Source organism: Mustelus asterias, chromosome 29 (assembly GCF_964213995.1).
Source record: "Mustelus asterias chromosome 29, sMusAst1.hap1.1, whole genome shotgun sequence".
NCBI classification, from domain to species: Eukaryota; Metazoa; Chordata; class Chondrichthyes; order Carcharhiniformes; family Triakidae; genus Mustelus; species Mustelus asterias.
The window spans coordinates 6,800,102-6,944,280 of NC_135829.1; the positions used below are offsets into that span (position 1 = coordinate 6,800,102).

Sequence of the window (144,179 nt, forward strand, 5' to 3'; positions counted from 1 at the left end):
ATTGACAAGCGGCTTGTAACCATTTTTGCTGTTGTTGTTGTTGTTGTTGTAACAGGCGGTAGGTTTTGTTTGAATACTTTGTGCATGATTTTTATTTATCCTGGCCGGCGTTTAGCTTTTGTTTTTAACACCCCGTGGCGAGCAAATAAGAAATCACGCCGTTCAATCTGTGTTAAAAAGGCCACCATTGTAAATTTGGGAATTCTAGAATTTAACATGAAAAAAGTTTGCAGTCGGGTTTCCCGCGAAGGATGGGCGATTATTGTTTAATTTTGGAAGCGCACACTTCAATTGGAACATTCATCCTTGAGACATTAATTGACATTAATTTTGCCAGCTCTGTTCAAACACATTTTCTCATTCATTCAGGAGCGATTATTATGCAGCATTGAAATGCTTACATTGCAACATTTGATTGAGACCGTGTCACAATAGTGTTACCGCGTGTGTGTGTCTTTTAAGGATAAATCCAATGACAAGCTAAAATGTAATTTTCTTCAAATATAACATATGCAAAAATAGGCGCCAAATAATGAAGGCAATTGACAAAAGAATTAGTGGGAAAATTACTCAGCCAGTTGTTATGATCTGGGATGCAGTACCTTCAAGGGAGCAGATTCAATAATAACTTTCTGTAGAGAATTGGATCATTACTTCAAGGAATGCTTTTGCATGGCTATCAGGAAAGACATTCCACTCCATCTGACGAAGGAGCAGTGCTCCGAAAGCTTATGGTATTTGCTACCAAATAAATCTGTTGGACTTTAACCTGGTGTTGTGAGACTTCTTACTGTATCAGGAAAGAGGCGCTGGAATGGAACTACATGGATAAATCTTTCAAAGGACAGGCACAAGCGCGATGGGCCGAAGGTCCTCTTCCTGTGCTGCCCCCATTTTATAATTCTGTGATTCCCCCTTTGACATTTTGTTTGCTGGGGTTGACTAGGATATTTTATTAAATATTTGCTGAGATGTTTCGTTTTGGATTCGAGTTGTTGGGGCGTTTGAGCGAGTCTCATTTCTGCGGCGCCTATTGTTAAGTGCACAAAAATCATTTCGAGTTTACCCCAAGTAAACTAATGTTCATTATTTTTTTTTAAAAAACGTTTTTGAGGCATGAGACTGCTGTGATGGAGACGATCCCTTTTCCAAACCGACTGGGAATGATCTCTGGGAAAATTTAAATAATATTGTTAAAGCATTGGAATAGTGGGTTGGAGATTTTTTTTACATGTAATCGAATAATTTTTTAAATGGTGTGTATGTTCCAAAATGTGAAATAACAATTCATAACGTTTCATGACGATCTCGCTTATCTATTCATAGATTGGGCTATTTAAGAGTTCTTTTAGTTTCGACATCGCTGAAGAAACCTGTTTTATTTTGTTTCAAAAATGAGACAGTAACAATTTGCGATGGACGTGAGCGAGAAAACGAACGGTTAGAATGTACTGTACAATTTTAATTCGCTTGCAGGTGTATGTATTTGTTAGGAGGTGGACTGCGAGTGAAGATATATTGCTGTAACGGTACTGTCAAAACTAAATGTGAAGACAAATAAATAATCCTTACATAATTTATGCTGTATTTTGTATTCCGAAGATTTTGTAGTTTTTTAAAAATACATTTTTGTTATCGTTTTGACTTTATATTTTTTAAGCTTTTTTAAAAAGCTGTTATTTAAACTTTATCTGCTTCCTGAGAATGTTATAAAGACATTCACGCAGGGAGATACATTTTTGAGGGCCTAATTAGGTTTGAAACGCTGTTAAAAATCTGTTCATCTTGCGATTCTGATAAATTATTTACCGCCTAAAGATAGGCAAAAAGCTCTGTGCGGTGAGCTGAAATGAAGGAACCTCCAGTTTGAATTCATTTGCCAAAAAGTAGACTTAATAGGGTTTAAATTTTTAATAATTTCCACGCAACAGTTTCTTCATGGCGTTTGCTGGGATGAGCTTTGGAAAACTACTCGGAGGGACAATTTGATCACTGCTGACAAATCAAGGTTACAATAGTCCTTTTAATTGTAGTTACAACAAATCTATAACGTGGTCTGCCGTGTTAATAGCAACCAGTGTAATTTACACCAGTGAAACACCGGATAGCATGGTGTGTTTTTTTTAGCTTAGTGCTATCTGGGCATGAGAGGCTATTGCGGTCAGGCGTGCGAGCGCGCCCTCTGGTGTGAGATAAAGAAGGAGCAGTCCCAAGTACAAACACAAAAGTAGGTCTGACAGCATCTGTGGCGAGAGAGAGAATTGAGCCATTCCAAGTCTCGCCAATAAACATTCAAGCAGCAATTTGGAAGAATTGGTTATATGATTTCACATGACTTCTGAGTGCACAACTTTGTGCTGTATGGTCTGCTTTGCTTCATAGAGTAAGAAGTTTAACAACACCAGGTTAAAGTCCAACAGGTTTATTTGGTAGCAAAAGCCACACAAGCTTTCGAGGCTCTGAGCCCCTTCTTCAGGTGAGTGGGAATTCTGTTCACAAACAGAACTTATAAGACACAGACTCAATTTACATGAATAATGGTTGGAATGCGAATACTTACAACTAATCCAGTCTTTAAGAAACAAAACAATGGGAGTGGAGAGAGCATCAAGACAGGCTAAAAAGATGTGTATTGTCTCCAGACAAGACAGCCAGTGAAACTCTGCAGGTCCACGCAACTGTGGGAGTTACAAATAGTGTGACATAAATTCTGATTCTAGGATCGCATGATAAAGACTCAGGAGGAAAAAAGCAGAAATATTTATGTGAAATAGTGTGACATAAACCCAATATCCCGGTTGAGGCCGTCCTTGTGTGTGCGGAACCTGGCTATCAGTTTCTGCTCCGCGACTCTGCGCTGTCGTGTGTCGCGAAGGCCGCCTTGGAGAACGCTTACCCGAATATCAGAGGCCGAATGCCCGTGACCGCTGAAGTGCTCCCCAACAGGAAGAGAACAGTCTTGCCTGGTGATTGTCGAGCGGTGTTCATTCATCCGTTGTCGCAGCGTCTGCATAGTTTCCCCAATTCTATGATTCTATGCTTCATAGAATCATAGAATCCCTATAGTGCAGAAGGAGGCCATTCGGTCCATCGAGTCTGCACCAACTATAAGGATATTATTAAACTAGAAAGAGTGCAGAAAAGATTTACTAGGATGCTACCGGGACTTGATGGTTTGAGTTATAAGGAGAGGCTGGATAGACTGGGACTTTTTTCCCTGGAGCGCAGAAGGCTGAGGGGTGATCTTATAGAGATCTATAAAATAATGAGGGGTACAGATCAACTAGATGGTCAATATTTTTTCCCAAAGGTAGGGGAGTCTAAAACTAGAGGGCATAGGTTTAAGGTGAGAGGGGAGAGATACAAAAGTGTCCAGGGGGGCAATTTTTTCACACAGAGGGTGGTGAGTGTCTGGAGCGAACTGCCAGAGGTAGTAGTAGAGGTGGGTACAATTTAGTCTTTTAAAAAGATTTAGACAGTTACATGGGTAAGATGGGTATAGAGGGATATGGGCCAAATGCAGGTAATTAGGATTAGTTTAGAGGTTTAAAAAAAGGTCGGCATGGACAAGTTGGGCTGAACGGCCTGTTTCCATGCTGTAAACCTCTATGACCACAATCCCACCCAGGCCCTATCCCCATAACCCCATGCATTTAACCCTAGCTAGTCCCCCCTGACACTAAGGGACAATTTAGCATGGCCAATCCACCTAACCCATTGCTTGTCACAATAAATCCCAACCCCCGCTTAGTTCAAATTCACCTGGCCCAAATTAGCCCATTCGCTCGGAGTCTCCCTGAGTCCAGCGGAAAATCCAGAGCCGGTGGGTTTACGCCGTTCTTACGCTCCACTTTCTCGCTGGGTAAATCTGTCTCTGGGGATGGGGTCAGGACTGCAGAGGTGGGCGCCTTTGATGGAAGTTCTACAGGCGGATAAGTCGCCAGGGGGGGACCTCCACTTAAAACGTGACCCCGTGTTAGTGTGGGACTGTGAAAGAGAGACCCGCGCTAAGAGTTTAGCCCGTCAATATTGAAATGTGCTTTAGTCCTGTGGGCCAGAGTCTCCCGCTCAGGAAGGAAGCATTTGTCACAGTAACCGACACTTCTTTCAAACTGATACACTTCGGACATTGCTCCAGTATTTATCTTCTTAGACCCGAGTTATTTTGTAACGGTAAAAGCGAGAAGGAAGCACTGCATCGCCGCTAATTCCGCCGAAAGGGTCACCAGGAGCAGAAACCAAAATCGCTTCTGGGCCTTTTGGCTGAGATCAAGCCCGAAATGGGGGTGCATTGCCTGATCTTGTCAGTTTGGACCCTTGTTTGCCTCCCTTTTGGGGACATCGAATTGGATTCAGTTAGAATCTGAATTTGTTTTTTTGGACCAAGCAAGGTTCATCCTGCCCACTCGGCACATTGACATTGCAACTTAAAGAATGGAGCAAAATGAAAAGTGAATCCCTTCGCCTGCAACCCCCTCAACCCCATCAGATCCAATTTTAGTTTTTAGCTTGACAAGGAGGCAAACTTGCTGAAATATTTGTTGGGTTCAGTTGGACGGCGAATTCCCCGAGTACATTTAGCGATGGGAGGCGGGATGTGGTCTTTCTCAGTGGGTAGGTTTGAGTGGAGTTTCCCCCACAGCGTACAACAGAAATCTTGCCAGGAGGGATACACCAGGTAGCCCAGAGACCCCTGGCCCAGAGAGACTAACCCCCCTGTATGTCAACTGTCTGGGGTTATAGGCGACTGTAAATGCATGGGTCAGTCTTGTTCTGACGCTATGAACAGGGCTGACATAGCAGGAATACTGCGATGCAGAGCCATTGGGAAATGAGGCAAGCACAAGACAGAAACACAGTTGAGAGGAGAGCTGCTAAATGTGGTTAACACGTCAATAATCTCCTCTGAAACCCGGATATCTTTACCACTCACTCGGTCCTGTTGGGTTTCCTCCGGGTGCTCTGGTTTCCTCTCACAGTCCGAAAGACATGCTGGTTAGGTGCTAAATTCTCCGTCAGTGTACCCGAACAGGCGCGGGAGTGTGGCGACTAGGGGATTTTCACAGTGATTTCATTGCAATGTTGATGCAAACCTACTTGTCTCACTAAACAATAAACGTCAACACTGTTAAATTGCCCCTTGGCGTCAGGGGGACTAGCTAGGGTCAATGCACGGGCCTGGGTGTGATTGTGGTCGGTGCAGACTCGATGGGCCGAATGGCCTCCTTCTGCACTGTAGGGATTCTTTTATTCTATGTGGATTCTTTCGGGATGGGAAAGTGAAGCAGGGAATGTTTGTGATTAGCACACCACAGCCCAGGTAACACCTACCGATCTTTATGTAGCCAAAGGATTCTGCGGGAATATCAGACTTGAGCCCACGTTTGCTAAGAGGAGTTATTTCTCTATGGGGTTTGCCCTGGTGCTGGCCCCGAAACGTTCCCTCCCCCCAAGGGCTGCCCCCAGAATTGATCCCATCTTTTATCTCTGGGTGCGGTTTAGTTCTGAGCCTGAGTCCAACACTTAGATTCAAGAGTGTGCATCCTGGGGATACCCCATCCCACACCAGTCCCCGCCAAGGGGCTGCACGCTCTGTTGTTAGAATTCCCGCAACTCCAGTAACCCTTTTCACAGTAGCTTTAATTCTGGAGTAAACCTGCCTTTCCACCCCCCCCCCCCCCCCTATAATTTGAGGACTGGCTGACAGAGAAACAGGTCTCCAATCCAGCTAACGGCGCAGTCAACAGTATAAGTCCGGGCTGCCTATCCAGCCCGATAGCTTCATTATGTGTCTGTCGCCCTCAAACTCCTCCTGTCCCCTTTTGTGGGGGGCTCTGTCTTCAAACATAGAAAGCAGACAATCAGAGTCCCCTACGTTAATTCAAATAGCCAATGGTCCAAACCCCTGTGACCCCAACCTCCCCCCACACACACACATGCCACACAATATGGTACATTTTCAATATATACACAGCCCCTTTCCACCCTGTAGTCATGCGGCTTCCTCGGAGACCCGTCAAAGCAGAGGGGGAAACCCGGGTCAAGTGGAGAGGAAACTTGGTCAGTCCCTCAGCGATTCCCCTGGGGTGATAAAATCTGCTCGAAGAGATCTGATCTGGGGCTACACTGTGTTATAAAATCCTTCTCTCTTGTACTAAATCACCTCCTCTACACTCCCCCCGGCTAATGCCAAGCGCAGTTCTGGGGTGGGAGGGAGAGAGAGAGAGAGGGGGAAACAAAAAACCTAAGATCGCCAGTGTTAAAACAGATTCACTAACCTTTGAAAAGCGTAAGTAAAAATTGAGAGGCTTTCTGAGTTGCACAAGGCGATCAGGGCTAATTCTAACAACAGGGGCTAAGTCTAGAATGAGCATCAACCCGTCCTCCAGTCACTGGACATGTCACACTGACAAGTCGTCACTACACTCAGGAATCAAGTCTCAACGGTTAAAAACACTCCCAACATCCCTGGAAAACCAGCTCCGAATTTTAGGAAATTTCTATTCAGAAATGGGATGAAAAATAAATAAACGTTTCTTGGTCTGTTTACTAAATTCTGTATTCTTTTAGCCTCCTAATAAATGAGCAACAGAAAATACAGTCCCTTCCCCAGGGAAGGATACTGCACATTCACTTGTTATAGTGAATATTAGCGAATATATTATTTCTTATACATTTCACATTATTGATTACTGAATTGATGGTTGTTGGCAGTTGAAATCTAGAGTTTCTCTGGAAGCTACCCCGTGACTATTTTATAAATATCCCATACAAATGAGGTTGAGCGACACAGTTTTTAAAAATTTGTATATTATCCATTAGCAGGTCTGTCTTGGGGGAGAGTCTGTACATTTGATTGTTTTTATACTGTGCCTCACGGTTGAGAGTCTACCCCGATTCTTTCCAATCTCAGCGGGCTTGGAATCAAGTTCCACCGTTTCGAATTTCACATTCGGAATTTATTTTATAGCCGAGTTCAACTGGGGTCCACGGAAGTTGTAACAATTCCTCATACAGGGAATACAGAATACACCGACACAGACAAACTCCCTCTCTCTCAACACACACACACAGTAACACATGCAAAAACACACAGTAACACACACCCATTTACAAACAACAGACTCAGAAACGGGCAGCACAGCGGTTAGCACTGCTGCCTCACAGTGCCAAGGACCCAGGTTCAATTCTGGCCTCGGGTAACTGTCTGTGTGGAGTTTGCACATTCTCCCCGTGTCTGCGTGGGTTTCCTCCGGGTGCTCCGGTTTCCACCCACAGTCCAAAGGTGTGCGGGTTAGGTTGATTAGCCATGATAAATTGACCCTAATGGTCAGGAGGATTAACGGTAAATATGTGGGGTTACGGGGATAGGGCCTGGGTGGGATTGTGGTTGAAGTAACCGACACAAAGGGTCATACTACAACCATGCCAACGCAAAGCAACACGCTCACAATAACACCGTTTTCACTCAGACTGACACACGAATGGCACTAAGGCAGCGAGAACACGTGTGCACATCATAATCTAGAGTAGAATGGACACACTAACATGCATGTAAACATGACTCTAGCGGAACCTTCTCTAGCTGTTAACAAGTGTTTCAAGTGCCCTCTATAGAGCCAAGGTTTAACGTTTATTTATTAGTGTCACAAGTCGGCTTACATTTACACTGCAATGAAGTTACTGTGGAAATCTCCTAGTCGCCACACTCTGGCGCCTGTTCGGGTACACTGAGGGAGAATTTAGCAAAGCCAATGCACCCTAACCAGCACGTCTTCTGGACTGTGGGAGGAAACCCACGCAGACACCACACAGACAGTGAACCCAAGCCAGGAATCGAACCTGGGTCCTTGGTGCTGTGAGGCAGCAGTGCTAACCACTGTGCCACCGTGCCGCCTGAAGTAGAATGGACACATGAGCACGAACTAACACACATGTGACCATGACATCAACAGAATCCTCCAGCTGTTAACTAGATGTTGCGGGTGCTCTATATAGAGCCAAGGTGTACATCTCAAACACGGCCATCTATAATTGTTGGAACATATCTCAAATCTGTTGGACTCGATGGGCAGAATTTTACCGGCACGTCCGCCGGAGGTACGTACGATCCCGCCTGAGGCCAACGGAAAATGCCGTTCTCCGAGCCGCGCCCACCCCCGGAATCAGGGCGGATGTGCCGGTAAAATTCCGGTGATGTCCGACCCCAAAACTATTCGATGATTTTTTAAAAAAAATGTCTTTAGCTTAGGGAATTCTATCGGGCTGAGTTTGACGGGAAGTTACACCTTATTTTTTTTTAAAATCAGAAAATACTGGAGTAACTCAGCAGGTCTGGCAGCACCTGTGGAGAGAGAAACTGAGTTAATGTTTGGCATCTAAATGATCCTTTTATAAGACCTATTTGTAGTATCCCGAGCTGTCTTGTTGAGATTCATTCAGCATGAAATCTAGAACAAAACACTGGAGGAAAGGGAGGGAAAGAATTAATAGTGAGTTTCAGTGTAAGGTATTTTAAACTCCGTTAGATGATCTTAAGTCCCAGGTCAACACACAGTAAAAGGGAAATAGTTATGTTGAACATTATTGGCAAATAAAGGATTATTCTCAAATTAGTCAGAATAATGACAGGATTTCAATACGGAGCTTTTCGACTAAATGATTCTTTCATTCTCAATACTTAGCCATTCTCTGTTCCAATTTTGCAAATGGTGGCATCAAATGTACTTTACCCCCAACCTGTTAACGATTTTCTTTCGCCCCAGGGGAGCTCCTGTTTTTAAAGGGCCAGATTCTAATTTACGATCACCATTTAAGCCGACAGTTAAAGAAAATTCAGATGATCGAAAGTGGCTCTTCAATACTCACCCCGGGCGCCCCGGCTAAAAGTCACCAAGTTGGCCGTGCCTTCATCCTTCTTAGCAAAGATAAGAACCATTTAAACACGCCGGGTACACAAGCGATTTGTCTCGCTCTGTCGTCCATGTTTGCATCTGGGATTGCGGCAATGGGGTTTTCTCTCCTTTTGTCCTTCTTGGTCAATAAAAAGGCCATCGTCCCAGCCGACCATAGGCTGCTCTCCTGACTGGTGGTGATTTAACCTGAGGGTCACCACACCTCAGCCGACGGGCAAGGTTGAGAAAGTGGGGGCCTCCATTCTTCTATTACTTATTTAATAGTGTCACAAGTAGGCTTACTTTAATACTGCAATGAAGTTACTTCAAAGGGTCGTGAATGTAGCCCAGTCCATCGCGCAAACCAGCCTCCCATCCATTGACTCTGTCTACACTTCCCGCTGCCTCGGCAAAGCAGCCAGCATAATTAAGGACCCCACGCACCCCGGACATTCTCTCTTCCACCTCCTTCCATCAGGAAAAAGGTACAAAAGTCTGAGAACATGTATCAACCGACTCAAGAACAGCTTCTTCCCTGGTGTCATCAGATTTTTTAATAGACTTACCTTATATTAAGTTGATCTTTCTCTGCACCCTAGCTATGAGTGTAACACTACATTCTGCATTCTCTCCTTTCCTTCTCTATGAATGGTATGCTTTGTTTGTATAGCGCGCAAGAAACAATACTTTTCACTGTATACTAATACATGTGACAATAATAAATCAAATCAAATCAAAATCAACCCTTTGTAGTTTTTTGCGGTCTTGGTCAGAGTAGGAGCCAAACAAAGCTGTGATACATTTGGAGAGGATGCTTTCTATGCTTTCTCCCCCTACCCCTGTAACCCCACAAATTTACCGTGGCTAATGCAGCTAACCTGCACATCTTTGGGGGGCTGTGGGAGGAAATCTGAGCACTCGGAGGAAACCCATGCAGACACGAGGAGAATGTGCAAACTCCATGCAGACAGTCACCCTAGGCTGGAATTGAATCTGGGTCCCTAGCGCTGTGAGGATGCAGTGCTAACCACTGTGCCACCGTGGTTTGTCAGTAAGGAATCAATTACATTGAGGGTCAGTCCATCACCATGTTAATAGGAAAAAGGGCGGCAAGGTACCACAGTGGTCAGCACTGCTGCTTCAGAGCGCCAGGGACCCGGGTTCAATTCCGGCCTTGGGTGACTGTCTGTGTGGAGTTTGCGTCTAACAACACCAGGTTAAAGTCCAACAGGTTTATTTGGTAGCAAACGCCACTAGCTTTTCGGAGCGCTGCTCCTTCGTCAGGTGAGCCGGCATCTCCACATTGTGTGGAGTTTGCACATTCTCCTCGTGTCTGCGTGGGTTTCCTCCAGGTGCTCCAGTTTCCTCCCACATTCTGAAAGACGTGCTGGTTAGGTGCATTGACCCAAACAGGCACCGGAGTGTGACGACTAAGAGAATTTCACAGTAACTTCATTGCAATGTTAATGTAAGCCTTACTTGTGACACTAATAAATAAACTTTAACTTTTAAGATGAAATGTTTTGGAACAGGAGGAGGGAAATCGAATGAGAGCAAATGGATGGAAATGTGATGTGGGATTTATTCGTAAGGGGACAATGCCAGGGATTATGAATATTACACAAGAGTTTGATGTGAATTGGTCTCTCCCATTCTATCTGCTGTGGTTGGCAGACCTCCCCTGGCAGTGCCAACTGTATTGGTGCTCTTCCCTAATTGATTGTTCGTTGAGGACCATTGTCATTGAGAATAGACATTGGAAGGCTCTCATCGGCTTAAAATCTCCTTCAGGAACATATCAAGTCAGTGGAATTTGTGAAGTAAGGTACATTGGAACATAGACACAGGAGGAGGCCATTCAGCCCTGTGGAGGCTGCCCCACTGTTCAATTAAATCATGGCTGATCATACCTTAACTTCAAGTACCCACCTTAGTTCTGTAACCCTGAATGCCCTTACCCTGGGGAAATCTATCAGTTTCAGTTTTGATTTTATCAATTGATCTCCCAAGCCTCGACAGTGTTATCACAGCATTGCAGAATTGTTACAGTACAGAGGGAGGCCATTCGGCCCATCGTGTCTGCACCGGCTCTCCAAACGAGCACCATGGCTTGGTGCCATCCCCCTACCTTTCCCCCCGTACCCCTGCACTTTGTTGCTATTCAAATAATTATCCAATGCCCTCTTGAATGCCTCGATTGAACCTGCCTCCACCACACTTCCAGGCAGCGCCTTCCAGACCCTAACAACTCGCCGCGTGAAAAGGATTTTCTCACATGACATTTGCTTCTTTTGAAAATTGCTTTAAATCCGTGCCCCTCTCGCTCTTGATCCTTTTACGAGGGGGAGCAGTTTTCCTCCTATCTACTCTATCCAGCCCCCTCATGATTTTGAACATGTCTATCAAAACTCCTCTCAACCTTCTCCCTCTCCAAGGAGAACAGTCTCAACCTCTCCCAATCTATCCTCATCACTGGAGTTTCTCATCCCTCTTCTGCACTCTCTCCAGAAGGGAGAGTTTTGGGAGAGAGAGTTGCAGATTTTCATTATCCCCTGGAAGAGGGAATGCTTCCTGACATCAGGGGAGGTGGCGGCAAAGTAGTATTGTCTCTAGACTAGTAATTCAGAGACCCAGGGTAATTTAGTTTATTTATTAATGTCACAAGTAGGCTTACATTAACACAGCAATGAAGTTACTGTGAAAATCCCTGAGTCGCCACACTCCGGCGCCTGTTCGGGTACACTGAGGAGAACTTAGCATGGCCAATCCACCTAACCAGCACGTCTTTCAGACTGTGAGGGGAAACCAGAGCACCCGGAGGAAACCCACGCAGACACAGGGAGAACATGCAGACTCTGCACAGACAGTGACCCAAGGCAGGTATCGAACCCTGGCACTGTGAGGCAGCAGTGCTAACCACTGTGTCACCGTGCCGCTCTGGGGACCCCAGCTTTCAATCTGAATTAAATAAAAGTCTAATGATGACTGATTGTTGTAGAAACCCGTTTGGATCACTAATGTCCTTTAGGGAAGGAAATCTGCCATCCTTACCTGGTCTGGCCTACATGTGACTCCAGATCCACAGCAATGTGGTTGGGTAATAAATGCTGGCCCAGCCAGTGACGCCCACATCCCATGAATGAATAAAAGAAGGGGCATCCGGGCACAAGAAAATATTTAAAATCCTTGCTAAACTAAGCCAATGGACCTGAAAAGCTACATCAGTTATTGCAGTGGAGAACCAGAACAGGAGGAGGAATTTCATCTCTCAGGGGTAGTGAACCTATGGAATTTTTTATTCTAGGGGCTGGGTCATTAAATATGTGCAAGACTGAAATAATATCACAGCTTGGTATGGCTCCTGCTCTGCCCAAGAAACTACAAAACATTGTGAATGTAGCCCAATCCATCACGCAAACCAGCCTCCCATCCATTGACTCTGTCTACATTTCCCGCTGCCTTGGCAGAGCAGCCAGCATAATTAAGGACCCCACACACCCCGAACATTCTCTCTTCCATCCTCTTCCATCGGGAAAAAGGTACAGAAGTCCTAGGTCACGTACCAACCGACTCAAGAACAGCTTCTTCCCTGCTGCTGTCAGACTTTTGAATGGACCTACCCCGCATTAAGCTCATCTTTCCCTACACCCTAGCTATGACTGTAACACTACATTCTGCACTCCCTCTCCTTTCCTTCTCTATGAATGGTGTACTTTTTCTGCATAGTGTGCAAGAAACAATACTTTTCACTGTATGTCAATACATGTGACAATAATAAATCGAATCAAATCAAATCAAAGATTTTTAATCAGTAAGGGAATCGAGGGTTATGGGGATAGGGTGGGAAAGTGGAGATGCGGATGATCACATCAGATTAGTGACAATCTCATTGAATGGCAGAGCAGACTCAATGGGCCGAATGGCCCACTCCTGCTCCTACCCTTTATGGTCCTAAAAAAATAATATTTGAAAAAAAAGGTTGAGTTGCAGGCCAGAGAAACAGGACTGAGTGAGCCACTCTCTGAGAGGACTAGCATAAACCCTGAGGTCCAAATGGCCAACCTTTTCAGTGTAAAATCCTTAATTGTGACCAAATGCAGCATGTAACTGCGATCCCATTGTGTTCATGCGCTACGACACAGTTGGTCAAAATACTGAGTTCACCTTTATTGGGTTGGACAGTTCTCGAGCCCTTGGGACAAAGCCATTGACTCTTTGCTACCAGGGTGACTATCTAGTATGTGTGTTGGGTACATGCAGGACAACTCAGTATGGGAAAACAGCTACTTTAAGACTAATAGTTCCTGATCATCAGCCTTATCGATGGGATGTTTCATTTGCTTACCATGTTTCTGAATGTTTTCTGTGTAAGGAGTCCTTATCTTGATCCTGCAAATCCCATCTCTCTTCTATTTCTCAGGGCAGAGACTGGTACTAGGATGCTAGCTCCTTTTGGCCAATGCACCATCTCAATTCTATATGCAGATAAGAACATAAGAACATACGAAATAGGCCACCTAGCCCCTTGAGCCTGCCCCGCCATTCAATAAGATCATGGCTGATCTGAAGTGGATCAGTTCCACTTACCCGCCTGATCCCTATAACCCCTAATTCCCTTACCGATCAGGAATCCATCTATCCTTGATTTAAACATATTCAACGAGGTAGCCTCCACCACTTCAGTGGGCAGAGATCCTTCCAGACAATTAATCAATTGGGCAAGCGGTGGCCTAGTGGTATTATCGCTAGACTATTAATCCAGAAACTCAGCTAATGTTCTGGGGACCCCCGGGTTCGAATCCCGCCACAGCAGATGGTGGAATTTGAATTCAACAAAAGCTATCTGGAATTAAGAATCTACTGATGACCATGAAACGATTGTTGTAAAAATCCATCGGGTTCGCTAATGTCCTTTAGGGAAAGAAATCTGCCATCCTTACCTGGTCTGGTCTACATGTGACTCCAGAGTCACAGCAATGTGGTTGACTCTCAACTGCCCTCGGGCAACTAGGGATGGGCAATAAATGCTGGGCCAGCCGGCGACGCCCATGTCCCACGAATTTATAAGAAAAAAATTGAGTTGTTTTTAAAAAAACTTTAAATCCTTGACAGAGCTCCAAGGGATTTATGGGAAGCAAAACAAATTCTGGGCGTGAGTTGTGTTGGCTGCTTGGGGAATACAATGGGTTCTTTAAAGTATAACAGGGGTTCTTTAAAGACAAATGTAATGTACTTTGTGTTTTCTTTTTATGTATTAAAGCGTCGGGGTTATAGAAGGGTCTAGAGTTTGGAGAATACAGCAGAATATGTCAGAGAACAAGATTATCAATTCAATAATGTGAACTTCATAAACAACCCTCGCCCTTCGCTACCCAACACACATTTGAGGCATTCTTTTATAATCTTAGCATCTTCCAACGGGTTTTATGGAATACTTTGAGCTGTAGTCATTGCATATAGGGAGATATGGCAGCTAGGTATCACACAGCAAGAGCCTACAAGCCTGATAATCACCAGATAATCTGTTTTAGTGACATTGGCTGATGGTTGAGTATCGACCAGGACACTGGGGTCAATGCCCCTGATCTTCCTTGCCTAGTGTCATGGGTTTCACCTGAATGGGCAGGTTGGACCTCTGTATAAGACCTCATCTGACAGCAGTCTCCTCCAACATAGAAAATAGGTCACTCAACTCCTTCGAACCTGCTCCACCATTCATTATGATCATGGCTGATCATCCAATTCAAGAACCTATTCCCCCCAGATCCTTTGATCCCTTTAGCCTCAAGAACTGTAACTAACTCCTCCTTGTGAACAAACATCAACTGCTTTCTGTGATAGCAAATTCAACAGACTCACCACTCTTTGGGTGGTGAAATGTCTCCTAATCTCAGTCCTAAATGGTCTACCCACTATCCTCAGACTGTGACCCCTGGTTCTGGACTCCCCTACCATTGGGAACATCCTTCCTGCATCTACCCTGTCTCGTCCTGTTAGAATTTTATAGGTTTCTATGGGATTCCCCCTCACTACCGCACTAGAGTATCAGCCTAGATGATGTGCTCAAATCTCAGGGGTGAGAATTAAACCTTCGGACTCAGAGGTGAGAGTGCTACCTACTGAACCAAAACTGAAATTTAATGCTGGCATCTAACGACTTCTAGTAATCTTAATCCAGCAAAGTGATGCCTGCCCTTCATTTAACCCCAGTTCGAACTCGTAATCCACACCACAACTCTAACCCTAATGTCAAAGTCGATTGGTACGCGATCCCAAACTGTTGTATCTTTTCCCCAACGGAAGAAGGTGGAAGAGAGAATGTCCGGGGTGCGTGGGGTCCTTAATTATGCTGGCTGCTTTCCTGAGGCAGCGGGAAGTGTAGACAGTGTCAATGGATGGGAGGCTAGTTTGCGTGATGGATTGGGCTACATTCATGACCCTTTGTAGTATTTTGCAATCTTGGACCGAGCAGGAGCCATACCAAGCTGTGATACATCTGGAAAGGATGCTTTCTGTGGTGCATCTGTAAAAATCGGTGAGAGGTGTAGCGGGCATTCACTTTTTAAAAAAATGTTTCCTTACTATTCTACTGTACTGGAAAAAATTCCAAGTGTGGATCATTACTTGTGGGAAGAATTCATTAGAATAATTAGAATCCTTGGCCGTGATTCTCCCAACCCGCTGCACTAATCCCGCGACGGCCGATTCGCGGGGTTTGCGCGAGTGTTCGCATCCCGCTTGCGTCTCCCAGTGTTGGACTGCCGGCAGCATCTGCTCTGTGCTGGAAATTGGCGGGAAGACACACAGACCATTTAAGTGGTCATTTTAATATTATTTGAATATCATTAGTGGGTCTGGGACTGAAGTCTCTGGGCTTGCTAGCATCTCCCACACCGCGAGAGTGTTTCACTCCAGCGGGGATTACACTAGCTCCTCATTTTCAGGGAGCCAGTGGCCCGAACCTGCCAGAGTGAAGGGGGGGTGAAATCAGGGACACCCCAGAGGGTTGCGCAGCGGGGGGGGGTGGCGGAATTCCCCCGGGCATTGGCACCTTGGCAGTGCCAGCCTGGCTCCCTGGCACTGCCCAAGGCGCCCAAGTCCCAAGGCCCAGGGGACACCTTGGCACTGCCCACCGGTCATGGGGCAGTGCCAAGGGGACGGGTCACATGGGGTGGGGCTTCGGGGTTGGGGCCTGATGGGGGCGGGGCCTAGGGAGTGATTGATGAAGGTGGTGGGGGTCCTGCTGCCGCCCAGCAGTTTGGATTGGTGGGAGAAGGTGGGAGTGATCGGGGCGGGCTTGGGGGTGGGGGAGAGAGTCAGCTGGGGGGGGTTGTCAGCCTGCTGGGCGGGAGGTCGGCACTGCGGGGTGGGGTTGGGGGGGGTTGTGACTGCGGGGTGGGGGGGGTCGGGACTGCTGTGGGTAGTTACTGTCTTGGGGGGGGGGGGCGCTGGGCCAGCGATTGGGCTATGGGGGGGGCGGAGAACTGGCGTTGCGGGGGTCGCAAGGCTGACTAGCAATCGGGAGGCCATCAGTATGGGGTCACTGCACATGCGCAGATTACAGCTCTAACAGATCAGCGCATGCGTAGTGGCCCACTCAGCACACTGGTTTCAGCCTCTCCAATGGGAATAGGCCCTGCCCCCTGAAATTTAATGATATTTGCGCTGGTGGCCTTGCACAGAGTGTGGGAGATTCTTCTCTGAACTCCCACTGAAAAAACCAGCGTGAATTATTCCAGTTTTCACGCAAATTCCACACGTAGACCTTTTTTGGGAGAATTCCACCCCTTAAGTCTGAAGCCTATTTGTCCACTTGTTACCTGTGCAGCCCTTGTGCAATTGTTACAGTTTAATGGCATGCTTGCAACTTCCTGTGAGACGTTTATATGGAAACAGAGTCAAAATCAAAAGATTCTGTGATTCCGTGAGATATTGAAATTGGAGCAGGAAAGGAATCAGATATACAGGAAGATTGGAAAGATTGGGCAGCACCGTAACACAGTGGTTAGCACTGCTGCTTCACAGCACCAGGGACCTGGGTTCAATTCCAGCCTCAGGTCACTGTCTGTGTGAAGTCTGCGCATTCTCCCCGTGTCTGCGTGGGTTTCCTCCGGGTGCTCCAGTTTCCTCCCACAGTCCAAAGATGTGCTGGTTAGGTGGATTGGCCATCCTAAATATAAAAAATATAACGGTGGCACAGTGGTTCTCACAGCGCCTGGGACCTGGGTTCGATTCCCGGCTTGGGTCACTGCCTGTGTGGAGTCTGCGCGTTCTCCCTGTGTCTGCGTGAGTTTCCTTTGGGCGCTCTGGTTTCCTCCCACAGTCCAAAAGCTAAAGTTTATTTTGGGGTGGCACGGTATCACAGTGGTTAGCACTGCTGCTTCACAGCGCCAGGGACCTGGGTTCGATTCCCGGCTTGGGTCACTGTCTGTGTGGAGTCTGCACATTCTCCCTGTGTCTCCGTGGGTTTCCTCCGGGTGCTCCCGTTTCCTCCCACATTGTGAAAGACGTGCTGGTTAGGGTGCATTGACTCAAACAGGCGCCGGATTGTGGCGACAAGGGAATTTTCACAGTAACTTCATTGCAGTGTTAATGTAAGCCTTACTTGTGACTTATAGATAAACTTTGACTTTACTTTAAATTGCCCCTTTAGTGTCCCAAGATGTGGAAGCTAGATGGATTGGCCATGCTAAATGCACAGGGTTATGGGATAGGGCAGAGGAGATGGTCTGAGATGGCCACGCCAAATTGCCCCTTAGTGTCAGGGGGATTAGCAGGGTAAATACGTGTGTTACGGGGAAAGGGCCTGGGTGGGATTGTGGTTGGTGCGGACTCTATGGGCTGAGGGGCCTCCTTCTGCACTGTAGGGATTCGATGATTTTATGACCTTTCAAACTTGGTGTTGGCAGCCTCCAAAAGGACTAATCCTGTTTCTCTTTAGACCCTGCATTCCAATCAGCAGTGACCTTGTTACGCTGGCCGGGCAGTCATGGTGAAACTGACAATGATGGTGCACCAGCCTTAGAGTTGCAATGGCCACAAGCTCCTGTTTGAATTGCTTCTGATTACAATTTCACTCTGAAATCCCCTTGAAGCACAGCGCCATTGACGACAATGACTGGGAGGAGCTCGCTACCGATCATTCACAATGGCGACAGCTTACCCATCAAACTGCATCCCGCTTTGAGTAAACAAAACAGGAAATGCTGGAAAATCTTAGCAGGTCTGACAGCATCTGTGAGGAGAGAATAGAGCCAACGTTTCGAGTCTGGATGAGCCTCCGTCAGACCTAAGAGCAAAAAAAATCAGAAAAGACTTATGCTGTGAAGTGGGGTGGGTGCTGTAATGGGACTAAGGGACCTACCTTTTATTAAGTTGATCTTTCTCTACACCCCGGGGTGGCATGGTGACACAGTGGTTAGCACTGCTGCCTCACAGCACCAGGGAGCCAGGTTCAATTCCTGCCTCGGGTCACTGTGTGGAGTTTGCATGTTCTCCCCGTGTCTGTGAGGGTTTCCTCTGGGTGCTCCGGTTTCCTCCCACACTCCAAAGATGTGCGGGTTAGGTTGATTGGCCATGCTAAATTGCCCCTTAGTGTCCAAAGCTGTGCAGGTTAGGTGGATTGGCCATGCTAAATTGCCCCTTAGTGTCCAAAGATGTGCAGGTTAGGTTGATTGGCCATGCTAAATTGCCTCTTAGTGTCCAAAGCTGTGCAGGTTAGGTTGATTGGCCATGCTAAATTGACCCTAGTGTCAGGGGGATTAGCAGGGTAAATATGTGGGGTGACGGGAATAGGGGCTGGGTGGGATTGTGGTCGATGCAGACTTGATGGGCTGAATGGCCTCCTTCAGTACTTCAGGGATTCTATGATTCCTTGAAATGAAGATGAAGAAGGCTGAGAGAGATGCTAAAAATGTCCATTACGTGATTAGAATGTGTGATGAAGGGTCATCCAGACTAGAAACGTTGGTTCTATTCTCCCTCCATCGACGCTGTCGGACCTGCTGAGATTTTCCAGCATTTTCTCATTTTGTTTCAGATTCCAGCATCCACAATATTTTCCTTTTATCTCATACTTTGAGTGTTTTTATTCACTCAGGGGTGTGGGTATTGCTGTCTGGCCTAGTATTATTGCCCATCCTTAATTGCCCTTGAACTGAGTGGCTTGCCAGGCTATTTCAGAGGGCAGTTGAGAGTCAACCACATTGCTGGGGCGCTGGAGTCACATGTAGGCCAGACCAGGTAAGGACGGCAGATTTCCTTCCCTAACAGACATTAGGGAACTAGATTTATTTTTACGACAATGGTTTCACCATCACCATTAGGCTTTTAATTCCAGAATGTTTTTTTTATTGAATTCAAATTTCACCATCTGCCAGGGTGGGATTTGAACCCATTCCCTAGAGCATTACCCTGGGTCTCTATATTACCTGTCCAGTGACAATACCCACGACGCCATGTTTCAATAGGTTATGGGGAGAAAGCAGGGTTAGGCTATTGAGTTGGACAATCAGCCATGATCATGATCAATGGCGAGTAGGATTGAAGGGCCAAATGGCCTCCTATCTTCTATGTTTCTATGCCACCGTGGTCTCAACATCTTATTGCTGAGGCAGAGCGGCTGCAGAGAAAGAAAGAAAAGGAAGTAAGTCCTGCTCTGCGGATCCCATTACCTCTTTGGATGTCCAAAGGTTGGGCGGTTGGAAATTGGCTTGCTCAATCACGTGGAGAACCGCGGCAGAAACCTGTAATATCAATCTCGAATTGAGAGACAGCCACCACTGACTGGTGATATTTTTGACTGCGATACACATACAGGTGAGTGGCAGCAAAAAGCATTCTCCTGGTCTAGCTGCACTTGTTTAGACGAAGCACAACATGCTTCTGGGAATCCTGAGACAAACGGAGGTGAGAAGACATTTCTTAAGCCAAGCCCCTCACTAAATCCCAGAGATATAAGTTGGGCTGGATAATGAAGTTAGAGTTAAAAAAGCGATTCATTTTAATGAGATTCTTTCTGCTGTATCTAGGGATATTTTTTAAAATTCTGCATCTAGTTTTATTCTGCACCATTTTTATGTAGCAACACCCATAAGACCATAAGACCTAAATGCGAGGTTATACACTTTGGAGGAAATAATAACAAATGGGATTACTATCTCAATGGAAACAAATTAAAACATGCTACCGTGCAAAGGGACCTGGGGGTCCTTGTGCATGAGACGCAAAAGCCCAGTCTGCAGGTACAACAGGTGATCAAGAAGGCAAATGGGATGTTGGCCTATATTGCGAGGGGGATAGAATATAAAAGCAGGGATGTCTTGATGCACCTGTACAGGGCATTGGTGAGGCCGCAGCTGGAATACTGTGTGCAGTATTGGTCCCCTTATGTGAGGAAGGATATATTGGCATTGGAGGGAGTGCAGAGAAGGTTCACCAGGTTGATACCGGAGATGAGGGGTTTGGATTATGAGGAGAGGCTGAGGAGATTGGGTTTGTACTCGTTGGAGTTTAGAAGGATGAGGGGGGATCTTATGGAGACTTATAAGATAATGCGGGGGCTGGATAGGGTGGAGGCGGAGAGATTCTTTCCACTTAGTAAGGAAGTTAAAACTGGAGGACACAGCCTCAAAATAAAGGGGGGTCGGTTTAAGACAGAGTTGAGGAGGAACTTCTTCTCCCAGAGGGTGGTGAATCTCTGGAATTCTCTGCCCATTGAGGTGGTGGAGGCTACCTCGCTGAATATGTTTAAAGCGCGGATGGATGGATTCCTGATCGGTAAGGGAATTAAGGGTTATGGGGATCAGGCGGGTAAGTGGTACTGATCCACGTCAGATCAGCCATGATCTTATTGAATGGCGGGGCAGGCTCGAGGGGCTAGATGGCCAACTCCTGCTCCTATTTCTTATGTTCTTATGTTCTTAGATAGGAGCAGAATTAGGCCACTCAGCCCATCGAGTCTGATCAACCATTCGATCATGGCTGATATTTTTCTCATCCCCGTTCTCCTGCCTTTTCCCCATAACCCCTGATCCCCTTATTAATCAAGAACCTATCTCTGTCTTAAAGACACTCAATGACCTGGCCTCCACCGCCTTCTGCGGCAAAGAGTTCCACAGATTCACCACTCTGGCTGAAGAAATTCCTCCTCATCTCTGTTTTAAAGGATCGTCCCTTTAGCCTGAGGTTGTGTCCTCTGATTCTAGTTTCTCCTACTAGTGGAAACATCCTCTCCACGTCCACTCTATCCAGGCCTCGCAGTATCCTGTAAGTTTCAATAAGATCCCCCCTCTTCCTTCTAAACTCCAACGAGTACAGACCCAAGATAATGTGTATGTTAAGCAATGTATATGTTAAGTGAGGCCAAGGGATAGGATAATATTTGTAAAAGTATGCATTTGTCTTTCCTGAAAAGTAATAATGGGCAGGATTTTCCAGCCATGCCCACCCCCAGATCGGAAAATCCCACCTGAGGTCAATGACCTCTACATGGTCCTGTCCTGCCCGCTATGATTCCCATGGCAGGCTGAACAGGGAAATTCCGCCCAGTGGTACCTAAAAGCCTCGGGTTTAATTCACTTTTTAGATGCTTTACTACGCCCTCAGGGACTCTGTACAAATTGACATACTCCCAGAACCTCCAGGATTACTGAAAAAAGCATGACTCACAAATACTTATGATGTGGAGATGCTGGCATTGGACTGGGGTGGGCACAGTAAGCAGTCTCACAACACCAGGTTAAAGTCCAACAGGTTTATTTGGAATCACGAGCTTTCGGAGCACTGCTCCTTCATCAGGTGAGTGGACACTAAGGGGCAATTTAGTATGGCCACTCACCTATGAAGGAGCAGTGCTTCGAAAGCTCATGATTCCAATTAAACCTGTTGGACTTTAACCTGGTTTTGTGAGACTTCTTATTGCACAAATACTTATACATTCCAAGGACAAATATTCACTCAGGCCCCACTAACTTGCAAAGACTCTTTCGATAGCACCTTCCAAACCCATGACTTCTACTGCCTAGAAGGACAAGGGCGGCAGATATATAGGAACACCACCACCTCCAGTCTACTCAGCATCCTGACTTGGAAATACATCCCCGTTCTTTCACTGTCATTGGGTTAAAATCCTGCAATTCTTTTCCTAGCAGCACTGTAGCTGTACCATCACCAGATGGGTTGCAGTGGTTTAAGAAAGCAGATCATCACAACACCTTCCCAAGAGCAATTTGATGACCCATGACAGCAACATTTGCATTCCACAAACCAAATTCGATTCTGGCCTCGGGTCACTGTCTATGTTGAATTTGTACGTTCTCCCGGTGTCTGCGTGGGTTTCCTCTGGGTGCCCCAGTTTCCTCCCACAATCCAAAGTTGTGCGGGTTAGGTGCACTGGCCATGGTAAACATGTGGGGTTACGGGGATAGGTGGGCCTGGGTAAGATATACGCTGGCACAGTGATTAGCACTGCTGCCTCACAGAGCCAGGAACCCAGCTGTCTGTGCAGAGTCTGCGCATCATCCCCATGTCTGCGTGGATTTCCTCCGGGTGCTCCAGTTTCCTCCCACAGTGTGAAAGACGTGCTGGTTAGGGTGCATTGGCCGTGCTAAATTCTCCCTCAGTGTACCCGAACAGGAGTGTGGCGACTTGGGGATTTTCACAGTAACTTCACTGCAGTGTCAATGTAAGCCAACTTGTGACACTAATAAATAAACTTAAATCTTTGGAGAGTTGGGGCAGACTCAATAGGCCAAGTGGCCTCCTGCTGCACTGTTTTAACCCAAAGGAATGCAATGATTTTGTAAAAAAAATTATCACACAGCAATAGAGACGATGGTTGGAATTTTACCGGTACCACATTGCTGTGGCTCTGGAGTCACATGTAGGCCAGACCAGATAAGGACGGCTGATTTCCTTCCCTAAAGGACATTAGTGAACCAGATGGGATTTTCCGACAATCCTTTGATTTGAATTGATTTATTATTGTCACATGTATTCAGTGAAAAGTATTGTGCTATACAGACAAAGCATACTGTTCATAGAGAAGGAAAGGAGAGAGTGCAGAATGTAGTGTTACAGTCATAGCTAGGGTGTAGGGAAAGATCAACTTAATGCGAGGTAAGTCCATTCAAAAGTCTGACGGCAGCAGGGAAGAAGCTGTTCTTGAGTCGGTTGGTACGTGACCCCAGACTTTTGTATTCTTTTCCCGATGGAAGAAGGTGGAAGAGAGAATGTCCCGGGTGCGTGGGGTCCTTGATTGTGCCGGATGCTTTGCCGAGGCAGCGGGAAGTGTAGATGGAGTCAATGGTTGGGAGGCTGGTTCGCAATCTGGCTCGCAGGACGGAATTCTCCGTTGGCTTCAGGTGGGATTTTACGAGGCTCGCCTGAGCGATGTCTTAAAATTCCGGCCATCGATGTGTCAGCAAGTGAATAACTGCAGAGTACAAGGAACCTGTTCTCCTAATATACATCCTGCCCAGTTCTGCACTGACAGGAAAGTACTAGCCTTGCGGATTCCTTTGTATCAGTCGGCCCAAAAAATATATACCTAACCTAGGTACAAATGTTCATCGATGTAGAACTGTCAACATCAGGAACATAAGATTTATGATTAAAGGGGGAGAGAGGAGATACTAAAGTAATTTAAACATCTGGAGCTGAGCTTTTTCCAGAGGTGTCAACATCAGGGAAATGTTAGAAGTGACATTTACGACCAGCATCACAATTTGCAAACCCATTCAAACATATGGAGCTTTCTTTATGTTTAAGAGCGAAACACATCAAAAGAAATCACGGACTGAGAGCAAAATGATTGATTGCCAATGCTATTGGATGACACTTGGTAAGTCTGGTTTTATTTTTAAAGAATGACATAGAAATGAGAGGCTACATCTTAGAACCAAAACGACCAAGGCTTTTTTCAAATGTTATATTGAAACCGCCACCCACCTCTCCCCCCCCCCACCCCCCCGCCGCCCCCCCCACCCCCCAACCCCAAGGCCATAGTGCAGAACACCACCAAAGTTGAAAATAGTAAGAGCAGATGGGATAAATCAAGAAGTTGTGACTAGAGTAGAACAAGTAAGCGCTTTCAAAGCCCATAGGTTGTAGCAGGAACGATAAGAATATAAAAGGGTAGAATAATATCTATCATATCGTCTCTGACGAAGGAATGATGTGCAGTTGCCGGCGTTGGACTGGGGTGGGCACAGTAAGAAGTCTCACAACACCAGGTTAAAGTCCAACAGATTTATTTGGAATCACGAGCTTTCGGAGCGCTGCCCCTTCATCAGATGATGACCTGTTGGACTTTAATCGGGTGTTGTAAGACTTCTTACTAATGATTTGAGTTGGGGAAATTGGGGTAGTTAAGACCATAAGACCATAAGACATAGGAGCAGAATTAGGCCACTCGGCCCATCGAGTCTGCTCCGCCATTCAATCATGGCTGATATTTTTCTCATCCCCATTCTCCTGCCTTTGCCCCATAACCCCTGATCCCCTTATTAATCAAGAACCTCTCCATCTCTGTCTTAAAGACACTCAATGACCCGGCCTCCACAGCTTTCTGCGGCAAAGAGTTCCACAGATTCACCACTCTCTGGCTGAAGAAATTCCTCCTCATCTCTGTTGTTCTTGGAGCAAAGGAATTTGAGGGGAAATTTAACAGAGGAGTCCTGGATTATGACAGGTTTGGGGAAGATAGACATGGAAAAAAAATCTGTTCCCATTAGCTAATGGTACAAAGACTCGGGGACATAGATTTAAGGCTTTGGGCCGTAGATGCAGGGGGTTGAGAGGAAGAACCTTTTTACAGAGCAAGTGGTAATGGTCCGGGACTAGCTATTCATGAGGGCGATGGAACTGGAGCCAATCAATGATTTCAAGAGGCAATCCGTTGGCCACTTGAGGAAAATAAATTGCAGGGGGATGTGGATAGAGCAGGGGAATGGCACTGATTTAACGGAGATCTTGCACATTCTTGATGGGTGGAATGTCCTACATCTGTGCCGCAAATGATTTGATGACTACGCCTCTACAAATCAGGCACTGCTATTTTCTATGAGTTGTCTATAATATAAATTGTAAGAATTTCCATATATTTATGCCCAAATGCACATCTGGAGCAGACAAATCAAAGTTGACTTGCCAACTAATCAGCACCCTTTTTTTCATGCAGTATACATCGTTGCTGCCTGATGAGTGCAAAGTGAAAAGTTTTGACAGTATGTCTCTTTTTTTCAGCAATAGCATATACCTTCTCTGATGCTAAGGTCAATTATGTTGCTGCAGTAAAGACAAAGTGGCACTAATAATAACACAAGCTGCTAAAGAAAATTCCTGCACAAGAAACAGGACCCAAATAAATTCCTTAAAGGCACAGAATCATCACACTAATAAGGGAGGGATCCATGTGGCTTTAAATCAGTCAATGCTGAGCTGGTGAAAGAGCAGGAGGTGTCCTCGGCAAACTGTCAACATCCACCTTTCAAAAATAAATAGTGTGCATTAATATGAATAAAAATGCTGCCTTCATAATCACATACTTATTTTACACGATAAAGGACAACTTTTCTATCTACTGTGATTGAATCACATGACCTGTTTGTTTACTTATAATTTCATGAATAACCCAATCAGCTTTGTCCACACAGTTCCGCCACACCACTCGAGGCGACTGCTTAATTTGCCTAATGGTTACAGCAGCCTTGTGTAAGAGTTGTCTATCATGTGAATTGTAAGGCTTCCCAATGATGTGGATTAGGATGGCTAGCTGTGATTAAGTGTATTCCTGCAACTTCATCATGAAACTTGCTGCACGCTCCAGTCATTAGTTGGCCACCACTACTGGGGCGGCACGGTGGCACAGTGGTTAGCAGTGCTGCCTCACAGCGCCAAGGACCCGGGTTCGATTCCTGGCTTGGGTCACTGTCTGTGCGGAGTTTGCACGTTCTCCCCGTGCCTGCATGGGTTTCCTCTGGGTGCTCCGGTTTCCTCCCACATTCCGGAAGACGTGTTGGTTATTTGCATTGACCCGAACAGGCGCCGGTTTCCTCTCTCAGTCCAAAAAACATACCGGTTAGGTGCATTAGCTGTGCTAAGTTCTCCCTCAGTGTACCCAAACAGAGTGGCGACTGGGGGAATTTCACAGTAACTTCATTGCAGTGTTAATGTAAGCCTTACTTGTGACTAATAAATAAGCTTTAACTTTAAAACTCTATTTCTTCAGAAGAAAGTCTTCAAATGCAGACAATAAAAATATAACAAACCTTACTCCAACTTATAAATTAAAGAAAGGGTTTAATAAAGAAACTTCATTACTCCAAACTTGGGGCCTCGCCCTGGGCCACTCCACAATTCCCAACAGGTTCTTATTTATAGTGAGTCAGCTGATCATCACATCATTCTGTAATTGGTTCCATTTTTTACTGGGTCAGCCTAGGGCATCTCATGCTCTTTCATCAGCTCAGCACTGGCTGAATTAAAGCCACATGGATCCCTCCCTTATTAGTGTGATGATTCTGTGCCTTTAAGGAATGTATTTGGGTCCTGTTTCTTGTGCAGGAATTTTCTTTAGCAGCTTGTGTTATTATTGGTGGCATTTTGTCTTTACTGCAGCAACATAATTGACCTTAGCATCAGAGACGATATATGCTATTTCTGAAAAAAGGAGACATGCTGTCAAAACTTTTCACTTTGCACTCATCAGGGAGCAATGATGTGTACTGCATGAAGAAAAAAGGTGCTGATTAGTTGGCAGCTTGTTACCATTGGTCACATTACATCCAGTACAAAGTTGTCACTAGTTACATTCTAACAACCAGATCCTTGCGATGCACTGCCTTCCTACACCAATTGGAAAGCAAATGACTCCTTCATTTGAAGAGACGAGGGGACGGCACTGATGCGATCTTTAAAATGCTTTTCTTTTATTGAACAGAACTTAAAAATATTAACATGACAGAAGCAGAGAAAAAGAAAAAGAAAACTTGGAGACTGTCTTCTACTGCCAGCCCCTGTACTGAGCTTGAATGCACTGAACTGAATCTTGAAACAATCTCTGAAAAAACACACTGAAATCCAAACTATATTTCAACTCTTATTGCGTTATTGGAAATGTTTTTCCTCAGGCTGTCTCCATCTTAGAAAAACAATCCTTGAAGCTGCGGTTATGAAAAACCTGTTTGCCTGCATTGTGTACCCTTCAGGAATGCAGTCAACTTTTAGCTAACCTTTAGCCTTCTGATTCTACATGGAGTCGAGTTAGCAGAGTTAGTCGCATAGGCAGAAATATCTTAGAATGGTGTCTTTGCATAGACTGAAGCAAACAGTGCTAAACATACACAGGATCTCTCAATGATGCTTGACTGCCAGCTGTATCTCCTGCCAATGCAAGGTGGCCACCAATGCCTGTCTGTGCACACGCACTTGTCCACACATGTGCAGACTCCAATGACAGGAGACACAAGGCCAATTGGATCATATTCATAAGAACATAAGAACTAGGAGCAGGAGTAGGCTATTTGGCCCCTCGAGCCTGCACCGCCATTCAATAAAGATCATGGCTGATCTTTTCGTGGACGCAGCTGCATTTATCCGCCCAGTCACCATAACCCTTAATTCCTTTACTGTTCAAAAATCTATTTAACCTTGCCATAAAAACATGCAATGAGGTAGCTTCAACTGCTTCACTGGGCAGGGAATTCCACACGTTCACAACCCTTTGGCTGAAGAAGTTCCTCCTCAGCTCAGTCCTAGATCTGCTCCCCCTTATTTTGAGGCCATGTCCCCTAGTCCTAATTTCACCTGCCAGTGGAAACAACGTCCCTGCTTCTATCTTATCTATTCCCTTCATAATCTTATATGTTTCTTCTGAATTCCAATGAGTATAGTCTCAGTCTACTCAGTCTCTCCTCATAAGCCAACCTTCTCAACTCTGGAATCAACCAAGTGAAATCCTGAACCTATTCGAATCCTGAAACTGTTCACCCACTTTCTGTGCTTTGACACAGACGCGCAGCCTTCCTGCAGTTTCCAGGGATCAGGATGGGGAGGAAGCGGAGATTTCTGATCCACTCATTGATTCCATTTGCAGCTCCGGGCTCCTTCCCCATAGAGAAGTGGGTGAAAGCTATCTGAAAAAGAGGTCTACCCAGACTTCTGATCGTCTTCAAGTGGGAGGGGTGCGCTGCACAAACTGTCCACAGTAGTCTGCATTTGGTTTTTCAAATTGGTTTTGGCAAACTCATAGATTTTCACCACTGTGCTGAACAGCACACAGGGTGCCACTGCCCAACTGTGATGATTTGAGCAGTGCCACCTTTGGTCCTGGCTGCTGCCTACACTGTCACGCCAAATTAGATCACAGAGAAATGTGCTCGAACTGCGTATGCACAGTGTTGGCAGGAAACACAGCCATGATCCAAACAAACTTTTCTTCCCATGATCAATATTTCTATGTCTGGTGAAGAGAAATGTGCAAAGAAATGCAGGTGCATTATAACATGGATAAGTGTGAAGTTATCCACTCTGGTAGGAAAAACAGAATGGCAGAGTATTATTTAAATGGTGATAGATTGGGAAATGTTGATGTACAAAGGGACCAGAGTGTCCTTATACACCAGCATGCAGGTCCAGCAAGCCGGAAAATGGCATGTTGGCCTTCATTGCAAGAAGACTTGAGCAAGGATATCTCTGTACAGGGTCTCTGTGAGACAACACTTGGAGCATTGTGTGCAGTTTTGGTCCCCTTATCTAAGAAAGAACATATTTGCCAAAATGGGAGTGCAGCGAAGGTTCATCTGACTGTTCTAGTGGCTTTTGCTACCAAATAAACCTGTTGGACTTTAACCTGGTGTTGTTAGACTTCTTACTGTGTTTACTCCAGTCCAACGCCAGCATCTCCACATCATTGTTTCCTGGGATGACAGGATTGTCCTACGAGGAGAGATTGGGTCAACTGGGTCTGTATTCACTGGAATTTAGAAAAATTAAGTGTCTCATTGAAGCGTATAAAATTCTGACAGGGCCGGATGGACTGGATGCTGATTCTATTGGCTGGGGGTGGGTTTAGAACAAGGGGTCACAGTCTAAGGAGTCCTAGTTGCATTGGACATACTAAATTCTCCCTCAGTGTACCCGAACAGGTGCTGGAGTGTGGCGACTAGGGGATTTTCACAGTAACTTCATTGCAGTGTTAATGTAAGCCTTACTTGTGACACTAAGTAATAAATTTTAACATTTATAAATCAAATCAAATAATTAAAAAAACAATGAGGTAGATATATTTCTGGATTCTAGAGGGATTATGAGGTGAGAGTGCGGAAAGATGTCATTGAGATAGAGGATGACCCATGATGACATTGACTGGTGGTGCAGGGCTAGAGGGGCCGAATGGCCTGAACTTCGTGAGACTCTAGGCCAATCCGGGAGGGTTGGCAACAGTACTAACTCGTGTGGCGCGTGAACCAATCAGAGCGCCCGCCAATGGCGGGAGGTCTCACGAGATCGCCGAAAAGGGGGCGGGGCGATGCGGAGTTATCGCGAGAGGGTTTGAAATGGGGCGGGGCGGAGAGGAGATCTCGCAAGAGTTGCGGAAAAGGGGGCGGGGCGGAGAGGAGATCTCGAGAGAGGTCTGGAAATGGGGGTGGGGCGGAGAGGAGATCACGTGAGAGTTCCGGAAAAAGGGGGCGGGGCGAGGAGCAGATCTCGCGAGAGGTCTGGGGAAAGGGGCGGGGCGGCGAGGAGATCTCGCGAGAGGTCTGGAAAAGGGGGCGGGGCGCTGCCGATCTCGCGAGAGTCCGGGCGGTGGAAGGTGCTGGAAGATGTTCGGGATGCTGTGTCCGCGCGGCCGGAGGCTCCCAGCGGCGGCGGTGAGTGTCAGAGACTGAGGGAGACTCCGCGGGGAGGGGGTACCCGCGGCCTGCAGGCCTCCACCCCGCGTGTTCTCGGCCCAGACCCCAGCGGGCGGAGGCTCCAGCTCGCTAAGGCCGCATTTGCAGCCTGTGGGTCGGGGTCAAAGCGCTGAGGGTCGCAGAGGCCCCCCTCCCGGGGGAGGGGGTGCGGGGCCTGAGGTCCCCGGGCTCTGCCACTCTGGCTGTCTGCAGGTCAAAGTCAAAGCTGCACCTGATCAACTCAACCTGAACCCGCTCACAGGGAGAGAGTTGCATTTCAATAGCGCCTTTCACATAAAGTTTAAACTTTTATTTATTATTAGTGTCACCAAGTAAGGCTTACATTAACACTGCAATGAAGTTACTGTGAAAATCCCCTAGTCGCCACACTCCTGTTCGGGTACACTGAGGGAGAATTTAGCACGGGCGATGCACCCTAACCAGCACGTCTTCCGGACTGTGGGAGGAAACCGGAGCACCCGGAGGAAACCCACGCAGACACGGGGAGAATGTGCAAACTCTGCGATTCGAAAACCATTACGCTGATTACACAGCACTTTGGGTTTAGGAATTCCTGGGCTATGATTAAAGCATTATCAGAGACACCAAGACAAAACCTCCATTGGGCATCAAAAGTCCCAACGTTGGATTAGAAGAGAAGCCGGTGGGAGGGAAATGGGTCCCTCAGACTCCACACAGACACTGACCCAAGCCGGAATTGAACCTGGGTCCCTGGCACCGTGAGGCAGTGGTGCTAACCACTGTCCTACCGTGCTGCCCACATTCTCAGTAAGTCTTAAAATCCTACAGTGCAGCAGGAGGCCATTCGGCCCATCGAGTCTGCACCGACCACAATTCCACCCAGGCCCTATCCCCCGTAACCCCGTGGGTTTACCCTAGCTGGTCCCTCTGACACTAAGGGTCAATTTACCAAGGCCAATCAACCTAACCCGCACATCTTTTGGACTGTGGGAGAACCTGGAGGAAACCCACGCAGACACGGGGAGAATGTACAGACACCACACAGTCACCCAAGGCCGGAATCAATCCCAGGTTCCTGGCACTGTGAAGCAGCAGTGCTAACCACTGTGCTGCTCCATCGGCTCAACCAGTCCATGTTGACCATGGTGCCCCTCCAGCTGGTCCCAATTGCCTGGGTTTGTTGTAAAGTTTATTTATTAGTGTCACAAGTCGGCTTACATTAACACTGCAATGAAATTGCTGTGAAAATCCCCTGGTCACCACACTCTGGCGTCTGTTTGGGGACATGGAGAATTTAGCACGGCCGATGCACCTAACCAGCATGTCTTTTGGACTGAGGGGGGAAACCGGGGCACCCGGAGGAAACCCACGCAGACACGGGGTGAACCTGCAGACTCTGCACAGACAGTGACCCAAGCTGGGAATCGAACCTGGGTCCCTGGCGCTGTGAGGCAACAGTGCTAACTACTGTGCCACCATTCTCCCAATTTAAAAAAAAAATTAAAGCCTGGTCACTGTTTTAACGCACGAACAACAGCAGCCAATTTGTGCATAGCAAACTCCTACAAGTGGCATTTTGAAATTGATGAACAATCTAGTGCTTGGACAGCACCTTCCCAACCGACGACCGCTTCCATTTAGAAAGGTAGGGGCAGCAGATATATGGGACCACCTTCAAGTTCCCCACCAAGCCATTCACCATCCTGACTTGATTTGCTTTATTACAGTCTCATGTATTGGGATACTGTGAAAAATATTGTTTCTTGTGCGCTGTACAGAAAAAGCATACCATTCATAGAGTATATAGCGGAGAAGAAAAGCAGAGGGTGCAGAATATAGTGTTATAGTCAAAGCTGGGGTGTAGAGAAAGATCAGCTGAATATACGGTAGGTCCATTCAAAGATCTGATGGCAGCGGGGAAGAAGTTGTTCTTGAGTCGGATGGGATGCGATCTCAGACTTTTGTATCTTTTTCGTGATGGAACAAGGTGGAAGAGAGGATGACTTGGAAATATATCGGCTGTTCCTTCACTGTCGCTGGATCAAAATCCTGGACACACACTCCCTAACAGGACTGCAGCGTTTCAAGAAGGCAGCTCACCACCACCTTCTTGAGGGCAATTAAGGATGGTTAACAAATGCTGGGCCGGCCATTGACGCCCACATCCCATAAACAAATTAAAAAAGAAATGTGCATTTTTGTTATGACAATTGTAGCATAGGGCGGCACAGTGGTTAGTACTGTTGCCTCACCACTTTTCCTGGCTTCGGTTCCCGACTTGGGTCATTGTCTGTGCGGAGTTTGCACATTCTCCCCGTGTCTGCATGGGTTTCCTCCGGGTGCTCCGGTTTCCTCCCACAGTCCAAAGATGTGCGGGTTAGGTTGATTGGCCGTGCTAAATTGCCCCTTCGTGTCAGGGAAACTAGCTAGGGTAAATGCATGGGGTTATGGGGATAGGGCCTGGGTGGGATTGTGGTCGGTGTAGACTTGATGGGTCGATTGGCCTCCTTCTGCACTGTAGGGATTCTATGATAGACATTGGCCAAGACACTGTCAGTAACGCCTCCGGCTTCTCTTCCAATCCGACGGGACTTTTGATGCCCAATGGAAGTTTTGTCTTGGTGTCTCTGATGATGCTTTAATCATTGCCCAGGACATCCCAAACCCAAAGTGCTGCGTAATCCGTGTAATGGTTTTGAATTGCAGTCACTTTTGTGTGCAAATATTCAGAGCTGCTTCTGCACAGGAAGATCCCATAAGCAGCAAACAACTGACTGTATTATCTTTGGTGATTGGCAAGAGTATTGGCCAGTGGACCTCTTGAATCTAATGAAGCAGCAGGCCGCTTAGAAAGTGTTACCTTTGAAAATGCATGCTTTCTTACTGAAGCGTTAGTGTGGCATGTGTGTTCCATTCCACGGTGAGGGCTGAGCTTTGAACATCACAGCTCCTAAGGGGTGTGTCTGCCACCTCGGAGTCAGTTTGAGATGAAGACCCTTCTTCAGAGCCGCCTTGTGAATAGTTCCGCAAATATTTTCAGAGCACAAGCCCATGTGGCTTCTTTCTCACGTAATGTTAAAGATGGTTCAGCGTGCTCGGGGGGTGGGTGCGGGGGGCGGGGCGGGGGCTAATGGGGTTACCGACCTGTTTTTAAACCTGGCAGAATTCTGATGCTGGCGCTAAACTTGCTGTGTGCTGCCTGTACATTAGTGTTTTTCATGTTATCATGAATGTGGATGTGTGGCTTAAGCTAAATCCATGTGTGACTGCGTGTGTGTTTTGCTTTTCTGGTTTAAATATTTTCCTAAATTCACATTGAAGCCAAGAGATGTCTCGTCAACTTCAGAAGATTGCAGCAGTAGATTTGTGAATATTTCTGCATCATTGGATAGATAAATCACTGCATAGTAGGGTTTGATGAGGAGAAGCCGGCGTTGGACTGGGGTAAACACAGTAAAAGTTTTAACAACAACCTGGTGGTAAAACTCTTACTGTAGTAGGGTTTGAACAGAGTGTACTTTTCATGTCAAACGTGGGAAACTATTATGGAATTTGTCCAGAGCGAGCGCTTTGAGACAACTGACCCTTTTCGTTTGCCGGTGCCAATATGTGAAGTTGGCCTCATGAGCGAGCACCCTTGCATGGAGTAAGGTGGTTTACCTTAGCAATTCTGGATCGCCGTGTGCTGGGCTGTAGTTCCTGATTTTTACAGTGAAGCCACTGGATCTCTCAAATCTGTCGCTCTCTGACAAAGCGGAGTTGGCGCACGTGATCCAGGATTTTCATGCCGCGATGAAAAATGCGGGCGGCACGGTAGCACAGTGGTTAGCACTGCTGCTTCACAGCTCCAGGGTCCCGGGTTCGATTCCCGGCTCGGGTCACTGTCTGTGTGGAGTTTGCACATTCTCCTCGTGTCTGCGTGGGTTTCCTCCGGGTGCCCCGGTTTCCTCCCACAGTCCAAAGATGTGCGGGTTAGGTTGATTGGCCAGGTTAAAAAAATTGCCCCATAGAGTCCTGGGATGCGTAGGTTAGAGGGATTAGTGGGTAAAATATGTGGGGGTAGGGCCTGGGTGGGATTGTGGTCGGTGCAGACTCGATGGGCCGAATGGCCTCCTTCTGCACTGTAGGGTTTCTATGATTTCTATGATGATTTCTATGAAGGGGACATGTAATTCCACTCGCCTTTTCAGGCCATGCCCCTTGAAATAAGGAGTGTAGAATTGGTGGGTGGGGGAGGAGGTGCAGAGAGGGCTATAGTTTGTGTGTTTTGGGGGGGGTTTGGGACTATGATCCTTTAACAACAAGGAATGTTAGAGTCACACAGTTCGGAAAAGGCTCTTCGGCCCACCGAGGAGTCTGCACTGACAATAACTAGCACTAAAGTCACGTTAATTCCATTTTTCAGCACTTATCCCATGTCCTTGAATGTTAGATCATTTCTTTTCCTCCTCTTGCCTTTACCCCCCCCAATTCAAATTGAGAACAAGTTGGGAATTAAAATCTTTCCTGCTGACAAATGGCAAGGAATCCTGTCAATATTCCCAAGGTCAGGCCAGTTAGACGATAAACAAATGACGTCATTGCAAACCTATTGACCTGAACAAAGCTGGGGTTACATGTGCAGAGGTTATGACGTTTTACTCTTCGTAAGCATCATTGCAAATATGAGAGACCCGAATTGAGTTTTTTGCTTTTGTGTAACGTTAGCACAGGTAGCACGCTGGTTGCAGCAACCCAGGGGCTGAGTGTTAAAATCCTGATGTGGCAGCTTGTGAAAATGATTGAAGGGACCTGATTGTTTGCAGGGGTTAATACCAGTAAACAGAAGCTTGAAACCTGCTGGGTTCATGCCAGAAAAAAAGCTTGTTCACTAACATCCATCAAAGATAAGAATCTGCCTGTTCCGATTTACATGTGACTCCAGTTCCATGTTCTGTGGTTGACTCTTGGGGCTGCTGAAGTGGTTTGTCAGGAAAACACTTGTCTGATAATTTTTTAAAAAGTAGGTTAATGCTCAGTCCTATCTTTGATCAATTACCACACCTTTTCTAATGAATGTTAGAGTCACACAGTTCGGATAAGGCTCTTCGGCCCACCGAGTCTGCACTGACAACTAGCACTAAAGTCACGTTAATTCCATTTTCCAGCACTTATCCCATGTCCTTGAATGCTAAATGTATAGTTAATTGTAATTTACTTTTTGGTACTCCATTATAATTTCCTCACATCTTTGGGCCCTCAGAATGATCTGAGTCACAGAAAGCATAAGGAGATGAGGGGGTTAGCTTATGAGGAGAGATTGAGTAGACTGGGCCTGTACTCATTGGAGTTTAGAAGGTTGAGGGGAGATTTTATAGAGACATATAAGATAATGAAGGGGCTAGACAGGGTAGAAGCAGCGAGGTTATTTCCACTTGCAATGGAAACAAGAACTAGGGGGCCTAGCCTCAAAATACGGGGGAGTCAATTTAGAACAGAGTTGAGGAGGAACTTCTCCCAGAGGGTCGTGAATCTTTGGAATTCTCTGCCCAATGAAGCAGTAGAGGCTACCTCGTTAAATATGTTTAAGTCACAGATTTTTAACCATTAAGGGAATTAAGGGTTATGGGGAGCGGGCGGGTAAGTGGAACTGAACCCACTATCAGATCAGCCATGATCTTATTGAATGGTGGAGCAGGCTTGAGGGGCTAGATGGTCTACTCCTGCTCCTATTTCTTATGTTCTAATGAAGCAGGTTGGTTCTCCCAAATCCCAGCAATAGCTCTAGTCCCACATTTCCACTAAGTTCCCAAATCCCTTTGCTTTCAACAATCTTTCTAATTGCTTTTGCAGTGCCAGCATGGTCGGCACGGTGGCGCAGTGGTTAGCACTGCTGCTTCACAGCTCCAGGGTCCCGGGTTCGATTCTCGGCTCGGGTCACTGTCTGTGTGGAGTTTGCACATTCTCCTCGTGTCTGCGTGGGTTTCCTCCGGGTGCTCCGGTTTCCTCCCACAGTCCAAAGATGTGCGGGTTAGGTTGATTGGCCAGGTTAAAAATTGCCCCTTAGAATCCTGAGATGCGTAGGTTAGAGGGATTAGCGGGTAAATATGTGGGGGTAGGGCCTGGGTGGGATTGTGGTCGGTGCAGACTTGATGGGCCGAATGGCCTCCTTCTGCACTGTAGGGTTTCTATGATTTCTATGATGGTCAGTTTCAGTCACTAACTGACTGCATTGCACAGCTCCTGGTTCTAAATGTTTTTTCATTTGATCTTGTGGCACCTTGTTCTGGACACTATAACCATTGGAGGTTGTCCTGTTTCTATCCAAGCTGTACCAGCTTTTCATGTCCCTTATCTCTTTTAACAAAACCAGTTAATTTTCTGAACTACCTCTTCCTCACCTGTTGCTGCTGATAAAACTTTGTTACCTAATGATTTTTGTAATACGTTTTAAGAGCTCAAACATCAAGGTGGACTGCAAGGGGTAAAGTGCCTCTAATTGTTTCCCACTCTTCTTGTGATCCGTGCTAGGGAGCCATTCTACAGATGTCAGTTACCATCTGGTGATGGTAGTTGTAGGATGTGACAGAACAGCTCCACCGCAAATATGAGGACCTGTGATGAGTGGTGAACAGCCTTGTGAGCTGTCCCAGCTCGGGTAGACCGGACATTTGGGTTTGCTAGCTTGTGGAAGGCTGTCCAAGATCGGGCAGTTACTCTGTGGTGCTCGCAATAGTAGACATGGGTCTTGTCCAGATAATGACCATCTGTAGTCTCTTCAGGCACATGATGCATTGCAGCTAAATCCACCCCTCCCCATTCCTAATGTTTACGTATATACACGCTATCTAGAAGCTGTTACCGGACTGCCAGCAGCAGGAACAAATCTTCCTAACACAGGGTGCCAAGGTACCTGAAATTCCTTGACTGCTGCCTTAGAGGAGCTGAGTGGAAGCCTTTCTGACATGTGGTTTAATGCCATGTTGGGCAAATCCTACTTAAATGAAAGTTTGGGATTCAAGACAGAACCGTGTTATACTGAGCACCGCGCTATAGTAGCCAGCGTTACAGAGGGATAGATATAGTGTTAGAGGGATCCCAGTGTAATTGCACACAATTGTTTGACTCAGGAAGGCAGATACATCAGCCAATTATCAGAGAATGTTCCCGGTAATTAACTTGCGAGTTATTTCACAAGTCTGCAGTAATTATGCTGCAGTCATTAATCATTTAGTCTGAATGTCCTTGTGAATCGACAACACTGAGACTTGGTGTTGGCAGTGATATCAGCTACTGGCTCAACAACACTGAAATCTGATGTTGACAATGAGAGCTAGTGTTTGCCCCAATACTGACCTTGGGTTGTTCGAATTCCCGGATGAGATTTTGAACCGAGGTCCTGCCTGTTCTTTCAGGTGAAATTGTCCCGTGGCACTGTTTTGACAAAGTGTGGAAGTATGAAATTTCATTGTGGCAAATACCCCAACAGTGGGTTTCCTCCCTTCAAACCTTGGTTGTATTTGGCGAGAGCGCTTTGAGCTATCTAATGCTAGTATGGATAGAGGTCTGTCGCTTGGGAGCAGTTTGTGACAATGAAATGTCACATGGGAATATCGTTTAACAAAGTGTGTTAATTCCCTATATTTTTACCTTTGCGTATTAGTATCAATATTGTATAATCAAGGGGCAGTTCAAAGCTCTTATCTTAAATATTGGCTTTCTGAAGTATTATAATATCACAAATCTCATTGTGATATATAATACCTGGACTTTGATTTGGTCAAAGCTTCCAGGATGTTGAGGGGAACAGGGAGTGTTTGAGAGAAATTAGTTCTATTGGTTGGTGGGTCGAATCAGATATTCCAGCAGTGAAAAGGGTGAACCTTTCAAGATGCAAAGAATGTTAGGAGTTTGGAACTCTCCACAAATGACAATTGATACTGCATTGATTAGTTTTAGATTGGAGATTGTAAGTTATGAGATATGGGACAAAGATGCTTATAAGGCGTTAAGCTGCAGCTCTGTCATGATCACACTGAGTGGTAATCAGCCTCGCGGGGCAAGTGGCTTCATGTCCCTGTGTTCCCAGTAAAAATGGCAAGATTTTGTAAGATTCTTCTTTGCTGCTTTTCCAGATCAGCTACCTGCAACGATTTCAAAGCACCCTTGTACTTGCAGAGCACAACAATGAAAAGCTGACTCCTATTACCCTCAATGCCATCACAGCAGCAAAACAGCTGGGTGGAGATGTTAGCTGCTTGGTTGCCGGCACAAATTGTGGCAAGGTAAGACCAGATCTTTGCATATCTTCCAAAGACTTATGGAAATTAGAATTGCCGTTGTAATATTAATTATTACCTCTGAGACTTTACTGACTGAAAGAACAGCTTACATTTATATAGCACGTCTGATGTAATAAAATGTCCTGAGGTGCTTCACAGGAGTGCAATCCAAAAAAACATGACACTGAGGCAAAGAAGAGATATTGGGAGAGGTGAAAAGTGCTTGATCGAAATGATAGGTTTTCAGTACTGGCATAAAGGAGGCAAGGGCGAAGCAGTATTTACATGCCACAGTGGTGCTATTAATATGACCAGTGGATTGTTTGTAGACTTCTCTTGTGGCACAGTGGCCAGCACTGCTGCCTCACCGTGCCAGGGACCCGAGTTCAATTCCAGCCTCGGGACACTGTCTGTGTGGAGTTTGCACATTCTCCCGGTTTCCTCTGGGAGCTCCGGTTTCCTCCCGCACGCCAAAGATGTGTGGGTTAGGTTAATTGGTCGTGCTAAATTGCCCCTTAGTGTCAGGGGGATTAGCAGGATAAATACTTGAGGTCATGGGGATAGGGCCTGGTGGGACTTTTTTATTCATTCGTGGGACATGGGCGTCGCTGGCTGGCCAGCATTACCCATCCCTAGTTACCTGAGGGCAGTTGAGAGTCAACCACATTGCTGTGGCTCTGGAGTCACATGTACAAAGAACAATACAGCACAGGAACAGGCCCTTCGGCCCTCCAAGCCTGCGCTGCTCGTGTGTCCAACTAGACCATTCGTTTGTATCCCTCTATTCCCAGTCTGTTCATGTGGCTATCTAGATAAGTCTTAAACGATCCCAACGTGTCCGCCTCAATCACCTTGCTTGGCAGTGCATTCCAGGCCCCCACCACCCTCTGTGTAACATACGCCCCCCTGACATCTGTGTTGAACCTTGCCCCCCCTCACCTTGAACCCGTGACCCCTTGTGTTCGTCACCTCCGACCTGGGAAAAAGCTTCCCACTGTTCACCCTATCTATGCCCTTCATAATTTTATACACCTCTATTAGGTCGCCCCTCATCCTCTGTCTTTCCAGGGAGAACAACCCCAGTTTACCCAATCTCTCCTCATAGCTAAGACCCTCCATACCAGGCAACATCCTGGTAAACCTTTTCTGTACTCTCTCCAAAGCCTCCACGTCCTTCTGGTAGTGTGGCCAGACCGCGTAAGGACAGCAGATTTCCTTCCCTAAAAGATCATTGGTGAACCAGATGGGTTTTTCCAACAATGGTTTCATGGCCATCAGTAGATTCTTAATTCCAGATTTTTTTTATTGAATTCAAATTCCACCATGGCAGGATTCGAACCCGGGTCCCCAGAACATTAGCTTAGTGTGTGGATTAATAGTCTAGTGATAATACCACTAGGCCATCACCTCCCCCTTGTTGGTGCAGGCTTGAATGGCCTCCCTCTGCACTGTAGGGATTCAATGATTCCAGTCCACCTTGTTTTTCTGGGCCTCGATTCAGAGCTGATATTTGCTTATTTGTTACAGGTTGTGGCAGAGGTCAGCAAAGTGCAGGGTGTGAAGAAGATTCTTGTGGCCGAGAGTGACACATTCAAAGGTTTTCTAGCAGGTGGGCATGAGTACTACAGTAGGTTAGTTTTCCATCTCCACAGCTGCTGTCAGACCTGCAGAGTATTTGCAGCATTTTCTGGTTTTCTTTCAGATTTCCAGCATACACAGTATTTTTGTGATACCGCTGTAGGGTTTGATTTTATTTTTAACCACGAGTCGGATACTAATGAAATCAACTTACTTACTGCATCCTCAGAGATTTGGGGACATGTCATTTACTTTGTCGTAAAGTATATAGAAACATATATGTAATATAGAAGCAGGAGTAGGTCATTCGGCCTTCGGGCCTGCATGCCATTCATAGAATCCTACAGTGCAGAAAGAGGCCATTCGGCCCATCGAGTCTGCACCAACCACAATCCCACACAGGCCCTACCCACATATCCCTACATATTTACCCACTAACCCCTCTAACCTACGCATCCCGGGACACTAAGGGGCAATTTAGAATGGCCAATCAACCTAGCCCGCACATCTTTGGACTGTGGGAGGAAACCGGAGCACCCGGAGGAAACCCACGCAGACACAGGGAGAATGTGCAAACTCCACACAGACAGCAACCCGAGCCGGGATTCGAACCCAGATCCCTGGAGCTGTGAAGCAGCAGTGCTAACCACTGTGCTACCATGCCGCCCCTGAAGGTTTTAGAACTAAGTAAAGACCAAAACATATGTTTCCGATGTTATGTGCTGTTGCTGGGGTTCAGAGAGGAATATCGTCCGTGAGGAACAATTGACTAAGTCTGAATGGTGGAAGTGTGACTTTGGTCCTTAGAGTCCTTTAATTGTAGTTTAGTAATGACGAGTTGTAGACAGGAAGTGAAGCATTTGGGGCAGAGTTTTGTTCATGGTTGTGGTAGACTGTGTACGGGCTTTGGAAGTTGCAGCTTTAAGAGGTTGAAAGACTTTTTTGTTCAGTTGCTTTCTTGTGATGTTTTTGTACTGTCCCTGTGTAGCTGGTGTGTGTTTTCATAGTTTCAATGACCCTGCCTGAAATTTATTATTGGATGTCGAAACTGGTGGCGGAGCTTTCTGTCTCATAAGACATTGGTTTGCATTGTGATCAAATCTGTGTTGAGCATCACCTGCTGTGGCTCAGGAGCCCACTTCCGCATGGCAGTGTCTGCAGAGGAAGACTGAGAAGGTGCACTACTCAATAGCCTCTGTTTTCTCTGGACCCTCTTCTCGACCAGCTCGTTCTGCTTGTCCGCTTCAAATGCCCTTCAGTCAGCCTCCGGAGGTCACAATCATCAGTGACTGTCTCCCAGTTTTCAGCGTCAATGTCCGCCACCTTCACATCTCATTGCAGGTGTCCTTATAGTGGAGAAGTGAATGCCCAGGAGGTAGTGACGAAATGGCCAAGTCACTGTACAGAAAATCTTTGGGTGTACGGCTGTCGTCCATCTGATGAACAGTGCAGATGCTGTTGGCTTAGCAGTGAGTATGTACTGGTGGAATTAACACACTCCAGGATCTCAGCTGATGACCTTGTCCTGCCAAGAGATGCTGACGATACACCTGAGACAGTGAAGGTGGAAACTGTTTAGCCTTTTCTCCTGCCTAGCATGTGATCGCTCCACTGTAGAGGAGTGTGCTGAGTATTCAGGCTTGGTCGACTCGCTGTTTGGTTGTTCTCAGGTTGTTATTGTTCCACACTCTCTCACTCAGCTTGGACATAACAGTGAAGCTTTTGCAATGTGTGTGTTGATTGTGTTCCCTCCCTGTCGGGGAACACTTCAGTAGTTAAGGGCATTCAGCCTCTCATCTTCAAGTAAGCGTTCTCCAAGGCGGCCTTCATGACACACGACAACACAGAATCGCCGAGCAGAAACTGATAGCCAAGTTCTGCACACATGAGGATGGCCTCAACCGGGATCTTGTGTTCACGAGACACTATCTGTAACCCCATGACTTGCCTGGGCTTGCAAAATCTCACTAACTGTCCTGGCTTGAGAGAATTCACACCTCTTTAACCTGTGCTTATCCCTCTCTCCACTCGCATTGTCTGCACCTGTAAAGACTTGATTACCTGATAAGACTCGCATTCCAACCATTATCTTGTAATTGAGTTTGTGTCTATGTATGCCCTGTTTGTGAAACGAATCCTGCACGCACCTGATGAAGGAGCGGCGCTCCGAAAGCTCGTGCTACCAAATAAACCTGTTGGACTTTAACCTGGTGTTGTGGGACTACTTACTTAAAATGAAGTCTTTGCATAAATACAGTCTTTGCATTATTGAAACAGAGCTTAGCTATACAGGATCTCTCAATACTGTACATTTCAGTAATTCCTATCATGTCATAAGCCAACCACCATTGCACTAGATAGCAGGCAAGTGACAAAAGCTCTACAACAGTGATGAAGACAGGATAGGAACCAAATGAATAGAAGTCTAGTAAGTTTCTTAAGATGTGTAGGCATGTGTTAGCCTCCATTTTTAAAATGTGAACATTTCATGCTTCATTTGATGGCGTGTTTATTTCAGCGTATTTTCTTACATGCATGTTTCCTGCCTGTGTATTTAATATTCTGCTTTCTGTATTGTTGACAGAGGAGCTGACGCCGCTGGTGCTGGCTACACATAAGCAATTTAAATTCACACATATATGTGCAGGAGCATCTGCCTTTGGAAAGGTGAGTTAGCGAGACATTGCATAGTATTCACACAGGCCATTAAGCCCAGTAAATCTATGCCACGCACATAATTGTGTCAGCAGAAATACCAAAGTATTAAACAAAACATTATTTAAAAAAAAAACTTAACAGAAAGTTTTATTTTTGTAATATTACAAGCCAGTATTTTGGGCTTAAAATGTGCATTGTTTAATTAACTTTGGAATCCAAGTTTGTCTATCCCTTATAATAATTTAAGTGCCATCGTATACTCCTGATCAGCTTCCCCACTGAGGATGTTAGATTAGTTGCTCTATAATTCCATGCATTTTTAAATGATGAGCTTTAAACAAGTCATCCTTACTATGAAAAAATATCATAGAATTCCTACAGTGCAAAAGGAGGCCATTTGGCCCATTGAGCCTGCACTGACAAGAATCCCACCCAGACCCTATTCCCGTAGACGATGGCACAGTGGTTAGCACTGCTGCCTCACACTGCGCCGGGGACCCGGGTTCAATACCCGGCTTGGGTCACTGTGTGGAGTTTGCACGTTCTCCCCATGTCAGTGTGGTTTTGCTCCGGTTTCCTCCCACAGTCTGAAAGACGTGCTGGTTAGGGTGCATTGGCCGTGCTAAATTCTCCCTCAGTGTATCCGAACAGGCGCCGGAGTGTGGCAACTAGGGGATTTTCACAGTAACTGCATTACAGTGTTAATGTAAGCCTGACTTGTGACACTAATAAATAAACTTGAAACTTTGATTTGTCTCAATTCCCGTCTGATCCTTCTGCCAATTACTCTAGTTTCTAATCTGACAGATGTTTACGGAAAAGAAAAATACACACTGGTTCAAGTAGGGTGAAATTTAATGTTGCTCGTGTCTGGTCAGGCCTTCTAGTTCTTTAACTGAGCCACTTGAATTGCTATAAAACTTCCTGTAGCATTTTCCTGCAATACTTCATCTTGTCTTGGAACTGTCAGCTCACTGGCTTAATGGTATCCCAATTGAATTACAGTGCATTACACAGTGCATTATATTTCATAAGTTGTATTTTATTGGATTAGTTCTGCCCTTCTCCCTAGATCTATTCCATCATTTTCTGTGTTTCCCAGCAATATTCTAATTAACTGTCCTCTTCCCACTTGAAAATTATTTTATGCTCAGGTTTTCAACTTAATGTTTCTAATGTAACACAAAGGAAATGGAGGGTAAACTAAGATTGCATTTTTGAAAAAAGAATACGTAGCATGTGAGGACATCAAGAACAAAATGTAGTACAATCAAATTGAATGTGTGTATATTGTGACTCAGTATGGACAGAACAGCACCATTCTGCTTCAAAGAACACTCATTGAAAGTAAAAAGAATTTGTTAATAGCTTCCTGCTAAAGGTCTGCTAAGCGGTAAGAATCAACAATCCAACAGAGAGAAGACCATAAGACATAGGAGCAGAAATAGGCCACTCGGCCCATGGTGTCTGCTCCGCCATTCAATCATGGCTGATATTTTTCTCATCCACATTCTCCTGCCTTTTCCCCTTAATCAAGAACCTATCTATCTCTGTCTTAAAGACACTCAATGACCTGGCCTCCACAGCCTTCTGCGGCAAAGAGTTCCACAGATCCACCTGAATCTCTGGCTGAAGAAATTCCTCCTCATTTCTGATTTAAAGGATCGTCCCTTTAACCTGAGGTTGTGCCCTCTGGTTCTAGTTTTTACTACTAGTGGAAACATCCTCTCCATGTCCTCTCTATCCAGGCCTCGCAGTATCCTGTAAATTTCAATAAGATTTCCCCCCTCATCATTCTAAACTCCAACAAGTACAGACCCAGAGTCCTCAACCATTCCTCATACCACAAGCTCTTCATTCCAGGGATTGTTATTGTGAACCTCCTCTGGACTCTTTCCAAGGCCAGCACATCCTTCCTTAGATATGGGGTCCAAAACTGCTCACAATACTTCAAATGGGGTCTGACCAGAGCCTTCTACAGCCTCAGAAGTACAAAGAAGGTTGTAAGTACGGTTATGAGGACTAAGATGGCAACTGTTTTGCAAACAGCAAAATCCCATTAATGATGCCCAGCTCATTTTTGGTGCTACTGGTTCAGGGCAGCATTCTGTCCAGGGATGTAGAGGGGAATTGGGTAATGGTTTCCTGAGTGGCACAGTGGTTAGCACTGCTGCCTCACAGCGCCAGGGACCTGGGTTCGATTCCCGGCTTGAGTCACTGTCTGTGTGATGTGTGCACGTTCTCCCCGTGTCTGCGTGGGTTTCCTCCGGGTGCTCAGGTTTCCTCTGAAAGGCGTGCTGGTTAAGGGCATTGATCTGAACAGGTGCCGGAATGTGGCAACTAGGGGATTTTCACAGTAACTTTATTGCACTGTTAATGTAAGCCTTACTTGTGACTAATGAACTTTAAAAAAAACTTTATTTTCCAGCACAAGGGCAACCTGTTAGGAAATTATGTGGGTACACCAATGGGATGGTGTAGTGGCAATGTCATCGGACTCGTAATCCAGAGGCCGCAACTGGTGGAATTTTGAATTCTGTTACTAAGTCTGGAATATAAAGCTAGTCTTAGTAATGGTGATCATGAAATGATCATGGATTGTCGTTTTTTTTTAAAAAACCCATCTGGTTCACTGATGTCCTTTAGGGAAGGAAATCTGCCGTCCTTACCTGGTCTGGTCTACATGTGACTCCAGAGCCACTGCAATGTGGTTGATTCTCAACTGCCCTCTGAAACAGCCTAAGAAGTCACTAAGGGCGGCACAGTGGTTAGCACTGCTGTCTCACAGCGCCAGGGACCCGAGTTTGATTCCCAGCTTGGGTTATTGTCTGCATGTTCTCCCCGTGTCTGCGTGGGTTTCCTCTGGGTGCTCCGGTTTCCTCCCACACTCCAAAAAGACGTGCTGGTTAGGTGCATTGGCCGTGCTAAATTCTCCCTCAGTGTACCCGAACAGGTGCTGGAGTGTGGCGACGAGTGGATTTTCACAGTGACTTCATTGCAGTGTTAATGTAAGCCTACTTGTGACTAATAAATAAACTTTAAAAAACTTTACCCTGTTCATAGAATCATAGAAACCCTACAGTGCAGAAGGAGGCCATTCGGCCCATCGAGTCTGCACCGACCACAATCCCACCCAGGCCCTACCCCCACATATTTACCGGCTAATCCCTCTAACCTATGCATCCCAGGACTCTAAAGTTTTTTTAAGCTGGCCAATCAACCTAACCCGCACATCTTTGGACTGTGGGAGGAAACCGGAGCACCCGGAGGAAACCCACGCAGACACGAGGAGAATGTGCAAACTCCACACAGACAGTGACCCGAGCCGGGAATCGAACCCGGGACCCTGGAGCTGTGAAGCAGCAGTGCTAACCACTGTGCTACCGTGCCACCCCGGGACACGGTAGCACAGCTTGACACGGGCAATTTAGCATGGCCAATTCACCTAACACCATCCACCTGACACTAATAAATAAACTTTAATCTTTAAGTTAGGGATGGGCAACAAATGATGGCCTCGCCTGTGGATCTGAAAAGAAACCAAGGCTGGGACAGATTGTCTTCCCACCAGCTGTTTATTTGCTGGTTTGTCCTTGTGGTAAAAAATGTAACAAAATAAATTCGGTTTGTCAACTTTTTAAGCAGAAAATACATCTTTGATTATTCTACTTAATTTGGAATTTCAACTTTTCATTTGTTTACAGAATCTAATACCTAGAATAGCTGCTAAACTTGATGTTGCTGCCATTTCTGACATCACTGAAATTAAAGACCCAGAAACATTTGTTCGGACTATCTATGCAGGTAGGTACAGGGTGAACGCAGTCACTGACATGATGCTTCAATGGTATAAATTACTTTTAATTAGTTACTACACCTTTTTCCAGGATGTAAAATCTAACATTTTTTGAAGAGCTATTTGTGTTCTCGTGCATTATAGAAAAGATTCTGGCATGGAACCAAAGAAACATCCACTTGAGGTTATGTTGCTGCATTCCTTTCATCTGCTCCACAGAGCCTTTTATTTACCTTTAAATTGTAGCAATGCCTGGTATTAGAACACTGGAGCAACTGTCACTAGTTACTTTCACTGCCAGGAACTAGGCTATGTTTCATACCTCATTTGTTCCAGCAACTTGCATCACCTTTACCTTGTAAACAGTGAAACTTCCTAATCTGGCGACGCAGTGGTTAGCACTGCTGCCTCTCGGAGCCAGGGAGCCGGGTTCAATTCCAGCCTTGGGTCACTGTCTGTGCAGAGTCTGCATGTTCTCCCCATGTCTGCATGGGTTTCCCCCACAGTCTGAAGGATGTGTAGGTTAGGTGCATAGGTCATGCTAAATTCTCCCTCAGTGCACCCGAACAGGCGCCGGAGTGTGGTGGCTAGGGGATTTTCACAGTAACTGCATTGCAGTGTTTATGTAAGCTGACTTGTGACACTAATAAATAAACTAAAACTAATGCACATCCGATACCTACATGGAGGGAGGTGTTTGTTCATTGGACCAGGGACTGGGATGTTGGAGAATGGAACTGAAGGTGAGATCAAAGAGGTGGGTTTTGTGGAGTTTGAACATGGGGAGCAACAAAGCAAGGTGTAGAGTCATTTTGGAAAAGCATTGAGGTGCATTATGTTTCATAGACGGTTCCACTGATGATTGTGAATGTGGGTTTGTAGCACGTTGCCCTGATTTAGAAGGGTGGTTGGTGAGAGATGGGATTTGGGCATTAGAGAAGTGATAGGTGAGTGGAGCATGGAGGGATTGTTAAAGGTGGGGAGCCATTTGAGGTTGACGAGGTTAGGAGCGCTTGATGTGCAATAGGATGTGAGTGGCAGATTAGTAGAATGAGAGTTAACCTTGTATTGAAACGTACAAGATTCTGAGGGGACTTGACAGGGTGGCTGCTGAAAGAATGTTTCCCCTTGTGGGGGATACTGGAGGACACAGTTTAAAGATGAGGGGTCTCCGATTTAAGATAGGGATGAGGGAGCCTGTGCTGTTCTGTTCCCCAGAGGCCGGTGGAGCCAGGGGCATTGAGTATTTTTAAGGCAAAATTAGACTCTTGACCAGCAAGAGGGAGTCAGAGTATAGGGGTAATTCCAGGAAAGTGGAATTGAGGCCACAATCAGATCAGCCACAATTTTATAAAATGTTGGATTAGAATCAGAGGGCTGAGTGACCTACTGTTCCTAATTCGTAACTTTGAATGTAGATTCCAGGTGAGCTGAAGCTTGTGGAGGTTAATGGCCGGTGAGTTGAATATAAAAAAAGCAGAATCTGAGAAGATTTTTCAGCAGTGGTGTAATGAGGTAGGAATTAGAAACATAGAAACATAGAAAACTACAGCACAAAACAGGCCCTTCAGCCCCACAATTGATGCAGGTGATGTCAACCGGGGTACAAATCAGCATATTCAGCAATGATTAATTAAATGTTGGGAGGCACTTGGTATACAGTTCATTATTATCCAGTTTGAATTCTGCACCGTTGAGTTTACTCTGAAACTAAACCCAACAAGAGGGTGAAATGGGTGGTATGGGGAAATGTTGGCTAGGTTTAAGTATTTGGAGAGAAGCTAATGGAATACATTTGGCCTTGTGTGCTATCTTGAAATATGGCCCTGGCTTCAGGAGCAACATTGTATTGTACCTTCCTTGGGAAGCAGGGAGTACCACTTCATAAGGTGGCTTTACACTGTGTCTTCAGCAGTAAAATGCTGCTGTCTGGGCTTCCAGTTGTTCAGATAATTTGAACAAATAGTAATGCTGGTCAGCAATTTGTTTTTCCTTTCACCTTTTGAAGTAGTTCTTGGTCAGGAACGTAAATTTGAAAACATTGTGCATTTGCTTTGAGTCAAAAATAATCATTCCAGTGCCAGAAACGCCAAGATGTTTTATGAAGATAGCTTAGACCCTAAGTTTTTCTTTGGATTTGGCACGGGTGAGCATAAGGTGTTTCACTCCAGGTATGATTCAAGTGACCCACTAGGAAGCTTTTATCAAACAAAGTTTCTTTAAGAACACAGTTAAAATATAAGAAGAAAAATTAGTATAACTTTTACTAATTACAAGAAAACAACCATAATATTGTAAAACTTTAACAGCTAACTATACTGTTCCAAATTGAACAACCCCCACAAATATACACCCCTTTGTAGACTTGGCACAGAAAGCAAGTATGCTCACGTGATGCTGGAGTTTGAAGCTTTTTAACACCTGCTGTGAATTAAACTTCCCTTCTCCTCTCCCTTCAACTTTGCCCCTCTCATCTCCCTTAAACTTTCCCCCCTCACCTTGAACCTGTGCCCCCTTGTAATTGACACTTCCACCCTTGGAAAAAGCCTCTGACTATCCACCCTGTCTATGCCTCTCATAATTTTGTAGACCTCTATCAGGTCTCCCCTCGGCCGCCTCCTTTCCAGTGAAAACAATCCTAGTTTATTCAACCTCTCCTCATAGTCAACACCCTCGAGACCAGGCAACATCCTGGTGAACCTTCTTTGCGCTCTCTCCAAAGCTTCCACATCCTTCTGATCGTGTGGTAACCAGAACTGCACGCAATAATCCAAATGTGGCCAAATCAAGGTTTTATATAGCTGCAACATGATTTCCCAACTCCTGTACTCAATGTCCCAGCTAATGAAGGCAAGCATGCCTTATGCTGCCTTAATCACCTTGGCCACCTGTGTTGCCACTTTTAGGGAACTGTGGACCTGCACGCCCAGATCCCTCTGTATGTTAATCTTCCTAAGGGTTCTGCCATTTACAGTATGACTCAGACCTAAATTTGATCCTCCAAAATGCATCACCTTGCATTTGTCCGGATTAAACTCCATCCATTTCAGTGCCCAAGTCTCCAATCTATGTCCTGCTGTATCCTCTGACAATCCTCGGCGCTATCAGCAACTCTGCCAATCTTCGTGTCATCTGCAAACTTACTAATCAAGCCACCCACATTTTCCTCCAGATCATTTATCTATATATTACAAACGGAGGTTCCAGCGCTGATCCCTGCAGAACACCACTGGCTACAGATCTCCATTCTGAAAAACACCCTTCCACCGCTACTCTGTCTTCTATAATCGACGTTTAAATTCCTTTCTACTTTCACTGTATTCCTCAAGGGCTTTGTTGGTTTTTAGATGCTTAGGCCTGCTGTATGCTTCCTTTTGACTAAGCTTTGACTAATCTTGTCACCCAGGGTTCCCGAATCCTGCCATTTCTAAACTTCATTTTGTGGGGACATGCCTTTCTGCATTTCAGTCAACTCGCCTTTCAAAGCCTCCCACATGCCAGACATGGATTTGCCCTCAAATAGCCGCTCCCAATCCACATTCCCAGTTCCTGTCAAATTTGGATGTAATTAGTCCCCGTCCAATTAAGCACCCTTGTCCGAGGGCCACTTTTATCCATGACTACCGGAAATCTTATGGAATTGCGGTTGCTGAGCCCAGAATGCTCCCCCACTGAAACATGGGTCACCTGACCTGGCTCATTCCCCAATACCAAGTCTAAAAGAAGAACAAAGAAAAGTACAGCACAGGAACAGGCCCTTCGGCCCAAGTTTGTGCCGACACAGATGCCTCTCTAATCTAATATTTTCTTGCCTCTGTGTGGCCCATATCCCTATTTCCTGCCTATTCATGTATCTATCTAGTTGCCTCATGAATCCCTACAGTACAAAAGGAGGCCATTTGGCCCATCGAGTCTGCACCGACCACAATCCCATCCAGGCCCTACCCCCATGCATTCACCCTAGCTAGTCCCCCGACACCAAGGGGCAATCCAGCATGGCCAATCAACCTAACCCGCACATCCCTGGAGTGGTTTCTCTGTATGGCTAGTATGGCCCCCTCTGGGGTAGTGGTTTTTTGAGGATGTATTCTTAAACATGTGCTTACGATTGATGATAATTCACAAACTGCCTTTTGAAGTTCTAGAAGATTCAGGTTCCAAAAGTCCATCTTGAAGTCTCAGCAGTTTTTCTCAGTTCTTAACTCTTGACTTTCTGCAGGAAATGCTGTGTGCACAGTAAAGTCTGGTGATGAAGTGAAAGTGTTCTCTGTACGAGGGACATCTTTTGAAGCTGCTTCTGTGAATGGAGGAGATGCAAGTTCTGAAAAAGGTAAATGGCAGACTCTGAACTTTGAAAGACTTTTTTCTGGGTCACCTTTTGTGTGCGAGCTAGCTAATGCTCGTCAGCATTACCCCAGCTTGTGCTGCCATCATTCCTTAGTTGTACATAAACTTGTGAGTGAGCTTGAGGCGGTGCGAACACATTGTGAAAACATGAGCAATGTTAAATGGGAATGGGAAAGCTCAGCAGCCAATTGCCAAGACCTTACAAACTGCAAATAAGTTAATTGACCAAATAACGTGTCTTCTGGTGGTGTTGGCTGAGAGGAATATTCTCCAGAATGCTGAAAGAACTCCCCAGATCTGAGTCGTTTCATGAGGTCTTATTCTGCACACCTGAACAGGCAGACAAGTCCTTGGTTTTAACATCCTCTTGAAAGACAGCACCTTTGTCACTGTAACACTCCATGTTCTGCGCTGAAGTCAGTCTCGGTTACTTTTTCCAGCCCCGGAATGGGGCTTGATCCCTCAATCATCTAAATGTTGCGGTGCCAGCTGAACCAATCTTACATCAGTGGATTGTAAAGTGAAATCTATCAACTGAACCAAGATTCTCACTAGTTGGTTGGAAGGTGGCATTCTATGAATTGGGTTGGTGCTTACTAGGACACTAGTGTAGCTTTTCTCTGCTCCTTACCTCGTAAGGTGCTTAATTCTATCCAATTTCCTGTATATAATAAACTCCTGCCATTTGCGACCCTTTCTTTGGCAAATTAGTTTGCCTGGACCAAAGGGTTTGTACACCAGATCGCATATCGTAGCTCAAATCTTTACTCATCGCCATATTGGTTCCAAAATACTTCCAAAAATTGGCAAGATTTCTCTTGAGGTGAGCTGTGAGTAGGATGCAGAGATGCTTCAGTGTGATTTGGACAGGCTGAATGTGGGCATATGCATGGCAGATGCAGTATAATGTGGACAAATGTGAGGTTATCCACTTTGGTAGCAATAATAGGAAGACAGATTATTACTTGAATGGGTGTAAATTGAGAGAGGTGGATACGCAGTGAGACCTTGGTGTCCTCGTGCACCAGTCACTGAAAGTAAGCGCGCAGGTACCGCAGGCAGTGAAGAAAGCAAATGATATGTTGGCCTTCACCGCGAGAGGATCTGAATATAGGGATAGGGATGTTTTGCTGCAATTGTATAGGGTGTTAGTGAGGCCACACCTGGAGTATTGTGTGCAGTTTTGATGTCCTTATCTGAGGAAGGATGTTCTTGCTATGGAGGGAGTACAGCGAAGGTTTCCCAGGCTGATTCCTGGGATGACACGTCTGTCACATGAGGAGAAACAAAGTCAGTTAGGAATATATTCACTGGAGTTTAGTAGAGCGAGAGGGGACCTCATAGAAACTGATAAAATTCTAACCGGGTTTGACAGGGTAGATTCAGAAAGAATGTTCTCAATGATGGGGGGAGTCCAGAACTAGGGGTCATAGTTTGAGGATAAGGGATAAACTGAGATAGAATGGAGATGAGGAGAAATTTCTTCACCCAGAGGGTGGCGAATGTGTGGAATTCACTACCACAGAATGTAGTTGAGGCCAAAACATTGTGTGATTTCAAGAAGAAATTAGATATAGCTCTAGGGGCTGAACGGATCGAGGGATATCGGGGGTGGGGGGGGGCATGTGAATCAGGACATTGAATTTGATGATCAGCCATGATTAAAATGAATGGCGGGGCATGCTCGAAGGGCCGAATGGCCTCCTCCTGCTTCTAGTTTCTATGATTGTGAACTAAGAGTAGGTAAAATAAGTTACATTTTCTCCTTGGCTTGAAGAGCACAGTTCAATAGTAACTGGTTGTGAAAATTTCTGGATGTTCTAAGACATGAAACGCACCATCAGTGCAGATAATTTCTACTTTGGGTAACTAACAGTTGCTTTCTGCGTACTTTGGTGAGACTATCGCTCAACGTGGTCATTTTCCTAAAAAAAATGATTTATATATGCTGTATCGTGCTTTCTATGCTACTCTTTCTAAACTCCTTCCCACTGTTTTCGTGGTTAGTTTCATCCCCGCCTGGAGCTGGTCTGTCCGAGTGGGTTGGACAAAGCTTGACCAAAAGTGACCGTCCGGAGCTGACCAGTGCTAAAATTGTTATATCTGGGGGTAAGTAGGAGATATTGTGCCTAATATTTTAATCTTCGAGTACAATTCTTGCATTTGTTACCCAAATACAGGAAGGATCAGAGCAAGTTACAACCTTGTAATGAAATTTAGCATTTCTTGTAACATAAATAACACGAATCAACATTGGATTTACATTCCTAGTTGTAGTACACCAACAGACATCTTTTGAAAGCTCTAAATCTGAAATAAACTAGAACGATTCTCTTGGAAGCTGTTCTTTTGCATCATTGTAGATTTTCTGCTTTCCCACCTCCCCGTTATCTTATTCCATTTTCCCAATTGTGGGATAGACCACATCTAATAAGAGAGTCTTTGGTTTACTCAGCTAAGGGCTCAAATCCCAAGTTCAAGGTTGCATCATCAGGAAAATAATTGGAATATGAACAAAGCATTTAAATATAACTCGCTGTAATTCTTGCTCTTTCGTTGGCTTCTCTGCAAAATAACATATGATAATTGGACAAAGCAAAATGCTGCATGTAGAGGGGAGATGGTGGCATAATGGCATTGTCGCTGGACTGGGAATCCAGACACCCAGGGCAAGATCTGGGGACCAGGGCTCAAATCCCACCACGGCAGATGGTGACATTTGAATTCAATAAATTCTGGATGAACAAGTGAAGATGATCAAGAAGCCACATCACCAACCTGAAGAGACTGGGAGCCCCTGAGAATGGCATGGGAGAGTACCTGTTTGACAGGCTCACCCTCAACTGAGTCTTGGGAATGAAGTTTGATCCAATTGAATTAAAAGTCCATTATTGATAGTTGTAAAAACCCATCTGGTTCACTAATGTTCTTTAGGGAAGGAAATCTGCCTTCCTTACCTGGTGACTCCAGACCCACAACAATGTGGGTAAATACGTTGGGATACAGGGATGGGTCTGCTTGGGACAGTTGTCGGTGCAGGCTCGATGGGCCGAATGGCCCCCTTCTGCACTGTAGGGGTTCTATGATTCTAAGACTCAATTGGAGGGCAGTTAGGGATGGGCAATAAATACTGGCCCGTAAAATGGATAAAGGAAAACAAATGTGCTGGAAATCTGAATTAAGAACAAAAAGTGCTAGAATTAGTCAGTAGGCCAGGCAGCATCTGTGGAGAGAAACAGTGTTAATGTTTCAGGTCGATGATCTTCCATCAGAGCATTGTCGCCTAACCTGCTGAGTATTTCCAGCGTTCTTTGTTTTTATCCCTTCACTGAAAGGTCTAGCAGGTTACTTGAATTCAGTCTCTCAGTGGGAACGGCAGCCTAATGGTTCTGGTTCTGGACAAGCTCTACTACTTCCTTCGGGGGAAAAAGATACAAAAGTCTGAGGTCACGTCCCAACCGACTCAAGAACAGCTTCTTCCCTGCTGCTGTCAGACTTTTGAATGGACCTACCTTGCATTAAGTTGATCTTTCTCTACACCCCTAGCTATGTCTGTAACACTACATTCTGCACTCTCTCCTTTCCTTCTCTATGAACGGTATGCTTTGTCTGTATAGCGCGCAAGAAACAATACTTTTCACTGTTAATATATGTGACATATAATAAATCAAGTCAAAGAAGCTGTGTGATTGAATTCAGTAGCTCTAGATATTTGTGGCTGAGCATCGGAAAGAAAATGAACATGAATGCTGCTGAATTGTAAATTCCCAGACACTATCAACAATGTTTGTCAGGAGGAAGCCCCTCTGTATAGTCTGCATGTGACTTCAATCCTACAGTATGTAGGCTGCCTTTAATAATGAGGCAGGCAGGAATTATTGCACCATTGCCACTATATTAAAATCTGATAGCAATTCTCTGTTGGTACAGACTGTTTAAATAGTTGATACGATTGCCTTAATGTTTGCTAGGGCGTGGATTAAAGAGCGGAGAAAACTTCAAGTTGTTGTATGACCTCGCGGACAAGTTGCATGCTGCAGGTGGGTCCATTGTTTGATAGTCATTTCATTCCTCTTTCATTAGGTGAACATACTTTTGTAATTGAAGGTAGCTACCGATGATCCATGATGTTGTGTTCTAAAATTAACAGGGAAAGTGCACCTTGTTACTAGTTTATTTTTCTCAAATTAGAAATTTACTGGAAATAAATATAATTGGATGTTCCAGTAACTCCTTATCGCAATAAGAATATAAGACATAGGAGCAGAATTAGGCCACTCGGCCCATCGAGTCTGCTCCGCCATTCAATCATGGCTGATATTTTTCTCATCCCCATTCTCCTGCCTTTTCCCCATAACCCCTGATCCCCGTATTAATCAAGAACCTATCTATCTCTGTCTTCAAGATACTCAATGACCCGGCCTCCACAGCCTTCTGCGGCAAAGAGTTCCGCAGATTCACCACTCTCTGGCTGAAGAAATTCCTCCTCATCTCTGTTTCAAAGGATCATCCCTTTAGCCTGAGGTGGTGCCCTCTGGTTCTAAATTTTCCTACTAGTGGAAACATCATCTCCACGTCCACTCTACCCAGGCCTCGCACTATCCTGTAAGTTTCAATAAGATCCCCCTCATCCTTCTAAACTCCGAGTACAGACCCTCAACAGTTCCTCATACGACAAGCTCTTCATTCCAGGGATCATTCTTGTGAACCTCCTCTGGACCCTTTCCAAGGCCAACACATCCTCCAATTATTGTCATACGTAGATAAAGGTGAAGAGGATAGGTAAATGGTTCCCTCGTGCAGTCTATTTTGCATCATTCCCTGGCTGAGGGGCTGAACCATTGCGTGCTCCTGTGGCCATACCGACATGGCTACTTAGCCTACAGAAGGACGCAACACAGCTTGTGGTGGCTCATTCTACTGGAGCGTGGTTGCTGCACCATTAGGCATATTCCAACTTCTTAATTTTAGTTTTGAAATAACCCAATTTAATACATCTAATCAACAGCGCTTTATCAATCTTTTTGTCTTTGTGCACTTCATGTCGACGTTTTCCATTACAAACTCTACCCCCTCATTTCCAGTGGGAGCTATATATGTAAATTTGTCAGGCTGTTACTATTTTCCTGCCTGTTGCGGTCTGCAGAGCCACCTCTCTCATGCAAGAGAGCTTAACTGTCAAGTCTGTACAGACAATTTCCATTATAAATGTGGACAGAGGAATTTATAATGGATAGACAGAGAAGGTGTGACAATTGGGACTGGATTACATCCGCACACCCTGCTTCAATCATACTTCCACCCTTGTGTTCTGATTATTTTTTTTGCTTCAGAATAAGATGTCATCTTGATGCCTCGTGCGATACACCGTAGGAGATTGACTAGGATTTATATTAAAAAGTACTGCTGAGATGTTCTGTCATTTTGAGTTATAGGCACATCATGATCTGCTTTGAGCCACAGTTAACCCTTTATAGGAGGATGCTTCCCAAACATTGAAGAGAAAATACCCAACACTAAAATTCCAAATCTTTAAAAATACGATTTGAATCATTGGTTTTCTTTGAATTCGATTCTGGTGTGCTAGTTGGATAAAGTTGTTGTGGTTTTGATACCACTACAATTTTGAACCTCGATTTCTCGTTTGTAAGAGATCGTTTTGTAAGCCAATACTGAATTTTGCAAGTATTTTAATCATGTGTTCACCGTGTTAAACTTTGCTGCAAGGTCTGAGATGGAACACTGAGTAATTATTGTTCACCTTTGTTACAGTTGGTGCTTCTCGAGCTGCAGTAGATGCAGGGTTTGTACCCAATGATTTGCAAGTTGGACAGACCGGGAAGATTGTGGCACCTGTAAGTACAGTAGTTGGGATCCAATAAATTATTTTAGTTATTGGTAGGGTGCAGTATAGATTGATAATTTGAGAGAAGGTATTGATCACAAGATTGGAGTCTGTGTAAACCAATATTAAAACAGACTAAATGAAATGCGTGCATACATCTCTACCGGCTTAATGTATATAAATCTGGTTCTGAATTCACACCTGTAGTAATGGACATTAGGATTTTTCTCCTTTACTCTAAGGTGACTGAAATACAAGTCATTGAACTGATGTCTTTACACTGGATAAGGCAGGCACCCCTTGCACCTCAGCAGTAGATGACTCTGATACAAAGGACACTATAAGCTCTGGAGTCCTGACTTGTGCATGAAACCGTAGACTGAGTCTTGAGCTGTTAGGTTTCTACTTAAATATTTAACTGGTGGATTTTCTCCCTTTTTGCTGCTGCGATTCGTAGCTGTTAACTTCTGGCACGACTTGGAAGGAGAGGCAGCATTGGGTGAAATAAATTGGCGAGAGCACCGTATGCAGCGATTCTTCAGTTTGGGCATGATTCCCCAGTCTCTCTCGCAGCCAGTTCAAAAGTACCTTCAACCACGCTTTAAATAGGATTGGTTAATTTAATCATCTCTAGCCGTTGCTGAGTTAATAATGCCACCCATATTTTTTCCGGTATTTGTATTACATTTTTCAGAATTAACATTTGAGGGAGCGATGCATATTTACTGGTATTTTAAATCTGTGTTTCTTCAGAGTGTTAAATTATAAATTTATTTGGGACCAGCAAACACAATTAAGCATAAATGATTCAAGGGAATAAGCTAAACAAATTCCTGTGTATCCAAAGCTGAGCATTTGCCTTGGGGGTATAAAGCTAATTAGTCATGTGGACTCTGCTGTCATTTGCTAATTTAATGATAAATGTACACAGTGGAAAGAGTTTAATGCACAAGAAAATTGTGCATATATGCACCTGGGTATTTTGATTTGGGATTTTAATTCCCTAAAGGTGGATGGTAAAATGTTTCACTCGTGTGTTCCAGCAAGCACAACTGGAATGCAAAGGTTCCATTAGTGTTCAATTCAGGGTCATGAGGTTTCCTAGTTTGAATTGAAGTCTCCTTAAATATCGCCTCCTGGGTCGGGTACGTCCTTTGAAATCTGGTTTCTTTCATTGCATTTTTGTGTAGCCGCTAAGCTTATCACAAACGACCGTAAAGCAGATGCACTTGCACCTCTTGTACTGATATACCTTTCCAAACTTGAGCTGTTTTTCCCCCAGTTGTTCATTGTACCCACCATTCATTCAATGTTCATCGCAATTTTAATTGCAATTATTCAATCCTGAAAAAACATTTGAACGCACGGATCAGAATATTTGAGCCTCAGTTGCCTGCTAGTTATTGTACAATCAGTTAAAAGTTTATTTATTAGTCACAAGTAGGCTTACATTGACACTGCAATTAAGTTACTGTGGAAACCTCCTAGTTGCCACACTTTGGCGCTTGCTCGGGTACACTGAGGGAGAATTTAGCACGGCCAATGGACTTAAACTTGCACATCTTTGGACTGTGGGAGGAAACTGGAGCGCCCGGAGGAAACCCATGTGGACACGGGGAGAACGTGCAGACTCTGCACAGACAGTGACCCAAGCCGGGAATTGAACCTGGGTCCCTGGCGCTGTGAGGCAGCAGTGCTAACCACTGTGCCACCCCACGGATTGTTGCTTCAACGCATACGGTTTGCTGCAATAGTTCTTTTTTGTTTGAATTTAAGAGATATATTGAGAATATGATAGTCCAAATCTTGCTTTTAATAATGGACAAAAGCAAGGTAACTTAAACATTGAGAGAATTGTGGTTCTGCAACTCCATTTGAGATTTATTTAACCTACAGTTAAGGGTCCATTTACCTCCATTTAAGTTGAATATTATTGTTGAAATATTTTTTAAAATAGAGCTGCATGTGTGTTATTGTTGATTCTTGAGAAAGATATGGAAGTATTTTGTTGTGGGGTTCAGATACAAAGTTAATTTTTTTCAATTATATTTTGTTTAGTAAACCACTAGATTGTAAGATTATTTTTGGGATACAACTCCAAAATTAGCTGTCATTCGTTGATTTCAGATACTATAAACTACTTCAGTGCACTAGGAAAGACTTGTAGGATATTGCAGGAGTTTTATCAGTGCGTACTAATATAGTGCGTTGTACCATTTACATGAACGTAACCTTTGGTTACCTTGCTGATAGCAGCAGTTTGCATGTAATGTAAAAGGAATGTTGAACGCAGGTAAATATTCCTTTGCTGTTTGCAAAGTGACGCAGGCACTCACAGGGTTAATTGGTTAGTATTCTGCTGGCGCAGCTTTTTTTTAAAAATCTTTCATATAAGCTTCCATTAAAGGATGTTGGACATTACAAAGTTTGACTAAGGAGACCTGTGCATGTTCTCTGCGGTTCAGCTAAAGCTCTCAATGGTTAGTGAGACCCATAAGTGCACATAAATAATGTGCCCTGAGAATAGAGACAGCCTCTAAACACAAAAGTGCCCCACAAAGCATGGCATAAGTGCTATTATGTTGCTCTCTCGATATACTTTTTGCGTATAATTTGAATGCGATTCTGCTGACTTTCCTCTTGCTAGCAAGGTGCATGACGGTTTTAACCAGCATTCTTGAGGTAAAGCCCTATCTGGTTGCAGTTCATGAGTCCATAGAATGAGCTTCTAGTTTATTTTAATAAAATGTCTTCTGTCACACTGTCTTACTAAAACATTCAAAGGAAAAATGAGCGGTTCTACTTTATTACAGAGCTTAAATTTCACTTCTCCTGTAACTGCAGATCTTTGATCGGCATCTGATTTGCACTGTCTGTGGATCTCATTCTCATGGGGAGAGTTACAGTAAATAGGTGCTGATGCATAATGTTGTTCCTTGTCCTGCTGAAAATCTATTGGGGGAAAAACTGGTTTCCATAAGGATTTCCTAAGTTTCAACATGCTTATATTATCCAATTTAATGAGTACATTTTAAACTTTTGGAATTAGAGTTTACAACACACAAATATGCCATTTCCCACCCATTTCAGCTAACCCTATTCCTTCGATCTCTTTGTCCTCCATCCTTCACGTTTCAATCTAGATTTTCCTTAAACGTGTGGTGGAGTTACCCCTGAGCAGTGTTGAGCCACAGTAATGTGACAAAGTCTCCCCAGGGACAGGGGTCACCTCATTCCAGTTTCACCGCAGAGCATTAACACAACATGGGAGACAGCAATTGCGAGTGATAAGCCCAACTCCATTGGTGTAGAGAGCAGGTGCTGTGGGCTGTTTCCCACGATGGGAGAGACCATCATGTCCCACTGGTCAGCCGTCACCCACCGGGGCCCCTGGCGAGTAGGGTGCTAACCTACCAGAGTCTACCTGCTTCAGTGGGTGCTTGGAACTTGAGTCTCTGCTCAACCAGTGCGACAGAATCGACTGCACCAGACAAACAAACAAAAAACAAAAATGAAAAGAAAAAAGATGCCACCTCTTTGACAAGCTGGAATGTCAGAACCATGTTTAAGAAGGGCAGAAGAGGCAATCCGGGAAATTGCAGGCCTGAGAGCCTTACATCAGTGCAGGGGGAATTAGTGGAGAAGATTCTTAGGGCCAGAATGTACTCACATCTGGAAGAGAATAGGCTTATTAGTGATAGGCAGCATGGTTTTGTGAAGGGGAGATCATGTCTCTCAAACTTGATTGAGTTCTTTGAAGAAGTGACACGAAAAATTGACCAGGGCAGGGCAGTGGATGTTGTATACATGGACCTTAGTAAAATCTTCGATAAGGCTGCTCATGGCAGGCTGATACAGAAGGTGAAGTCCTGTGGGATCCAAGGTGAGCTGGTAAGATGGATACAAACCTGGCTAGGGCATAGTAAGCAGAGAGTGAAAGGGTACTTCTGTGACAGGTGGTGTTCCACAAGGATCAGTGCTGGGGCCTCTGTTGTTTGTAATATATATAAATAATTTGGAGAAAAATGTAGGTGGCCTGATTAGTAAATTTGCAGATGATTCAAAAATTGGGGGAGTAGCAGATAGTGAGGAGGATTGTCAGAAGATACAGCAGGATATAAATCAGCTGGAGACCTAAGCAGAAAGATGGCAGATGTAATCTAACCCGGACAAATGTGAGGTGATGCGATTTGAAAGGTTTATTGCAGAAGGAAAGTGTACAGTAACTGGTAGAGCCCTTAGAAATATTAGCATACAGAGGGATCTAGGTGTGCAGATCCACAGTTCCCTGAAGATGGCAACTAAGGTGGTCAAGAAGGCGTGTGGTATGCTGGCCTTCATTGGTCGGGGCGATGAGTATAGGAATTGGAAAATCATGTTGCAGCTGTAGGAGACTTAGGTTAGGCTGCATTTGGAGTATTGTGTACAATTTTGGTTGCCACACTACCGGCAAGATGTTGATGCATTGGAAAGGGTGCAGAAGAGGTTTACCAGGATGTTGCCTGGTTTGGAGGATATGGACTATGAAAAAAGGTGAAACAAACGTGGATTGTTTTCATTGGAGCCTCAGAGGGTTGGGGGAACCTGATAGAGGTTTACAAGATTATGACAGGCTTGGATAGAATGGATAGACTGTCTTTTTCCCAGGGTCGAAGGGTCAATTACTGGGGGGGGGGGGGGGGGGGGGGTGGTATATAGGTTGAAAGTGAGGCGGGGGAAGTTTAGAAGAGATGTAAGGGGCAAGTTTTTCAGAGGGCGGTGAATGTCTGGAACGTGTTGCTGGAGGTGGTGGAGGAAGCGGATTCTATAACAATGTTCAAGAGGCATCTGGGTAGATACATGAATAGAGGGATATGGACCACATAGAGGCAAGAAAATATTAGATTATAGAGGCATCTGTGTCGGCACAGACTTGGAGGGCCGAAGGGCCTGTTCCTGTGCTATACGGTTCTTTGTTCTTCCTGGGATTGACAGACGACATGCAACTTGTGAATAATGTGCGTAAGACAGCTGTGATTGACATGGAACTTGAGAGGCTGAATATCGACATAGCTTCCCAACAAAAGGCCAGGCTTGCTGAGAGGGAATTGTTGAAAGAAAAAACATTGCTTGTTGATCTGTCAGGGGAAAAGTTTAGAGGAAATGCATGAGCAAGTTATAGGCTTTACTGTAAGAAACTCACTACACTCGATGGCAAACCCCTACGCTCCTAACAAATGGTTCAGAATATGTTCTCTGCATCCACCTCTCAGCTGAAACAGAGCTAGTTAATCTCATAAATTTCAATACCCCGACATTATGCTCCACTACAAACAAGAAAGAACATTCTATGACAAACTTGACACTGCTATCAGCACTGCTATCAGGCTGTTTTTACCTACCGGGGATTTGAACGCAAAAGTGGCCACAGACAAAGAGGCTGACCTTTCTGCCTCAGACACCATGGCGTGGGAATTATAAATAAAAATTGACAGGCACTAGAGTTTTGTTGGTACCACGAGCTTCTTGTATAACAACCCACACTGCAATGTGTCCTGGCGACATCTAACATCAGGGCATTGGCACCAGCTGGATCTGATCATCACCAGACTTGACTCTCAACACACACAGCTGCCCCCCACAGTGCTGACTGTGATACAGATACAACTCTTGAAGTTTTGTCATTCAAAGCACAAATAATATCTTCAAATCAACATTAGCCATATTGCCTAGCCAGATAAGAACCAGCAGTTTCTCGAATTGATTGAAAAGGTGCTCTCTGGCCTTCTCATATAGAATGCAGGGGTAAAATGGAACATACTTCAGGACCCTCCTACAATAATGCACTTCATGGGCAACGAGCCGAAAAATGCTGACTGGTTTGAGGCTAACATCACTGATGTCCTTGAAGCCAAGCAGTCCACTCTCCATTACAAGAGAGATCCGAGTGTGAACACTCTGAATGCACTAAGAGCCACTTGAACTGAAGTGCCAGAGTCTGCTAGGCTTGGGCCAGTGACATTAGTTACGACTGCCAGAATGTCCATCGATTTAAGATGCTCAAGGCATGTATGCAGGGTTCTCTGTTGAAAATAAAGGCAGGGGAGGTATTCACCAACTGCAATAAACAGTTTGGAGAGTTGTATGGAACACTTTATCTTGAGTTGTGCTGTAGGGAGAACACTGTCACCGTGGAAGCGCGAGACATCATAGAAAGCCTGCCTGTCGTGGCGGAGTGGGATATTGAACCCACAGTGGAGGAGCTTTGACTCACTTGGGCATGGACAACGCTCCAGGCGCTGATGGTGTACCGCCTGAACTCATCAAATAGCCAATCCTGTAGCATCTGCATCAACTTCTGTCCCTGCTAGAGAGAGAGGGCAGCGCCCCAGGACATGATGTGATGTTTGGGACCCTGTATAAGAACGAGCGGCTGCACCAATTGTAACGACTATTGAGGCATCGCGCTGCTGAGCATTGTGGGAACAGTATTTGCCCCTGTCAGACTGTAGTCCCTGGCTGAACACATCTACCCTAAATTTAGTGTGGTTTCAAAACTGGAAGATCTACAATTGACGTGGTCCCCTCAGTCCAGCAGCTGCAAGGGAAATGCCGAGAGCAAAGAGACTAATCCTCATTGATCTCATTAAGATGTAGGGCCTTGTGAACAGAGGGGGTCTAATTCAGCTGCTGGAGAAAAGTGTTCTCACCTAAGCTGCTCGATGTGATCTCTTTCTATGACAACATGATGGGTAAAGTCAGCTATGACGAGATGGCATTGGAACCCTTCGAATGGGGCTAAATAGAATTGTGTTCTAGCAACAAATCTTTTTACCCTTTATTGTTGTCATATGCCTTCATCTACAAAGAGTGTCTATTAACATGCAGAACTGATACAAAGCTATTCAGCCTTTCTAGACTGAGAGTCAAAACATTTGGTCTATGCTGCTGATGCTGCACTAACATTCCACACTGAGGAACACCTCAAGCAGCAAGCGGACAGATTCTCCCACACTGGTAAAGAGTTTGCTTTGACTATCGGCATTAGGAAGACAAATGTCATGGCCCAGGACGTTACCATATCACCATCTATCAGCATTGACAATGTGACGCTGGAGGTTGTTGGTAGTTTCACATATCTAAGCTCCGCAATCACCAGCAATCTGTCACTTGATACTGAAATCAACATGGGCTGAAAAAGCTGCAGCTGTTGTGCCCAAACTGAGCGAGGGAGCACAGAATGGGAGCAAACTGAGAACACTAAGCTGTGAGTCTACCAATCCTGAGTTCTCAGCACACCCCTTTATAATGGTGAGACCCAGACAATCTGTGTTAGGCAGGAAAAAAGCCTATCTCCTCAGCATCTTGGAACGATAAGGTCACCAATTCTGAGATCTTGAGCTAATTCTGTCAGCATATGTTCATTGCTAAGTCAACAAAGTCTGCCCTGATTCTTTGGATGGATGATGCCCATATACTGAAAGACTTCCTGCCTGGTGAACTGGCCATTGGGTCATGACCTCCTGGCTTGCCAAACCTCTGCCACAGGGATACCTGTAAATGAAACATGAAGATGGCAGAATTGACATCTGGGAGACAGCCGTTGACAGTGGTCACCTTTTGGCTGTTTTGAAAGGGCATTGGAAGAGGTGAGCAGAAACTAGAAGCTCAACTGACCGAGAAGTGAGGCCAAAGAAAACAGGAGAGTGAACAGTGCACCTGATCAGTCCTCTTGCTTCTGCAGCAGGGACTGCTGAAATGGAAGGATGCAACCACTCACTGAATTACATTGTCCTGCTTGAAATCCCATCTGATATTATTTCTGTACAGAACTGAGATGGAAAAAAATCATGTCAAATCCAAATATTCTTAGTCTAAATCTGGAAATATTTTGAAATGTTGTGTATGAGTAAATTGAGGCTTGACGTGGCAACATGTGGCAGCCTTGGGAGACACAGTAAGAAGTTTAACAACACCAGGTTAAAGTCCAACAGGTTTATTTGGTAGCAAAAGCCACACAAGCTTTCGAGGCTCTGAGCCCCTTCTTCAGGTGAGTGGGAATTCTGTCAACAGAATTCCCACTCACCTGAAGAAGGGGCTCAGAGCCTCGAAAGCTTGTGTGGCTTTTGCTACCAAATAAACCTGTTGGACTTTAACCTGGTGTTGTTAAACTTCTTACTGTGTTTACCCCAGTCCAACGCCGGCATCTCCACATCATGACTACCACAGAATTCCCACTCACCTGAAGAAGGGGCTCAGAGCCTCGAAAGCTTGTGTGGCTTTTGCTACCAAATAAACCTGTTGGACTTTAACCTGGTGTTGTTAAACTTCTTACTGTGTTTACCCCAGTCCAACGCCGGCATCTCCACATCAAGCCTTGGGAGAAGCAGATGACTTTAGATCAATTGTTCCAAAGCTGTCCACTACTAGGGCTTTCCTCGCCTCATACCTGGGTCTGTTGTGGAATAACTAATATGGGTATGATTTGTCAACAATGCCATTATCGAATTGCGTAACAGCCAAAGATAACGGAAGATGAGCGAGCCGTACCTTGGTCATTGTTGTCCAGCAATTCCTGCTTTCCACGAGTACTCTTGGATTTGCGACCTGCCCAGTGAATCAGAGAGCGGATGGCACCAAGAATGATGTAAGGAAATAAGGGAGACATTTGTATACCAGATGATGATGAATGATTTTCAACAATCGGAGTAAGAAAGGAACTCGGAAATCAGCATATGACATCCATATGGGGTTTGAACCCTACAATGTGAAGATATGAGCTGTTAAACATGAATAATGTAGACTTCCAGATTTTGGTGGGTGGGGATCTTTCTACTTAACTATTATTCTTCTGTATTTTTTCAAATCTTCTGTTGAAAGTAAGGTACAGCAAACACTAATCACAGTCACAAAGGTACTTTCCATGGCAACATTGCGAAGACGATCGCAGAGTTCTCTGGTGGCCTGGCCAATGTTAATCCTTCAACCAGCATTCCTAAAATGGCAGATTATCTGGCCATTTATTTAACTGGTGTCTTTGGGAACTGGTGGCAAGTTTTCTACATTCCAGTAGCGACAGCACTTTAAAAGTACTTAATTGGGTGTTAAACATCTTGAAGCATCGTGAGATGGTGAAAGGTGCTGTATAAATGAAAGTTGGACTTTAACCTGGTGTTGTGAGACTTCTTACTGTACAAACGGGAAGTTTTTCCTAACACTCAATTTTGTTCTTGGCATCGAGGGTAAGATAAAACACCAGTTTAATGGAGTGTCCTACCTTTAGAGCACCTCCTACAACAGTAGTGAGTGATGATCTATTTATGCTAATGCTTTGTGCAAAATCATGCTGAATGTTTGGGGGCACTTTTAAGATGAATATTCACAACCACAAGAATTGAAGGAATCCTGAAATTCCCCCCCTAATGGCACTGTGAGTCAACCCACAGCAAGTGGACTGCAGCGATTCAAGAAGGCAGCTCACCACCACCTTAAGGGCAACTAGGGGTGGGCAATAAATGCTGGCCAGCCAGCGACGCCTACGTCCAACGAATGAATATTTTTTAAAAAAAATTGAGTTGTGACTGTCCTTTGACCAGTTGGGCTGAATGGCCTGTTCTGTTCTGGGATGCCCCCCTCCCCCAAACTCCTGGATGATCCTTTGTACTTGTGTGGCACAAATCGGAAAAAGATTGAGTGCACGAATGGCTTGAAGTAGCAGGTGGCATATGGTAGGCGAGCTTGTGGCACGGTGGACTGGTTTTAAGTGTTGTCATGCACCTGCGAAGTGTGAACATGTCTGATTGAGTTAGCTTACAGCCTGAGCAACTGGTTAGTATCTTTGTGTCCTAACACAGGAAGATGATTGTTAATAAATGGACTTTTTGCAACACTTTTTTATCTTTCATTGGGAGGCCGGCTCTTTGTCTGTAAATGCCGGTGGCTTTGGGGATCCTGGGTCAAGCTTGGCAAATCGTTTTGCTTTCCATGTTGTGTTTTTATTAAAAACAGGATTATTCAGTCATGCCCAGGAGTTGCTTTGCGGAAAGCCTCGGAGTATGTTCGTACACAGCTGGGACTCCTTAACTGCGAGCTGCTTCTCTACCTCCTGCTTTTTCTTTTTTTTTAAAAAAAAGGATAAATTCCCACCAGATTGACAAACTTTTTGATATTGCAATATCTGGTCTGGCTTTTAACTCTACCAGAGCTCTGTTCACAAATTGATGCTCTGCTCCTGTGGGGTTTGTGCAGAAACATTAAATTGTACTGAAATATTCATGTGCGAGTGCATTTAGCTGAGAGCAATTTATGTGCTGCTCCCTGGAGGCCAGAAGGAAATAGTGCGGGGCCTCTCACTCCAGTAGACACCCTAACCACTCATCTTAAGAGTAATTACATGGCTTCCTTGATCAAAGCTGAAGAAAATCATCTTAGGAGTGGGATGGGATGAGTGCTGATCTGTTGTGGCTCCTGTTCCACATTCTCTCCATCTAACTGAGTATAAATATGCCCACCAACTCGTTCAAACAACATTGGAAAACTCATTAGTGAAACTTGGCGAAAGGATAACTTGATGCAGTGTGTTTTTCTGTGCCCTCTATTCCTCCCAGGCCAAATCTGACCCTACTTCCTTTGCATCCTTTAAGATTTTGGGTAAACCTCCCTTGTGGAAGGTAAAGTTGAATGTGTATCACAACTGCCTGTGTGCTGGTTCCTTGAGTTCATTCTCTCATGATATTGCAAAGGACAGAAGTCTAAAATGCTCTGCTCTAAAGGAGCTCTTTAGAAATTTGATTGTGTTTCTCGTGTAAAGGCACTTAAAAAAGGAGCTACTGGTGAATTTGCAATACTTATCATCTGTCACTATGTATGTCGTCCACACCCCACTGTGTCTACCAGAGCATATGTTTAATGTATCCTCTTTCATGGAAACCGGAATTAGCACAGATTGTTTTATAAAATAGATATACTTCAGACAATCTGTTTATCCTTTCCACGTAGTCCTCTCCTTACATGAAAGAATTCTCCACTAACCCTAGTATAGTACTGTGTTCTTGTAATATAAAAATGTGAAATTTGCCTAGAATGTGCTTGTAATAATCAACCACCACACAAGTCTGTCATGTAATGCTCTGGGGATCGGAGTTCAAATCCCACCACGCCAGATGGTGAAATTTGAATTCCATGTTTTAAAAATTCTGAATTGATCGTCTATATAATCTATAATCAGTTGTCAATTGGGAATAGCTTAGTGGTTAAAAACTGGACAGCATGGACAAGAACAAAGAAAATTACAGCGCAGGAACAGGCTCTTCGGCCCTCCAAGCCTGCGCCGACCATGCTGCCCAACTGAACTAAAACCCCCTACTCTTCCAGGGGGACCGTATCCCTCCGTTCCCATTCTATTCATGTATTTGTCCAGACGCCTCTTCAAAGTCACTATTGTATCTGCTTCCACTACCTCCCCCGGCAGAGAGTTCCAGGCACAAGTTGGGCCGAAGGGCTTGTTTCCATGGCTGTAAACCTCTAAGTCATGCCTGCATGTGTAGCATATAGTGTGTTAAGCATCCTGAATGTTATAACTCTCAGCTGAACCAATGGGGGGGGGGGAAATTTGGAGGTGGTGTCTTAATGGAGTCAAAAATGAATTGCGGCAACAGTTTTGGAGAATTCCAATGTCTGGCACTGTCTGAATTCTCCCTTTACACACTCGGTTGTAGATTTTCACGGGTTGTAATATCACTGGTGGAAGATTCTACGTTATTTTCAACAAAATTGCTATTACACACTTTCAGCATTGCTCATTATTCTGCTGGCCAGGTCGGGATGGTGCTCTAACAGGTCTTCACTGGTTTGATTAGCCTTTCATTCTGTATGTGAAGATTGAGGAAGTTCCCAAAGGATTGATATGCAGTTGTGTTGCTGAAATGAGATGTCTTCCAGTTTCGTGCTTCATGTTTCACTAACTAGCCCTCTGCTGAATAGTTTAACCCTTATCAGTACAATATTTTGTGCACCTTTAAAACATCACTGAAGTGTATTTACAAATGTACTTACAGTAACACCTTCCCCGCATGCTTGCAGTGGTATTCGACAGACAAACCCATTTAAGCTGCTGGAGGGATGCAGAATATTGCTACATGTTGGAGTGGCCGGGGTGGATATCTGAGGATAAGGGGATGTCCAGGGGGGCATGAGATAGGGGGATGTCTGGAGGGGCATGGGATAGGGGGATGTCTCGAGGAGCATGGCCTCAAAATAAGGGGGAGCAGGTTTAGGACTGAGTTGAGGAGGAACTTCTTCACACAAAGGATTGTGAATCTGTGGAATTCCCTGCCCAGTGAAGCAGTTGAGGCTACCTCATTGAATGTTTTTAAGGCAAGGATAGATAAATATTTGAACAGTAAAGGAATTAAGGGTTATGGTGAGTGGGCGGGTAAGTGGAGCTGAGTCCACGAGAAGATCAGCCATGATCTTATTGAATGGCGGAGCAGACTCGAGGGGCCAGATGGCCTCCTCCTGCTCCTAGTTCTTATGATGGAGGAAGATAGAACCTTCACACCACACAGTTAATTACAAGAGAGTCTAAAAGAAAGTGATGAGCAGTATACTTGCACAATCTAGAAGAGTTGGATACAATGGGACTTTGTATTTTGTTTCGGTGCATGTGTTGTGATGGATTAAAAGCACTCCTAATGTCTAGTGGTCTGATAATGCGGCATTGTTTCAGAAAACACATTCTTTCTGTCGACCACACTGTTTACTTTTTTAATTTAAAAGCACTTAACATGATTCAATAGTTTTGATTTTATTCCAGCTTTATACACCTACCTGATTGTAACAAGATTTTTCTGCCACTATGCTAATGACGCAAAATTATAATTTCATTTTATTTTATCTAGTCAACTCCAAGTTGTAGTTTGAATTTTTATGAAGCAGTCTGCGCACACAACTTGTCTTTAAATTCAAATTTAGTTCAACTTTGCTGGAATGTAATGACTCCAGCAGAAAGGTGCTAAGTGATACATTCAATGCATCCTCTGAGGGTCTGCGTCGGTAGGAAAGACACTGTTTTCGTAACTGGAGGATAAAGATTTTAAAACAATTGGCCAAAAGGCTAGAGGTGAGTGGCGTGGTGGTGGGAGGGGGCTGGTGGGAGATGAGAATTTTAAAATTCTCAGCGATGAGACCTGGAACGCGTTGCCTACAAGAATGGTGGAGTGAAATACTTCAAAAGGGGAAGAAACAGGATGCAGAGAGCAAGAGATTGGAACTGATTAGATAGCTCTTCCAGAGAACTAGAAGTGGCTTGATGGACCAATTAGTCTTGTCCTCTGCATCTGTGATTCTGTAATTGTGAATGTGTGGTTTAATAAAACTCTTATGACGACAAACCCTAACTTTTACTCTCTCTAAACAATTACATCCTGCCATCTTATCTGAAATTCTATGACTTTCCAGTTGGTAGTTATGATATTTGAACCCGATTCCTAATGCATGCCAAATAGGAAATTTTCACGATGCTAAGTTGCCAAAATATCCTTTTGACTTTGAAAGCCCAAAAATTCAGACATTATGTGGAAGCTGAAACCTTTGTTATCTGATTTTAAATGTCCTATCCTGTTGGCTGAGTCACAATGCAAGTCTGAATTTTATAGTTTCTTTTAAGATATGGTGGCACAGTGGTTTAACACTGCAGCCTCTCAGCGCCAAGTACCCGGGTTCGATTCCGGCCTCGGGTGACTGTCCGTGTAGAGTTTGCGCGTTCTCCCCGTATCCTGTGTGGGTTTCCTCCAGGGTGCTCTGGTTTCCTCCCACAGTCCAAAGATGTGTGGGTTGGGTTGATTGGCCGTGCTAAATTGCCTCTTCGAGTCAGAGGTATTAGCAGGGTAAATGCGTGAGGTTACGGGGTTAGGGCTTGGGTGGATTGTTGTTGGTGCAGGCCTGATGTTACAAATGGCCTCCTTCTGCATTGGAGGGATTCTATGATTGTATTTTTTTTTTCATTCTTGTAAAGCAACCTTATTGGAAATCATTTTGTGTGAACAACTTTCAGCTTTTGTGTTTATTCAGATTGATGCTGAAGCTAACACATTTTATGCACAAATTTGATCTAAGTTTTTATTTGATTGACAAGATGGGAAATCATTTAACAACAACTTTAGAGCCTTTAATGTATTAAAACATTCAATGTACTTCACAGGAGTGTTATCGGACAAAACTTGACACTGAGTCACATAAGGAGGTATTTAGAGCAAGATTGATCAAAGTGGAAGGTTTTGAGGACCGACTCTAAGTCAATGAGTTAAAATTAAAAGTTAAACTTTATTAGTCACAAGTAGGCTTACACTAACACTGCAATGAAGTTACTGTGAAGTTCCTCTAGTTGCCACACTCCGGCGCCTGTTTGGGTACACTGAGGGAGAATTTAGCATGACCAATTCACCCTAACCAGCGCGTCTTTCCGACCGTGGGAGGAAACCAGAGCACCCGGAGGAAACCCACGCAGACACGGGGAGAACGTGCAGACTCCGCACAGACAGTGACCCAAGCCGGGAATCGAACCCGGGGGTCCCTGGCGCTGTGAGGCAGCAGTGCTAACCACTGTACCACCGTGCTGCCCAATGAGGTTTAGGGAAGGAATTTCAGAGTCAAGGACCTAGGGACAGCCGCCAGTGGTGGAGCAAAGGAAATCAGAGATGCACAAGAGGCCAGAATTGCAAGGGCACATAGATATCAGATGGCTGTAACCAGTTATGTGATGTAGAATCTATACTGAATTACATCGTGACTGTTGCTGAGACCAAGAGATGCCTTTGACCCTTGCCTTGCATTTTACTCTCTAACTAACATTTTGTTTTACATTTGTAGGAGCTGTATATTGCTGTTGGGATTTCGGGAGCAATACAGCATCTGGCAGGAATGAAGGACAGCAAGGTATTTTAAACAGAACATGCTCTTTTAATGACGGTTCTTGGCTGACATGGTCAAAGTGGCCTAGGAGGGTTCGTGTCTTGTTGCTTTTTAGGAGTAGGTTGGTGTAGTCGTTTTATTTTTAGTCTAATCCAGTGAATGCGAGTTGAAATCCTACCATGCTAATATTAGGATTTGCATTAAAAACAAAACCTGGGGATGAAAAGCCTAGCATCAGCCAAAGACACCATTAAAATCTATACGCTTTAGTAACAACAGTCTTTAGGGAAGGAGAGCTGCCATCCTTTCCTGGTCTGGCTTATCCTGTGACTTCATTCCCTCGTCAACCTCTTTGACACTTCATTGACCTATGGAGTAGACCATAAGACCATCGGACGTAGGAGCAGAATTAGGCCACTCGACCCATCGAGTCTGCTCCGCCATTCAATCATGGCTGATATTTTTCTCATCCCCATTCTCCTGCCTTTTCCCCATGACCCCTGATCCCCTTATTAATCAAGAACCTTTCTATCTCTGTCTTAAAGACACTCAATGACCTGGCCTCCACAGCCTTCTGTGGCAAAGAGTTCCACAGATTCACCACTCTTTGGCTGAAGAAATTCCTCCTCATCTCTGTTTTAAAAGATCGTCCCTTTAGCCTGAGGTTGTGCCCTCTAGTTCTACTTTTTCCTACTAGTGGAAACATCCTCGCCACGTCCCCTCTACCCAGGCTCACAGTATCGTGTAAGCCCCCCCCCCCCCCCATCCGGAGTCCTCAACCATTCCTCATACAACAAGTTCTTCATTCCAGGGATCGTTCTTGTGAACCACCTCTAGACCCTTTCCAAGGCCAGCACATCCTTCCTTGGATACAGGGCCCAAAACTGCTCACAATACCCCAAATGGGGTCTGACCAGAGCCTTATACAGCCTCAGAAGTACATCCCCGCTCTTGTATTCTAGCCCTCTTGACAAAAATGCTAACATTGCATTTCCCTTCCTAACTGCCGACTGAACCTGCACGTTAACCGATTTCCTCAGTATTTCCCCATTTAGAAAATAGTTTATGCCTCCATTCCTCCTTCCAAAGTGCATAACCTCACACTTTTCCACATTGTATTCCATCTGCCGCCACTTTGCCCACTCTCCTAACCTGTCCAAGTCCTTCTGCAGCCCCCCTGCTTCCTCAATACTACCTGTCCCTCTACCTGTAGCTCAGCAAACCGCTCCACATGGACTACAGAAGACCTTAAAGGCTCACCACCACTCCTGAAGGGTAACTAGGGAAAGGCAATAAATGCTGGTCTTGCCAGTGCCACCCACATTCTGAGAATGAATGTATTTTTAAAAAAAATTTAAATTCTCCACATATGTCACAGTAAAAAAAAAACTTGACAAATTGGCCTTGAGGTCAGACTGTTTTTTTCTTTTGACTTCCTGTGGATTTTATTCTTGTTTAAACTGACGACCTAACTGAGATCCCAGCAGAGAGGAACTACTCATTTTAATGGTGTAGAGAAAATATAGTGGCATGGTCTGCCATTTGAACTCTGAATAATTCAGATTCCCCCGCTCTGTGGAGCTCAATATAGTCTCCCGACCATTTCCCCAGTGATGATCAAAGTTTGGTCAAAATATTCAGAGATAGTAGGAACTAAAACCCTGATTCATCATTTACTCCCACGTTAGAATCGTTCTCTCTCCTTCTGAAGTGAAATTACTTCTAGCATTTTGTATAGTAGTGAATTGTTGTGAAACATCTTTGTTCATTATGATGGAAGAAGGAAACAGGAATTTCATGTCAACCTGTTGTCATGTTCATTTGCTTGTACTGCACAGTGCAATTTTTCATTCTCTTAATGTTTACAAAGTGCTTTTGTTGTACCCAATGACTGGTCTTTTTAATTCTAGTCCTCCGTTTGCGCAATAGCTTCTAGGAATTTCCTTTACTTTTGTATTTGTGAGCCGTGAAATCCCTGTGCGATATATATTTCTTCCAGCGATCCATTTGCTGTCTTGTTAAGTTGTTGTACTGGAACACTAGACACTGAGACCATGATCCGCAGTAGCTTAATCCTTCCTCTGGCTTTGGGTACTGTTGCTGCTTGCAATCATCTGCCACGACGGTTTGAATTCAGATGGCTTTCATGTGTTATCTAATCTACTGTGTTTATATTTGATCCAACTCCGAATTAATGTAACGAAGGGATAGGCCATTGAGCCCCTCGATTTAGCTCCCGGCTGATTTGTCCCTCAACTCCATTCATTTGGCTTTGTCCCATATCCCTAGATATCTTACCTAACAAAAACTTATTGATTTCTGCCTTGAAAAATTCAGTGAACACAGCGTCCGTAGCTTTTTGAAGGAGAGAGTTCCAGATTTAATTATTTTACGTGAGGTGTTTTACTCTCCAATGATACTGTGGTGTCAAAGTTCCCAGAACCTATTTAAACCAAAACAATTTTGACCAGTGATTTTAAAATAATCTTTTTTCCCCTTTCTGCTGTTTAATATTGCAGTTTATAATTAGTGTGTTTATATACTGTTGCTTGCGGTTTCCGATTTCGTGTGGCTATATTTGCATTCCAACTGTTGTTGCATTATTAATGAGCAATCTCTTCGCTGTAGAATGATTTTGTGCGAATTCTGCATCTGTGGTCGTTCCAGTTTTAACATTAAAATGGACTGAATTTATTCGGTTTAAAGATCTGTCAGATGAACTCAAACATAACAATGCACGATATAAACTATACATGGAATCATCCAGAGTGAAAGCTGTTTTTTCTTTTTGAAGCCATTAACCACCTTAGCTGGAAGCGTATCAAAAAAAATGTTAACCCCTTACGATGTGATCATAGTTTTTAAGAACTTGCATTTAGTTGAAAGTTGAAACCGTAATATTCTGGCAAATAATGCGTTGAGATTATTCTAAATTGATAAAATGCTAGTGTGGCATTTAATAATGGCGTTGAATTAGTGGTTGGCACTGCTGCCTCACAGCACCAGGGACCCGGGTTCGATTCCCCACTTGAGTCACTGTCTGTGTGGAGTTTCCTCCGGGTGCTCCCACAGTTCAAAAGACGTGCTGGTTAGGGTTCATTGGCCATGCAAAATTCTCCCTCAGTGTACCCGAACGGGCACCGGAGTGTGGCGACTGGGGGATTTTCACAGTAACTTCATTGCAGTGTTAATGTAAGCCTACTTGTGACACTAATAAATAAATTTAAACTTTAAAGTGTCTTTCCACCAGCGGGTCCATTGTGGCATAAAAAAATTCTCATTGGGAAATAAATAAGTTCTCCAGCCAGTTGAGGGAAGAGAAATAACCCCCCCCCCCCCCCCCCCCCCGGAAACCACACCTCCTGAAGGCATAGTTATTTAAGGATAACCGTATTGTGGCGTTATCTGTGAACTTTGCAGAATAAGATCATAACGTCATTTACAAAGAACAGGTTTTATGGGGAAAAGCTTCTCTGTGTTGTAATAGAACTATAAAAATTTCAGTTCATCATTTTATGACGAAATGGGATTTTCTTTCTATTTTAATTTGGAGGATTTGGGTGGATTGGGTAAACTCAGTTTTAAAATTGGCTTCAACCAGCTGTACCATTGGAGGAATCACAGCATTAGTGACCATTATATGTGACCTAGTCAGACTTTAGTTCAGTGAAATGAGGCAGAATTTTCCGTTGCTAAAGCAAGGATGCGAAATGATAGAATATGGCGACCACAATACAGCTTTCTTATTTGCGGAAGAGGAGTTGGATCAGACCCATCGTTAGAATACAAGCTCTGCTTGGAAAGAGTTTCCTTTATTCTTCTAGTGTGTTCGATGGCTGGCTGTGCAGTTTCACTCTCTCTTCAGTCACTTTGCAACGAATCAATCTAACGTAACCGTATGAAAAATTATTTTCTTCCCAGTCTCTTGTGCGAAGTTGTAGCAAGTGCTTTTAATTCTTGACCCTGTACTCAAAGAACAAAGAACAATACAGCACAGGAACAGGCCCTTCGGCCCTCCAAGCCCGCGCCGCTCCCCGGTCCAGGATTGAATCCTGAATCCAGGATCCCCGCCCAATTTTCCAGCCTATCTACATACCAATATCCTATCCACCGAGCTGTCCCTCACAGCTACGATGCTTTGTTCATCACAACCTATTAACTCACCCCCACCCCCCCATTCCAGACCATGTGATCTCCAGGGAGAGGCGAAAACCCAGAGTGAAAACCCCAGGGCCAATATGGGGAAAAAAATCTGGGAAATTCCTCTCCGACCCCCTGAGGCGATCGAAACGAGTCCAGGAGATCACAATGGCCCTGATCGGAAAAGCTTCCCAACCCTAGTCATTTCCACTTCCACGAACACCATATGAATTCCCTGCCCCCGAGACAGGTTCCCAACTATCCGCAGTCTCGCTCTGTACTGGCACCAGCAAGATGATCATAGAATGAAGCCTTGAAACGAGAAACCAGGAACAATTAGCCCGCGCCGCTCCCTGGTCCAAACTAGACCACTCTTTTGTATCCCTCCATTCCCACTCCGTACATATAGCTGTCTAGATAAGTCTTAAACGTTCCCAGTGTGTCCGCCTCCACCACCTTGCCCGGCAACACATTCCAGGCCCCCACGACCCTCTGTGTGAAATATGTCCTTCTGATATCTGTGTTAAACCTCCCCCCCTTCACCTTGAACCTATGACCCCTCGTGAACGTCACCACCGACCCGGGGAAAAGCTTCCCACCGTTCATCCTATCTATGCCTTTCATAATTTTATACACCTCTATTAAGTCTCCCCTCATCCTCAGTCTTTCCAAGGAGAACAACCCCAGTTTCCCCAATCTCTCCTCATAACCAAGCCCCTCCATACCAGGCAACATCCTGGTAAACCTCCTCTGTACTCTCTCCAAAGCCTCCACATCCTTCTGGTAGTGTGGCGACCAGAACTGGACGCAGTATTCCAAATGCGGCCGAACCAAAGTTCTATACATCTGCAACATCAGACCCCAACTCTTATACTCTATGCCCCGTCCTATAAAGGCAAGCATGCCATATACCTTCTTCACCACCTTCTCCACCTGTGACGTCACCTTCAAAGATCTGTGGACTTGCACACCCAGGTCCCTCTGCGACTCTACACCCTTTATGGTTCTTCCATTTATCGTGTAGCTCCTCCCTACATTATTCCCACCAAAATGCATCACTTCGCATTTATCAGGATTGAACTCCATCTGCCATTTCCTTGCCCAAATTTCCAGCCTATCTATATCCTTCTGTAGCCTCTGACAATGTTCCTCACTATCTGCAAGTCCTGCCAGTTTTGTGTCGTCCGCAAACTTACTGATCACCCCAGTTACTCCTCCTTCCAGATCATTTATATAAATCACAAACAGCAGAGGTCCCAATACAGAGCCCTGCGGTACACCACTAGTCACAGGCCTCCAGCCGGAAAAAGACCCTTCCACTACCACCCTCTGTCTTCTATGACCAAGCCAGTTCTCCACCCATCTAGCCACCTCCCCCTTTATCCCATGGGATCCAAAGCACTATGTCCTGCAGTGCTGGCCTTGGCTCTGCAGGAACACTCGATTCACGCCCTGCCCCAGAGACTTGATCGCAAAATTCACGCTGGACGTTTTGGTGCAGCAGTGAAGGAAGTTTGGTGCTGTCAATCGCTATTACTGTCGGATAAGGCACTAAATTGAGCCTCTACCTTCCCCTCAGGTGCACAGAAAATCCCATGGCACCGTTCAAAGAACAGGTGAATTCTCTTCAGTGCCCTGATCCAATATGTATTCCTCAACCGGCATCACAAGGACACATTAACTAGTCATTCAATTCATTGCTTCTTGTTGTTACCTGGAGTGCCAGTTGTGTTTCACCTCCAGATAACAAGTGACAATCCTCAATTTATTTAACCAAATTGTGAAGCATTTTGAGACATCCCAAATGAATGCAAATTTGGATTATTCTTTTTAAAAAAAATAAAAATAAATTTTGGATACAGATACCTTGTTCTATGTCTTGGGATAGTTACCTTTAAGATTGGGTATCACTCAGAGCAGATAACCTGGGTCCAGAGGCTCTGCCACATTATGTATCAGAAAGATGTAATGCTGTAAGCAATTGCTGTTGAAAATGACATTTCATTCACGGATAGGTAAAGAAATGAATTCATTTCTCAACATTTTTCAAATGGACAAAACTCTTTTGATCGTTGCAGTCTTTTTGATTTGATTTATTATTGTCAAATTTATTGGGATACAGTGAAAAGTATTGTTTCTTGCGCGCTATACAGACAAAGCATACCGTTCATAGAGAAGGAAACGAGAGAGTGCAGAATGTAGTGTTACAGTCATAGCCAGGGTGTAGAGAAAGATCAACTCAATGCAAGGTAGGTCCATTCAAAAGTCTGGCAGCAGCAGGGAAGAAGCTGTTCTTGAGTCGGTTGGTACGTGACCTCAGACTTTTGTATCTTTTTCCTGATGGAAGAAGGTGGAAGAGAGAATGTCCGGGGTGCGTGGGGTCTTTAATTATCCTGGCTGCTTTGCCAAGGCAGCGGGAAGTGTAGACGGAGTCAATGGATGGGAGGCTGGTTTGCGTGATGGATTGGGCTACATTCACGACCTTTTATAGTTCCTTGCGGTCTTGGGCAGAGCAGGAGCCATACCAGGCTGTGATACAACCAGAAAAAATGCTTTCTATGGTGCATCTGTAAAAGTTGGAGAGAATCTGGAGTGAGAGCACAATAATTTCTGCTGCCTTTCTAGTTCTTGTGTAAACGTTGTCAATGGTAGTCATGTCCCACATTTCTATTCTGCATTTTCTTTCCCAGTTCCTTTGAACAGTTTAACCACAAACTTATATGGAAATGTCCAGCTGCAATCTAAAAGGTTCTCCCATGTTTTAAAAAAAACCTTGCCTCTTGGCCATTTTCCTGCCAACCTTTCCCTATTTGTAAATGTTTACTGCCACATTTAAAATAGTACCGAGTTGTGTTGACTTGTCACCCTGTTAATTACACCCACTACGGGCAGGAGGACATAACTGACAGGGTGACTAGTTTACATAGAGGTCGGTACATAAAGGGCTAATGGAAATATGTGAATAAGGGTAGGATGTGAGACTTCAAATTGAGGACTAAACTACAACAGCACACTCTCTCGTCCAGCTATTCCTCAACCTCTCTAATCCCTCTTCAACTTGTTCACAACTCCCTTTCTGCAATATCACCTGGATAGAGTGGACATGGAGAGGATGTTTCCACTAGTAGGAAAAACTAGAACTAGGGCACAACCTCAGGCTCAAGGGACGATCCTTTAAAACAGAGTTGAGGAATTTCTTCAGCCAGAGAGTGGTGAATCTGTGGAACTCTCTGCTGCAGAAGGTTGTGGAGGCTGGGTCATTGAGTGTCTTTAAGACAGAGATAGATAGGTTCTTGATTGATAAGGGGATCAGGGGTTATGGGGAAAAGACAGGAGAATGGGGATGAGAAAAATATCAGCCATGATTGAATGGCGGAGCAGACTCGATGGGCTGAGTGGCCTAATTCTGCTCCTAGTCTTATGGTCTTACGATCACACGTGGATGCCAAGTATATTTTAGTTCTAGTAACCACGGTGACTGCTTCCAGTGTAGGCTTTGCTGCCACGGACACATACCAATCTTGTGCACTAAGTCATTATAAAAGCGGTTGGAAAAGCTTTTGTCCTTGCAATCAATAATTGATATCCTTTTTTCTGTAGCATGCTTTTTGAAATCTAAGGAACCTTTCTTGCAGGTTGAGTTTTCTGTTTTTTAAGATTTGCTTTGAAATTATTTAAAACCCCAGATGCATGCTTCCCAGAAACATAAGTTATAGAACAGTCAATTTCTGGGGAGGCTACACTCGAGCAGGTACTTAAATATCTTGGCATTGAAATTGTAAAGGCATAAAGTACGTTTCTTTCACTTCATTGACTCAATTTATCAAACTGGCAATAATCTGTTGATTTTACAGGGGTTTTATCAAAGGTCAATCAAAGGTAACTGCCAAAAACCATGTGTATGGATTCCAGTCCTAGTTATCGCTAAGTTAGTTGTGCTCAGTTTTTAAAGTTTAAATTTTATTTATTATTAGTCACAAGTGGGCTTACATTAACACTGCAATGAAGTTATTTTGAAAATCCCCTAGTCGCCACACTCCAGCGCCTGTTCGGGTACACTGACTGAGAATTTAGCATGATCAATGCACCCCAACCTGCATGTCTTTCGGACTGTGGGAGGAAACCCACGCAGACACATGGGGGAGAACGTGCAGACTCCACACAGACAGTGACCCAAGCTGGCAATCGAACCTGGGTCCCTGGCGCCGTGAGGAAGCAGCGCTAAACCACTGTGCCACCGTGCTGTGGAGAGGGGATCGAGAGACCTGCAATTGGCCTTTGGAGGAGGGTATCAGGCGCAGGGGGAATTGACCAGGGTTCAAGATCCAGCAATGCCAGCTGCTGGTGAACTCTGTGGAGGTTAGATGACTTGCCAGAAATGTTGTAAACGGCAGAGCACAGTCCAGCCGAGGTGTAATTTTTGCCTCAGAAAATGTCCTTTGGGCAGTGAAACATTAAAATCAATAGCGCAAGGTTTCCAAGCATTCTGAAGAATAATTTTTCTTATTACTAATTTGTTCAGTAACTTCTCCACAGGGTATTTGGCTTCAGATACAGGAGAAGGATTCTTGACAGCTTATTGGCTTTGTTTAAAAACTACGTAATTTAGTGATGCAAAATTTGCTTCCACTTTGCTTTCAATGGACATGCTTTATTGTTGCTTGTTGGAAGAATCGTTATCAGAGAATCATTGAGAAAGGCATTAACGAGCACACTACTTTCCTTACAGACCATTGTGGCCATCAACAAGGACCCTGAGGCTCCCATCTTCCAGGTAGCGGACTATGGCTTGGTGGCAGACCTCTTCAAAGTGAGTCTTGTTTCTTTCTGAACGTATGAAAGATATCAGCCAACCTGATCACGTGGCAAGGGGATACTGGGAATGAAACCACCTTTCCACAGGAAAATAGGACAATCCTTCTGTTTTCTGAGTAATTGATGTCACAGGTTTACAGCATGGAAACAGGCCCTTCGGCCCAACTTGTCCATGTTACCCAGTTTTTAACCACTAAGCTAGTCCCAATTGCCCACGTTTAGCCCATATCCCTCTATACCCATCTTACCCATGTAACTGTCTAAATGATTTTTAAAAGACAAAATTGTACCCGCCTCTACTACTACCTCTGGCAGCTCGTTCCAGACACTCACCACCCTCTGTGTGAAAAAATTGCCCCTCTGGACCCTTTTGTATCCAATGGTTGAACTGTCACTGAGTGTGGAGTTACAAAAGAGTCAATGTGGCCAATTTAATGCAAACTCTGACTTTTGAAGATGTGAACTTGCTTCAGAAAGCAGTGGAGGAAAGCTACCTCCTCCAAGAGGAAACATTGACTCCAAGCTGCCTCTGCAGTGAGCACCAATAGTCCAACTGTCAAGAAGCAAAGTGGTGTGACTGAAGAAAATGCAGTTTGTGAAGAGGTTGGCTCAGCTAATTGAGAGCTCAGCAATCCTCCACCTGGGGCTTCCATCGCTATGGCAGAGGAAAATAAGCCTGCTAACAAAATTGTAGGCATGGTTAAAAGTTTATTTATTAGTCACAAGTAGGCTGACATTAACACTGCAATGAAGTTGCTGTGAAAATCCTCTAGTCACCACGAAAGTTGCATGAAAACAGTACTGCAAGAGATAAGAAACAACTTGCATTTATATAGCACCTTTAACATAGTAAAATATCCCAGAGTGCCTCATAGGATGTTAAAGATTTTAACATTTATTTATTAATGTCACAAGTAGGCTTACATTAACACTGCAATGAAGTTACTGGAGTCAGTTCAGGTACACTGAGGGAGAATTTAGCATGGCCAGTGCACGTAACCAGCACGTCGTTTGGACTGTGGGAGGAAACCGGAGTACCCAGAGGAAACCCACGCAGACACGGGGAGAAAGTTCAGACTCCGCACAGCCAGTGACCCAAGCGGGAATTGAACCCGGGTCCCTGCTGCTGAGAGGCAGCATTGCTAACCACCATGTCACCCTACGTGCCACCGGTGCTGCCCTATAGGAGCACTGTAAAGCAAAATTTGATACCTATTCACATGGAGATATTAGGACAAAAGCTTGGTCAAAGAGAGAGGCTTGGCTTAATGGGAAGAGAGGCTGAGTGGTTTGAGGGAATTCCAGAGCAACTGAAGACATAGCCACTATGGTGGACAAAGAACAAAGAACAGTACAGCACAGGAAACAGGCCCTTCGGCCCTCCAAGCCTGTGCCGCTCCTTGGTCCAACTAGACCAGTCGTTTGTATCCCTCCATTCCCACACTGCTCATGTGACTATCCAGGTAAGTCTTAAACGATGCCAGCGTGTCTGCCCCCACCACCCTACTTGGCAGAGGCAGACACGCTGGCATCGTTTAAGACTTACCTGGATAGTCACATGAGCGATTAAAATTGGGGATGCCCAAGAGGCTGGAATTGCAGGAGTGCTGATACCTCTGGGGTGGTATGACTGGCGATAGGGACAGATTTGGTGGGGGGGGGGGGGGGGGGGGGGGGGGGAGGGAGGGAAAGAGAGGTGGGGGGGGGGAAGGGATAAGAATTTTAAAGGTGAGGTTTTGCTTTACTGGGAGTCGGTGTAGAGCAGTGAGTTGTGGGGAGATGGATGAATGAGATTTGGTGTAAATTCACCTGCAGAGTTTTGCACAACCTCAAGTTTAATTATAAAGTGAAAAATGCATTGTGTCCAAAAAATGCTTATGCTACACAGTCTATTTAAAGTGTATTTAGGCGGTTTAATCCTCCAGTATGTAATTTAGCAGTGATGTGTATTGTCACGTAGCACAATGTCTGGGATTGTTTCTCTTAATTAATGATGAAAATAATAATTTGGTCTAATTTAGTGAATTAAACTTCTGCTCGGTGTATATAATTGAAAATTTGCTAATATTTTGCTCTAGAATTTAAATGTAAGCTGTCATAAAACTAAAATTGGAAAATGACAGGTTTGGGGAAAAATGTGCTACCAGTTAAGGCAAACTGAACGCAGCACAAGATTTGTAATTTAAAAAAATCATTTTTAGCAATGATCATTGGATAATTATCAGCTGTGGATAGTTGTGAGATCCATAGACCCTTTTATGGGATGGCATGGTGGCTCAGTAGTTAACTGCCTCTCCGCTCTAGGGATCTGGGTTTGATTCTGTCCTCGGGTGACTGTGTCTGTGATGGGTTTGCCCGTCCTCCCCGAGAGAGAAGAAATAGGGTGCTCCAAAGATGTGCGGATTAGGTTGGATTGGCCATGCTTAATTGACCCTTAGTGTCAGGGGGAGTAGCAGGGTAAATATGGCCCGGGTGGGATTGTTGTCAGCGCAAGCTCGATGGGCCGAATGGCCGCCTCCTGCACTGTAGGGATTCTATGATTCATTGTTGGATAGCAAGAATCTGTTCAATTTCCTTCCTCCCTCCCTCCCTGACTCCAACACCCTACAGAACCTCTATCGCTGACTCACCTGATGAAGGGGCAGCGCTCCGACAGCTTGTGCTACCAAATAAACCTGTTGGACTTTAACCTGGTGTTGAGACTTCTTACTGTGCTGGACAGTTGAGATGAGCTCTGAAGAGTCCAGACACCATGCCTACCATGGCTGTTTGAGCCACCGAGCTGTACAGTTGCCCTTGGGGTAGTTGCTCTTATTTTTTCGCTGCTCTTGTTAAGTACAGGACTCTGTGTTTGCGTGTGAGATGCCACAGGGCAGTAGCATCCCCAAAAGGCAGGTTGGAAGAATCCCTGCCAAGTGTAATAGCTTTCTGGAACTAATGCCTGCTGGCTGGGTAGCAAACATGCGGCTTTTAATAAACCAGAGACAAAGTGATGGGCGGTAGAAACAACTTGTAGACAATTTCCCTAATAAATTTTGTACGGTGGCATTATTTCCAGTTAATGGGAGTGCAGATCTCCTGAATAATTGAGAGAATGTATTCATCATTGGCGGGTTCAGCTGCGATCCTTTAGCGCAGTGACAACCACGGGCCCTTTTATCTGAAGCTGTAACCGATACTTAACAACAAGCGACGGGGTTTAGTTATCAAGCTGGTTTTGCTTTACCTTCAAACAAACATTTACATGCCCAGCTGAGTCTCCATTTTTTTTTTTGGCCAAATACCTGTGATGAACAATCAACTGTAGTTAACGGTGATAAACGGCGGCGAGAGATGGAAGGGGGCTTTGTTTACCGTGATTGAAATGGCTTGAGGTTTTTAAAATTCGTCTGGCTTACCTTGGCTTATTAATTATTCACCAACCTTCCAAAGCATGAATGGCCGCAGGAGTGTTTTAGTGAATTCCCTCTCATAAACAAAGGATAATCATTGCCCTGTGAGCTCCGATCTTAGCGGTGTCTTGCTTGTCTATGATCAGTCCAACGCCGACCTGCTGCTTCTGAGAGCCAGTTTTTAACAGATTAAGCTGCAGGTTTTGGAGACAACTTGAACTGCATCCATGTGTGCATGTGCGTTGAAGCTTTTTTGTTGTTCCATAAACACCCACCCCAATGTAATTTATGAAAGCTTAAACGTCAGTCAATAAGGTTGAATTTAGCACTTATTGCTAGAAAGTGACTACCTGACAGGCACCATGTACACCTGATCAAAACATACATTAAGATGGGGAAACCTTTGTCAGGGATCAGAGGCATTTCAAAGAACACTCGCTGTAAAGATATCCACAATGTTAATGTGAAAGGCTTACTTTCATTGGCTAAAAACACCTTGATTTTAATTTAACTCGGAGAAGCACATCACATGCAGGAGTTAAATGCTCAAACTAACTCTTAGACCCAAGCAGCAATGGGTACATTTTCCAGCTCAATTTCATTGTGCCATATCATGGTGTTTGATTCCAACAGTAATTTCCAATTAGGTAGAATCCCTACAGTAGTGATGGCTAACACGAGGGGACATAGCTTTAAATTGAGGGGTGAGAGATATAGGACAGATGTTAGAGGTAGGTTCTTCACTTAGAGTAGTAAGGGCATGGAATGCCCAGCCTGCAGCAGTAGTGGACTCGTCAACATTAAGAGCATTCAAATGGTTATTGGATAAGCATGGATGATATTGCAATAGTGTAGATTAGAGGGGCTTTAGATTGGTTTCACTGGTCGGCGCAACATCGAGGGCCGAAGGGCCTGTACTGCGCTGTAGTGTTCTATGTTCTATTTATGAAAGCAAGCGCTCGTTAGTTAAAACCAACTTGATTCCAACATTCCTTCATGGGACTTTGTGTCAGCAAGCTGTTTGACCAGGAGGGCATTACATCCAAGCCTGATCCTGTTCCCATGCATGCACTGGGGTCCATGGCTGGTGATCACGAGTGTGAACCTTAATTGATTTTCTTCTCCCTAAGCCCCAAGGAGCAAATAGCGGATTGCATGAAACCCCTGGTGCAGGATCTCTCTCTCTCTCCCTCCCTCCACCCTGGGAAAGGTGCTGGAAGGAGTTTGAGAGATCACCGAGGGAGAACATGAGAGATGCTCTTGTCCGAGGATTCCTAGCGGCAAAATGATTCTCTCTTTGCATCATCACAGCTTCCAAATAAATTCTCCTTAGGCGAGAGAGAGAGAAAAGTGGAAACTGACTAAAACAAAGCAAAAGGTGATTGAAACAAAAAGACACAGCAAGATCCCAGGACTCCTTTCATTCACTGTCACAATCTCGGTGTGGGGGAGAGGAGGAACACCCATTTCAGAAACACATGCTCCCATTAATAAACCCTGACAAAATCATAGAATCCTGCGGTGTGGAAGGAGGCCATTCGGCCCATCGAGTTTGCACCAACCACAATCCCACCCAAGCCCTACCCTGTAACCCCATGCATTTACCCTAGCTAGTTCCCCTGACTAGGGGCAATTTAGCATGGCCAATCCACCTAACCCGCACATCTTTGGACTGTGGGAGGAAACCCACACAGACATGGGGAGAACATGCAGACTCTGCACAGACAGTGACCCAAGGCTGGAATCAAACCCAGGTCCCTGGAGCTGTGAGGCAGCAGCGCTAACCCACTGCCACCGTGCTGTCCAAGGTGGTTCAGGTGGTGGTTGTTGGTGGATAATTTTCTAATTGTACACTCCCAGGTCAGGCTATGTGCAAACCGGCTTCTGTGTTTCCTCCAATACAACAGTGACTACATTTCACAAGTACTTTACTGGTTTTGCATATAAATGCATGTCTTTCTTTCTTCGCTACATAAATGCAAGTTGTTGTTGAACATACAAGGTTCATCCTTTCATTGAGTCTACATTTGTTTTAGAAGAGAACTTTAAAAGTGCCTTGAATGAGTTCCAGTGGAATGTGTCTAATGAATGGTGGGTTCAGTCCTGACTTGGTTTGTTTTCTTCTGCAGGCAATCCCACAGATGACGGCTCTTTTGGAGAAATAATGGCAAGGTCCAGCAGCTTGGTCACTAATCTGGCGCTGATCTGTTATTTGGACCTGTACAGTTTGAATATTATGTACAGATAATGTGTACATCAATGCTGAACATTATTTTTGATGCACCCAGTGATTTGTCTCTCAAATTATCGATACAGCTAATTGACTACACGCGAAGACCTGTTTAGTTTATTGGATTGTGGTTCCAGAATTTGAATGTGTATGTTCCCAAGTCCAGCTGAGAGAGGAGGTACATGACTTGCGTTCCCTAGCCCCAGCCTTACTCCACAACTCGCAGCTTGGGTATGCGCAAGCTACCTCTTAAAGATCTCTCTCCCTCCAGGGCCTCACTTGGCACTGTCCTTGGTATCTCGCGGCACGTGTGAGCCTTAAGGCTATCAGTTGGTGCACGGTTGTCTCTAAGAGTTTTTAGAAGAATCTTAACCTGTGGTGATCCACCTTGCAGTGGGATTACTAAGCAATGTTGACTTGACACTACAGCTGTGATGTGCGCTCCCATTTATTGTTCAGGTAACTCTGGCAGAACCTTTGACCACTGAAGATTATGTTGATTATTTCACTGTCCTTGGCTACCGGAGTAAATCCTGCCCATTGCAATTTTAAAGAATCCTCAAAAGACAGTTTAAAGAGTATTTTAAATTTAATTTAGATTGAGTGAAATGTGAGGTAGAGCGACACTGATTCACCTCCACGGTTTTCTGTTTTATGAATGTTTACAGGAACTATCTGTCAGTGTGCCGTGGGGGAGAGCAGTGTGACTACAGGCTGACTTGTGGTCAGGAAATGTCTGAAAAGGGGGAGGTAGGTAGAGCTGGTGTTCTGGAAGGGAATACGGTATCGAGAAAAGGCGGCCAACTTGTTGGATTGGCAACCGATTTATACGCAAGGATTTTATTCAGTTGCAATATGTACAATGTCAAATTTTGTGGTAATCAACTGGAGACTATTTTGTAATAAAATAGTGTGACCATCCTCTTGTGTCTGCGTCTTTGCCCATCAGGAATGCTGACAAAATACTAACCGCAAGTTGCATACATCCGTTAAGTGGAGAAAATGCAGAGGGGAGTTGGACTTGTTAATGAGTTGCTTGGCGGGTCTAGATGCTGGTAATAAGCCAATTGGCCTTGAGAATTGAGCCCACTTCCCATCGACCAAAGACGACACCTGTGCAGGCAAACGGAACTGTTGTCAAATTTGTGATCCAATTTATTCGAACAGCAGGCCCTGTTTTGAGGGAATCCATCTCTGAATACCTCCTCTTTTCTCCCTGTAAATTTAGCAACTTTTCCATCAGTTAGCTGAGTGTGACTTCCCCCAGTGAGATTCGGCAGGCTGTTCGATGTTTGCAAGGGCAGCCTCCGGGTCAAGCTCTAATCTTCCTCACTGAGAAATATACTTCACCTGTGCACAAGTCAAGAGCTTGGTTGTAGCAGTCCCACCTCTTCATAGAATCCCTACAGTGCAGAAGGAGATCATTCGGCCCATCGAGTCTGTACCGACCACAATCCCATCGAGGCCCTATCCCCGTAACCCCGACGCTAGGATCAATTTAGCACGGCACGGTAGCACAGTGGGGCGGCACGGTAGCACAGTGGTTAGCACTGCTGCTTCACAGCTCCAGGGACCTGGGTTCGATTCCCGGCTCGGGTCACTGTCTGTGTGGAGTTTGCACATTCTCCTCATGTCTGCGTGGGTTTCCTCCGGGTGCTCCGGTTTCCTCCCACAGTCCAAAGATGTGCGGGTTAGGTTGATTGGCCAAGCTAAAATTGCCCTTAGTGTCCTGGGATGCGTAGGTTAGAGGGATTAGTGGGTAAATATGTAGGGATATGGGGGTAGGGTCTGGGTGGGATTGTGGTCGGTGCAGACTCGATGGGCCGAATGGCCTCTTTCTGTGCTGTAGGGATTCTAAGATTCTAAGAATGCACCTAACCCGCACATGTTTGGACTGTGAGAGGAAACCAAAGCAACCGGAGGAAACCCATGCAGACACGGGGAGAATGTGCAGACTCCGCACAAACAGTGACCCAAGCTGGGAAGTGAACCCGGGTCCCTGGTACTGTGAGGCAGCAGTGCTAATAATGCAGAATGATGTAATGATTAAAATCTCAAATGAAATCTGATCTCTTTACATTTATAATTCTGTTTGGTTTGACAAAATATATTTTGACAGTTTAGCAGAAGCAGGGGCAAACTCCAGCAGACGCCAAGTACTAACCTGAAGTCGGGTATGACATTGCTACACTTCAGAACTTGAAAAGTAACAGCGAGTTTCATTTCTTCATCTGGAAATGCTGCAATCTCCCACCTTTACAGTTCCTGGTTAGTATTACATCTTGCAGTGAAGTCAGTTCACCTGAGATACACTCTGGAAAAATCAAACTGACTGCAACCAATTGGCTAAAGAACCTTCCCAGAGAATATTGGGCACAAATAGATTAAAACAAATTAACTTGTACACCGATACAGATGGGGAGGCGATGGCCTAGTGGTATTATCCCCAGACTATTAATTCAGAAACTCAGCTAACGTTCTGGGGACCTGCGTTCGAATCCCGCCTCGGCAGATGGTGGAATTTGAATTCAATAAAAAAAACCTGGAATTAAGAATCTACTGATGACCATGAAACCATTGTCGATTGTCAGAAAAACCCATCTGGTTCACTAATGCCCTCTAGGGAAGGAAATCTGTCGTTCTTACCTAGTCTGGCCTACATGTGACTCCAGAGTCACAGCAATGTGGTCGACTCTCAACTGTCCTCCGAGCAAGGGCTACTAGAGATGGGCAATAGGGGTGGCACAGTGGTTAGCACCGCTGCCTCACAGCGCCAGGGACCCAGGTTCAATTCCCAACTTGGGTCACTGTCTGTGACGAGTCTGCACGTTCTTCCCGTGTCTGCGTGGGTTTCCTCCAGGTGCTCCGGTTTCCTCCCACAGTCTGAAAGACGTGCTGGTTAGGTGAATTGAACCGAACAGGTGCCGGCCGGAGTGTGGCGACTAGGGGAATTTCACAGTAACTTCATTGCAGTGTTAATGTAAGCCTTGTGACTAATAAATAAGCTTTAACTTTTAAATGCTGGCCAGCCAGCGACGCCCATGTCCCACGAATGAATTTTTAAAAAATATAGCGTGGGGAACACTGATGAAAAGCATAATCGAATCTAATCAGTACAGAAAGGCCATTCAACCCATTATGTTTGTGCTGGCCCCTTGAAAGAACTGTTCAATTGGCCCCACTTTTAGCCCCTTAGCCAACATTTTCCTTTCTAGTCTCTCTCCATTTTGAAAGTCACCATTGAATAGGCTTCCACCATTCCCGGTAATGCTTTAAATTGAATTGCATCGGAAATACAGTACAGAGACCAATGTTCATGTTCTACTCGAGCTTCCTCCCACTTTTCCTCACCTCAATCTACCAGATCACAACAGAACACTACATGTAAAAAACAATCTCCTCACTTCCCCTCATCTAGCTAAAATTCGGAAGAAACAAACCGTTGAGAAGATAATCACCTCCAACTGAGATTGTTTAGTTTAAGTTTATTTATTAGTGTAACACTGCAATGAAGTCACTGTGAAAATCCCCTAGTCGCCACACTCCGGCACCTGTTCGGGTACACTGAGGGAGAATTTGGCACGACCAATGCACCTGACCTGCATGTCTTTTGGACTGTGGGAGGAAATCGGAGCACCCGGAGGACACCCATGGCATAGGGAGAAGGTGCCGACTCCGCACAGAGTGTGACCCATGGCTCGAATTGAACCCGAGTCCCTGGCGCTGTGAGTCAGCTGTGCTAACTACTGTGCCACCGTGTCACCCATGCGAAGGTGATGTTCAAAGCTGCTGGCTTGATTGTTTAATACCTGTCATCCTGTATATTTGCCAATGCCAATCTGCCCAGGCAATTCTATGACTCTAGTCTTTAGGGATTAACCTCAGATAGCTCGGTTGGTTGACGATGAAGGAGCAGCGCTCAAAACTCGTGATACCAAATAAATCTGTTGGACTTTAACCTGGTGTTGAGACTTCTTACTTGGCTGGTTAAGTTAGAGAGCTTCTGGACTATTTGGACTAAAGAAAGTGCCATATTTGTTCTCCCAATCTGGGATGAGTCAATTCATTTCATTTAGGACAGTGGTTGGGTGGTGACAATTGGCCTCACGTCCCCGGGCTAGGGAAGGGAAACACAGCCAGGGTTCCTTGTCCGTACCTATACAGTACACTAATCCCTGCCAAGAAGTGGGTCAGATGAGGACTGGGTGGGTCTCGCAAGGCCAAATAAACCTGTTGGACTTTAAGCTGGTGTTGTGAGACTTCTTACCGTGCCCACCCCAGTCCAACGCCGGCATCTCCACATTATGGCTCAGCTGATACACCTTGACTCGGTGAAGCGGAGGAAAGGAGACAGGTTTTATAACCTTGAACTTCAATAAGTTGACATGAAGCTGATGATGTTCAATGCCATTGTTGAGGATGGAGTCCAGTGAGCTAACCAAAATCCTCGATTGACTCCTATTGCTTTTCCGTAATTCCCCTCAATTCGATAAAGACGCACTAAGGTTTGAAGGAATTGTGTTTCCTTCACACAAAGAATGTTAAAACGAGAGATTTGAATTACAAATTGAATTCTTCTGAATGAAGGTAATGCTTCAGTGAGCACTGAGTAAAGTGCTTGGGAGGGGGAAGCTTCAAATGTTTTTAAAAATAGATCTTCAATTCACTTTGCCCTAATTAGTAACTCAATTAGGAAGCAAAACCAATTTTAATAGATCTGAAGTTAGGGAACTCCTTAATGGGGACAGAGGAAGATAAATGAGGTAAGTAATGACAGAGGTGCTTCAAGCAGTGCGGTCCAAGTTTAGCAAGCACATCTCATAGTCAAATCCACAGTGTGAAATTGAATATGGCAATTTTTCCTTTCTCCTTTAAAAAAAAGATTGTGTTTTTGCCAATTTCTTCTCGGATTTAGCATGCAGTAGAGGCACGGTGGCACAGTGGTTAGCACTGCTGCCTCTCAGCACTGGGGACCCGGGTTCAATTCCCGGCTTGGGTCACTGTCTGTGCAGAGTCTACACGTTGTCCCCGTGTCTGCGTGGGTTTGCTCCGGTTTCCTCCCACAGTCTGAAAGACGTGCTGGTTAGGGTGCATTGACCATGCTAAATTCTCCCTCAGTGTACCCGAACAGGTACCGGAGTGTGGTGACATTCCAACACACTCAAAAACAGCTTCTTCCCTGCTGTCATCAGACTTTTGAATGGACCTACCTTGCATTAAGTTGATCTTTCTCTACACCCTAGCTATAACTGTAACACTACATTTGCACTCTCCTTCTCTATGAATGGTATGCTTTGTCTGTATAGCGCGCAAGCAACAATACTTTTCACTATGTTAATACATGTGACAATAAATCAAATCAAAACTAGGGGATTTTCACAGTAACTTCATTGCAGTGTTAATGTAGTCATGATGTGGAGATGCCAGCGTTGGACTGGGGTGGACACAGTAAGAAGTCCCACAGCACCAGGTTAAAGTCCAACAGGTTTATTTGGAGGTTCTGGAGCGCTGCTCCACTCACCTGATCAAGGAGCAGCGCTCCGAAAGCTTGTGATTCCAAATAAGCCTGTTGGACTTTAACCTGGTGTTGTGAGACTTCTTACTGTGTTACTGTAAGCCTACTTGTGACATTAATAAATAAACTCTTTCACAAAATACATAATGAAAGACATTCTGCCTCTGAGCACACCACCCTTTGTGTTAATACAACAGTAGAATTTGGACATTGTTAAAGTAAGTAAAGTTTATTTATTAGTCACAAGTAAGGCTTACATTAACACTGCAATAAAGTTACTGTGAAATTCCCCCAGTCGCCACACTCCGGCGCCTGTTTGGGTCAATGCACCCTAACCAGCATGTCTTTCGGACTGTGGAAGGAAACTGGAGCACCTGGAGGAAACCCACGCAGACACGGGGAGAACGTGCAAACACCACACAGACAGCGACTCAAGCCGCGAATCGAACCTGGGTCCCTGTGAGGCAGCAATGCTAATCACTGTGCCACCATGCTGCACTTATTCTACCCTAGAAAAGTATTGTTTCCTGCATGCTATACAGACAAAGCATACCATTCATAGAGAAGGAAAGGAGAGAGTACAGAATGTAGTGTTACAGTCATAGCTAGGGTGCAGAGAAAGATCAACTTAATATAAGGTAGGTCCATTCAAAAGTCTGATGGCAACAGGGAAGAAGCTGTTCTTGAGTTGGTTGGTACGTGTCCTCAGACTTTGTATCTTTTTCCCGGTGGAAGAGAGAATGTCCGGGGTGCGTGGGGTCCTTGATTATGCCAGCTGCTTTGCCGAGGCAGTGGGAAGTGTAGACAGAGTCAATGGATGGGAGGCTGGTTTGCGTGATGGATTGGGCTACGTTCATGACCTTTTGTAGTTTCTTGTGGTCTGGGGCAGCACTGTGTTTAGTTCTGGGCAACGCACCTCAGACAGGATAACTTGGGCTTGGGGAGGATGCAGTGCCGATTCACTGGAATTCTATTGGGATTAAATGGGTTAAACTATGAGGTCAGGTTTGCATATATAAGGCTCAGATTCCATTGGAATATAAAACAGGGCTTCCCAACTGTGGGTCATGACGCAGCCTTTTTTTTTAGCTGGTGGGCATGGCCTAATGCAGTGATCTCTGCAGCCCAATTGTTGCTGGATTGCTATCTGGCCTCACATCAGCTGGGACAAAGATCTAAAGTGTCTGACTCTATGTCTATCCTTAACCCCAAACAAAAGAAGCTACCTGGTGATTTTCGGGGAAAGTCTCACAAGTTATCCCTGAAGAGCCACTAACTATCCTCCTGTGGGCTGCACAGACTAAATGCAAAAAGAGCTATACAAAGGCCACCTGCATTTCACAATCCAGGTCGGAGTCTGCTTGCCTGCTAAGAAAACGGGCCCTGTTACCTAAAGAGAAAACACTGGAAAATCTCAGCAGGTCTGGCAGCATCAGTAAGGAGAGAAAAGAGCTGACGTTTAGGGTCCAGATGACCCTTTCGACTCGAAACATCAGCTCTTTTCTCTCCTTACAGATGCTGCCAGACCTGCTGAGATTCTCCAGTATTTTCTCTTTTGGTTTCAGATTCCAGCATCTGCAGTAATTTGCTTCTATCCAGGGCCCTGTAACCTTCCTTTCAATTCTCAATGGTTGAGGCATCTAACTATCTCAAGGACCCAGAACAGGGATACAAAGACAGTGTGGAGAGGTGAGAGTCATGTGACACGGGTGTCGCTGGCTGGCCAGCATTTATTGCCCATCCCTAGTTGCCCTTGTTCAGAGGGCAGTTGAGAGTCAACCACATTGCTGTGGCTCTGGAGTCACATGTAGGCCAGACCACATAAGGACGGCAGATTTCCTTCCCTAAAGGACATTAGTGAACCAGATGGGTTTTTCCGACAATCGGCAATGATTTCATGGTAGATTAAATTCAAATTCCACCATCTGCCGTGGCGGGATTTGAACCCGGGTCCCCAGGAGATTAGCTGAGTTTCTGGATTAATAGTCTGGCGATAATACCACTAGGCCATCGCCTCCCTTCTGGCTTGTAGAACCAGTAATATTGCCTTGATGAATGATAGAGTTTCAGTCTGCCTTTTCCTCATCTGTTCAGCAGCCTCACAGACAAAGAGCACTGGCTCAAGTTGGAGCAAATTCCCGTTTCCTTAACAGGAAGAAAATGACAACTTTTGATGCCCAGATGTTGGTCGAAGAAGGAAATTCGAACTATGGAATATTAGCCTCTCTTAGCCCAGAGCTATGGAAAGCTGTAGCTTGGGAGGTGCAGTTAAAATTGCCCAGTAAAGTGAAGAGAAGTGAACTCGTTGGTAAAAACCTTGGATCTCACGTAACTGATAGAATCGCTATGGAATCCCTACAGTGGAGAAAGGCCATTTGGCCCATCGAGTCTGTACCGACCACAACCCCACCCAGGCCCTATTCCCGTAACCCCACATACCTACTCTGTAATCCACCTGACACTAGGGTCAATTTAGTACGGCCAATCCACCTAACCCGCACATCTTTGGACTGTGGGAGGAAACCGGAGCACCCGGAGGAAACCCATGCGGACACAGGGAGAATGCACAAACTTTACACAGACAGTGATCTGAGGCTGGAATTGGACCCGAGTCCCTGGCACTGTGAGGCTGCAGTGCTAACCACTGTGCCACCGTGCTGCGCACAAATGGATAGCACAACCATGATTCCGAATCTCATCCCCTAGCCGAATCCGAGCTGGCAAAGCTCAGAATGCAGTTAGAATTTGAGAGGGAAAGAAGGTTATCTCCGATTGCAACGAGATCTTGATCAATTGGGCCAGTGGGCTGATGAATGGCAGATGGAGTTTAATTTAGGTAAATGCGAGGTGATGCATTTTGGTAGATTGAACCAGGGCAGGACTTACTCAGTTAATGGTAGGGCGTTGGGGAGAGTTACAGAACAAAGAGATCTAGGGGTACAGGTTCATAGCTCCTTGAAAGTGGAGTCACAGGTAGACAGAGTGGTGAAAAACCATGCTTGGTTTCATTGGTCAGAACATTGAATACAGAAGTTGGGACGTCTTGTTGAAGTTGTACAAGGCATTGGTAAGGGCACACTCGGAATATTGTGCACAGTTCTGGTCACCCTATTATAGAAAGGATATTATTAAACTAGAAAGAATGCAGAAAATATTTACTAGGATGCTACTAGTACTTGATGGTTTGAGCTATAAGGAGAGGCTGGATAGTCTGGGACTTTTTTCTCTGGAGCGTAGGAGGCTGATGGGTGATCTTATAGAGGTCTATAAAATAATGAGGGGCATAGATCAGCTAGAAAGTCAATATCTTTTCCCAAAGATAGGGGAGTCTAAAACGAGAGGGCATAGGTTTAAGGTGAAAGGGGAGAGATACAAAAGGGTCCAGAGGGGCAATTTGTTCACACAGAGGGTGGTGAGTGTCTGGAACAAGCTGCCAGAGGTAGTAGTAGAGGCGGGTACAATTTTGTCTTTGAAAAAGTGTTTAGACAGTTACATGGGTAAGATGGGTATAGAGGGATATGGGCCAAAGGGGGGCATTTAGGATTAGCTTAGGGGTTTAAAAAAAAAGGGCGGCATGGACAAGTTGGTCCAAAGGGCCTGTTTCCATGCTGTAATCCACTATGACTCTAAAAAGGGAAAGAGGGAGAGAGAGAAAGGGAAATTCAGGAGAGAGAAAGAGAGGTTCAGGAGAGGGAGGGTGGAAAGAAAAATTAATTCCAGCTCCACATTCCGTAACAACATCCCAGACCACAGAGCCTTGGCTCTACTGGATATGGATGCCAGATAGGCCACTTTGGAACAGTGTCGAGATGATGGTGAACAAAACATGACTGCCACATCTCTGGTTAGTATTGCATTTCGATTTTAAGTCATTTTAACAATGTTTATTAGGTCATTCACTTCATCGTAATGGTAAGAAGTCTCACAACACCAGGTTAAAGTCCAACAGATTTATTTGGAATCACGAGCTTTCTGAGTACTGCTCCTTCATCAGGTGAGAGATGTCTGTGTCAATATGCGCAATCTTCTTGGACATCCTCTCTACTTTGAGCCGACGGATTGCGATGTCGATTGAAGCCATGAGGTGGAGATGCCGGCGTTGGATTGGGGTGGGCACAGTAAGAAGTCTCACAACATCAGGTTAAAGTCCATCAGGCTTATTTGGAATCACGAGCTTTCAGAGCACCGCTCCTTCATCAGGTGAGTGGTAAAGCAGAGTTCACAAACTTTTCTTCCAGGCTGCCAAAAGCTAGCAGTTCCATCTACAAAGTACAGTGACGGGCGAGTGATTATTGAGTTGTGCATAAGGGGAGTAGTGCCTGCACTGTTAGGAATTGGAGTAGTTCACTTGGTTTGAAAAATAGTCTTTCTGTGGTATTGGAAGTTTTTATGTTGCAAGAAGCTGTATCTTTAATTTTTCTTGCTCCCACATAGTTCCATGAAAAATGGTAGCTATCTGATTATCTTCAGCAGGAAGCCAATTTTTCATTTCAGACACAACTTGTCTGAACCAAAGTGAATTTATTAAAAGTTGGGGTTGGCTGAAATCAAGTTCCAGATAACAAGATCAGGTAACATAAATCTTCAAGTTAAAAACTTGCATTTCTTTAGTGCCTTTCACCACCACAGGACATTCCAAAGTGCTTTACAGCCAATGAAGTACTTTTGAAGTGTCGTCACTCTTGTAATGTAGGGACCAGAGCAGCCAATTTACACACAGCAAGATCCCACAAACAGCAATGGGGCGGCACGGTGGCCATTATGGTTAACACTGCTGCCCCACAGCACCAGGGACCCGGGTTCAATTCCCAGCTTGGGTCACTGTCTGTGCGGAGTTTGTACATTCTCCCCGTGTCTTTCCTCCGGGTGCTCCGGTTTCCTCCCACTGTCCGAAAGACATGCTGGTTAGGTGCATTGGCCGTGCTAAATTCTCCCTCAGCGTACCCGAACAGGCGCCGGAGCATGGCGACCAGGGGATTCTCACAGTAACTTCATTGCAGTGTTAATATAAGTCTACTTGTGACACTAATAAATAAACTTAAAAACTTTTTAAAAAACTAATCAGCTTAAACCAGGAAATGCGATATGAAAGGCAATTCCAGAGGCACCAGTAAGTGTGTAGATATGATCATTGGTGCAAAATTGAGGATTGTGTTTCTAAGTGGGATAATTACACTTCCCCCTTTGAGCTTAAGTGCTCCAAACTTATTAATGGCAGAATCACAATGTCTCTTTATAGAATTTTACTTGTGTAGAACTATCAATGTATAACATAACAGCTACTTATGAATGCTTTGAGTGGCGCCATTAAATGTTAATCTTTTATTAATTTTGCAGCATAGTGTAGCAACGCTATTATCTTGTGTTTTAAATTGCTTAAGCTGGAGAAAGCTTGACTAAACTATTACGGACAATTACTGGAACATTAGCAATATGTACAGAATTCTCTCTGACTTCCTCCCAAAGGGTTCATCAGATCTCCTTAGTCATTTACAGCCTCTGTCCCAGTGACGTCAACATAGAATCTCAGATTTGACTTGCTTCCTATTCAGTTCCTTTCCTCAGATTTCTCCCTTTTCTGTCTTGCAAGGTGCTAACTCATTCACAAGTCCAACATGTTTTTTTGGAATTACGAGCTTTCGGAACGCTGCTCCTTCATCAGGTTCCACTCACCTGATGAAGGAGCAGCGCTCCGAAAGCTCGTAATTCCAAATAAACCTTTTGGACTTTAACCTGGTGTTGTGAGAATTCTTACTGTGCCCACCCCAGTCCAACGCCGGCATCTCCGCATCATGACTTACTCATTCAGAAGGCGTTCTGTAGTAGTCAATACCTCGAATCTACGTGTGTGAGCCTCGACTTTGAATAGTCACCCGTTACTGTTATGTATCATGTTATTAGTGATAGAAAGCATTCTTTCTGGTTGTATCATAGTTTGGTATGGCTCCTGCTCTGACCAAGACCGCAAGAAACTACAAAGGGTCATGAATGGAGCTCAGTCTCCCATGCGTTGACTGTCTACATTTCCCGCTGCCTCGACAAAACAGCCAGCATAATTAAGGATCCCACGCACCCTGGACATACCCTCTTCCACCTTCTTCCGTCGGGAAAAAGATATGAGTCTGAGATCAAGTACCAACCGACTCAAGAACAGCTTCTTCCCTGCTGCCATCAGACTTTTGAATGGACCTACCTCGCATTAAGTTGATCTCTCTCTACAAGGGAGGTGATGGCCGAGTGGTATTATCACCAGACTATCAATCCAGAAACTCAGCTAATGTTCTGGGGACCCAGGTCCGAATCCCACCATGGCAGATGGTGGAATTTGAATTCAATTTAAAAATCTGGAATTAAGAATCTACTGATGACCAGGAAACCATTGCCGATTGTCGGAAAAACCCATCTGGTTCATTAATGTCCTTTAGGGAAGGAAATCTGCCATCCTTACCCGGTCTGGCCTACATGTGACTCCAGAGCCACAGCAATGTGGTTGACTCTCAACTGCCTTCCAAGGGAAATTAGGGATGGGCAATAAATGCTGGCCCAGCCAGTGACGCCCATGCCCCACAAATGAATAAAAAAAACCCTAGCTATGACTGTAACACTACAATCTGACTCTCTCCTTTCCTTCTCTATGAACGGTATGCTTTGTCTGCATAGTGCGCAAGAAATAATACTTTTCACTCTTTCCCAATACATGTGACAATAATAAATCAAATCAAGTTATGTGGAGAGAATCAGTCAAGCACAATCTTGCCCATTAAATTGCTCAAACCTTTATAAGAGTGTGATGTTCCAGTCCAGCTACAACTCAGACATCTGCCCAACACTGTGGAAAATTGCCCAGGTATGTCCTCTCTACAAGAAGCAGGACAAATCCAATCTGGCCAATTACCATCCTACCATCGATTATCAGCAAAGTATGGAAGGCGTCATTGTAGTTCTATCAAAGGGCACTCACTCAACAACAACCTGCTCTGAACAACTGAAGCTCACTTTGGGTACTGCCAGGGCCACTCAGCTCCAGACCTCATTGCAACCTTGGTCTGAACATGGACTGTAATGACTTCAATCAGGCAATTAAGGTTGGCCTATTGGAGTATGAACTCCCTGATTAAGGATCCAATTGATGGCCATTAAGGAAGTCTTTGCCTTGCACTTAACTGGGAGTGGCAGTTCCTCTGGCACCCCCGGAGATAGACTGCTAACTGATAGCACTCTGTGTCTGCTGTTAGAGTTTGTAAATAAAGGGATTTTTGTGAAGGGACTTCTGCCTCCGAAGACTTATTACATAAAAGTTTAAAGTTTATTTATTAGGCACAAGTAAGGCTTACATTAACACCGCCATGGAGTTACTGCGAAATTCCCTGAGTAGCCACACTTCGGCGCCTGTTCGGGTCAATGCACCTAACCAGCACGTCTTTCAGAACGTGGGAGGAAACCGGAGCACCCGAGGAAACCCACGCAGACACGGGGAGAACGTGCGGACTCCACACACACAGTGACCCAAACCGGGAATCAAACCCAGGTCCCTGGCGCTGTGAAGCAGCAGCGCTAACCACTGTGCCACCGTGCCGCCCTGGACAAAAGAGGGGGACTCCTTTCTCAGGAGGCTAAGAAAATTCGGCACGTCCGTTACGACTCTCCCCAATTTTTTACAGATGCACCACAGAAAGCATCCTTTCTGGATGTATCACAGCTTGGTATGGCTCCTGCTCTGACCAAGACCGCAAGAAACTACGAAGGGTTGTGAACGAAGCCCAGTCCATCACACAAACCAGCCTCCCATCCATTGACTCTGTCTACACTTCCTGCTGTCCCGGGAAAGCAGCCAGCATAATTAAGGACCCCACACACCCCGGACATTCTCTCTTCCACCTTCTTCCATCGGGAAAAAGATACAAAAGTCTGAGATCACGTACCAACCGACTCAAGAACAGCTTCTTTGCTACTGCCATCAGACTTTTGAATGGACCTACCTTATATTAAGCTGATTTTTCTGTACACCCTAGCTATGACTGTAACATTACATTCTGCACCCTCGCCTTTCCTTCTCCCCTATGTACTCTATGAACGGTATGCTTTTTCTGTATAGTGCGCAAGAAACAATATTTTTCACTGTATCCCAATACATGTGTGTACTATCTACAAGATGCACTGCAGCAATTCACCAAAGATCCTTAGACAGCACCTTCCAAACCCAAAACCACTTCCACCTAGAAGGACAAGGGCAGCAGATACATGGGAACACCACCACCTGCAAGTTCCCCTCCAAACCACTCACCATCCCGACTTGGAAATATATCGCCGTTCCTTCGCAGTCGCTGGGTCAAAATCCTGGAATTCCCTCCCTAACGGCATTGTGGGTCAACCCACAGCACGTGGACTGCAGCGATTCAAGAAGGCAGCTCACCACCACTCTCTCAAGGGGCAACTAGGGATGGGCAATAAATGCTGGCCACATCCCACAAATGAATAAAAAAAATTTTTCAAAATCAAATCAAATAAAGAGGGTGAAGTGAGTGTGGAATGATCATGACATCAAGTCAGCATTTGATCTCGGTGTGAAAGAAGCTCTGGTGAAAGTGGGTGTCAGTGAGAATCAGGAGGAAAACTCTCCTCTGGTTGGAGTCATACCTAGCTTGGAGGAAAATGGCGGCGATTGTTGGTGGCCAATCATCTCAGCCACGGGTTATCGCTGTGGGGGTTTCTTAGCGCTGTGGCCTACTGACCATCTCCAGCTGCTTCATCAATGACCTTCCCTCAAAATAAGGGCAGCAGTGTGAATGTTTGCAGTTGATTGTACAATGTTCAGTACCATTCGTCATTGAGGTAGTCTGTGAGATCCGGACAATGTTCAGGTTTGTGAGGATAGATGGCAAGTGACCTTCGTGTCAAGTGAGTCCCTGCTGCAGCAAGGTAAATCACCTCATCTTTTCTTGGTAATATTGGTTGCAGGATAAGTATTGGCCAGGTAAACTCTCTCTCCTTCCTCTTTTAAAGAGCACTTAGAATCTCTTTTATCCTACTTGAGATGGCAGAATGGACCTTAGATTAATGTTTCTCAGGTTGCTGCAAGCTTTTCCAAAGAGGTGGCTCGCTCCCTATTTAATAACACCACAGAGCGAAAGACCTCACATTTATAAAGCACCCTTCACATCCTCTGCTCGTCATGCAGGACATGCAACAGCCAATTTGTGCACAGCAAGCTCCCACAAGCGTGCCCTCACCAGTATGGTACAAATGTATGCTTTAAAAAAATATTCATTTGTGGGACATTGGCGTCGCTGGCTGGGCCAGCAGTTATTGCCCATTCCTAGTTGCCTGAGGGCAGTTGAGAGTCAACCACAATGCTGTGGCTCTGGAGTCACATGTAGGCCAGACCAGGTGAGGATGGCAGATTTCCTTCCCTAAAGGACATTGGTGAGCCAGATGGGTTTTTCTGACAATGGTTTCATGCTCATCAGTAGATAATTATAAGTCTAATTCCAGATATTTTTTATTGGATTCAAATTCCACCATCTGCCGTGGCGGGGTTCGAACCCGTGTCCCCAGACATTAGCTGAGTTTCTGGATTAACAGTCTAGCAATAATACCACTAGGCCATCGCCTTGCCTTCATGCAATGTTCCTTGAAGTTGGGTGTCCAAATCTCTGGAGTTGGGGCTTGAACTTGGAGACGAGAGTTGCCAGCCACTGAGGCAAAATTGGACCCAAGCCGACAATGACCATGCTTTGCTCCATGTCCTTTTAACACAAGCGGTCATTATTGTCTAGACAATTTGGAATGAAGCGTTGAATGATTAATATCAGCTTTGTACAACAATAGTTCACCAAGGAATGGGCACGGTGGCACAGTGGTTAGCACGGCTGCCTTAGCGCCAGGGACCCGGGTTCGATTCCCGGCTTGGGTATCTGTCTGTGTGGAGTTTGCACATTCTCCCCGTGTCTGCGTGGGTTTCCTCCAAGTGCTCTGGTTTCCTCCCACAGTCCAAAGATGTGCGGATTAGGTGCATTGGCCATGTTAAATTGCCCCTTAGTGTCAGGGGGAGTAGCAGGATAAATACGTAAGGTTGTGGGGTGGGGCCTGGGTGGGATTGTTGTCGGAACTGGCTCGATGGGCCAATTGGCCACCTCCTGCACTGTAGGGATTCAATGATTCTATGAGATCCTCTGAGATAATGTGGAGGCCATTTCAGAGGTCTTGTTTCATTTCTCAATGGATCTCAAACCTGATGTTTGTCAGCCTCCCAGTGGAGTGGCCCTTGATCGGCCCTTCCATTTCATTAAACAGTCAGCGGTTTTGCACATTCTCAGCGGAGGTTTGGCAACACATGAGGAAAATGACGGGACTGTTTGTTGCCTGTTATAAAGTGTCTCATTTGGTTCTATTTGAGATTAATCATATCCACCTCCTCCACTTCCTATCCTTGTGTTTAAATTTTATTTTTATTTATTCACGGGATGCAGACGTCATTGGCTAGGCCAGCATTTATTGCACATCCCTGTTTGCCCTTCAGAAGATGGTGGTGAGCTGCCTTCATGACCGCTGCAGTCCCTGTGGTGTAGGTCCATCCACAGTGCTGTTAGGGAAGGATTTTGACCCAGCAACAGTGAAGAAGCGGCCGATATATTTCCAAGTCAGGATGGTGTGTGGTTTGGAGGGGAACTTGCAAGTGGTGGTGTTCCCATGTATCTGCTGGCCTTGTCTTTCTAGATGGTAGAGGTCTTGGGTTTGGAAGGTGTTGTCTAAGGAGTCTTGGTAAGATCCTGCAGTGCATCTTGTAGATGGTACACATGGTTGCCACTAAGTTTGTTGGTGGTGGAGGAAGCGAATGTTTCTGGATGGGGTGCTAATCAAGCGGGCTACATTGTCCTGGATGGTGTCGAGTATCTTAAAAGCTGTGGGAGCTGCACCCATCCAGACATCCATTACACTCCTGACTTGTGCCTTGTAGATGGTGGACAGGCCTTGGGGAGTCCACAGGATTCCTAGCCTCTGATCTGCTCTTGTATTTATATGTCTGGTCCAGTTCAGTTTCTGGTGAAAGGTGATCCCCAGGATATTGGGAGATTCAGCAATGGTAATGCCCTTGAATGTCAAGGGGCAATGATTAGATTCTCCCTTGTCGGAGATGGTCATTGCACTTGTGTGGCACGAATGCTACTTGCCACTTGCCAGCCCAAGCCTGGATATTGTCCAGGTCTTGCTGCATTTGGACATGGACTGCTTCAGTATCTGAGGAGTCTTGAATGGTGCTGAACATTGTACAATCATCAGCAAACATTCCCACTTCTGGCCTTATGATGGAGGGAAGGTCATTGATGAAGCAGCTGAAGATGGTTGGGTCTAGGACATTACCCTGAGGGACTCCTGCAGTGATATCCTAGAGCTGAGATGCTTGACCTCCAATTGCCACAACCATCTCCCTTTGTGCCGGGTATGACTCCAGCCAGCAGAGAGTTGTCCTCCTAATCCTCTGTTTTGCTCGGGCTTCTTGATGCCACACTCGGTCAAATGCGGCCTTGATGTTAAAGGCAGTCATTCTCTGAAGTTCAGCTCTTTTGTCCATGTTTGAATAAAGCTTGTAATGAGGTCAGGAGCTGAGTGACCCTGCCAGATGCCAGACTGAGCATCAGTGAGCAGGTTATTGCTGAGCTAGCGCTGTTGATAACCCCTTCCATCGCTCTACTGATGATCGAGAGCAGACGAATGGGGCAGTAATGAGCCTGATTGGATTTCTCTTTTGTTTTGGGACAGGAGGTAACTGGGCAATTTTCCACATTGCCAGTGTTGTATCTGTGCTGGAACAACTTGGCTAGGGTTGCGGCAAGTTCCTCCGCAACCCCTCCTCTCTCTATCCAATAACCTCCTCCAGCCCTACAATCCATCCCACCCTCTTTCCTCTGTGTTTCTCTATCGCCTCTCTTTCCAACCTTTTGTATTATCATCTTCCCTTTTTTGAAAGTCGCACCTTCAGCTACCAAGGTTCCACTCACCGGAATTCCATCCTTTAACCCTCTGCTTCTCCATCTCCCTCTCCTCCCTCAAGACCCTCTTTGGAAAAATTTCTGCCACAACTTAATGACTCTATCCTTGGCTTATGTATCTCTTTGAAGCGCCTTGGTATGTTTTCCATGTTGAAGCACCATATAAATGGTTGTAGGCAGGCACTGCCGTATTGTACAGGCTGGTACCAAGTCGTTAAGACCTGAAGATCCCACGTTTGATTCCTGGTCAGGACTGTAGCTAAGAGGACAACACTCTTAAAAATTAATTTGTTGGGCATGGGCGTCGCTGGCTGGCCAGCATTTAGTGTCCATTCCCCAGTTGGCCTTGAAATTCTGGTCATTTTAGACGGCAGTTGAGAGTCAACCACATTGCTATGGCTTTGGAGTCACATGTAGGCCAGACCAAGTAAGGACGGCAGATTTCCTTCCCTAAAGGCATTAGTGAATCAGATGGGTTTTTCCGAGCAATGGTTTCATGGTCATCAGTAGATTCTTTTATTGAATTTTTATTGAATTCAAATTCCACCACCTGCCATGGTGGGATTTGAACCCAAGTCCCCAGAACATCAGCTGAGTTTCTGGATTAATAGTCTAGCGATAATACTCCAACATAAACAGAAAATGCTGGAAAATCTCAGCAGGTCTGACAGCATCTGTGGAGAGAGAATGAAGCCAACATTTCGAGTCTGGATGACCCTTCGTCAGAGTTATTATTCGAGTGATAATACAACTTGGCCGTCGCCTCCCTTGTGGGGGCAGCAATTGGTTTGAGTACAGCATAGACTGGTTGGGCCGAATAGCCTGTTTCCGAGCTGTACTTAGTATATACTTAGGACTATAGTTGGAAATTCAGTCAGGATGGCCTCCCTTGATCGCTAGCCATTAAATCCGGCCAGGAAGGCTGGACATCAAGATAGGATAGGATTAGCTGTGATGCTGCTGTTGTCAAATAGCCAGCTCTTAGCTGAAGAATGGCTACTTGGTGAGGGACTGCATGTATGCCAACACACACCATGAGAGTGGAGATTGAAAGACTCAGAAAGAGAAGTGACAAAATTGCTTTAATCAATTAAAAAGATTGGCTTTTTTTTTTAAAAGAGATTTAATAATATTCTCCACAATTGATCATTGCAATATAAATTCCTTTTCATTTACAGAATTCGGACCTTATAAATGAAGCATTTCAGTGTTACAAACGCAGGGCTGGGTGTACTGCATTTAGTTCACATGCAAGAACAGGTTAACAGGTCACAGCACTGTTCCCGCGATGAAATCACCTCGATAACCGCTCTTCGACAGTCAGAGAACAGCACAAGGCAGTAGCAGAGTCTTGCTGGTGACAATCCTTGCATTCTGTTCCTCACCCTTCTCTGCGTGTTCCAATGCAAATCCTCTCCCTATTGCATCTGCATTCTCCCCAGCGGTGTACTGAGCTCACTGTTCAGCGGGATGGTATACATAATTCAAACAATCTTCCTGTTCATGTCCATTAATTGAACTTCCTTTTAACGAGACAGTCTGATTTTTTTTTATTGCCCACCCTCGCAGGGTTTCTCTCAATTTCAAGCGTAGAGTCGCCTCAAACAGACATGCCCCTTTTTAAATTATTTTTAGATATGATCTTTGATAGCAAAGTTGCCTTTTACTGGATGTATTTCCCCCCCCCCCAATGTTCTCTTTGTAGAATCACTACAGAGCAGAAAGAGGCCAGTCGGCCCATCGAGCCTCCACCGACAACAATCCCACCCATCCCTATCCCCGTAATCCCACGTATTTATCCTGTTAATCTCCCTGACACTAAGGGGCAATTTACTATAGCCACTCCACCTGACCCACACATCTTTGGATTCTAAGGGGCAATTTAGCATGGCCAATCAACCTAACCCACACATCTTTGGATTCTAAGGGGCAATTTAGCATGGCCAATCAACCTAACCCACACATCTTTGGATTCTAAGGAGCAATTTAGCATGGCCAATCCACCTAACCCACACATCCTTGGACACTAAGGAGCAATTTAGCATGGCCAATCCACCTAACCCACACATCCTTGGACACTAAGGAGCAATTTAGCATGGCCAATCCACCTAACCTACACCATCTTTGGATATTAAGGGGCAATTTAGCATGGCCAATCTACCTAACCTGCACATCTTTGGACACTAAGGGGCAATTTAGCATGGCCAATCTACCTAACCTGCACATCTTTGGACACTAAGGGGCAATTTAGCATGGCCAATCCACCTAACCCGCACATCACTGGACACTAAGGGGCAATTTAACATGGCCAATCCACCTAACGCACACATCTTTAGACACGAAGGGGCAATGTAGCATGGCCAATCCGCCTAACCAGCACATCTTTGGATATTAAGGGGCAATTTAGCATAGCCAATCCAACTAGCCTGCACACCTTTGGACTGTGGGAGGAAACTGGAGCACCTGGAGGAAACCCATGCAGACACGGGGAGAACGTGCAAACTCCACACAGACAGTGACACGAGGCCGGGAATTGAACCCGGGTCCCTAGTGCTGTGAGGCAGCGGTGCTAACCACTGTGCCACTGCTTTAGTGTGAGAGAACTCTTTCCTCAGACCATCAGTTACAAAGAATCATGAATCACATTTCACCATCTTATATAATGTATTTTCTTAGAAGGTTAGACAGCAGTTAGGAGGGAACCCAGGTGTGTTGTGTAACTGGTGGAGGATGTGATATTACCCATTGAAACTACAAAGGGTTGTGAACGTAGCCCGGTCCATCACACAAACCAGCCTCCCATCCATTGACTCTGTCTCAGCTTCCCGCTGCCTCGGCAAAGCAGCCAGCATAATTAAGGACCCGACGCACCCTGGACATTCTCTCTTCCACCTTCTTCCGTCGGAAAAAGATACAAAAGTCTGAGGTCACATACCAACTGACTCAAGAACAGCTTCTTCCCTGCTGCCATCAGACTTTTGAATGGACCTACCTTATATTAAGATAATCCTTCCCTAGCTATGACTGTAACAGTACATTCTGCACCTTCTCCTTTCCTTCTCCTCTATGTTTGATTTGATTTGATTTATTATTGTCACATGTATTAACATGCAGTGAAAAGAACTTTCTTGCTATAAAGACAAAACATACCGTTCATAGAGAAGGAAAGGAGAGAGTGCAGAACGTAATGTTACAGCCATAGCTAGGGTGTCGAGAAAGATCAACTTAATATAAGGTAGGTTCATTCAAAAGTCTGATGGCAGCAGGGAAGAAGTACTCCATGAACAGTATGCTTTGTCTGTATAGCGCACAAGAAACAATACTTTTCACTGTACCCCAGTACATGTGAGTGGCATGGAGGCACAGTGATTAGCACTGCTGCCTCATAGCACCAGGGACCCAGGTTCAATTTCGGCCTCGGGTCTCTGTCTGTGTGGAGTTTGCAAGTTCTCCCTGTGTCTGCGTGGGTTTCCTCCGGGTGCTCCGGTTTCCTCCCACAGTCCAAAGATGTACGGGTTAGGTTGATTGTCCATGCTAAATTGCCCCTTAGTGTCAGGGAGATGAGTGGGGTAAATACGGGGATAGGGCCTGAGTTGGATTATTGTCGGTGCAGACTCGATGGGCTGAATGGCCTCCTTCTGTACTGTAGGGATTCTATGTGACAAGAATAAATCACATCTGGCATCATCTGTGGAGAGAGAGGCAGAGTTAACGTTCTGAGTCTGGTGAACTCTGTGTCTCTCTCCACAGATGCTGCCAGACCTGCTGCGTTTTTCCAGAACTTTCTGTTTTTATTTCAGATTTGCAGGATCCTCAGCTTTTTGTTTTATTTGAATTTTGAGGAGATTTATAAAAGTGGAGAGTAAGATGGACAGACCTCCTGGTCCAGGGAGAAAAATCAAATAATAATCAATCAAATCAAATTTTTAAATTTTGCTGTCGCTTAATTTCTCTGTGATTAAATTTGCTTTCTTCCTCAAAGTTAACGAGGTGACTTGGCCCTTCTGTTTCTGAGTGATTTTATTTTTTAACAGCCCAATTGCAGCTTCCTAAAATTCTACCTTCGCCTGCGGGTGCTGGGTGATTTAACTTGAGAAGTTTAACAACACCAGGTTGAAGTCCAACAGGTTTATTTGGTAGCAAAAGCCACACAAGCTTTCGGAGTTCCAAGCCCCTTCTTCAGGTGAGTGGGAATTCTGTTCACAAACAGGGCATATAAAGACACAGACTCAATTTACATGAATAATGGTTGGAATGCGAATACTTACAGCTAATCAAGTCTTTAAGATACAAACAATGTGAGTGGAGAGAGCACCAAGACAGGCTAAAGAGATGTGTATTGTCTCCAGACAAGACAGCCAGTGAAACTCTGCAGGTTCAGGCAGGCTGTGGGCTGTGGGCCAATCATGGCCAACTCTTTCTTGGAAGGAGACTGAGACTCCGAAAGCTCGTGCTGCCAAATAAACTTGTTGGACTTTAACCTGGTGTTGGGAGACTTCTTACTGTGCCCACCCCAGTCCAACGCCGGCATCTCCACGTCATAGCATAGGGCAGCAGAGGGCCACTGGGAAGGATGGTTAACCTTCATCTCTGCTGATTTCGTTAACAACTGTAGTGACTAACTGCCGCCTTGTCACACAAGCGAGGAAAGTGTGCTGGGGAAGAAAGGGGCTTTTTAAAAAAAGTATGTGGGGCCAATGTTTTCTGCTTTTTCACACACCAGCCCACAATGTAACACCTTGTAAACGGGACAAGTGGAAACCAGCAAGCTGGCAAACAGACCATAAGACATAGGAGCAGAATTAGGCCACTCGGCCCATCGAGTCTGCTCCGCCATTCAATCATGGCTGATATTTTTCTCATCCCCATTCTCCTGCCTTTTCCCCATAACCCCAGATCCCCTTATTCATCAAGAACCTATCTATCTGAGATAGACAGAGAAGCCGGGCTCTGGTGCCAGTTATTGTGGCTTGCGGCTTCCTGACAACCCACACTGGGCAAATGGGCAGCACACCCCCTAATTGCCATGTAGGGCGGCACGGTGGCACAGTGGTTAGCACTGCTGCCTCACAGCACCAGGGACTCGGGTTCAATTCCGGCTTGGGTCACTGTCTATGCGGAGTTTTCACGTTCTCCCCGTGCCTACGTGGGTTTCCTCCCACAGTCCGAAAGACGTGCTGGTTAGGGTGCATTGGCCGTGCTAAATTCTCCCTCAGTGTACCCAAACAGGTGCCAGAGTGTGGCGACTAGGGGATTTTCACAGTAACTTCATTGCAGTGTTAATGCCAGCCTACTTGTGACACTAATAAATAAACTAAACTAAACTCACCGCACTGGGGACCCGAGTTCGATTATGGCCTTGGGTGACTGCCTGTGTGGAGTTTGCACGTTCTCCCCGTGTTTGTATGGGTTTCCTCCGGGTGCTCCGGTTTCCCCTCTCAGTCCAAAGATGTGTAGGTTAGGTGGATTGACCATGCTGAATTGCCCCTTAGTGTCCAAAGGTGTGTAGGTTAGGTGGATTGGCCATGGTAAATTGCCCTTTAGTGTCCAACAATGTGCAGGTTAGGTGGATTGGCCATGGTGAATTGCCCCTTAGTGAGTAGCGATGTACAGGTTAGGTGGATTAACTCATGTATAGAAAATTGAATTCGACATGTTGTTATGGGAAAGCAGTAACAGTTTAGACTCTTTTGAAGTGACTCAGTTGTGTCGGTCTAATTTTGTGATCATCTGTTGGCACAGCTGCGATCAGAGTGTTAAAACATTGCGAGTCAGTATTGAAATAGCAACTTGCTATTGGCAGCATTATCCTGCGGATTGGCACACTGCCCGGGAAGTAGGACATTTTCTGGGAAAGCTATTTTTGCCAAGGTACCCAATGGAGTCAGAGAGCCACGGAGGCTTACAGCACGGAAACAGGCCCTTCAATCTGATTAAAACCCGATCGAATCAAATCCAAAGACATCAAACTTCAGCTGGTTTTATGAAAAAAGCTCAAAAATCCACCAAAAACCAGTCCCTTTCAATGCTGAAAGATTATTCGCTGCTGGAATTTGCCAAGTTCCAGATCTGATGAAACATAGAAACGTAGGAAACAGGAGCAGGAGGAGGCCATTCACGCCTTTGAGCCTGCTCCCCCATTCTACACGATCATGGCTGACCCTTTATCTTAATGCCATCCCCTCGCACTCTCCCCATTCCCCTCGACACCTTTTCAACTCTAGAAATCTATCCATTTACTCCTTAAATATATTCAGTGTCCCGGCCTCCACAGCCTTCTGTGCTCGAGAATTCTACAAGTTCACCGCCCTCTGAGTGATGACGTTTCTCCTCATCTCCGTCCGAAATGTCCCCCTTCCCCCCCGTATCCCGAGACTGTGACCCTCCCAGCCAGTGGAAATATCCTCCCTGCATCCGTCCAGCCCTGTCAGAATTTTCTACGTTTCAATAAGATGGGCGGCACAGTAATTAGCACTGCCTCACAGCACCAGGGATCTGGGTTTGATTCCCAGCTTGGGTCACTCTCTGTGTGGAGCTTGCACGTTCTCCCCGTGTCTGCGTGGGTTTCCTCCGGGTGCTCCGGTTTCCTCCCGCAGTCCAAAATACGTGCGGGTTAGGTGGATTGGCCGTGCTAAATTTCCCCCTTAGTGCCAGGGGGGAATGGCTAGGGTAGATGCATGGGGTTATGGGAATAGGGCCTGGGTGGGATTGTGGTCGGTGCAGACTCGATGGGCCGAATGGCCTCCTCCTGCACTGAATGATTCTATGATTCCCCCTCTCATTGTTCCAAATCCCAGTGAATACAGGCCCAGTCGACCCAATCTCCCCTTGTACAGGAATGCTGCCATCCCTGAAATCACAATGATTGCTGGTTTGGAGGGAACTTGAATAAACCATTTGTGTTCACACATCATTCCCTCTCCATCGTCCATTATTTTGGTTTTAAGATAAGAAAAATGATTGAGATATGAAAATCTCAAAGTGACATGCTCTGGGAGTTCTGTTTGGCATCCAATGCACAAATAAAATAAATCTCCCTCTTTATTTATCCAGAATACAAGAGCAGGGATATATCTCTGAGGCTGTATAAGGCTCTGGTCAGACCCCATTTGGAGTATGGTGAGCAGTTTTGGACCCCGTATCTAAGGAAGGATGTGCTGGCCTTGGAAAGGGTCCAGAGGAGGTTCACAAGAATGATCCCTGGAATGAAGAGCTTGTCGTATGAGGAACGGTTGAGGACTCTGGGTCTGTACTCATTGGAGTTTAGAAGGATAAGGGGGAGGATCTTATTGAAACTTACAGGATACTGCGAGGCCTGGATAGAGTGGACGTGGAGAGGATGTTTCCACAAGTAGGAAAAACCAGAGGACACAAACTCAGGCTAAAGGGACGATCCTTTAAAACAGAGATGAGGAGGAATTTCTTCAGCCAGAGAGTGCTGAATCTGTGGATTCTTTGCCGCAGAAGGCTGTGGAGGCCAGGTCATTGAGTGTCTTTAAGACAGAGATAGATAGGTTCTTGATTAATAAGGGGATCAGGCGTCATGGGGAAAAGGCAGGAGAATGGTGATGAGAAAAATATCAGCCATGATTGAATGGTGGAGCAGACTCGATGGGCCGAGTGGCCTAATTCTGCTCCTATGTCTTATGGTCTTACATCTACCTTTGTCTGATGATGATATCTTTATTTTCCGTTCTCTAATTTCATGTCAGCATCAGCAACAATGCTGAGTATTTAAGCATCAAACAGTCGGATCTGGAACATTACAGTTCAAAACCTCAACGCCTTCGTGTGAAGTTTTCATTGTTGGTTGGGCGTACAGTGGGATAACACTGTGTTAAAATGGCACATGAGTTCTGTGACACAAACGTGTAAAGCATCATGTTGGCATCACAGACAGCAGATTTTAAAATTCATTTCTTGGGGTGTGGGCAACGCCAAACATTTATTGACCTAATCCCTAATTGCCCTTGTGAAGGTGCTGACCGGCCACAGTGGCCTGCTAAGCCATTTCAGAGGGTGTTCAACTGTCAGCCACATCACCATGAAGCCTGAGTCTGTAGGCCGGACCCGGAAGGGGGAGCAGAAATGTTTATTCCAACAATTTGGTCGCATCATGATAATTATTAATGAGGCTAATATTTCAATAAATTCCAGATTTACTAATTAATCAAATTTAAATTCCCCTCGCTGCCGCAATGGGGCTTGAACTCATGTTTCTGGGATATTAGTCTGGGCGTCTGGATTACCAGGTCGCTGGCTTTACCATTAGGCCCTATTCTTATTTGTAGGCTTAAGGACCAGTAACATTGCCATCAGCAGAAGCAGTAAGATACAAGGAAAATACTGCAGATGCTGGAATCGCACAGTGGCACAGTGGTCAGCACTGCTGCCTCACAGCGCCAGGGACCAGGGTTCGATTCCCGGCTTGGGTCACTGTCTGTGCGGAGTCTGCATGTTCTTCCCTGTGTCTGCGTGGGTTTCCTCCGGGTGCTCCGGTTTCCCCCCACAGTCCGAAAGACGTGCTGGTTAGGTGCTAAATTCTCCCTCAGTATACCCGAACAGGTGCTGGAGTGTGGCGGCTAGGGGATTTTCACAGTAACTTCATTGCAGTGTTAATGTAAGCCTACTTGTGACACTAATAAATAAAACTTAAACAGAAAATGCTGAAAAATTGCAACAGGTTTGACAGCATCTGTGGAGAGAGAATAGAGCCAACGTTTCGAGTCAGGAGGGGCCATATAGAGGTCATAGAGGTTTACAGCATGGAAACAGGCCCTTCGGCCCAACTTGTCCATGCTGCCCTTTTTTTTAAACCCCTAAGCTAGTCCCAATTGCCCACATTTGGCCCATATCCCTCTATACCCATCTTACCCATGTAACTGCCTAAAAGCTTTTTAAAAGACAAAATTGTACCCGCCTCTACTACTACCTCTGGCAGCTCGTTCCAGACTCGAAATGTTGGCTCTATTCTCTTTCCAGAGATGCTGTCGGACCTGCTGTGATTTTCCAGCGTTTTCTGTTCTTGCGTTGGGAGAAACAGGTTTGCTAGACTCACTGAATCCAATCGCCAAGGTGATTACATTACTCTGCAAATACATTCACTGGCCTGTGGGTCCGTCATGTCTTTCTCGCCGTGTCTGTCGAGTGTAAATCTCCCCCGCTCGCTCTTCCAATGACGTCATGATCAGCACTTCAAGACAAATGTTACGAAGGAAAGGAAAGACATACATTCAAAGTAAAAAAAAAACAAAGTTTAATGTCCACCGTAATGTTTTGCACCCACTCAGTGTTGGAGAGGGGGGGGCCGATGGCAAGGCGTCCACTGCCACAACCCGGTGTGGGATCGCGTTTCTGGAATTTTATCCGTCGGTGGATCCAACTCCACCCAGGTTCAGAAGAACTCCCGTCGCTTGAAGAGTAGGGAGTTGCTGCCCTGACGCACTGAGGACTAAGATTCTGGTAGCCTGTTCACTGACGATTCTGTTGTCTCCAGGAACCTGTACTTCTCCTCCAGTGCAATGTCGTTGCCTTGAATCTGGATGACCGGCGTTGTAGGATAGACGCAGAGATTGTCCTGATTCTTCTTGTTATAAATGTTAACTCTGTGCCCCAGCTCTGGGCTGCCGTTGCTGGAGGTGGGTGGACTAGGCAGCTTGAGGTTGACTGGGTCCAGGCCTTTCTGAGTCATACACTTCTCCTCCGACAAGGTGGACAGGAGTTCCTGCACCACCACGCTCGTGTCCGTGTGCACCTCCGGCTCAGCGTTGCTGTGCTGCTGGTTCTCGGGCCTTTCCGGCGGGTAGCTTTCCGAGGATCCCTCCCTGGTGGTGCTGCAGTCCGTGGAGGAGGCCAGGGTTTGGCTGCTGAGGCTTTGGGCTTGCGTAGTGGTGCTATCTATCGACCTGGAGGCACTCCCCGAATTATCGCTCACTGAGCTGCTCACCCTCTCCAGCTTTGTTGGCACCTCCACTGTCAACAGGTCGGAGGAGGCGTTGTGAAGGGCGCTGGGAAGGTGGACATCGATGGCGGCTGTCGTGATGACATGGGAGGCAGCTTCTGGAATTCCCATCTCTAAAAGAGTAGAGTTAATGGCACAAAGATATCACATACATTTCAACAGCTGTTTCACTGCCCAGTTATACTGTAAATGCAACATCAATCAGCACTCAATCTTAATGTCGGAATGAAGCATCACAAGACCACTTGGAGGAGGGATTCCCATTCTCCTTCTCTCTGCAGCAGACTTTGTAATCCACACTCTGTCCGCAATCTTACCGTCTCGCCCCGCGGGTCCTTCCGGTAAGAATCATAGAATCCCTACAGTGCAGGAGGAGGCCATTCGACCCATCGAGGCTGCACCGACCACAATCCCACCCTGTCCCCGTAACCCCACGTATTTACCCTTGCTCATCCCCCCCCTGACACTAAGGGGAAATTCACCGTGGCCAATCCACCTAACCCGCACATCTTCGGAGTGTGGGAGGAAGCCGGAGCACCCGGAGGAAACCCACGGGGAGAATGTGCAGACTCCACACAGACAGTGACCCAAGCCGGGAATTGAACCTGGGTCCCTGGCGCTGTGAGGCAGCAGTGCTAACCACTGTGCCACCGTGTCGAGATCTTAAATCTTGTACAGTTGCTGCAACACTTCCGTACTTTAATACTCAATTCCTTTAGCTATAAATACCAAAAATCCATTTGCTTTCTATCCACCCACTGTTTCAGTTTTCTGTGATTCATGCACTAGGACACCCAGATCCCTCTGCACCGATGCGTTGGGGTTGAGTGATCTTAAACCTCAAGCTGCCTAAAATCTCTGTATCTAAGATGGCGAGAGAGTTGGGAAATCAGGTTCGTGTCAGATTTCTTGCCTCTCGCAATCTTACCAGCACCAGATTTTTGGCTCCCAATCAGCTGCTGGGACCTGCAATAGCGGGGTAGGGGAGGGGAGGGGTTTTAGGACATGAAGGCCGGCTGTAGCAGCAGAGGCAGTGATCTCAGAGCACAGAAACCTGCACATGCACAATGGCGCACTCTGCTGCTATCAGCCGGCTTTTGGGCGATTTAGGCCCCGCCCACTCCCCCTACTGGCGGAAAACATATTGAGGGTTTTTTATTGCACAGAGTGCCATAAGATTCCACTGGTGGTGGCCTTTCCAAAAAAAAACGGATCTGAAACTCTCCTGTTTTCATGCTCATTCTCGGCTTAGAATGTTTTTGTTAAGATCGCCGCCCTCTGACTCTAATGTTGTATAAGGGCGGCATGGTGGCACAGTGGTTAGCATTGCTGCTTCACAGCTCCAGGGACCTGGGTTTGATTCCAGGCTTGGGTCACTTTCTGTGTGGAGTTTGCACATTCTCCTCGTGTCTGCGTGGGTTTCCTCCGGGTGCTCCGGTTTCCTCCCACAGATCAAAGATGTGCGGGTTAGGTTAATTGGCCATGCTAAAATTGCCCCTTAGTGTCCTGAGAGTGTCCTGAGTTAGAGGGATTAGTGGGTAAATATGTAGGGATATGGGGGTAGGGCCTGGGTGGGATTGTGATCGGTGCAGACTCGATGGGCCGAATGGCCTCTTTCTGTACTGTCGGGTTTCTATGATTTCTATGATTTCTATGATTACAAAGCAGTTTTGGCTTTGCAGAGTGTGTACGTTCCTAGAGTTTGAGTGGGAAAGAAAGACTCGCATTTCTATAGCACCTCCCACCACCCCAGGATGTCCCAAAGCCCACTGAAGGACTCTTGAAGTCTAGTGCTGTTGTAATCACGGGAAAGTGGACAGAGAGTGTGAACACGTCGAGCTCCCAGAGGCAGAGTCCCTTGTGTGATACTCACTGGCGATAAATATTGACCTGGACTCCTAATGAAACATAGAAACCAGGAGCAGGAGGAGGCCATTCGGACCTTTGAGCCTGCCCCACCATTCACCCTGACCTCAATGTTTTGGTGCAGAGGGACCTGGGTGTCCTTGTGCATGAATGACAGAAAGCTAGTGTGCAGGTATAGAGACTCTAAGTTCCGCAACCAGGGAAAGCATCCTCCCTGCATCTAGTATGTCAAAGCCCTGTTAGAATTTTATACGTTTCACAGCGCCAGAGATTCGGGTTCGATTCCAGCCTCAGGTGACTGTCTGTGTGGAGTTTGCATGTTCTCCCCGTGTCTGCGTGGGTTTCCTCCGGGTGCTCCGGTTTCCTCCCACACTTTAAAGATATGCAGGCCATGTGAATAGGCCATGCTAAATTGTCCCTAAGTGTCCAAAGATGTGTAAGCTAGGTGGATTGACCATGCTAAATTGTCCCTTAATGTCCCAAGAAGTGCAGGTTAGGTGAATTGGCCATGGTAAATTGCCCTTTAGTGTCCGAAGGTGTGCAGCTTAGGTGAATTGGTCATGCTAAATTGGGCCTTACAGTCCAAAGATGTGCAGGTTAGGTGGATTGGCCATGCTAAATTGCCCTTTAGTGTCAGGGGGATTAGCAGAGTAAATACATGGGTTACGGAGTTAGGGCTTGGGTGGGATTGTTATTGGTGCCGGCTCGGTGGGCCTCTTTCTGCACTGCAGTGATTCCCGCCAACTCTGACATCAGCCAAGTGAAACTATATACTTTCTCCACTGCTTTTCTTCCAAACCCGTCCACTTGAGAGAGCAGACAAAGTTTAAGATCCCTTACAAAAGATGACACCTGTGACAGTGCAGCATCCCCTCAGTACTGCCTGGGTTTTTGTGCTGAATTCTAAGAGAAGCGACTCAAATCCGCAACCTCTGAGCCAGAGCTCTGAGGGCCGTGTAATACTGGGGAGATTACACACAGCGTGTAAGTAAAGGTTTCAAATATTTTCAACACCGAGTGATGGATGGTGAGGCTGGCTGAAAAAGCGGTAATCTAATCAAGCAACTCAGATGACTTATATATAGAACAATAGATACCTGGAAGTGATTACATCGCAGTAATCCAATCAAGGGATTCTGGCTCTGTCAGAATATGTGAGCAGAAAGTCTATAACTGTCATCTGAATCCAGCGATTACATTACGGCCTTGAAATCAGTCACCTCAGCCTATTGTACACCTTCCAGGGAGGAAGGTTGTTTTGGGTTACTAACACTTATAAAAAGGTATTGGATCAATAACTGTTCAGGGATGTTAACGACACCCTTTGATACTTGTTGAAGGGAAGGAACAGTCTCTAAATTAGGGGAACAACAAGCATTGTTGGTGTTGGGAGAATGATCAGTCATGGACACCGGACAGTATGGGCTTTGAAGGGCAGAGTGGCCTTTTCTCACTTTGGATTTCAGACTTCTGTCCCAACTGCTAGGAACGAGAGGATACGTTTTGTGCCGATTGGCATAGAACTTTTGTTCAAACCTAAGCCACTTTTTAATGCCATTTGGGGCGGCATGGTGGCAGAGTGGGTTAGCAAGGCTACCTCACAGTGCCAGGGACCCGGGTTCGATTGCCAGCTCGGGTCACTGTCTGTTTGGAGTTTGCACATTCTCCCCGTGTCTGCGTGGGTTTCCTCCGGGTGCTCCGGATTCCTCCCACAGACCGAAAGACGTGCTGGTTAGGGGTGCATTGGCCGTGCTAAATTCTCCCTCAGTGTACCCAAACAGACGCCGGAGTGTGGCGACTAGAGGATTTTCACACTAACTTAATTGCGACGTCAAGGTAAGCCGACTTGTGACACGAATAAATAAATGTTAAACTTTCACCAATGGGACCAGTTTTCTCCTCTATCCAGACCCCTCACGGTTTTGTCGACCTCAGTCAAATCTCCTCTTAATCCTCTCCTCTCCAAGGAGAACAACCTCAGATGTTCCAATCTGTCTACGTAATAGGAGCCTCTGAATCTTTTCTGCGCATTCTCCCTCTCTTTCGAATGTCTTCACATCCTTCCTAAAGGGCAGTGACCAGAACCTGATGAAATGTTCTAGTTGAGATTGGACCAGTGTTTCGTCCAAGTTTACCACAACCTCTTTGTTTCTGCGCTCTGTTACCCAGGATTCCCACGCTTTATTGTCCATCTTCTCTACCTGTCTTCTTCAACAGTTTTGTGCACAGTTACACCCAGCTCTCTCAGTCCCTACCACCCAGTTAGAATTGCAGCCTTTATTTGACACTGCCTCTCTGCCTCCTTCCTGTCAAACCAAATCACTTCTTGGAGAGGCCAAAAAACACCCACAGGTTCTGAGGCATCTCACAGAGAGGTCTGGAGGTTTGTATGGTTGAACATTAAGGAGGGGGGTGGAATCTTACCAAAAATAATCTAAGTGCCAAACCAGCGTGAAAACGGGAGAGAATCGTGCCCCTTTTTGGGGTGAGCTCCCAGATGCAATCGTACGGCACTTAGAAAAAGATGAGGCAAAATGCAATTCTCGCCAGTAGGGGGAGTGGGTGGAGCCTATTCACACTGGTTCGATTCCCGGCTTGGGTCACTGTCGGTGTGGAGTTTGCATGTTCTCCCCGTGTCTGCGTGGGTTTCCTTTGGGTGCTCTGGTTTCCTCCCACACTCCAAAAGACGCGCTGGTTAGGTGCATTGGCCATGCTAAATTCTTCCTCAGTGTACCCGAACAGGCGCCAGAGTGTGGCGACCAGGGAATTTTCACAGTAACTTCATTGCAGTGTTAATGCAAGCCTACTAGTGACTAATACTTTAACTTTAAGTTGTGTGGGTTTGGTTGATTGGCCATGCTAAATTGCCCCTTAATGTCCCGGGATGTGTAGGTTAGAGGGATTAGTGGTGTAAATGTGTGGGGTTGTGGGGACAGGACCAGGGGAGGGATTGTCGTCGGTGCAGACTCGATGGGCTGAATGGCCTCCTTCTGCACTGTAGGGTTTATATGATCAATGACCTTACTGTGAAATTCCCTAGTCGCCACACTCCGGCGCCTGTTCGGGTAAACTGAGGGAGAATTTAGCATGGCCAATGCACCCTAACCAGCACGTCTTTCGGACAGTGGGAAGAATCCGGAGTACCTGGAGGAAACCCACGCAGACACGGGGAGAACGTGCAGACTCTGCACAGACAGTGACCCAAGCTGGGAATCGAACTTGGGTCCCTGGCGCTGCGAGGCAGCAGTGCTTGCCACCGTGCTGCCTATTTTGGGGATTCAGTCCTTAGCTGGGTCACTGAATCATAAATGAATGAGATGCATTCAGGTGAGTGGCATTTCCGGATTAGGCTGGATGGGCTGAATGGTTCACTCCCAGAGATTCTAACCTTCCTAGATTTGGCTTTAAATATCCATCTTCTAATTCCGTCAACGGGATTCGAGGCGGGCTAGTGGGAGGAGAGTTAGAACCCCATTTCCAATGGGAAATCAGCTCCGTATTCCTGCTGGATTGAGGGGAGAGTGGCAGGAGGGAGGTGGGGACGGGTGAGGGGAGGTACTATACTCACCGCTGCTGGGTTCACTGTAATACTGACTGATATAATTGTTCATGTCGTCTCTGGTGGCTGCTTCTGCAAGATAAAATGTGACAAGTGAACCACATTGTGAAGTTCTCGCTGCGACGCAACTGGGAATCCTATCATTGCTTCTGTTCTGGTAAACATTGCTTTCAACTGTTGTCCATCACCATCTAGATCACTTTATCCCTAATAGTGCTCTGCAACACTGACACATCATCCAATCTAGACCTAATTTCTCAGCAGACTAAGGAAATTTGGAGAGGTGATGGCCTAGTGGTATTATTGCTAGTCTATTAATCTAAGAACTCAGCTAATGTTCTGGGGACCCGGGTTCGAATCCCGCCACGGCAGATGGTAGAATTTAAATTCAATAAAAAATATCTGGAATTAAGAATCTACTGATGACCGTGAAACTATTGTTGATTGTCAGAAAAACCCATCTGGTTCACTAATCTCTCCCTCAATGTCATCAAAACGAAGGAGATAGTCATCGACTTCAGGAAGCGTAAAGCAGAACATGCCCCTGTCGACATCAACGGGGATGAAGTAGAAAGGGTTGAGAGCTTCAAGTTTTTAGGTGTCCAGATCACCAACAACCTGTCCCCCCATGCCGACACTATAGTTAAGAAAGCCCATCAACGCCTCTACTTTCTCAGGAGACTAAGGAAATTTGGCATGTCAGCTATGACTCTCACCAACTTTTACAGATGCACCATAGAAAGCATTCTTTCTGGTTGTATCACAGCTTGGTATGGGCTCCTGCTCTTCCCAAGACCGCAAGGAACTACAAAAGGTCGTGAATGTAGCCCAATCCATCACACAAACCAGCCTCCCATCCATTGACTCTGTCTACACTTCCCGCTGCCTCGGCAAAGCAGCCAGCATAATTAAGGACCCCACGCACCCCGGACATTCTCTCTTCCACCTTCTTCCTTCGGGAAAAAGATAGAAAAGTCTGAGGTCACGTACCAACTGACTCAAGAACAGCTTCTTCCCTGCTGCTTTACGCTTCCTGAAGTCGATGACTATCTCCTTCGTTTTGATGACATTGAGGGAGAGATTAGTGAACCAGATGGGTTTTTCTGTCAGACTTTTGAATGGACCTACCTCGCAGTAAGTTGATCTTTCTCTACACCCTAGCTATGACTGCAACACTACATTCTGCACTCTCTCGTTTCCTTCTCTATGAATGGTATGTTTTGTCTGTACAGTTCGCAAGAAACAATACTTTTCACTGTACACTAATACATGTGACAATAATAAATCAAATCAAATCAAATAATGTCCTTTCGGGAAGGAAATCTGCCATCATAGTCCGGTCTGACCTACATGTGACTCCAGAGCCACAGCAATATGGTTGACTCTCAGCTGTCCTCGAGCAACTAGGGATGGGCAATAAATGCTGGCCAGCCAGCGACGCCCATGTCCCACGAATGAATAAAAAGGTTGGGTATGTTCGCCACAACTCTCAGCAATTTCTACAGATGCACCATAGAAAGCATTCTTTCTGGTTGTATCACAGCTTGGTATGGCTCCTGCTCTGCCCAAGACCGCAAGGAACTACAAAAGGTCGTGAATGTAACCCAATCCATCACTCAAAACCTCCCTTCCATTGACTCTGTCTACACTTCCCGCTGCCTTGGGAAAGCAGCCAGCATAATCAAGGACCCCACACACCCCGGACATTCTCTCTTCCACCTTCTTCCTTCGGCGAAAAAGTACAAAAGTCTGAGGTCACGTACCAACTGACTCAAGAACAACTTCTTCCCTGCGGCCATCAGACTTTTGAATGGACCTACCTCACACTAAGTTGATCTTTCTCTACACCCTAGCTATGACTGTAACACTACATTCTGCACTCTCTCCTTTCCTTCTCTATGAACGGTATGCTTTGTATAGTGCGCAAGAAACAATATTTTGCACTGTATACTAATACATGTAACAATAATAAATCAAACCAAATCAAATCAATCTGGCAGCATCTGTGGAGAGAGAGGCAGAGTTAACGTTCTGAGTCTGGTGAACTCTGTTTCTCTCTCCACAGATGCTGCCAGACCTGCTGCATTTTTCCAGAACTTTCTGTTTTTATTTCAGATTCCTAGAATCCGTAGCTTTTTGTTTTATTTGAGGGGAAAACAAGATGGACAGGCCTCCTGGTCTAGGGAGAAAACTCCAACAGGCTGGTACTAAGGAATGACTGACTATCACTACACTCTGCACCCTCTCCTTTCCTTCTCTATGAACGGTATGCTTTGTCTGTATAGCGCCGCAATAAACAATACTTTTCACTGTATCCCAGTACAGGTGACAATAATAAATCAAATCAAATCAGAATCATTTATAACGTGGCGACCAGGGCAGACAGGGTTATGTTCCGCTCAGAGATAAGCACTGCAATCTAGCTGACATCTGTGAGCCTCTGTCCATACAGAAAGTAAGATGGAGCAGACAGCCCATTACTGAGTACCCCCCGAGGGAGCTGGAACGAGATTGCCGGCACTGCCTTGCCAAACCTTTCTCTGCCCTGGCAGGGTTCGGGAGAACCTCTGCTCTCTCCACATTTGCACTAGATGGAGCGATTGACTGAAGCCTAACATCGTAACCATACGCTGTTTCTTCCCCTTGCAGTTTTGCATTTCCTTTATCATTACTTAAGTGCCGCGCAAATCCCCTGCTAACTTGCTGTCATCTCAGTATCAATCATAGCAAAACTCTCCGTGTGTTTCTCCCATCCCCCACCTTTACTCATATCCTTGGGAGAGAAACAAGATTCTAGTAAACTCTAAATCACCTTATCCCTCGGGGGTGGGTGAGGGGGTCTTGTGGCACAGTGGGTCGACTGCCCTGGTATTCGAACCCAGGTCCTCAGAACATTAGCTGAGTTTGTGGATTAATAGTCGAGCGATAATATCACTAGGCCATCGCCTCCCCAGCGCGTTACGGACGGGCATGTCGGAAAGGAAGATTTATTTGTCCCTCCTTAATCTCGGTGCTCATTTAGTGTTGCAAGTGTGGTTGACAAACTGGGGGACATAATCCAAGGCCAGTGATCTATGCACAATCCGGTCTATCCGGATCTGCGTAAAGAGCTGCCCTTTGTTGCATTTACCATTAATAATATAACACCAAATCATTCAGAGCATTAATGAGCCAATCTGCTATCTGAAATAAATTCGGAATAGTTGCCAAGAAGAGTTGACTGGCTGGAAGGTGACCATTTATAGCTCTGAATATTGGCTCCTCAGACGGCGCCCATAGAAAGTTTTAAGTCTTTTTTTAAGTCACAAACAAAGAACAAAGAACAGTACAGCACAGGAAACAGGCCCTTCGGCCCTCCAAGCCTGTGCCGCTCCTTGGTCCAACTAGACCAATCGTTTGTATCCCTCCATTCCCAGGCTGCTCATGTGACTATCCAGGTAAGTCTTAAACGATGTCAGCGTGCCTGCCTCCACCACCCTACTTGGCAGCGCATTCCAGGCCCCCACCACTCTCTGTGTAAAAAACGTCCCTCTGATATCTGAGTTATACTTCGCCCCTCTCACTTTGAGCCCGTGACCCCTCGTGATCGTCACTTCAGATCTGGGAAAAAGCTTCCCACCGTTCACCCTATCTATCCCCTTCATAATCTTGTATACCTCTATTAGATCTCCCCTCATTCTCCGTCTTTCCAGGGAGAACAACCCCAGTTTACCTAATCTCTCCTCATAGCTAAGACCCTCCATACCAGGCAACATCCTGGTAAACCTTCTCTGCATTCTCTCTAACGCCTCCATGTCCTTCTGGTAGTGCGGCGACCAGAACTGGACGCAGTACTCCAAATGTGGCCTAACCAGCGTTCTATGCAGCTGCATCATCAGACTCCAGCTTTTATACTCTATACCCCGTCCTATAAAGGCAAGCATACCATATGCCTTCTTCACCACCTTCTCCACCTCTGTTGCCCCCTTTAAGGACTTGTGGACTTGCACACTTAGGTCCCTCTGTGTTTCGATACTCCTGATGGCTCTGCCATTTATTGTATAACTCCTGCCTACATTATTTCTTCCACAAGTAAGGCTTGTATTAACACTGCAATGAAGTTACTGCGAAATTCCCCTAGTTGCTACACTCCGGCACCTGTTCAGGTCAATGCACCTAACCAGCACGTCTTGCAGACTGTGGGAGAAAACCGGAGCACCCGGAGGAAACCCACGCTGACACGGGGAGAACGTGCAGACTCCGCACGGACAGTGACCCAAGCCGGGAATCGAACCCAGGTCCCTGGCGCCGAGAGGCAGCAGTGCTAACCACTGTGCCACCGTGCTGCCCCAGAAGAAGCCCAGCTGTACACTCTTAAGAGAACTCTTTCTTGTTGTGGTTAGTGAGATGCTGCTGGTGCAGAGAGTCAGTAAGTTATGAATCATGCATGAGGGATGTGGAGTGTTTTTACGTTGAGTATCTGGCGTAGCTCTTTGCCCCGCTTGTATATCCACATCCAGTCCCGAGGAGTGGCCCTAGGCTACACCAAGGCATCTCTTTAGAAATCCAACATTAGTAACGTACACAATTCTGACTGGAGGCATTTAGACGGAAAGGAGGCCAGGAAAGCTTTTAATGCTTTATGAAATCCAGGAAAACATTTATGTTCCTTTTGTATGTCAGGTTAGATTGTCATCTCCAGAGTACAGCTATTTCAGGTACAGAGTGCTCAGTGCTTTGGGTGTTGTAGTGCAGGAAAAGTGGTCCACGGAAAACATCTGTTTCTCTCACCGCGCAAGAGGGAGGCCCACGGCCACAGAGTCCCCGGGGACTGGCTGCAAGCCCAGATCACCCAGGCAGGCTGGCCTCCGACAGCGGCAGGAAGAATACTTTTTCTGGGGCGGTGACACTCGGAAGGTAGAATGCTTCTGAAGTGATTGTCTTTGAAGGGGAACCTTCTCCCCATTGTCACGCTGTCGAACGAGGAAGTGCTAAGTGGCATTTTGTTTTCTTTTTCATGAGCAGTGATGAATAAGAAAGTATGAATGAGTGGTTATTTTGCCCACATCAGCGTTATCCCTGATACCTTCACACTCAAACCCCAAGATAATCATAGCATTTCTGCTTTATTCTACATTCCTGCGATGTCCCGGTTTCCTTCCAATTTTATTCTTCTATTTTCCGGAGGATACTTAACTCCCACCCAGTGGCAGACAGCACGGTGGCGCAGTGGGTTAGCACTGCTGCCTCACAGCGCCAGGGACCCGGGTTCGATTCCCGGCTTGGGTCACTGTCTGTGCGGAGTCTGCACGTTCTCCACGTGTCTGCGTGGGTTTCCTCCGGTTTCCTCCCACAATCTGAAAGATGTGCTGGTTCGGTGTATGCTAAATTCTCCCTCAGTGTGCTTACATTAACACTGCAATGAAGTTACTGCGAAAATCCCCCAGTTGCCACACTCTGGCGCCTGTTCGGGTACACGTGATGACTGCAAAACAATTGTCGATTGTCGGAAAAACCCATCTGGTTCACTAATGTCCTTTAGGGAAGGAAATCTGCCGTCCTTAACCGGTCTGGCCTACATGTGACTCCAGAGCCACAGCAATGTGGTTGACTCTCAACTGCCCTCCAAGGGCAACTGGGGACAGGCAATAAACGCTGGCCCAGCCAGCGACGCCCATGTCCCACGAATAAATAAAAAAGTTACCACAGACTTCCATCGGTACTTGGCAAAATACTGCAGGGTTTGCCTTTGCCAGAGTGGCTAACCAGGAGACTCTCCCACTCTTACCACCTGCCATCATTGGAAGGATTTCCAGGCTAATAGTCAACCTGTTTGTGTTCTTTATGAACACACCGATGTGGCCTGGAATGGGACTCGAACTCGGAGCTTCTGGCCCAGAGGTAAGGACGGCAGATTTCCTTCCCTAAAGGGACATCAGTGAACCAGATGGGTTTTTCCGACAATGGTTTCATGGTCATCAGTAGATTCTTAATTCCAGATTTTATTTTTATTGAATTCAAATTCTGCTATCTGCTGTGGCGGGATTCGAACCCGGGGCCCCAGAGTGTTGGCTGAGTTTCTGGAATAATTGTCCAGTGATAATATCACCAGGCCAGCACCTCCCCAATCCAAAGCCGCATTTTTGATTATTGCAGATGCACTGTATGCCAGGCAGTGGGTTCTGTGCAGTGGGTGGTAGAAGTTCATGGTCACTACAGCACGAGGCAGATGGTTGTTCGCTGTCCAAGGTCCTGAATTGAGAGGTTCCTTGACTTAGGTGGATGCCTGCGGCTGTGTTCTCAGTTTCAGCAGAGTTTCAATGCCTAACCACTGTGCTCCTAACACTCAAATAGTATGTGGAGCACAGTGAGGTCTCCCGTGTCATTGAACATACAATATAAATTGCAAAAGGGGAGGCGATGGCCCAGTGGTATTATCGCTAGACTATTAATCCAGAAACCCAGCTAATGTTCTGGGGATCCGGGTTCGAATCCCGCCACGGCAGATGGTGGAATTTGAATTCAATAAAAAAATATCTGGAATTAAGAATCTACTGATGACCATGAAACCATTGTCAATTGGCAGACACGGTAGCACAGTGGTTAGCACTGCTGCTTCACAGCTCCAGGGACCTGTGTTCGATTCCCGGCTTGGGTCGCTGTCTGTGTGGAGTTTGCACATTCTCCTCGTGTTTGCGCGGGTTTCCTCCGGGTGCTCCGGTTTCCTCCCACAGTCCAAAGACGTGCGGGTTAGGTTGATTGGCCATGCTAAAATTGTCCCTTAGTGTCCTGAGATGTGTAGGTTAGAGGGATTTGCGGGTAAATATGTAGGGATATGGGGGTAGGGCCTGGGTGGGATTGTGGTCGGTGCAGACTCGATGGGCTGAATGGCCTCTTTCTGCACTGTAGGGTTTCTATGATTTCTATGATTGTCGGAAAAATCCACCTGGTTCACTAATGTCCTTTGGGAAGGAAATCTGCCATCCTCAGCTGGTCTGGTCTACATGTGACTCCACAGCCACAGCAATGTGGTTGACTCCCAACTGCCCTTGGGCAACTAGGGATGGGCAATAGATGCTGGCCAGCCAGAGACACCTATGTCCCATGGATGAATAAAAAAATATATATAAATGCTCAGTCCAACCGCCCACCACTTTCTAGCTGTTGATTCTGTGGACTGCAATCTCCAGATGGACATTCTGAGATTCTCTTAAGGTTAACGTGCAGGTTCAGTCGACAAATGCAATGTTAGCATTCATGTCAAGAGGGCTAGAATACAAGAGCAGGGATGGTCTTCTGAGGCTGTATAAGGCTCTGGTAAGACCCCATTTGGAGTATTGTGAGCAGTTTGGGCCCCGTATCTAAGAATTGATGTGTTGGCCTTGGAAAGGGTCCAGAGGAGGTTCACAAGAATGATCCCTGGAATGAAGAGCTTGTCGTATGAGGAACGGTTGAGGACTCTGGGTCTGTACTCATTGGAGTTTAGAAGGATGAGGGGGGATTTTATTGAAACTTACAGGATACTGCGAGGCCTGGATAGAGAACAAAGAACAAAGAACAAAGAAACTTACAGCACAGGAACAGGCCCTTCGGCCCTCCAAGCCTGCACCGACCATGCTGCCCGACTTAACTAAAACCGACTTAACTACCCTTCCGGGGACCATATCCCTCTATTCCCATCTCATTCATGTACTTGTCAAGATGCCCCTTAAAAGTCACTATCGTATCCACTTCCACTATCTCCCCCGGCAACAAGTTCCAGGCGCCCACCACCCTCTGTGTAAAAAATCTGCCTCGTACATCTCTTTTAAACCTTGCCCCTCGCACCTTAAACCTATGCCCCATAGTAATAGACTCTTCCACCCTGGGAAAAAGCTTCTGACTATCCACTCTGTCCATGCCTCTCATAATCTTGTAGATTTCTATCAGGTTGCCACTCAACCTCCGTCGTTCCAGTGAGAACAAACCAAGTTTCTCCAACCTCTCCTCATAGCTAATGCCCTCCATACCAGGCAACATCCTGGTAAATCTTTTCTGTACCCTCTCCAAAGCCTCCACATCCTTCTGGTAGTGTGGTGACCAGAATTGAACACTATATTCCAAGTGCGGCCTAACTAAGGTTCTATAAAGCTGCAACATGACTTGCCAATTTTTAAACTCAATACCCCGGCCGATGAAGACAAGCATGCCATATGCCTTTTTGACTACCTTCTCCACCTGCGTTGCCACTTTCAGCCTGATGAAGGAGCAGTGCTCCGAAAGCTCATGATACCAAATAAACCTGTTGGACTTTAACCTGGTGTGAGACTTCAAACTGTTTTTTGTACCCTGTACTAATTGAGGAACTCTGGTGAACTTTGATCTTTGAAAGAATTCTCCATCTTATTGAATCTTACAGGATGCTGCATTGGAAGCTTTAAATTTCTTGCAGTACGTACTTGAGGAACTGCTGTGGACGTGTGTTTTTCAAAGAATTCTTTGCTGTACAACAGTATTCCTCTGTACTGTTCCGTACAGTACCTGTGTTTGAGAAACCTGTTGTAAGCGGCGGCACGGTGGCACAGTGGTTAGCACCGCTGCCTCACAGCACGAGGGACCCGGGTTCAATTCCCGGCTTGTGTCACTGTCGGTGTGGAATTTGCACATTCTCCCCATGTCTGCATGGGTTTCCTTCGGGTGCTCCGGTTTCCTCCCACAGTCCAAAGACGTGCTGGTTAGGTGGATTGGCCGTGCTAAATTCTCCCCCAGTGTTACCCGAACAGGGGCCGGAGTGTGGCGACTAGGGGATTTTCACAGCAACTTCATTGCAGTGTTAATGTAAGCCTACTTGTGACTAATAAAAAAACTTTAAAACTTGGGAGGGAGTTTCCCCGTCTTGCCTGCCATGGGAATCGTAGATGGAAAACCATGCTTCACTTAAAGGGGTTTCCACTTAAGGTGGCGTTTTTCTGGAAACCAACCAGCACTTTAAGTGAGGACTCCCTCTGTTGACATTGCCGGGGTTACTTCAGGAGAATAATACCAGGTTTTAAGGATTAAATTATGAGGACAGATTCCATAAACGTGGCTTGTAGTCTCTTGTGTTTACAAGGTTCGTGGAGTCACCTTCCTGAGGTCTCTTGAAGAGTAAAAGGAGACCTTTGTTTCCATAGTGAACTGAAACTTCCAGGATACTGCGAGGCCTGGATAGAGTGGACGTGGAGAGGATGTTTCCACCGGTAGGAAAAACTAGAACCAGAGGGCACAACCTCAGGCTAAAGGGACGATCCTTTAAAACAGAGATGAGGAGGAATTTCTTCAGCCAGAGAGTGGTGAATCTGTGGAACTCTTTGCCGCAGAAGGCTGTGGAGGCCAGGTCATTGAGTGTCTTTAAGGCAGGGATAGATAGGTTCATGATTAATAAGGGGGTCAGGGTTTATGGGGAAAAGGCAGGAGAATGGGGGATGAGAAAAATATCAGCCATGATTGAATGGCGGAGCAGACTCGATGGGCCGAGTGGCCTAATTCTGCTCCTATGTCTTATGGTGACAGAATGCAAAATAAGGAAGCAGGAAGATTGGAGCTTTGCAATTTGGAAGTGAAACATCGGGGAACACTTTTTTTCACCAAAGGTCAGGTAAGTTCCCCCTCCATAAACCCCGGACGCATCCGCAGTCAACTTAACCTTAAGGATCGAGAGATAGCATTTTGAAGGGTAGAGGAATGAAGGGATATCCCAGAGACGCAGAATTGTTACGGCGCAGAAGAAGGTTGTTTCCACTGGCAGGTGGAACTAGAACTAGGGGGGCATAGCCTCAAAATAAGGGGGAGCAGATTTAGGACTGAGTTGAGGAGGAACTTCTTCACACAAAGAGTTGTGAATCTGTGGAATTCCCTGCCCAGTGAAGCAGTTGAGGCTACCTCGTTGAATGTTCTTAAGGCAACGATAGATAGATTTTTGAATAATAAAGGAATTAAGGGTTATGGTGAGCGGGCGGGTAAGTGGAGCTGAGTCCACAAAAAGATCAGCCACGATCTTATTGAATGGCGGAGCAGGCTCGAGGGGCCAGGTGGCCTACTCCTGCTCCTAGTTCTTATGCTCTTATGAGGCCATTCGACCTGCTGTGTCTACACCGGCTCTCCAAACAGGCATTATGACTTAGTGCCATTCCCCTGCCATTTCCCCGTACCCCTGCACATTGTTTCGATTCAAACAATCATCTAATGCCCTCTTGAATGTCTCGATTGAACCTGCCTCCACCACACTCCCAGGCAGCGCCTTCCAGACCCTAACCGTGTGAAAAGGATTGTTCTCACATCACATTTGCTTCTTTTGCGAATCACTTTAAATCCGTGTCCGCTCATTCTTGATCCTTTTATGAGTGGGGACAGTTTCTCTCTATCTATCCTGTCCAGCCCCCTCATGATTTTGAATGATCAAGTCTCCTCTCAGCCTTCTCCTCTCCAAGGAGAACAGTCCCAACCTAACCACTGTGCCACCATTGCCACTCCAGTCTGCACCAATTTTAAATCAGAGCATCCCAACCAGACCCTATCCCCATAATCCCACATATTTACCCTATGAATCCCCCTAACCTGCACATCTTCAGACACTAAGGGGCAATTTAACATGGCCAATCCACCTATCCTGCAAATCTGCGGACACTAAGGGGCAATTTAGCACGGCCAATCCACCTAACCCGCACATCTTTGGACTGTAGGAGGAAACTGGAGCACCCGGAGGAAACCCACGCAGACACGGGGAGAATGTGCAGACTCCACATAGACAGTGACCCAAGCCGGGAATTGAACCCGGGTCCCTGGCGCTGAGCGGCAGCAGTGCTAACCACTGTGCCACCGTGCAACTCATCTCTGTGCTCCACCGCATCCCCACCCCCGCCCCCCCAACGCACCTCCCTGCCCCCACACGCTCCCTCCCCCGCGGGAAAATGCTTAATTCAGTAATGCTTCCAGGATCGCACATTTTCCGGGTTGCTTACTTTGTGCTGGGCGGGGTTCGATGATGCTGTCTGGGCTCTCGTCATCTGAAGCTCCGGCCGCTGACCCGTCCACCACTTGGAACTTGCTGCTCTGCTTGTTCCAGACGTGGCGCATTTCCAGAGCGACCTCCCTCTCCGCAGCGAGGTCCAGGTCCTGCTGGGCGAGGTGGGCCCTCAGCTGCCTGATCTCAAACTACACAGGGGAGACAGAAACAGAGACACATCACCACGAGGGGAGCTTACTGTCACCACAGAAAAACTTGTGTTGATGCAGGAGCTTTTCACCGGTGTTAGGGACCAGGTTAAAAACTCCAAAGTATGAAGCAGGACCATAGAATTCCTACAAGTTTAAATTTATTTATTAGTGTCACAAGCAGGCTTACATTAACACTTCAATGAAGTTACTGTGAAAATCCCCTAGTCGCCACACTCCTGTTCGGGTACACTGAGGGAGAATTTAGCACGGCCAATGCACCCTAATCAGCACATCTTTCGGACTGTGGGAGGAAACCGGAGCACCCGGAGGAAACCCACGCAGACACGGGGAGAACATGCAGACTCCGCACAGTCACCCAAGCCGGGAATCGAACTTACAGAAGGAGGCCATTTGGCCCATTGAGTCGGCACCTACTCTCTGACTGAGCATCTTACCCAGGCCCATCCCAATCCCCTAACCCCATGCATTCATCCCACTAATCCCCCTAACCTACACATCGTTGGACACTAAGGGGCAATTTTTGCATGGCCAATCCACCTAACCTACACATCTTTGGAGTGTGGGAGGAAACCGGAGCATCCGGAGGAAACCCACGCAGACACGGGGAGAACTCCACACAAACAGTGACCCGAGGCTGGAATCAAACCCGGGACCCTGGCGCTGTGAGGCAGCAGTGCTAGCCACTGTGCCACCATGAGTTAATCTAAACCCCAACTTTTTTCATTCGGGTGAGCAGAAGGTGTTTCACTCCAGGAATGATTCAAGTGATCCACTAGGGAGCTTTTATTAAAACAAGCTTTATTTAAGAACACAGTGAGAATATAACAAAAAGAATCAGCATAACTTTTGCCAATTGAAATACTTGAACATGACAAGGTATAATTCTTAACAGCTAGGTATCTCTATAGTTCCAATCTAAGCAATATTCCCACAGGCCTAAATCCCACTTCAGAATAAATTAGCACAAAACATCTAAGCACACGTGGGTGCTAGATTTCCAACCTTTTAACACCTCTGTACAGAGATACAGAAAGACAACGGCCCTCTGACCCCCATACAGCAGCCTCCAGAGAAAGATCTATCTTCAAACAGCAGAGCTTTAGAGAAAGAGACCAATTTTCTGGCAGGTCCCAGAGTCCAATCTCCAGAGAGAGAAAGAGAGAGACAGAGAGCTACTTTTCTCTAAGGAGCCCAAGCAATGATGAGCTTGTTTCTCTCTGTGATCTTAGTCCCCACCCAGCTGCTTGAGTTTTCCTGTCAACCAACCTAATCAAACCGTACTCTGAAAAAACCCAGGGGAAAACACGAAAACTGCACTAGCCCAGATTAAAACAAACACTGCGGTAATTAGGACCAATTATGTCCCTGCAGCATCAACATGCACAGTGCGGTTACAGGTGGCAACAGGTGAACAGAACTACTTTTAAAAAAAACATCCTGCATAGGGATTTCATTTCTTAGGGCACAGAACCGTCAGACTGAACACATTTCTTAGGTCAGCAGTGTTTGTACATTTGATAAACGCAGATTGCTGCGGATGCCGGAATCCAAAACAAAAATAGAAAAATGCTGGGAAATCTGTGGAGAGAGAATGGAGCCAATGTTTCGAGTCTGGATGACCCTTCGTCAGAGCTGAGAGGAAAGAGAGACAGCAGAGCGGTGGCACAGTGGCTGGACCATAAGACCATAAGACATAGGAGCAGAATTAGGCCACTCGGCCCATCGAGTCTGCTCCGCCATTCAATCATGGCTGATATTCTCTCATCCCCATTCTCCTGCCTTTTCCCCAGAACCCCTGATCCCCTTATTAATCAAGAACCTATCTCTGTCTTAAAGATACTCAATGACTTGGCTCCACAGCCTTCTGCGGCAAAGAGTTCCACAGATTCACCACTCTCCGGCTGAAGAAATTCATCCTCATCTCTGTTTTAAAGGATCGTCCCTTTAGCCTGAGGGTTGTGCCCTCTGGTTCTAGTTTTTCCTATCAGTGGAAACATCCTCTCCACGTCCACTCTATCCAGGCCTCGCAGTATCCTGTAAGTTTCAATAAGATCCCCCCTCATCCTTCTAAACTCCAATGAATACAGACCCAGAGTCCTCAACCGTTTCTCATACGACAAGCTCTTCATTCCAGGGATCATTCTTGTGAACCTCCTCCTTCCAAGGCCAGCACATCCTTCCTTAGATGGCACTGCTGCCTCGCAGGGAGCCGGGTTCGATTCCGGCCTCGGGTCACTGTCTGTGTGGAGTTTGCACGTTCTCCCCGTGTCTGCGTGGGTTTCCTCTGGGTGCTCCGGTTTCCTCCCACACTCCAAAGATGTGCGGGTTAGGTTGATTGGCCATGTTAAATTGTCCCCTTAATGTCAGGGAGATTAGCAGGGTAACTATGTGCGGTTACGGGAGTAGGGCTTGGGTGGGATTGTGGTCGGTGCAGGCTCGATGGGCCGAATGGCCTCTGTCATCACTGTCGGGATTCAGTGATTCACAATATGAGGGTAGGAAGGGTGGTGGAATTGGACCAAGAGAATGTAAATGAGTGTTGGAAGATATTGAAAATGCCCATTAAGTGATCAGAATGGCAAAACACAGGTATAGCTGGGTAAAGGACTGCCTGAGAAATGTGGCAGTTGGCCTGAAGAAGGGGGCAGGGGGGTTAGAAAGATGGAGAGCGATATAACGGAGAATGAGATTAATTGAAGTAAAATAAATGGAAATGGGGTGAAGGTGGAGGCGAGAGTTCACACTCTAAAGTTGTTGAACTCAATGTTCAGTTCGGAAGGCTGTAAAGTGCCCAATCGGAAGTTGAGCTGCTGTTCCTCCAGTTTGCGCTGGGGTTCGCTGGAACATTGCAAAAGGCCAAGGACGGACATGTGGACAGGAGAGCGGGGGGGGGGGGGGCGGGGGGGGGGGGTGGTGTTGAAGTGGCAAGTGACAGGGAGGTCTGGGTCCTGCTTGCGGACGGACCGAAGGTGTTCAGCAAAGCGGTCACCCAGTCTGCGTTTGGTCTCTCCGGTGTAGACCGCATTGGGAGCAGCGAATGCAATAGACCGGATTAAAGGAGGTGCAGGTGAGGCGCTGCTTCACCTGAAAGGGGGGTTTAGGATCTTTTACAACTTGTACATTTGATATATTTGATTTGCCTCAGAGCAATTACATTTCAAATTGTGTAACAAGAGGTTTAAAATACCTCTAAGCACAATGCATTTGCAGCCAGCTTCTAGTCATGTCTGTTTGCTCTTCTCTGAGTCCATCATTTATTGCCCATCCCTGGGGGCAACTAAGATTCATTGCTGTGGGTCAGGAGTCGGCCAGACCGGGTACGGACAGCAGATTTCATAGAATCCCTACAGTGCAGAAAGAGGCCATTCAGCCCATCGCGTCTGCACCGACCACAATCCCACCCAGGCCCCCATCCCCGTAACACCACGCATTTACCCTAGCTAATCCCCCTGACGCTAAGGGGCGATTTAGCATGGCCAATCAACCTAACCCGCACATCTTTGGAGTGTGGGAGGAAACCCACGCAGACACGGGGAGGATGTGCAGACTCCACACAGACAGTGACCCAAAGCCGGGAATCGAACCCGGGTCCCCGGCGCTGTGAGGCAGCAGTGCTAACCCATTGTGCCGCCGTGCCGCCCGGAGAAACACCCCCTTTCAGGCGAAGCAGCGATTTCCATCGCTAAAGGGACATTAGTGAACCAGATGGTTTTTTCCTGACTATTGACAATGGTTTCATGGTCATCATAATAGACTTTTAATTCCAAATATTTATTGAATTCAAATTTCACCATCTGCCGTGGTGTGATTCGAACCCGGATCCCCGGAGTGTGACCCTGGGTCTCTGGATTACTAGCCCAGTGACAATACCACTCCGCCACCGCGTCCCCTCAATATTGACCATTGCCTCAGGACATTGGGAAGGAGCTGAGCGGTTCCAGTTGGTTAAGTTCCAGGGTTGGAGTTTCTGAGGGAGAGAATTGTGCTCGAGTCTGAGACTACAGTGATGAATTTATGAGTGTGCAAGGAATCAAAAGTCAAATTCTGTCTCAGGACGTGACAGGGAGCGCAAATCTCTCAAAGCCCCGTCTGCTGCACAGGATGAAAGTGGCACTGCCTGGGTAAGAGCCCAGTGTTAATCGGGTTGGTGTGAGCTTACTGCCCTCTGCTGTCAGCTAATTGTAATGCAGCATCAAACTCAATGCTGCTGAATTTGGGGATTTTGTCAGCCGGCTGTGATTTGAGGGGCTGTGATGGCTGTAGGAGGGGCTGGAGTGGAGCTGGAACACGGCTGGTGTTTAAAAGCAGCTCCCTGATGCACGATACACATTAGGTGCTGCGTCACTGTAATTCTTAAAAGGGCAGGTGACTTTATTGATATAAAATCATATTATCCTACAGTGCAGAAGGAGGCCACTTGGCCCATTGAGTCTGCACTGACAACAATCCAACCCTATCCCCATAACTCCATGCATTTACCCTGCTAGCCCTCCTGACACTAAGGGGCAAGTTAGCACAGCCAATCCACCTAACCCGCACATCTTTGGAGTGTCGGAGGAAACCGGAGCACCCGGAGGAAACCCACGCAGACACGGGGAGAATGTGCAGGCTCCACACAGACAGTGACCCGAGGCCGGAGTTGAACCCTGGGTCCCTGGCGCTGTGAGGCAGCAGTGCTAACCACTGTGCCGCCGTGCCACCCCCCCCCCCCCCCCCGTGTGTTTCTTTTTAAATAGCCTTGATTGGCTCTTTAAATACCAACACAGAGTGGCACAGTGGTTAGCACTGCTGCCTCACAGCGCCAGGGACCCAGGTCCGATTCCCAGCTTGGGTCACTGCCTGTGTGGAGTTTGCACATTCTCCCCGTGTCTGCGTGGGTTTCCTCCGGGTGCTCCGGTTTCCTCCCACAGTCCGAAAGACGTGCAGGTTAGGTGGATTGGCCGTGCTAAATTCTCCCTCAGTGTACCCGAACAGGTGCCAGAGTGTGGCGACTAGGGGACTTTCACAGTAACTTCATTGCAGTGTTAGGGTAAGCCGACTTGTGACTAATAAATAAACTTTAAACTTTTTCCAAACTCCTAAAGAGGTTTACCAGGGTGTTGCCTGGTCTGGAGGGTATTAGCTATGAGGAGAGGTTGGATAAACTCAGTTTGTTCTCGCTGGAACGACGGAGGTTGAGGGGAGACCTGATAGAGGTTTACAAGATTATGAGGGGCATGGACAGAGTGGATAATCAGATGCTCTTTCCTAGGGTAGAAAAGTCAAGTATGAGGCGACATAGGTTTAAGGTGTGTGGGGAAAAGTTTAGAGGAGATGTGCGAGGTGAGTTTTTTACACAGAGGGTGGTGAATGTCTGGAACGCGCTGCCCGGGGAGGGGGTGGGAGCAGGTACGATAGCGGCATTTAAGGGGCAACTAGACAAATACATGAATAGGATGGGAATGGAAGGATACGGACTCTGTAAGTGCATACGATTTTAGTTTAGGCAGGTATCATGATCGGCACAGGCTTGGAGGGCCGAAGGGCCTGTTCCTGTGCTGTACTGTTCTTTGTTCTTTGTTCCAGCGAGTACAAGTCCAAACTGTTTAATCCTTCCTCGTACGTCAACCCTTTCATCCCTGGAATCAATCTGGTGAACCTCCTCTGAACTGCCTCCAAAGCCTCCACATCCTCCCTCAAATAAACCTCCCTTTTACCGGCCTGTCTGATTGGCAAACAGCTTGGTTTTAAATGCCGCTCAGCATATCTGAATTTGAACCGCTTTGTGCTTTTTGCAGTGACCTCTTTCTATTCATGGGGGCGAATCTTCCCGTCCCGTCCACCACGGGAATCGTGGCGGTTGGGACACGGACAAAGGGAAAAGTCCGTTGACCTTGGGTGGGGTTTTCTGGTTTCGGGCAAGCGCAGTTGGGAAAATCCCACCCATTCCGTCTGATCTACTGAGGACACTACGGCCGGAATTGTACCGGCACGCCTGCCCCGGAATTGGGGTGGGCGCGGCTCGCAGAACGGAATTCTCTGTTGGCCCCGGGCAGGATTTTAGCAGCCTCGTCCGAGCGATGTCCTGAAATCCCGGCCAATGATTTGATTTGATTTGATTTACTAATGTCACATGTATTGGTTTACAGTGAAAAGTATTGTTCCTTGCGTGCTATACAAAGCATACCGTTCATAGAGAAGGAAAGGAGAGAGTGCAGAATGTAGTGTTACAGTCATTGCCAGGGTGTAGAGAAAGATCAACTTAATGCGAGGTAGGTCCATTCAAAAGTCTGGCAGCAGCAGGGAAGAAGCTGTTCTTGAGTCGGTTGGTACGTGACCTCAGACTTTTGTATCTTTTTCCCAATGGAAGAAGGTGGAAGAGGGAATGTCCGGGATGCGTGGGGGTCCTTGATTATGCTGGCTGCTTTGCCGAGGCAGCGGGAAGTGTAGACAGAGTCAATGGATGGGAGGCTGGTTTGTGTGATGGACTGGGCTTTGTTCACGACCTTCTGTAGTTTCACTAACCTGATAGCTGAAGCCAGTTTAACATTGGGAACCTACTGTAGATCTCTCAACCTCCAGTTCAAAATCCTTCCATTGATTACCCGACACTTAAAATGAGCTTTTAAAAGTTACTTTTCCTTTCTATTTTCCCCCCTGGTTTACTGTCTCCTGTTTATGGCCGCAGTGATGAATCCTGGCATTGGATGTAATGACCAGAAGAGGTGGCAGATTGTCCTAAGCACCCAGCTGGTTCACTAATCCCCTTCAGAGTAGGACAGCGACTGTCAGATGTCCAGCATTCTCCCTGCAAACACATCCGACAACCAGCTGGCTCGATCCACTCGTGACTCCAGTCCTGCTCATCCTTCAGGCGGGGTAACAGAGGGAGACCATGTCAGCATCCCAAGAGGAATGTGACAGTGCAGGAGGAGGCCATTCAGCCCACTCTGCCAGTGCTGGCCCTTCGAAACGGCTATCCAATTTGTCACAGACACCTCCCTGCTCTCCCCCCCGGAACTTGCCGCTATTTAAATCTAATATATTTAATTTATTTTGAAATGTCAGCATCTAATCTGCTTCTTGCAGGTTCAGACCAGAGATTTTTAAAAAATATTTTGTTTCATCGAATGTGGGCGGAGCTATTTGTTGTCCTTCCATAATTACCCTTTAATTCTACACCCTTGCTATGGCTGTAACGTTCTGCATTCTCTCCTTTCCTCCTCTATGAACGGTATGCTTTTTCTGCAAGGAACAATACTTTTCACTGCATACCAATACATGTGACAATAATAAACCAAATCAAATCAAATCAAAAACTGGGTGGCCTGCTTGGCTGTTCCAGAGGGCATTTATGACTTAACCACATTGCTGTCACATCTGGAGTCACGTCAGCCCTTTATTTTCACTGTAGAGACCGTCACGGATTGAGTTTAGGTTTGAGGGTGACCATAAGACATAGCAGCAGAATTAGGCCACTCGGCCCATCGAGTCTGCTCCGCCATTCACTCACGGCTGATATTTTTCTCATCCCCATTCTCCTGCCTTTTCCCCATAACCCCTGGTCCCCTTATTAATCAAGAACCTATCTATCTCTGTCTTAAAGACACTCAATGACCTGGCCTCCACAGCCTTCTGTGGCAAAGAGTTCCACAGATTCATCACTCTCTGGCTGAAGAAATTCCTCTTCATCTCTGTTCTAAAGGATCGTCCCTTTAGCCCTGAGTTTGTGCCCTCTAGTTTTCCTAGTTTTTCCTACTAGTGGAAACATCCACTCCACGTCCGCTCTATCCAGGCCTCGCAGTATCCTGTAAGTTTCAATAAGATCCCCCCCTCATCCTTCTAAACTCCAACGAGTACAGACCCAGAGTCCTCAACCGTTTCTCATACGACAAATATACGACAGAAGGTTGGAGTCCGTATTTGAGCTGACAATCCGGGTTGATGTGCCGGTACAGTACGGTACGGAGTGGGTGCAGCACTGCCAGAGGTGCATCTTTCGATGAGATGTTACGCCAAGGCTCCGCCTTTTTCTCTCAGGTGGATGTAGACGATCCCATGGCTACTAGATATAGTGGTCGCGAATGGCGCTACATAAATGCAAGTCTTTCTTGTGTGGTGGGGCGGGTGGGGGAATTGGGGGGGGCTACTGGCTGCTGGGTGGGAGACAGTTGGAATACAAGGGAACTGAGATTCTTTGGGCGGAATTTTCCCATCCCACCTGCCACGGGAATCGTAGCGGGCGGAACACGGACCATGCAAAGGTCCGTTGACCTTGGGTGGGATTTTCCGGCTTTGGGTTGAGCGGGGTCGGAAAATCCCACCCTTTGGGTCTAAAGGTTTCTGGGGATGGCGGGACTGATGTATGAGGAGAGATTGACTAGGTTAGGATTGTTTTCACTGGAGTTCAGATGAATGAGGGGGGATCTCACAGAGACTTATAAAATTCTAACAGGACTAGACAGGGTAGATGCAGGGAGGATGTTACCAATGGTGGGGGAGTCCAGAACCAGGGGTCACAGTCTGAGGATTCGGGGTAGACCATTTAGGATGGAGGTGTGGAGACATTTCTTCACCCAAAGAGTGGTGAGCCTGTGGAATTCATTACCACAGGAAGTAGTTGATGGGAAACATTGAATGTATTCAAGAGGCGGCTGGATTTGGCACTTGGGGCGAATGGGATCAAAGGTTATGGGGAGGAAGCAGGATTAGGCTATTGAGTTGGATGATCAGCCATGATGGTGATGAATGGCGGAGCAGGCTCGAAGGGCCGAATGGCCTCCTCCTGTTTCTATCTCACTCTTGCCTTAATTATCTGTCTCCATTGTTAAAAAGTGGGGAGAGGGGCTCAGATGGGGGTGAGGGGCTCAGATGGGGGGTGAGGGGCTCAGACGGGGGTGAGGGGCTCAGATGGGGGTGAGGGGCTCAGATGGAGGGTGAGGGGCTCAGACGGGGGTGAGGAGCTCAGACGGGGGTGAGGGGCTCAGACGGGGGGTGAGAGGCTCAGGCGGGGGTGAGGGGCTCAGAACAAAGAACAAAGAACAATACAGCACAGGAACAGGCCCTTCGGCCCTCCAAGCCCGCGCCGCTCCCCAGTCCAGGATTGAATCCTGAATCCAGGATACCCGCCCAATTTTCCAGCCTATCTACATACCAATATCCTATCCACCGAGCTGTCCCTCACAGCTACGATGCTTTGTTCATCACAACCTATTAACTCACCCCCACCCCCCCATTCCAGACCATGTGATCTCCAGGGAGAGGCGAAAACCCAGAGTGAAAAACCCCAGGGCCAATATGGGGAAAAAAAAATCTGGGAAATTCCTCTCCGACCCCCTGAGGCGATCGAAACGAGTCCAGGAGATCACACTGGCCCTGATCGGAAAATGCTTCCCAACCCTATTCATTTCCACTTCCACGAACACCATATGAATTCCCTGCCCCCGAGACAGGTTCCCAACTATCCGCAGTCTCGCTCTGTACTGGCACCAGCAAGATGATCATAGAATGAAGCCTTGAAACGAGAAACCAGGAACAATTAGCCCGCGCCGCTCCCTGGTCCAAACTAGACCACTCTTTTGTATCCCTCCATTCCCACTCCGTTCATATAGCTGTCTAGATAAGTCTTAAACGTTCCCAGTGTGTCCGCCTCCACCACCTTGCCCGGCAACACATTCCAGGCCCCCACGACCCTCTGTGTAAAATATGTCCTTCTGATATCTGTGTTAAACCTCCCCCCCTTCACCTTGAACCTATGACCCCTCGTGAACGTCACCACCGACCCGGGGAAAAGCTTCCCACTGTTCACCCTATCTATGCCTTTCATAATTTTATACACCTCTATTAAGTCTCCCCTCATCCTCCGTCTTTCCAAGGAGAACAACCCCAGTTTCCCCAATCTCTCCTCATAACTAAGCCCCTCCATACCAGGCAACATCCTGGTAAACCTCCTCTGTACTCTCTCTAAAGCCTCCACGTCCTTCTGGTAGTGTGGCGACCAGAACTGGACGCAGTATTCCAAATGCGGTCGAACCAACGTTCTATACATCTGCAACATCAGACCCCAACTCTTATACTCTATGCCCCGTCCTATAAAGGCAAGCATGCCATATGCCTTCTTCACCATCTTCTCCACCTGTGACGTCACCTTCAAAGATCTGTGGACTTGCACACCCAGGTCCCTCTGCGTATCTACACCCTTTATGGTTCTTCCATTTATCGTGTAGCTCCTCCCTACATTATTCCCACCAAAATGCATCACTTCGCATTTATCAGGATTGAACTCCATCTGCCATTTCCTTGCCCAAATTTCCAGCCTATCTATATCCTTCTGTAGACGGGGGTGAGGGGCTCAGACGGGGGTGAGGGGCTCAGATGGGGGTGAGGGGCTCAGAGGGGGGTGAGGGCTCAGATGGGGGGGAGAGGCTCAGGCGGGGTGAGGGGCTCATCCGGGGGTGAGGGGCTCAGATGGGGGTGAGGAGCTCAGATGGGGTTGAGGGGCTCAGATGAGGTTGAGGGGCTCAGACGGGGTGAGGGGCTCAGATGAGGTTGAGGGGCTCAGGTGGGGTGAGGGGCTCAGACGGGGTGAGGGGCTCAGACGGGGGAGAGGGGCTCAGATGGGAATGAGGGGCTCAGATGGGGGTGAGGGGCTCAGACGGGGGTGAGGGGCTCAGACGGGGGTGAGGGGCTCAGACGGGGGTGAGGGGCTCAGACGGGGGTGAGGGGCTCAGATGGGAATGAGGGGCTCAGACGGGGGTGAGGGGCTCAGACGGGGGTGAGAGGCTCAGACGGGAGTGAGGTCAGACGGGGGTGAGGGGCTCAGAGGGGGGTGAGGAGCTCAGATGAGGGTGAGAGCCTCAGATGGGTTGAGGGGCTCAGATGGGGGTGAGGGGCTCAGACGGGGGTGAGGGGCTCAGATGGGGGTGAGGGGCTCAGACGGGGGTGAGGGGCTCAGATGGGGGTGAGGAGCTCAGATGGGGTTGAGGGGCTCAGGCGGGGTGAGGGGCTCAGACGGGGTGAGGGGCTCAGACGGGGGTGAGGGGCTCAGATGGGAATGAGGGGCTCAGACGGGGGTGAAGGGCTCAGACGGGGGTGAGGGGCTCAGACGGGGGTGAGGGGCTCAGACGGGGGTGAGGGGCTCAGACGGGGGTGAGGGGCTCAGACGGGGGTGAGGGGCTCAGACGGGGGTGAGGGGCTCAGATGGGAATGAGGGGCTCAGACGGGGGTGAGGGGCTCAGACGGGGGTGAGAGGCTCAGACGGGAGTGAGGTCAGACGGGGGTGAGGGGCTCAGAGGGGGGTGAGGAGCTCAGATGAGGGTGAGAGCCTCAGATGGGTTGAGGGGCTCAGATGGGGGTGAGGGGCTCAGACGGGGGTGAGGGGCTCAGATGGGGGTGAGGGGCTCAGACGGGGGTGAGGAGCTCAGATGAGGGTGAGGGGCTCAGACAGGGTGAGGGGCTCAGATGGGGGTGAGGGACTCAGATGGGGGTGAGGGACTCAGATGGGGGTGAGGGACTCAGATGGGTTGAGGGGCTCAGATGGGGGTGAGGGACTCAGATGGGGGTGAGGGACTCAGATGGGTTGAGGGGCTCAGATGGGGGTGAGGGGCTCAGACGGGGGTGAGGGGCTCAGACGGGGGTGAGGGGCTCAGACAGGGTGAGGGGCTCAGATGGGGGTGAGGGACTCAGATGGGTTGAGGGGCTCAGACGGGGGTGAGGGGCTCAGACGGGGTGAGGGGCTCAGACGGGGGTGAGGGGCTCAGACGAGGGTGAGGGGCTCAGATGAGGTTGAGGGGCTCAGATGGGGGTGAGGGGCTCAGACAGGGGTGAGGGGCTCAGACGGGGGTGAGGGGCTCAGATGGGGTTGAGGGGCTCAGATGGGGGTGAGGGGCTCAGACGGGGTGAGGGGCTCAGACGGGGTGAGGGGCTCAGACGGGGTTGAGGGGCTCAGGCGGGGTGAGGGGCTCAGATGGGGGGTGAGGGGCTCAGACAGGGGTGAGGGGCTCAGACGGGGGTGAGGGGCTCAGATGGGAATGAGGGGCTCAGACGGGGGTGAGAGGCTCAGACGGGGGTGAGGGGCTCAGACGGGGGTGAGGGGCTCAGACGGGGGGTGAGGGGCTCAGATGGGGGTGAGGGGCTCAGACGGGGGTGAGGGGCTCAGACGGGGGTGAGGGGCTCAGATGGGAATGAGGGGCTCAGACGGGGGTGAGGGGCTCAGACGGGGGTGAGGGGCTCAGATGGGAATGAGGGGCTCAGACGGGGGTGAGGGGCTCAGATGGGAATGAGGGGCTCAGACGGGGGTGAGGGGCTCAGAGGGGGGTGAGGAGCTCAGACAGGGTGAGAGCCTCAGATGGGTTGAGGGGCTCAGACGGGGGTGAGGGGCCCAGACGGGGGTGAGGGGCTCAGACGGGGGTGAGAGCCTCAGATGGGTTGAGGGGCTCAGACGGGGGTGAGGGGCTCAGACGGGGGTGAGGGGCTCAGACGGGGGTGAGGGGCTCAGACGGGGGTGAGAGGCTCAGGCGGGGAGGGGCTCAGACGGGGTGAGTTGGTCTGAGCTAGTCCCAGAACAACAGAAAGACAGATATTTGAAATATTTCCCTTTCTGCTCCCTCTCCTCCCTGGGGTCTGTCCGTCCTGATTTTTCTGATCAATTTTGCCGATATGATTTATACCTTAATATCAGTTTTTAATTAAAAATCCTTACCCTTAACATCTCTCCTGGATTTACGAGTAGCTGGAGAACTGTGGTAAAATTCCAATTAAATTCCCTCACTTACTCATCTTGAGAAAGTAGCAATATTCAAATATTGACCTTCCGATTAACGATTTACTTCGAATTGGTGCGGGGCCTTCGAACTCAAAGTGGCACATGTTTCTCAGATCATTGCAAGCTATTGCAAAGACCTGGCTCGCTCCCTATTTACTAACACCACAGAGGGAGAGATCTTGCATTTATAAAGCACCCTTCACATCCTGTCATGCAACCAATTTGTGCACAGCAAGCTCCCACAAGCATGCCCTCACCGGTACGGTACGAATATGTATGTTTTTTTAATATTCATTTGTGGGACATGGGCGTTGCCGGCTGGGCCATCATTCCCTTCCCTAAAGGACATTAGTGAACCAAATGGGTTTTTTCGACAATCGGCAATGGTTTCATGGTCATCAGTAGATTCTTAATTCCAGATATTTTTTATCGAATTCAAATTCCACCAACTGCCGTGGCGGGTTTCGAACCCGGGTCCCCCAGAGCATAAACTGAGTTTCTGAATTAATACTCTAGCGATAATACCACGAGGCCATCGCCTCCCCCTTTATTACCTATGACCCCGATAAAGTCACCAATGACAAAGAGCAAAGAACAGGAACAGGCCCTTCGACCCACCAAGCCTATACCTACCCGCCTTTCTAAAGACCTTTTGCCTCTCTGCAGTCCATATCCCTCTATTCCCTGCCTATCCATGTGTCTGTAAAGATGCCTCTTGTGCGTTGCTATTGTATCTGCTTCTATCATCTCCTCTGGCAGCGCATTCCAGGCACTTAACCACCCTCTGTGTAAAATACTTGCCCCTCACATCTCCTTTAAACTTTCCCCCTTTTACCTTAAATCTACGTGTTCTCGTAATTGACATTTCTACCCTGGAAGAAACTGGACTGATGCTAACTATTATGATGTGGAGATGCCGGCGTTGGACTGGGGTAAACACAGTAAGGAGTTTAACAACACCAGGTTAAAGTCCAACAGGTTTATTTGGTAGCAAAAGCCACTAGCTTTCGGAGCCTTAAGCCCCTTCTTCAGGTGAGTGCCTGAAGAAGTGCCTCACCTGAAGAAGGGGCTTAAGGCTCCGAAAGCTTGTGTGGCTTTTGCTACCAAATAAACCTGTTGGACTTTAACCTGGTGTTGTTAAACTTCTTACTGTGCTAACTATTATGTCAGATTATTCACTGGTTATTTCTTGCCTCTTCTGCTGCAGTGGATTTGTGTCCCTGCCTCTGAGCCAGAAGCTCTGGGTTCAAGTCCCACCCCAGAACTTGGTGGCTACGGGAGTTCTGTTCATAGCAGGTTTAGTATCAACTTATAAATCCTTCCAGTACACACGCTAATGGCAGGCGGGAAGAATGGGAAAGATTCCCAGTCCGCTGTGTGACAGAAAGACCATAGGAGTCTCGACTATCCCTATCCGTAGCTCCTGACTACCTCACAGGGGAGGCGGTGGCCTAGTGGTATTATTGCTCGACTATTAATCCAGAAACTCAGCTAATGTTCTGGGGACCAGGGTTCGAATCCCGCCACGACAGATGGTGGAATTTGAAATCAATAAAAAAATCTGGAATTAAGAATCTACTGATGACCACGAAACCATTGTCGATTGTCGGAAAAACCCATCAGGTTCCTTTAGGGAAGGAAATCTGCCAT

At 46.3% G+C, this 144,179-nt stretch overlaps 2 protein-coding genes across 3 annotated transcripts in view; one reads left to right on the forward strand and one right to left on the reverse strand.

Moving 5' to 3' along the window:
- The first annotated feature begins 29,661 nt into the window (after window positions 1-29,661).
- On the forward strand, window positions 29,662-86,642 carry etfa (electron transfer flavoprotein subunit alpha). Of its 2 annotated transcripts, none has more exons than XM_078200000.1 (12): window positions 29,662-29,767; window positions 37,885-38,034; window positions 39,559-39,640; window positions 42,194-42,276; window positions 45,972-46,071; window positions 50,283-50,393; window positions 52,418-52,519; window positions 54,382-54,450; window positions 56,183-56,265; window positions 71,103-71,168; window positions 80,014-80,094; window positions 85,621-86,642. In XM_078200000.1, the coding sequence occupies exons 1-12, from the start codon at window positions 29,720-29,722 to the stop codon at window positions 85,654-85,656; spliced, it is 1,011 nt and encodes a 336-aa protein (XP_078056126.1). In that variant the 5' UTR covers window positions 29,662-29,719; the 3' UTR covers window positions 85,657-86,642. The 2 variants fall into 2 exon arrangements, with proteins under 2 accessions (XP_078056126.1, XP_078056127.1); XM_078200001.1 differs by having other exon boundaries at window positions 29,679-29,764.
- Window positions 86,643-112,677: 26,035 nt separating this feature from the next.
- The window catches only part of tmem266 (transmembrane protein 266), a 122,673-nt gene continuing 91,171 nt past the window's right edge, over window positions 112,678-144,179 (reverse strand). The window contains exons 8-10 of the mRNA XM_078200017.1: window positions 129,571-129,763; window positions 118,622-118,684; window positions 112,678-113,300 (exon numbers count right to left, since the gene is read on the reverse strand). Coding sequence (XP_078056143.1) covers window positions 112,678-113,300; window positions 118,622-118,684; window positions 129,571-129,763 — 879 coding nt within the window. The remainder of the gene's footprint in view (window positions 113,301-118,621; window positions 118,685-129,570; window positions 129,764-144,179) is intronic.

Excerpts from the sequence above, each read along its gene's own strand:
- etfa (XM_078200000.1), top strand. The coding sequence starts at position 29,720 with ATGTTCGGGATGCTGTGTCCGCGCGGCCGGAGGCTCCCAGCGGCGGCG. Across the intron at positions 39,641-42,193 it reads ATTCAAAGGTTTTCTAGCAG|AGGAGCTGACGCCGCTGGTG; the intron begins GTGGGCATGAGT and ends TATTGTTGACAG. Across the intron at positions 56,266-71,102 it reads CCGGGAAGATTGTGGCACCT|GAGCTGTATATTGCTGTTGG; the intron begins GTAAGTACAGTA and ends TTACATTTGTAG.